Source organism: Notechis scutatus, chromosome 2 (assembly GCF_049901735.1).
Source record: "Notechis scutatus isolate UNSWTSFEM ecotype Mainland chromosome 2, rNotScu1.2, whole genome shotgun sequence".
NCBI lineage: Eukaryota > Metazoa > Chordata > Lepidosauria > Squamata > Elapidae > Notechis > Notechis scutatus.
Genome location: NC_142010.1, coordinates 11,876,596 through 12,019,706, shown reverse-complemented (window position 1 = coordinate 12,019,706; position 143,111 = coordinate 11,876,596). Strand labels below are relative to the sequence as shown.

Below are 143,111 nucleotides of genomic sequence, written 5' to 3'. Positions count from 1 at the left end.
TTGTTCTAACCATTGCCTGTAGTGTTTGGCCTCTTCTCTCTATGAATGCGTTGTGTTGTGGCCTGTATGGTGCAGACTTCTTGTGCTCTATTCCAGCTACCTTTAGTCTGTTCTGGAATTTGTTGTTAACAAATTCCGTACCATTATCTGTCACCAGGGTTATCAGTTGCCGTTTAGTCTTTCTTTCTGCAAATTTAAGCCAGTTGAAAAAATGTTTATATGTTTCAGTTTTGCTCTTCATTAAGTAGCAAAACCCATATCTAGAATAGTGGTCCATAATGCTCAGTATATATCGAGCACCCCCCATACTGGGTTTCTTTGGACCTATGATGTCTCCAAATATCACTTCTAAAGGTTCTTTGATTTTGAAACAATTTAACCTATTTGCAGGCAATACTTTGCTCTTATCTTCACAGCAAACATTACAACGCAAATATTTATCACAAGGTTTTAACCTTATTCCATCAGATAACTCTACTGTACGTTTTAGCATTTTAAAATTTACATGCCCCAAACGCCTATGCAATAAATGGATACATTCATTATGAGGCTTTATATTGTTAAATACAGTCTGTGCCTCCCCTTTCTTACTATCATCTAAGACGTATAACGTTCCATTTAAAGCTGCAGTTACCCTTTTTTTATCCTTCTCAATTATGCAATTATTATTTTTAAATGTAATTACATAACCTAGTTTGACTAATACCCTTACAGAAAGCAAGTTGAACTTTAGTTGCGGTACATACAACATTTTTATATCCTGATTTATATACGGACAATGTGCAGTACCTTCTCCTTTCGCTTTCAGGTTCCAGCCATTAGCAAGTGATATATGTTGAGAGCTTGTAGACATTTTTACAAATTTTGTCTTATCTCTCGTGATGCAGTGGGATGCACCACTGTCCACCACCCATAAATCATTCTTCACATCACAGTTGCTAAACATGGTTAGTTCAAAGGCTTTCTTGGGCTTTTTACATTCTGGCTTTTTCCCTTTTTGCAAAAACTTGCCAAATGTCCTCTTCCTCCACAATTAAAACACTTTTTAATTGTGTATGCCGTCGAAGATAAATTCTCTTCTTCCGGGTGCTTTCCTTTACTAAGCTGGTTTCTATCAAACTTTGAAGATAATTTCTCTTCTTTCTTAGATTTATCTTCTCTCAGCTGGTCACGTTCACACCTTCTTCTGGCTTCTTCTAGTAGCCTGCCTGTAATCTCGGTTAATGAGAGGCTATCCTTAGGCAATACTTCCAACGAAGTCACATAGTCATCATAGCTTTGATCTAATGAAGATAATATAATGTATACTTGTTGCAGCTCATTAAAGATAAGCTCTTTTTCTTGTAATTCTTGAAAAATGCTCTTCATACAGTTTAAATGAGCTAACATATCTCCATTCCTTTGAAGATGTGTTCGAAACAGCTTCCGTGTAAGATTTATATGCGCTCCCACACTGTCCCGAACATATATCTTCCTGAGGTTCTCCCAGCAGTTTGCAGCATTTTCTTCTCCACGAATATGGACAAGCTGCTGGTCACAGAGAGTCAGTCCTATGATGCATAAAGCCTGCTCATTCTTCCGTTTATAGTCTTGTAACTTTTGGTTATCCTCTTCATCATCAGGATCCCATCTACTCACATCTGGTGGGTTTGTTATTATGTCCCACAAGCCTTCTTTACGTAGAAGTAAACTACATTTCATTGACCATGAAACATAGTTTGTTCCATCCAGCCTGGATATCATGGACAGATGTGGTAGATTTACTTGTGCCATTACTCTTCAGATATATGACTATTTTAAACTAATAAAAACAGTTTGTTTTTACAGTAATGTGCAACTCACACCAACTCTCACTGCTATATGCTGGTTAGTTAGACTGTGCAGCTGGGCCCATAACCATTGTTAGTGTTTGGGGATAAACCCCTAGCAGAGTATGCAGCAGCAGTCAAGCCAGGCAGCCAAATGAGAGAGGAAGGGTTTTAGAGTATACACACACTGAACACAAACACTGTTTGTAGTTTAAATAGTTTTTAATCCAGTTAGAGTTTAAGCATTGTCAATCAGTCCGTATGTCATTCACAATATATCCATTCAGTAAGAATCACTAACTCAGTCCAGATAATAGTCCTTACTATATCTTTATCAGCCGATAAAGATATCTTCTCCTCCTCCGATGCCTTTCTCCAGAGGATAACGCTGGATATTCAGTAGAATGATCAAACAGTAGACAGTCGCAGTAAAACAGTAGTAAACAGTTGTATCCAGCAGTAAACAGCAAACGGTAAACAGTAAAACAGTAGTCAGCAAGCAATAGTCAGTAGGCAGTAGGCAATAGGCAGTAGGCAATAGGCAGTAAGCAGTAGTCAGTCTCTTGCTTCCTCTTATTGCAGTTTCTAACCGCACCCTTAATTGACTAATTACATGCAGTGTGGTGCTTAAAGTTACAAACACTTAAACTATGATACCTTAGTTTATATATTTATCCACCCAAACCTTGTTGGGTATCAATGTTATACCTAACAAGCTGTTTCATTTGTTGATTGTTCTCACTGTCAGAAAGTTTCTCCTTAATTCCTAGGTTAAATTTCTCCTTGTTCAGTTTCCATCCATTATTCCTTGTCTAGCCTACAGGTGCTTTAGAAAATAGCTTGCCCCTTCCTCTCTGCGGCAGCCCGTCAAATATTGGGACACTGCTATCATGTCTCCCCTGTTCATTCTCTTCACTAGACTAGCCAAGCCCAGTTCCTGTAATGGCTCTTCATATGGATAGTTTTATGGTGAATCAGAGCATATTTCCTACTAAAGCTTTTTCCACACTCCATGCATCGATATGGCTTCTCTCAGTGGTAGGATTCCATTTTTTTTACTACCGGTTCTGTGGGCGTGGCTTGGTGGGTGTGGCAGGGGAAGGGTACTGTAAAATCTCCATTCCCTCCCTACCCCACTAACCTGCTTTCCAGCTCCATTCTCTTGTGCAGGACAACAAAAGAAGACCCAGCTGATCAGCTGGGACTCAGGAGGCAGACAATAGATTGGGGTGGGGCCAGTCAGAGGTGATATTTGCCAGTTCTCCGAACTACTCAATATATCCGCTACCGGTTCTCCAGAACTGGTCAGAACCTACTGAATACCACCTCTGGTCCTCAGTTTATAATTGCAATTGATCCCAAAATTTCTGTTGCTAAGCAACACAGTTCTTAAGTGACTTTATACCCCATTTTACTACTTTTCTTACATCTGTTAAGGGAATCGGATAGGTAACTTAGTAAAACTATTAAGTGAATCTGGCTTCCCCATTGGCTTTGCTTGTCAGAATGCAAAAAGTGATCACACAACCCTGGGACACTGCAATTGTCATAAATATGACTCAGTTGTCAAGCATTTGAAGTTTCCTCAGGTGACCATGGGGATTCTGCAATGGTGATAAGTGTGAAAATGGTCATAAGTCACTTTTTTTCAGTGCTGTGTAACTTTGAACAATCACTAAATGAACTTTTATAAACACTCCTTATAGTTATCAAAAATCTCAGGCAAGGACCATTTGAGTAATAATCCAAATAAATTGGAGTCCTTTTTAGATGTGCATCCATAAAATGCCTTTCTAGTGCAAACCACAACAAGGTGGATCCCTAATCCTGCTTGTGGTTTTTCCAAGTTCAAATAGTTCAAAGGCCTTATTTGCACGTGGAAATATTCCTGATTGTTTTACATAATAGAATAGAATTCTTTATTGGCCAAGTGTGGTTGGACACAGAAGGAATTTGTCTTGGTGCAAATATTCCCAGTATACATAAAAGAAAAGATACATTCATCAAGAATCAAGAATCATAACATACAACACTTAATTATAGTCATAGGCAGGGGTGGGATTCTACCGGTTCGGCCCGGTTCTATAGAACCGGTTGTTACCATTACTGTTAGTTTGGAGAACTGGTAAATCAGGCCTCTGGCTGGCCCTGCCCCTCTCCGCCCGCTTCTCCACTGCCTGCCCGTCAGTCCTTATCATGCATGCACGACATTGCACCCATGCGCAACACTGCTGCCTGCAGCCTGTTCTTGCGTGCCAGCCATTGCTGCCTGCCTTCCGCTGCGGCCCTGCCTTTATTGATCTTCCCTGGGTGAGTGAGGCTCTGCAAGCCCCGGTCGCCTTCCCCCCACCACTTGCCTTTTGCCCCTGTCGCTAGCCGCCTTTCCCCTCCCACTTGCCCTTTGCTGCTGCCACTGGTCGCTTTTCCCACCACTTGACTTCCGTCAAGAAACACGTGAAGAAGCTAGTATAGGATTCTGCTGCTGCACAGCAGAAAGATTCCAAGTCTCCCCCCTCCCATTAGAAATGGCTCCGGGGCAAGCAGAGAAGCAAGCCAGGTTGAATCCTGCTTCTCTCTGCTTGCCCATGAGCTCTAAAGAACACGTGGAGAGGCTTGTGTCAACAAGGCGCTGCTTCGAGTCCAGGACAGCTGATGGCAGCTGGGAGGAGCACAGCCTGGAAGCCCCGATGCACATGTGCGGCCGCATGAATGGTGGGGGGTGAGGGACACAGACTGGTCCTGGAAGCCCTGGTGCTGCCAGAATCACCATTGCCGCCTCGCTGCTGCTGCATCCCACACCCCCTGCAGGTATGGTGGAGTGTGAGCCCCGAGACAGGTGACCATTCACCTCAACTGCTACTCCCAGACTTTTTCGGTGCCAAGAGTGGAGGCGAGAGAGAGAGAGCAGCCCTCTTGGTACGGAGAAAAATCGTGCGTCTCCCCATATTCCTCTCTCTGTGAGGAGCACCTTTAAACTTAGCATGCTTCACAAATGCGGAGGTGATGAGGCTGCTCGAGGACAAAGCAATATGGGGAGATGCACAACTTTTCTCCGAGCCGTCACCCCAGGAGAAGCGCCCACAAATCGGTGCTGCGCTCTTGGTCTCTGAATGGGGTGAGCCAGCCCACTCCGTGGGGGAAACCCGCAGCAACAGGCAGGCAGAGGCAGCTTGGTGTGAGGCTGTGGCCCAAGGTCGGACCTGAAGTTTGTCAGCCTTTGGGGGAAAGCAAAGCTCCGGTTCCCGGTTGTGGCTGCTCCTTGGAAGGCTCGGGCCCCGAGCTATGGCAGCTCCCTGTCTCAGTAACGCAGGGCAGAGCAAGTGCGCAGGGGGTACTTTGTGCGGGAAGGGCCTTTGGGAAGATTTCGCCACGTCGGCCAGAGAAAGAAAGAGAAGATCTGCTAATAAAATGAGTCACTGGTCTGCTACGGACATTGGGGGCCTGGGGTGCATGCATCCGTTGAAAGTCTTTCTAATTTATATTTCTACAGCTGAAATTTTGGTTTCATTTTATCTTATGTCAATAAGCAAATACCTCAAAGAGTCACTTAAGGGAAAACAGGTCACTATTATGAACCTTATCCTTCTACTATGTGGTAGCTGGCAGTGGAAATGACTTGATAGCCTGTAATCAATTTTGACTTCTACATGGCCTGCATTTTCTACTACTTTGTGTAGATCAGGGGTCTCCAAATTTGGCAACTTTAAGACTTGGTTTCAACTCCCATAGCTGGCTGGAGAATTCTGGGAGTTCAAGTCCACAAGTCTTAAAGTTGCCAAGTTTCGGGACTTCTTCTGGACTAGATTATCAAGGAAGAGAGTAATATGCAGCAGATGCCTAGCAAAATTTAGTAATACTACAGATTGGCTGTTTACATTGAAATCAGGTGTAAGACAGTGATGGTAGCTAAATTATTGGGCAGTTTAGTTTGGTATTTATTTCAGTAGGCTGATTTTAGAAAGCTAAACAGGATCAGACCTGGTAAGTACCTGGCTGGGAAGCCAACACAAAATAGGGTGTGGGGAGGAATGGGGTCGGTAAGGAAAGAAGGAAGATGGGATAAGATAACTTTTATTGTCATTTTTTAATTGTAATTACACTGACAAACATTAAAAGCGAAATATATATACATATCCATACAGATACATAACACACATATGTACATGTTACACACACACACACACACACACACACACACACACAAATCATTGCCCATTTTGAAAAGATAGTGGAAAGGAAGAGTATTGGATACATATACACAAATGTGTGTGAAAAAAACTGCAAAGAAATAGGATGATAAAAAAACAGCTTCCAATCTTAGCAGTTATAGATGAGAGAGAGAAAGAGAAATGAGAAACAGAGAGAGGGAGAAAGAGAAAGAGAGAATGAGGGGGAGAAAGAAAGAGATACCAGTTTAAAAGAAAATAGAAAAATGCCACTTTGAGTGTTTATGATTGCAGACCCCTGGGTTAGGCAAACACCATGGTTGTTAAGTGAACCTTGTGGTCATTAAGCAAACACTGGTTGTTAAACAAGTCCATTTTCACCAATGGGCATTTTTAACCGGAAACCCGAAGGAATTGTTGGAAATTGGCAAAAAACATAGCAAACTTCAGTCACAAGACTGTGTGGGATGTTATTTTTAATTCATTAAAAAGGATTTTTAAAAATGTCTCATGGACAACCATACCATATCAATTATATTTAATTTTATTTAAATCCAAAATTATTTTTATTCCATTCGAATTAGAAACAATTTCAATTAAACCCAATTTATTTAAATTGAATTTAGAGATTTCCTTATCATCATATCATAGAAAGACAAAATAGCAATAGCTATAGCACTTAAACTTATATACTGCTTCATAGTGCTTTACAACACTCCATAAATGGTTTACAGAATCAGCATATTGCCTCCAACAATCTGGGTCCTCATTTTACCTCATTGTTCTGGGTCTCAGAACAGCGGAAGGTTCAATCAACCTTGAGCCAGTCAGAATCGAACTCCTGGCAGTCAGCGGAATTAGCTTCCAATACTGCATTGTAACTACTGCACCACCTTGGCTTCAAAAAGTGTCGTTGAACACAGATTTCATTTCTCATTCTGGTTTTTTTTGAGGAATTCATCATTCTGAAATTGTTTTCACATGGTATGTTGATATATATGTGATCTTCTTCTATGGCTTTTGGTTGAATTATGTTGAATTCCCAGACAGGTAGTCCTCAACTTAGAACAGTTCGTCTACTACTGTTTGAAGTTAGAACGGTACTGAAAAAAGTGTCTTACGATCATTTTCCACACTTATGACTGTTGAAACATGGTCACATGATTTACATGAAGATGTTTGACAAGTCACTCACATTTATGACAGTTGCAGTGTTCTGGGGTCACGTGATCACCTTTTGTAACCTTCCACCGGAGTCAGAAGCAAAATCAATGGAAAAGGCAGATTCAATAATAATAATGTTATTGCAGTGATTCACTTAATGTGGCAAAAGTTGTAAAATGGAGCACAACTCACTTAACAACTGTTTTGCTTAGAAATAGGAATTTTGGATTTAACAACAGTAATAAACCTGTATTTCTATTGAACCTCTTCCCATACTTCCTTTATTGATAGGGTTTCTCCTGCATGTTGATTCGTCTAAGGCAAGTATAGAGCTTTACTTCTTGCAAAGCTCTTTCCACACTCAATGCATTCATATGGTTTTCCCTCCTGTATAGATTCTTTCATGGGAAGTGAGATCACAACTCCTTTTAAAGCCCACTAAACACTGCACACATTTATTTAGATGGCTCCCCTCCTGCATGGATCCTTTTATGGGAATTCAGATTACTGCTATATTGAAAAGCTTTTCCACATTCCACACATTTGTATGGCTTCTCTCCTGTGTGGATCCTCTTGTGGCTATGAAGACTACTGCTATGAGTAAAGATCTTTCCACATTCCTCACATTGATATGGTTTCTCTTTCGTGTGAATCCTCTTGTGGTAATAAAGATTACTGCCACAAGTAAAGGTCTTTCCACACTCTATGCATTGATATGGTCTTTCCCCTGTGTGGGTCCTTTTATGGGCGGCAAGAGCACAATTCCACCTAAAGCCCTTTCCACATTCTACACATTTATGTGGCTTCTCTCCTGAGTGGATCTTCTTGTGGTAATGAAGATGTTTGCTGCAACTAAAGCTCTTTCCACACTCCATGCATTTATAAGGTCTTTCTCCTTTGTGACTCCTTTGATGTCTCATAAGAGAATAATGAAAAGTGAACTTCTTTCCACATTCCACACATTTGTATGGCTTCTCTACTGTGTGGATCCTCTTGTGGTTACAAAGATTACTGCTACGGGTGAAGCTCTTTCCACATTCGACACATTTATACGGCTTCTCTCCTGTGTGGGTCCTTTTGTGGGCATTAAAACTACTGCTATAAGTAAATCTCTGTCCACATTCCATACATTTGTATGGCTTCTCTCCTGTGTGGATCCTCTTGTGGGCATTAAGACTACTGCAATTTTGGTTTCATTTTATCTTATGTCAATAAGCAAATACCTCAAAGAGTCACTTAAGGGAAAACAGGTCACTATTATGAACCTTATCCTTCTACTATGTGGTAGCTGGCAGTGGAAATGACTTGATAGCCTGTAATCAATTTTGACTTCTACATGGCCTGCATTTTCTACTACTTTGTGTAGATCAGGGGTCTCCAAATTTGGCAACTTTAAGACTTGTGGGCTTCAACTCCCATAGCTGGCTGGAGAATTCTGGGAGTTGAAGTCCACAAGTCTTAAAGTTGCCAAGTTTCGGGACTTCTTCTGGACTAGATTATCAAGAAAGAGAGTAACATGCAGCAGATGCCTAGCAAAATTTAGTAATACTACAGATTGGCTGTTTACATTGAAATCAGATGTAAGACAGTGATGGTAGCTAAATTATTGGGCAGTTTAGTTTGGTTATTTATTTCAGTAGGCTGATTTTAGAAAGCTAAACAGGATCAGACCTGGTAAGTACCTGGCTGGGAAGCCAACACAAAATAGGGTGTGGGGAGGAATGGGGTCGGTAAGGAAAGAAGGAAGATAGGATAACTTTTATTGTCATTTTTTAATTGTAATTACACTGACAAACATTAAAAGCGAAATATATATACATATCCATACAGATACATAACACACATATGTACATGTTACACACACACTCACACACAAAATCATTGCCCATTTTGAATAGATAGCGGAAAGAAAGAGTATTGGATACATATACACAAATGTGTGCAAAAAAAACTGCAAAGAAATAGGATTATAAAAAAACAGCTTCCAATCTTAGCAGTTATAGATGAGAGAGAGAAAGAGAAATGAGAAACAGAGAGAGGGAGAAAGAAAAAGTGAGGGGGGGGGGAGAAAGAAAGATACCAGTTTAAAAGAAAATAGAAAAATGCCACTTTGAGTGTTTATGGTTGCAGACCCCTGGGTTAGGCAAACACCATGGTTGTTAAGTGAACCTTGTGGTCATTAAGCAAACACTGGTTGTTAAACAAGTCCATTTTCACCAATGGGCATTTTTAACCGGAAACCCGAAGGAATTGTTGGAAATTGGCAAAAAACATAGCAAACCTCAGTCACAAGACTGTGTGGGATGTTATTTTTAATTCATTAAAAAGAATTTTTAAAAATGTCTCATGGACAACCATACCATATCAATTATATTTAATTTTATTTAAATCCAAAATTATTTTTATTCCATTCGAATTAGAAACAATTTCAATTAAACCCAATTTATTTAAATTGAATTTAGAGATTTCCTTATCATCATATCATAGAAAGACAAAATAGCAATAGCTATAGCACTTAAAATTATATACTGCTTCATAGCGCTTTACAACACTCCATAAATGGTTTACAGAATCAGCATATTGCCTCCAACAATCTGGGTCCTCATTTTGCCTCATTGTTCTGGGTCTCAGAACAGCGGAAGGTTCAATCAACCTTGAGCCAGTTAGAATCGAACTCCTGGCAGTCAGCGGAATTAGCTTCCAATACTGCATTGTAACCACTGCACCACCTTGGCTTCAAAAAGTGTCGTTGAACACAGATTTTATTTCTCATTCTGGTTTTTTTTAGAGGAATTCATCATTCTGAAATTGTTTTCACATGATATGTTGATATATATGTGATCTTCTTCTATGGCTTTTGGTTGAATTATGTTGAATTCCCAGACAGGTAGTCCTCAACTTAGAACAGTTCGTCTACTACTGTTTGAAGTTAGAACGGTACTGAAAAAAGTGTCTTACGATCATTTTCCACACTTATGACTGTTGAAACATGGTCACATGATTTACATGAAGATGTTTGACAAGTCACTCACATTTATGACAGTTGCAGTGTTCTGGGGTCACGTGATCACCTTTTGTAACCTTCCAACCGGAGTCAGAAGCAAAATCAATGGAAAAGGCAGATTCAATAATAATAATGTTATTGCAGTGATTCACTTAATGTGGCAAAAGTTGTAAAATGGAGCACAACTCACTTAACAACTGTTTTGCTTAGAAATGGGAATTTTGGATTCAACAACAGTAATAAGCCTGTATTTCTATTGAACCTCTTCCCATACTTCCTTTATTGATATGGTTTCTCCTGCATGTTGATTCGACTACGGCAAGTATAGAGCTTTACTTCTTGCAAAGCTCTTTCCACACTCAATGCATTCATATGATTTTCCCTCCTGTATAGATTCTTTCATGGGAAGTGAGATCACAACTCCTTTTAAAGCTCACTCCACACTGCACACATTTATTTATATGGCTCCTCTCCTGCATGGATCCTTTTATGGGAATTCAGAGTACTGCTGTAAGTAAAGGTCTTTCCACACTCCATGCATTTGAATGGCTTCTCTCCTGTGTGGATCCTGTTGTGGAGATTAAGACTACTGCTATAAGTAAAGCACTTTCCACATTCCATGCATTTATAAGGTCTTTCTCCCCTGTGACTCCTTTGATGCCTTATAAGAGAGTTATTAAAAGAGAAGGTCTTTCCGCACTGGGTGCACCTATATGGTTTCTCTCCTGTGTGGATCCTTTTGTGGGAATTAAGACTCCAGCTAAAAGTAAAATTCTGTCCACATTCCATACATTTGTATGGCTTCTCTCCTGTGTGGATCCTCTTGTGGTCATTAAGATTACTGCTAGAAGTGAAGCTGTTTCCACATTCCACACATTTATATGGCTTCTCTCCTGTGTGGGTCCTTTTGTGGGAATTAAGATTACTGCCAGAGGTGAAGCTCTTTCCACATTCCATGCATTGATATGGCTTCTCTCCTGTGTGGATCCTCTTGTGGGAATTAAGACTACTGCTACCAGTAAAGGTCTTTCCACACTCCATACATTTATAAGGTCTTTCTCCCTTGTGACACCTTTGATGTCTTATAAGAGAATTATTAAAAGTGAAGCTCTTTCCACACACTGCGCACAGATATTTCTCTCCTGTGTGGATCCTTTTATGAGAATTCAGATTACTGCTATAATTAAAAGCTTTTCCACATTCCATACATTTGTATGGTTTCTCTACTGTGTGGATCCTCTTGTGGTTATTAAGATTAATGCTACAGGTGAAGCTTTTTCCACATTCCACACACTTATATGGCTTCTCTCCTATGTGGGTCCTTTTGTGGCGATTAAGAGTACTGCTGTAAGGAAAACTCTGTCCACATTCCATACATTTGAATGGCTTCTCTCCTGTGTGGATCCTGTTGTGGAGTTTAAGACTACTGCTATAAGTAAAGGTCTTTCCACATTCCATGCATTGATATGGCTTTTCTCCTGTATGGGTCCTGTTGTGGAGATTAAGAGTACTGCTGTAAGGAAAACTCTGTCCACATTCCATACATTTGAAAGGCTTCTCTCCTGTGTGGATCCTGTTGTGGAGTTTAAGACTACTGCTATAAGTAAAGGTCTTTCCACATTCCATGCATTGATATGGCTTTTCTCCTATGTGGGTCCTTTTGTGGCGATTAAGATTACTGCTGTATGGAAAACTCTGTCCACATTCCATACATTTGAATGGCTTCTCTCCTGTGTGGATCCTGTTGTGGACTTTAAGACTACTGCTATAAGTAAAGGTCTTTCCACATTCCATGCATTGATATGGCTTCTCTCTTATGTGGGTCCTTTTGTGGCGATTAAGAGTACTGCTGTAAGGAAAACTCTGTCCACATTCCATACATTTGAATGGGTTCTCTCCTGTGTGGGTCCTGTTGTGGGTATTAAGATTACTGCTACAAGTAAAGGTCTTTCCACATTCCATGCATTTATAAGGTCTTTCTCGTTTGTGACTCCTTTGATGTCTTGTAAGAGAGTCATTATTGTAGAAGGTCTTTCCACACTCCTTGCAGGTATATCGTTTCTCTTCTGAATTTGTCTTTTTATGAGAAATACGATGATCGGTTTTTTTAAAGCTTTTTCCAGTTTCCATGCATTGATATGGTCTTTTTCCCTCATCGATGTTTGTATGGTTAGGAAGCCAACTGACCCGAGGAAAGCCTTTTTTAATTCCACTTTGTGATTGTTTTGTTTCATAACTGTTTGATTGCATCTGACCTGCAAATTTCCCCTTTTCCTTTTTCAGATGGATTGCATGGCGTTCCTCGTTGCAATTCTTATTCTCTTGCTCATTAAAGCCTTCAAAAAGAAAATGAAAATGAAATGTAGCAAGAAAAGGGAACAATCAAACCTTTTCTTCTGAAATTCAGCCAAAGAATCATTAATATATTTTGGCTGCTTTGTAGGCAAACATAAAGATTCCAAACTATGATTTTAGCAAGGACCTAATTGCAAATTTATCCCTACTGATCCTCATATAACAGGATTGGATTACATCACAATGAATCTAAGACACAACCCTGATGTAAGCTTTGACCTGGGACTATTTCATGGGGCCACAAAGTCCTGAAGTCCATTGGACACGGTATCAGGCTGGGTCAACTACATACCTACCAGCTTTCCAACTTCATTGGAAATCTCATCTCCACTTGTCTGCAGGGCAGAATCTTTGAAAGCGGAGGGGAATTTCTGGGTGGCAATAGCTCCCTACCCTCAACTAGGCTGATGCCAAACTTGGTGCACAAATGGGCACATCTGAGAGAAGGGACATCTCACTCAGGACCCATCCAGTCTTGGTTGTAGCAGCTCAGGCCCATCGGGGGGGGAGCCAGTGACAACGTTCAGGTATGAATACCGAACCCTGGTAGGCAGAAACTTGTTCAAGAGATGACATCATCCTTATCTGACCCTCAGATTCTCTCTAAAATCTTCTATGGCATGAAATGTTGCATTTTATGAGCAGAAAGCATTAAAAAAAGCCAATTCCTTTATGTGAAAAGGAATTCTATACAGCTTTCCAATTTTTCTTTCAATAAATTTTCTTCTTCTATAAATTTACTTTGGTAAAACAGTTATCACACCATGCTAGAAACTGGGTGACTGTGAGTACTAGTTCTTTCTTAGGCATGAATGCTGACTGGGTGACTTTGGGCCAGTCTCTCTCAGCTCAACCCAAGTCACAGGGTTGTTGTTGTAGGGAAAACAGCAGGAGGAAGGAATACTGGGTTTATCCGCTGCTTTTATTATTATTTACAAAAAATAAAGGCCGGATATAAATAAATAAGTGATTTTTCCCCAGAAATTACATTTAAGACTCTCATCCCATACCTGCTCTGCTATCCTGAGCACAGACAGGGTTCTTACCCAGAGAAAACAGATTCCTGGAATTCTCCAGCATGACTTCTCTATGGAGCGCTTTTTGGTCAGCATCCAGTTGAGACCACTCCTCCTCGGAGAAATACACAGCCACGTCCTCAAAAGACACTACACCCTGAACAAGGAAAAAAGGTTCGAGAGAGATCCAGTGAACAAAATAGGCATCTTCTGCTGAATTCAAAATGAGATCACTTGTAATAGTCCCAAAGATGCTTTTGAAAAGGAAGAAAAGAGTATTTCTTGTAATGGTGTGTGAGAATAACCCTGGGAGACAGAAGGAAGAGCCCCGATGCTGACAACAATCTGGTCAATGAAATCTGATGGCGAAGCAGGAGAAATGGAGAAAGCGTCTCACAAAGGATCCCCTCAGAAGGGAGAGATAGGCTAGGCCGCCTATCAGTTTTGAATGACCGGATGTCAGATTCATATTGCTTACAAACAGCAATTTATTACAATAAACTCTAGAACAAAATGAAATCCATCCAAGATTCATGGAGATTTTCCAATCTTTTTCCTCCTTACCTGAAGTTGCGGTTCAGCCAACCCTTCAGCCCCACCACAAAGAGGAGGTGATTCTAAAATTTCCAAGGACAGTTTTCTACTCTCTGTAAGGGAAAAATGGTGGAAGCAGATTTGTTCTAAAGAGAGAGATTCCAATCAAGAGGAGCAAAAGTATCAGCTAAATGTTGAAGTCACATTATACAGAAAGAGCTTATCTTACCTGGCGTGCTTTCATTCCTTTGATCTTTGTGTAAAGTCTCCCTGAACAGCAGCTCTTGAGAAGATCTGAATGAATCTTTCCTCCCCTTGGGATATTCAGTCACAGCTTCAAAGGATTTCTGGACATGACGTGACATGAGAAACAAAGAAAGAGCACTCAGGAATTATCATACTGCACCTTTAAACCAGCAGACTCCAATCTCTGCTTGCAAAACTGGAAACAGAATACAAGGAATTGCCCCCAAACACATCCCCTAGAACAGTGATGGCTAACCTTTTCGTTGTTGCGTGCCTGCACCCATAATGCATGTGTGACCCCCTTGTGCTCCCCCACTTCCTGCGCATGTGCACGCATCTCCCGCATGCGCCCGGCTCCCCGCTCATACACGCAGATACCTGCAAATCAGCTGGCTAGCGGGAGGCGCATGCGTATGCGCAATGGAACTAAGCTGGGGCGACAGCTCGCATGCCGCCAGAGATGGCTCTGTGTGCCACTTCCGGTATGCGTGCCATAGGTTCGCCATCAGGGCCCTAGAAGAATGGAACAACTGTCCATAGGAGTTAATAATCCCAGAAAATTCTACCAAAAAGCAATTGACAAATTCACAGAACTCCTCTTTAGAGATGCCATGATTAAATTCTCACACCTGCAACTCTTCTTGCAATTTCTCCTCCTCCTGGGTCATCAAGAAGCCTTCAGCCAGGGCCACCGCCTGGGAACTGGTCTCCGCTCCACACTCCCTCACCCATTTCTCCATCTCTGGGGGAAGGACAGCCAGGAACTGCTCCAGGAGCACCAAGTCCAGCATCTGAGCCTTCGTGTGTCTTTCTGGCTGCAGCCATTGACGGCAAAGGTGGTGAAGCTGAGTGCAAACATCTCGGGGACTCTCCCCCCGCTGAAACTGCACTTTTCTGAAGTGACAGAATTGGATCTCTGAAGTGTTGGCTTCCTCTTCTTGGCTCTTCTGCCCAGGACTTGCCCCATTCTTCCCACAGTTCCAAGGCTGCGTAGCTGGAAGGCCTTTTCCAACACCTGCATCTGCTGGGCGTTGTCCCTCCATCTTGTCTCTGGTCTCTAATCCAGATCCAAAATGGAGGGATGGATTTCACAAGAGGTCTAGCCAAATCTCCTAGGGTGATTTAGCCCTCTTCCCACAAAAGATAATCTGGACTCCAGAGGAACCAGGAAAGATTTCCAACTTAGATATCTGAAATGGAAAACACAGCGAGTTCAAAATGGTGACAAATCTGAATACTGAAGCAACCTCTTCCTCCTCCTACAAAAAAAGAAGGAAAGAAAGAAATCCAGCTGTATATACAAGGAGGATTATTATTAATATTATCTTATTAGGAAGTCTGACTACTGCAGTAAATTCAGGATTGCCTTCTAGATCAGCTTCGAACAAGGACTGAAAATATTGGATAAATACATTTAGAAAAGTTTCCGACTTCTAGTGTCTGATTACTTAGTCTAATGATTTCAATGGTTGTTTGCAAAGTAAAAAACCTTTGCACAATCGGAATCACAAATCATAAACAGTGATTGAGATGAGAACCTCATCAACTTTCTGGCCCAAACTCCTGGGGAAACTCCAGAGGGCAGAATTAAGAAACCATCATCCTAGGCATACAGAACTAACATCTCAACAAATAAACCATCTATGCTTTAACTGTTTAAGATGATGTGGAGCATCCTGTGTACTGAAAGAACCACTTGGTGGAGAAAGGCTGGAAACCAGGAAACCCAGTTCCAGTCCTTGCACAACTTCTATCCAACTTCTTGCACACGGAGTTGCAGCCTTGCATGCAAGGCCAGCAGGAGCGACTTCGGCAGGTCGCTTCTCTCAGCCTAGGAAAGAGGAGGGGAGGGAATCCCCTTCTGAAAACGGGTCCACGAAACATGCAGGAAACTGTCCAGGAGTCAAGGCTGCTTGGAAAGTAGAAATCTCTGCTTTCCAAAGCTCCCCCGCCCCGCAGGGTTGGAGGGTAAACGCATCCCTCGTCTTTGCGGTCCTCGTTCCCCCGCCCGCCGAAGCTTGGCTTCCTCCCCGGCCTGGCCCGTGCATGCACAGGGGCGGCAGGGGAACATGGGACCCCGGGATCTCCCTTTCCCATAACTCCGAACCTGACGAACTTTGGCAGGTCGCCACGCTCGCCTCCAATAGCAACGTCTGGATTTCCATCCGTGTAAGATTTCCCTGCAAACTCTTGGGACTTCTGGAGGAAACTCAGCCCGAGGCTCACAGCGAAGGGGAGCCGGATCGGACACGGTAGAAAAGCCAGACGCGATCCCAGCCTTTTCCGGGAAAAAGGAGGCATCCCTTGTGACGGGGAGAAAACAAGGCGCATGCTCAGTTTCCTTCGAAAGCGGGAGGGGGAGGGGCGCTGCCCAGCTCTTCCAACGGCTACCGAGGGAGCCCCCTGGAGGATCCTGCGAGCGATGCCAGAGGATACGATGGGGGGACATCATATTCCATGCGGGACTGGGATGATGGGCATTGGAGTAGATTTAACCTAAAGGATAGTTGAAGAAGAATTGATACTTGTGTTTGATATTTTGGAATATTTGAAACAACATAATGAAAAACAATCAGGAATATTTCCACAGGCAAAGAGGGCCTTTGAACTATGTGAACTTGGAAAAACCACAAGCAGGATTAGGATTAGGGATCCACCTTGTTGTGGTTTGCACTAGAAAGGCATTTTATGGATGCACATCTAAGAAGGACTCCAGTTTATTTGGTTTATTACTCAAATGGTCTTTGCATGAGATTTTTGACAATTATAGGTAGTCTTCAATTTACAAGCGTTCATTTAGTGATTGTTTCAACCTTACACAACACTGAAAAAAAGTGACACTTATCGCTGTTGCAGAATCCCCATGGAAACTTCAAATGCTTGACAACTGAGTCATATTTATGACAGTTGCAGTGTCCCAGGGTTGTGTGATCATTTTTTGCGTTCTGACAAGCAAAGCCAATGGGGAAGCCAGATTCACTTCAGTAAGGACTCTTGGGAAAACACAAAAAAGGCTTTGAATAAGGCAGCACAGATCCAAAAAATACAAGCTGACAAACACTGTTCCCAGCAGCCACAATTTAAAGTGGGGGATAAAGTTTATTGGTTAACTTAATATTTCAAGTTTATTTACCTTCTAGAAAATTAACTCCAAAATTTATAGGGCTTTTTCAGATAAAGTAATAAACCCAGTAACTGTGAAACTTAATCGCCCTAGGTTGTTGGGGAAGGTACATCCAGTGTTTCACAGCAGTTTATTAAAGCTGGTTGTTAATTCTTCCTTGAGGCCAGCAGAACAGGCACCCCTGAAGCCTTTATTCATTGCAGGCCATGAACATTATGAAGTTAAGAAAATTTCGGATTCTAGGATTTTCAGGGGGAAGTTACAATATATAATTTATTGGAAAAGCTATCCAATTTCACAATCGACTTGGGTGAATAGCTGGAAAGTAAATGCTGATAGATTGGTGGGGAAATTCCATGAAAAATATCCACACAAGCCAAAACTGAATTCTGAGGGTGGCAGAGGAGGTTAAAAATGTGCATAGTATGATTGTGTTTACCCTAATTTCAATCTTGGTGTATTTTATGTCCTTGCAGGGGTTTCTTTTTCAATGAGGGAGGGTAGCCTGTCAAGCCCAAAATTGACATAAGTATAGCCATTTTAGTTTGTCTTAGTATATATTCTTTTTCTTATTTTCTCTGTGGTAGTAATGTGGGGAAGGGTTTCAGACTTGACACATTCCTAAGGGGGGGAGGAGTGGGCCCCTGGAGGTGGAGATTTATGACATCAATCAACGTTGAATTGCTTCTATTGGAGAATGTGACTTTTGGGGGTGTTTCTAACTTCTAATATTGTGGGTTAAATCTGGGTTGGGTTAGATCCGGAATTATCATGGACTTTGCAAATGATTTCCTAAATAATAAATCTTTTTGAAGATGGACTTGTTATTTTCTTTTAAAATGGATTTCATCACTTGGAATCCTGTCAGCCGGTAATTTTGAAATAAAATAAAATCACAATCTCAAGCACATTAACCCTGAATGTATTATTGGTATTTTTAGTTTATAGTAATATGATTCGTGCGCTGCTAGGCGCGCGGGCCACTAGCTTTCTCCTTTGTACTCACTCTCTGCCTCCCTCACAAGCAGCCAGCAGCTTCTCCCACCAGCCTCTGTGACAGAGGTGGAATTCAGCAGGTTCTGACCAATTCCGGAGAACCAGCAGCAGAAATTTTGAGTAGTTCGGAGCACCAGCAAATCCCACCTCTGACTGGAGATTTTACAGCATCCTTCCCCTGCCACGCCCACCAAGCCACGTCCACAGAACCGGTAGTAAAAAAAATTGAATCCCACCACTGTTCTGTGAAGTTGAAATTCAATGGAAGTAATTCAAACTGCCTCTCTGCCCAGTTTTACTATGTTACCTACAGGATTCATTTAACAGATGTGGCAAGAAAAGTAGTAAAATGGAGCAAAAGTCACTTAACAACAGTCTTGCCTAGCAACATAAATTCTGGGATCAATTGCAGTTATAAATTGAGGACTACCTGCATTTATATTGAAGCTCTTTTCACACTTCCTTTGTTGATATGGTTTCTCCCATGTGTTGATCCTTCTATAGCAGGTAAGAGCATTACTCCTTGAAAAGCTCTTACCACACTTCATGCCCTCATATGGTTTTTTTCCCCACTTATCGATCGTTTTATTGGAAGTGAGATCACAATTCCTTCAAAAGCCTCTCACAGTGGATACATTTATATGGCCTCTCACCTGTGTGCATCCTTTTGTGAGAATTAAGACTACTGTTACAAGCAAAGGTCTTTCCACACTCTATGCATTGATATGGCTTTCTCCTGCGTCGATCCTTTTATGGGTGGTAAGAGCAGAATTCCACCTAAAACCCTTTCCACATTCCACACATTTATATGGCTTCTCTCCTGAGTGGATCTTCTTGTGAGAATCAAAATGTCTGCTACAACTAAAGCTCTTTCCACACTCCATGAATTCATCAGGTCTTTCTCCCTTGTGATTCCTTTGATGTCTTCTAAGAGATTCATAAGAACAAGTTTTTCCACACTTCATGCATATGGCTACTCCTGTGTATGATAACAGATACCAGATAATCAGAGTTGGAAGCGACCTTGTAGGTCATCTAGTCCTACCCCCAGCCCAAGCAGGACACCCTACACCAGTGGTCCCCAACCTTTTTTATGCCGCGGCCCGGTACCGGCATCAGCTGGGCGCCGCCATCTTGTTTTGATGAAAAAGTGCTTCCGGTGAGCTCACCAGAAGCACTTTTTTATCAAAACAAGATGGCGGCGCCATGCCGGTGAGCTTTTCCGGTAGAAATGGCTTTCTACCCGGAAAAGCTCATCGAGCGCGCGCCGCCATCTTGTTTTGATGAAAAGTGCTTCGGTGAGCTTTTACCCGGAAAAGCTCACCGGAAGCACTTTTTCATCAAAACAAGATGGCGGCGCCCAGCAAACCAGCGCCCGGTAGGATTTGTTCCACGGACCAGTACCGGTCCGCGGACCGGTGGTTGGGGACCCCTGCCCTACACCATTTCTCACAGATGGCGGTCCAATCTCTTCCAGTCTCAACTGATGACGCTCACACAACTTCCGAGGGCAAGCTGTTTCATTTGTTGATTGTTCTGTCAGAAAGTACCTTATTCCTAGGTTAAATTTCTCCTTGTTCAGTTTCCATCCATTATTCCTTGTCTAGCCTACAGGTGCTTTAGAAAATAGCTTGGCCCCTTCCTCTCTGTGGCAGCCCCTCAAATATTGGAAGACTGCTATCATGTCTCCCCTGTTCATTCTCTTCACTAGACTAGCCAAGCCCAGTTCCTGTAATGGCTCTTCATATGGATAGTTTTATGGTGAATCAGAGCATATTTCCTACTAAAGCTTTTTCCACACTCCATGCATCGATATGGCTTCTCTCAGTGGTAGGATTCCATTTTTTTTACTACCGGTTCTGTGGGCGTGGCTTGATGGGTGTAGCATGGCGTGGTGTGGCTTGGTGGGTGTGGCAGGGGAAGGGTACTGTAAAATCTCCATTCCCTCCCTACCCCACTAACCTGCTTTCCAGCTCCATTCTCTTGTGCAGGACAACAAAAGAAGACCCAGCTGATCAGCTGGGACTCGAGAGGCAGATAATAGATTGGGGTGGGGCCAGTCAGAGGTGATATTTGCCAGTTCTCCGAACTACTCAATATATCCGCTACCGGTTCTCCAGAGCTGGTCAGAACCTACTGAATACCACCTCTGGTCCTCAGTTTATTTATTTATTTATTTATTTATTTGATTTGCCAATTGTTTACAAGATAATAAGTATAAGTGTATACATAGTTGTGAATACATGAAATGGGTACATATAAGAAAAATAAAAGAAGAATAAGAGAAACAATAGGACAGGGACGGTAGGCACGTTGGTGCGCTTATGCACGCCCCCTACAGACCTCTTAGGAAAGGGGTGAGGTCAATAGTAGACAGTCTAAGGTTAAAGTTTTTGGGGTTTGGGGAAGAAACTACAGAGTCGGGTAGAGTATTCCAGACATTGACCACAATCTTTCCTGCAATCAAGTTTGGTGCGGTTAACTTTGAGTTTGTATCTATTGTGTGCTCTTGTGTTGTTATGGTTGAAGCTGAAGTATTCATTGACAGGTAGGACATTGCAATGTATGATTTTATATACCATGCTTAAATCAGACCGAAGACGGCGTAATTCAAGGTTTTCTAGTTCTAGAATTTCAAGTCTGGTGGCATAAGGTATTCTACAACGAGTAGAGGAGTGGAGAACTCTTCTTGTGAAATATTTCTGGACTTTCTCAATTGTGCTAATATCAGATACGTAATGTGGGTTCCAGACTGATGAACTGTATTCGAGTATTGGTCTAGCAAATGTTTTGTATGCTCTGGTTAGTAGTGTGATATTACCAGAGAAAAAGCTACGTAGGATTAGGTTAACAACTCTTAATGCCTTTTTGGCTATGTACTTGCAGTGGGCTCTAGCACTTAGATCATTAGAGGTGAGTATTCCAAGGTCCTTTACAGAGCTTGGGTCATCAACAAGATCTTGACTATTCAGCTTGTATTTTATTTTCTGATTTTTTTTGCCAATATGTAAGACAGAGCATTTATTTGTTGAGATTTGAAGTTGCCATTTGTTTGACCATTCTGATACATAGTCAAGATCTTTTTGTAGGGTAGCAGTATTGTCTGTGGTATTGAACAGCTTTACATCATCAGCGAAAAGAACGCAATTGCTCTTAATATGATCACAGAGGTTTATAATTGCAATTGATCCCAAAATTTCTATTGCTAAGCAACACAGTTCTTAAGTGACTTTATACCCCATTTTATTACTTTTCTTACATCTGTTAAGGGAATCCGATAGGTAACTTAGTAAAACTATTAAGTGAATCTGGCTTCCCCATTGGCTTTGCTTGTCAGAATGCAAAAAGTGATCACAGAACCCTGGGACACTGCAACTGTCATAAATATGACTCAGTTGTCAAGCATTTGAAGTTTCCTCAGGTGACCATGGGGATTCTGCAACGGTGATAAGTGTGAAAATGGTCATAAGTCACTTTTTTTCAGTGCTGTGTAACTTTGAACAATCACTAAATGAACTTTTATAAACACTCCTTATAGTTATCAAAAATCTCAGGCAAGGACCATTTGAGTAATAATCCAAATAAATTGGAGTCCTTTTTAGATGTGCATCCATAAAATGCCTTTCTAGTGCAAACCACAAGGTGGATCCCTAATCGTGCTTGTGGTTTTTCCAAGTTGAAATAGTTAAAAGGCCTTATTTGCACGTGGAAATATTCCTGATTGTTTTACATAAGAGAATAGAATAGAATTCTTTATTGGCCAAGTGTGGTTGGACACAGAAGGAATTTGTCTTGGTGCAAATATTCCCAGTATACATAAAAGAAAAGATACATTCACCAAGAATCCTAATGTACAACACTTAATGATAGTCATAGGCAGGGGTGGGATTCTACCGGTTCGGCCCGGTTGTATAGAACCGGTTGTTACCATTACCGTTAGTTCGGAGAACTGGTAAATCAGGCCTCTGGCTGGCTCTTCCCGTCTCCGCCCGCTTCTCCACTGCCTGTTCTTATCATGCATGCACGACATTGCACCCATGCGCGACACAGCTGCCTGCAGCCTGTTCTTGCGTGCCAGCCATTGATGCCTGCCTTCAACTGCGGCCCTACCTTTATTGATCTTCCCTGGGTGAGTGAGGTTCTGCAAGCCCCGGTCACCTTACCGCCCCACTTGCCTTTTGCCACTGCCGCTAGCCGCCTTTCCCCTCCCACTTGCCCTTTGCTGCTGCCACTGGTCGCTTTTCCCCCCACTTGACTTCCGTCAAGGAACACGTGGAGAGGCTAGTATAGGATCCGGCCAGGTCAACGGCTGCTTCTCTCACCTGCTGGTGCACAGCAGAAAGATTCCAAGTCTCCCCCCTCCCATTAGAAATGGCTCCGGGGCAAGCAGAGAAGCAAGCCAGGTTGAATCCTGCTTCTCTCTGCTTGCCCATGAGCTGTAAAGAACACGTGGAGAGGCTTGTGTCAACAAGGCGCCGCTTCATCGAGTCCAGGACAGCTGACGGCAGCTGGGAGGAGCACAGCCTGAAAGCCCCGATGCACATGTGTGGCCGCATGAATGGTGGGGGGTGAGGGACACAGACTGGTCCTGGAAGCCCTGGCGCTGCCAGAATCACCATTGCTGCCTCGCTGCTGCTGCATCCCATCCCCTCTGCAGGTATGGTGGAGTGTGAGCCCCGATACGGGTGACCAATCACCTCAACTGCTACTCCCAGACTGTTTCGGTGCCAAGAGTGGAGGCGAGAGAGAGAGCAGCCCTCTTGGTACGGAGAAAAATCATGCGTCTCCCCATATTCCTCTGTGAGGAGCACCTTTAAACTTAGTGTTAGGAATAACATAGGTTACCTAATGTAGTTTGGGTAAAATAATATATATAGACTATGATAAGTGAGTTTAATTGTGTGTCACTTTAACTGCAAAGCATGTAATTTTGGGTGCGGCTGTAAAAGCGCCGTAAGAGGGAGCAAGAGAACTTGATTGATTGCTGGCTTACTGGATTGCTTGCTGATAATGATGGATTGTTAACTGCATGTTCTTTGCTGTTGCTGAAGGGAGAAAGGAGGTTTGACTTCTTCATATCTCTACTGCGAAGAGATATATTACTGGACTGATATTTGTAAGTTTACTGACCTCTTTTTCGACACTGGACTTTGCAACTGAATAATCCCCGGAGGGACTGAATTAGTGTATGATATATGGACTGTTTGACTATGCTATAAATCTTGCTGGAATAAACTATTTAACTAGCACATTGTATCTGTTTTACTGAGTGTAAGCTACAACAACGTTTATCTCACATATTTGCCTGCCTGCCTGACTGCCGTGCACATTCTGGTAGGGTGTATATCCCTAACACTTAGCATGCTTCACAAATGCGGAGGTGATGAGGCTGCTCGAGGACAAAGCAAATTGGGGAGATGCACAACTTTTCTCCGAGCCCTCACCCCAGGAGAAGCACCCGCAAATCGGTGCTGCGCTCTTGTCTCTGAATGGGGTGAGCCAGCCCTCTCCATGGGGGAAACCTGCAGCAAAATGCAGGCAGAGGCAGCCCGATGTGAGGCAGTGGCCCCGAGGTTGGACCTGAAGTTTGTCGGCCTTTGGGGGAAAGCAGAGCTCTCGTTCCCGGTTCTGGCTGCTCCTTGGAAGGCTCGGGCCCTGAGCTACGGCAGCTCCCTGTCTCAGTAACGCAGGGCAGAGCGAGTGCACAGGGGGTTGTTTGCGCAGGAAGGGCCTTTGGGAAGATTTCGGCACGTCAGCCAGAGAAAGAAAGGGAAAATCTGCTAAAAAAATGAGCCACTGGTCTGCTACGGACATTGGGGGCCTGGGATGCATGCATCCGTTGAAAGTCTTTCTAATTTATGTTTCTACAGCTGCAATTTTGGTTTCATTTTATCTTATGTCAATAAGCAAATACCTCAGAATCACTTAAGGGAAAACAGATCACTATTATGAACCTTATCCTTCTACTATGTGGTAGCTGGCAGTGGAAATGACTTGATAGCCTGTAATCAATTTTGACTTCTACATGGCCTGCATTTTCTACTACTTTGTGTAGATCAGGGGTCTCCAAATTTGGCAACTTTAAGACTTGTGGGCTTCAACTCCCATAGCTGGCTGGAGAATTCTGGGAGTTGAAGTCCACAAGTCTTAAAGTTGCCAAGTTTCGGGACTTCTTCTGGACTAGATTATCAAGGAAGAGAGTAACATGCAGCAGATGCCTAGCAAAATTTAGTAATACTACAGATTGGCTGTTTACATTGAAATCAGGTGTAAGACAGTGATGGTAGCTAAATTATTGGGCAGTTTAGTTTGGTATTTATTTCAGTAGGCTGATTTTAGAAAGCTAAACAGGATCAGACCTGGTAAGTACCTGGCTGGGAAGCCAACACAAAATAGGGTGTGGGGAGGAATGGGGTTGGGAAGGAAAGAAGGAAGATGGGATAAGATAACTTTTATTGTCATTTTTTAACTGTAATTACATTGACAAACATTAAAAGCAAAATATATATACCGTATATACTCGAGAATAAGTCGACCCGAATATAAGCCGAGGCACCTAATTTTACACAAAAAAACTGGGAAAACTTATTGACTCGAGTATAAGCCGAGGGTGGGACATGCAGCAGCTACTGGTAAATTTCAAAAATAAAAATAATTAATTTGGGAAACGATCTCACTATCTCACGTCGCCTCGGGAAGGGAAAGGCAAAGCGCTTTTTGCCTTTCCCTTCCCGGCTGGGGCTGTTGGGAGTTGCTGCCGCCGGTGTGGCCCCAGTCCCGCGTCGCCTCGGGAAGGGAAAGGCCACGGCTTGGAAGGCCGCCGCTGGAGCGAAGCTGCCCGTAGCCGCTGCGCTAGCATCAGATCGGGCGCGCCGTACGGTTCCGACCGAGCCCCGAGCGTTGTCTTTGGCGCCCGCCCAGCGCCGCGGAGCTCCCTGTACCGGGAGAAGGGGAAGACACCCCCCCGGGGCGGGGCAGGGAGAGGAGCTTCTCCCGCCAGCCCCTCTTTCCGCGCCCACCGGTGTCCCCGCAGGACGACCCCCGCCCCGCAGTCGCCACCGCTTGAAAGAGACGGGCCGGGGGTGGGTCCACCCGAGCGGGGCTTGTCGCCTCCGGCACGCAACGAGCGCTGCCCTCGGATTCCCTGTCCGGTTGCCCCCCTTTTGAGGGCGATGGCAGTAAACTGTTCCCGTAGCAGCGGCTGCTCCGCTGACATCCGCGGGCAGACAGGCAAACGCGGGACCTTCTCCTCCAAGGGCGCCCGGCGCTTTCTACCCACCCCGGCCCGTCTCTTTCAAGCGGCGGCGACTGCGGGCGGGGGTCGTCCTGCGGGGACACCGTGGGCGCGGAAAGAGGGGCGGGCGGAGAAGCTCCTCTCCCTGCCCCGCCCGGGAGGGGGTCTTTCCCTTCTCCCGGTACAGGGAGCTCCGCGGTGCTGGGCGGGCGCCAAAGACGACGCTCGGGCTCGGTCGGAACCGTCCGGCGCGCCCGATCCGATGCTAGCACAGCGGCTGCGCGCAGCTCGCTCCAGCGGCGGCCTTCCAAGCCGTGGCCTTTTCCTTCCCGAGGCGGTGGGACTGGGGCGCGCCGGCGGCAGCGACTCCCAACAGCCCCAGCCGGGAAGGGAAAGGCAAAAAGCGCTTTTGCCTTTCCTTCCCGAGGCGGCGGGATCTGGGGCCACGCCGGCGGCAGCGACTCCCAACAGCCCCAGCCGGGAAGGGAAAGGCAAAAGCGCTTTTGCCTTTCCCTTCCCGAGGCGGCGGGACTGGGGCCGCTCCGGCGGCAGCGACTCCACACCATTTTTTTTTCAGAGGGGAATCTAAGCCGAGGGGGATTTTTTCAGCACAAAAAATGGGCTGAAAAACTCGGCTTATACTCAAGTATATACGGTACATATCCATACAGAAACATAACACACATATGTACATGTTACACACACACACACACACACACACACACACACAAATCATTGCCCATTTTGAATAGATAGCGGAAAGGAAGAGTATTGGATACATATACACAAATTTGTGTGAAAAAAATTGCAAAGAAATAGGATTATAAAAAAACAGCTTCCAATCTTAGCAGTTATAGATGAGAGAGAGAAAGAGAAATGAGAAACAGAGAGAGGGAGAAAGAGAAAGCGAGAGGGGGGGGAGAAAGAAAGAGATACCAGTTTAAAAGAAAATAGAAAAATGCCACTTTGAGTGTTTATGATTGCAGACCCCGGGGTTAGGCAAACACCATGGTTGTTAAGTGAACCTTGTGGTCATTAAGCAAACACTGGTTGTTAAACAAGTCCATTTTCACCAATGGGCATTTTTAACCGGAAACCCGAAGGAATTGTTGGAAATTGGCAAAAAACATAGCAAACCTCAGTCACAAGACTGTGTGGGATGTTATTTTTAATTCATTAAAAAGAATTTTTAAAAATGTCTCATGGACAACCATACCATATCAATTATATTTAATTTTATTTAAATCCAAAATTATTTTTATTCCATTCGAATTAGAAACAATTTCAATTAAACCCAATTTATTTAAATTGAATTTAGAGATTTCCTTATCATCATATCATAGAAAGACAAAATAGCAATAGCTATAGCACTTAAACTTATATACCGCTTCATAGCGCTTTACAACACTCCATAAATGGTTTACAGCAGTGGCCCCCAACCTTTTTTGTGCCGCGGCCCGGTACCGGCATCACAAAATGATCTGCGGCCGGGTACCGGCATCATCAGCACACATGACAAGGCAAGGCGAGCCGAGCGACCAGCCAGCCAGCCGTCCCCCGCTTCTCCCCACCACCTTCAACTCCTCCTTTGTACCTTTGTCGATGGGCTTCACTTCAGGACGGCTTCGGGACGGTCGCTCAGCTCGCCTTGCCTTGGGTGCTGAAAGAATCCTCGCGCCTTAGTTTTGTTCGAAGCCCCCCCCCCTTCGATGAAACTAAGGTGCGAGAATTCCTTCAGGACCCAAACGCTGCTTTCCAACCAGAAAAGCTCACCTGGAAGCACTTTCTCGTCAAACAAAATGGCGGCACCCAGCAAACCGGCGGCCCGGTAGGAAATGTTCCACGGACCGGTACCGGTCCGCGGCCCGGTGGTTGGGGACCCCTGGTTTACAGAATCAGCATATTGCCTCCAACAATCTGGGTCCTCATTTTACCTCATTGTTCTGGGTCTCAGAAGAGTGGAAGGTTCAATCAACCTTGAGCCAGTCAGAATCGAACTCCTGGCAGTCAGCGGAATTAGCTTCCAATACTGCATTGTAACCACTGCACCACTTTGGCTTCAAAAAGTGTCGTTGAACACAGATTTCATTTCTCATTCTGTTTTTTTTTTAGAGGAATTCATCATTCTGAAATTGTTTTCACATGATATGTTGATATATATGTGATCTTCTTCTATGGCTTTTGGTTGAATTATGTTGAATTCCCAGACAGGTAGTCCTCAACTTAGAACAGTTCATCTACTACTGTTTGAAGTTAGAATGGTACTGAAAAAAGTGTCTTACGATCATTTTCCACACTTATGACTGTTGAAAGATGGTCACATGATTTACATGAAGATGTTTGACAAGTCAATCACATTGATGACAGTTGCAGTGTTCTGGGGTCACGTGATCACCTTTTGTAACCTTCCAACCGGAGTCAGAAGCAAAATCAATGGAAAAGGTAGATTCAATAATAATAATGTTATTGCAGTGATTCACTTAATGTGGCAAGAAAAGTTGTAAACTGGAGCACAACTCACTTAACAACTGTTTTGCTTAGAAATAGGAATTTTGGGCTCAACAACAGTAAAAAACCTGTATTTCTATTGAACCTCTTCCCATACTTCCTTTATTGATATGGTTTCTCCTGCATGTTGATTCGTCTAAGGCAAGTATAGAGCTTTACTTCTTGCAAAGCTCTTTCCACACTCAATGCATTCATATGATTTTCCCTCCTGTATAGATTCTTTCATGGGAAGTGAGATCACAACTCCTTTTAAAGCTCACTCCACACTGCACACATTTATTTATATGGCTCCTCTCCTGCATGGATCCTTTTATGGGAATTCAGATTACTGCTGCAAGTAAAGGTCTTTCCACACTCCATGCATTTGTATGGCTTCTCTCCTGTGTGGATCCTTTTGTGGTTATTAAGATTACTGCTACGGGTGAAGCTCTTTCCACATTCCACACACTTATACGGCTTCTCTCCTGTGTGGGTCCTTTTGTGGGCATTAAAACTACTGCTATAAGTAAAACTCTGTCCACATTCCATACATTTGTATGGCTTCTTTCCTGTGTGGATCCTCTTGTGGGCATTAAGACTACTGCTATCAGTAAAGCTCTTTCCACACTCCATGCATTTGTATGGCTTCTCTCCTGTGTGGATCCTCTTGTGGGCATTAAGATTACTGCTACATCTAAAGCTCTTTCCACACTCCATGCATTTATAAGGTCTTTCTCCTTTGTGACTCCTTTGATGTATCATAAGAGAATATTGAAAAGTGAACTTCTTTCCACATTCCATACATTTGAATGGCTTCTCTCCTGTGTGGATCCTGATGTGGAGATTAAGACTACTGCTAGAAGTGAAGCTCTTTCCACATTCCACACACTTATATGGTTTATCTCCTGTGTGGGTCCTTTTGTGGCAATTAAGACTACTGCTGTAAGGAAAACTCTGTCCACATTCCATACATTTGAATGGCTTCTCTCCTGTGTGGATCCTCTTGTGGTCATTAAGACTACTGCTACAAGTAAAGCTCTTTCCACACTCCATGCATTTATAAGGTCTTTCTCCTTTGTGACTCCTTTGATGTCTTATAAGAGAGTTATTAAAAGTGAAGGTCTTTCCACACTCCTTGCAGATATATCGTTTCTCTTCTGAATGTGTTTTTTTATGAGAAATACGATGATCGGGTTTTTTAAAGCTCTTTCCAGTTTCCATGCATTGATATGGTCTTTTTCCCGCATCGATGTTTGTATGGTTAGGAAGCCAACTGACCGGAGGGAAGCCTTTTTCAATTCCACTTTGTGATTGTTTTGTTTCATAACTGTTTGATTGCATCTGACCTGCAAATTTCCCCTTTTCCTTTTTCAGATGGATTGCATGGCGTTCCTCGTTGCAATTCTCTTGCTCATTAAAGCCTTCAAAAAGAAAAATGAAAATGAAATATAGCAAGAAAAGGGAACAATCAAACCTTTTCTTCTGAAATTCAGCCAAAGAATCATTAATATATTTTGGCTGCTTTGTAGGCAAACATGAAGATTCCAAACTATGATTTTAGCAAGGACCCAATTGCAAATTTATCCCTACTGATCCTCATATAACAGGACTGGATTACATCACAATGAATCTAAGCCAAAACCCTGATGTAAGCTTTGACCTGGGACTATTTCATGGGGCCACAAAGTCCTGAAGCCCATTGGACACGGTATCAGGCTGGGTCAACTACATACCTACCAGCTTTCCAACTTCATTGGAAATCTCATCCCCACTTGTGTGCAGGGCAGAATCTTTGAAAGCGGAGGGGAATTTCTGGATGGCAATAGCTCCCTACCCTCAATTAGGCTCATGTCAAACTTGGTGCACAAATGGACACATCTGAGAGAAGGGACATCTCACTCAGGACCCATCCAGTCTTGGTTGTAGCAGCTCAGGCCCATCGGGGGGGAGCCAGTGACAACGTTCAGGTATGAATACCGAACCCTGGTAGGCAGAAACTTGTTCAAGAGATGACATCATCCCTATCTGACCCTCAGATTCTCTCTAAAATCTTCTATGGCATGAAATGTTGCATTTTATTACCAGAAAAAGAAAAGCCAATTCCTTTATGTGAAAAGGAATTCTATACAGTTTTCCAATTTTTCTTTCAATAAATTTCCTTCTATAAATTTACTTTGGTAAAACAGTTATTACACCACGCTAGAAACTGGGTGACTGTGAGTACTAGTTCTTTCTTAGGCATGAATGCTGACAGGGTGACTTTGGGCCAGTCTCTCTCAGCTAAACCCATGTCACAGGGTTGTTGTTGTAGGGAAAACAGCAGGAGGAAGGAATACTGGGTTTGTCCGCTGCTTTTATTATTATTTACAAAAAATAAAGGCCGGATATAAATAAATAAGTGATTTTTCCCCAGAAATTACATTTAAGGCTCTCATCCCATACTTGCTCTGCTATCCTGAGCACAGACAGGGTTCTTACCCAGAGAAAACAGATTCCTGGAATTCTCCAGCATGACTTCTCTATGGAGCGCTTTTTGGTCAGCATCCAGTTGAGACCACTCCTCCTTGGAGAAATACACAGCCACGTCCTCAAAAGACACTACACCCTAAACAAGGAGAAAAGGTTCGAGAGAGATCCAGTGAACAAAATAGGCATCTTCTGCTGAATTCAAAATGAGATCACTTGTAATAGTCCCAAAGATGCTTTTGAAAAGGAAGAAAAGAGTATTTCTTGTAATGGTGTGTGAGAATAACCCTGGGAGACAGAAGGAAGAGCCCCGATGCTGACAACAATCTGGTCAATGAAATCTGATGGCGAAGCAGGAGAAATGGAGAAAGCGTCTCACAAAGGATCCCCTCAGAAGGGAGAGAGAGGCTAGGCCGTCTATCAGTTTTGAATGACCGGATGTCAGATTCATATTGCTTAGAAACAGCAATTTATTACAATAAACTCTACAACAAAATGAAATCCATCCAAGATTCATGGAGATTTTCCAATCTTTTTCCTCCTTACCTGAAGTTGCGGTTCAGCCAACCCTTCAGCCCCACCACAAAGAGGAGGTGATTCTAAAATTTCCAAGGACAGTTTTCTACTCTCTGTAAGGGAAAAATGGTAGAAGCAGATTTGTTCTAAGGAGAGAGATTCCAATCAAGAGAAGCAAAAGAATCAGCTAAATGTTGAAGTCACATTATACAGAAAGAGCTTTTCTTACCTGGCGTGCTTTCATTCCTTTGATCTTTGTGTAAAGTCTCCCTGAACAGCAGCTCTTGAGAAGATCTGAATGAATCTTTCCTCCCCTTGGGATATTCAATCAAAGTTTCCAAGGATTTCTGGACATGACGCGATATGAGAAACAAAGAAAGAGCACTCAGGAATTATCATACTGCAGCTTTAAACCAGCAGACTCCAATCTCTGCTTGCAAAACTGGAAACAGAATACAAGGAATTGCCCCAAACACATCGCCTAGAACAGTGATGGCTAACCTTTACGTTGTTGCGTGCCTGCACCCATAATGCATGTGTGACCCCCTTGTGCTCCCCCACTTCCTGCGCATGTGCACGCATCTCCCGCATGCGCCCGGCTCCCCGCACATACATGCAGATACCCGCAAATCAGCTGGCTAGCGGGAGGCGCATGCGTATGCGCAATGGAACTATGCTGGGGCGACAGCTCGCATGCCGCCAGAGATGGCTCCGCGTGCCACTTCTGGTAGGAGTGCCATAGGTTCACCATCAGGGCCCTAGAAGAATGGAACAACTGTCCATAGGAGTTAATAATCCCAGAAAATTCTACCAAAAAGCAATTGACAAATTCACATAACTCCTCTTTAGAGATGCCATGATTAAATTCTCACACCTGCAACTCTTCTTGCAATGTCTCCTCCTCCTGGGTCAGCAAGAAGCCTTCAGCCAGGGCCACCGCCTGGGAACTGGTCTCCGCTCCACACTCCCTCACCCATTTCTCCATCTCTGGGGGAAGGACAGCCAGGAACTGCTCCAGGAGCACCAAGTCCAGCATCTGAGCCTTCGTGTGTCTTTCTGGCTGCAGCCATTGACAGCAAAGGTGGTGAAGCTGAGTGCAAACATCTCGGGGACTCTTCCCCCCCTGGAACTGCACTTTTCTGAAGTGACAGCATTGAACCTCTGAAGTGTTGGCTTCCTCTTCTTGGCTCTTCTGCCCAGGACTTGCCCCATTTTCCCCACAGCTCCAAGGCTGAGTAGCTGGAGGACCTTTTCCAACATCTGCATCTGCTGGGCGTTGTCCCTCCATCTTCTCTCTGGTCTCTAATCCAGATCCAAAATGGACGGATGGATTTCAGAAGAGGTCTAGCCAAATCTCCTAGGGTGATTTAGCCCTCTTCCCACAAAAGATAATCTGGACTCCAGAGGAACCAGGAAAGATTTCCAACTTAGATATCTGAAATGGAAAACACAGCGAGTTCAAAATGGTGACAAATCTGAATACTGAAGCAACCTCTTCTTCCTCCTCCAAAACTAAGAAAAAAATCTAGCAGTATTTGCAAGGAGGGGTATCTTATTAGGAAGACTGTCTACTGCAGTAAATTCAGGTCACCCTTCTTAGATCAGCTTCGAACAAGGACTGAAAATATTGGATAAATACATTTAGAAAAGTGTTGGACTTCTAGTGTCTCATTATTTACTCTAAGTATTTTGATGGCTGCTTGCAAAGTAAAAAACAATCTTTGCACAATTGGAATCACAAATCTCTTAGGTCACAAACAGCGATTGAGATTAGAACATCATCAACCTCCTGGGGAAACTCCAGAGGGCAGGATTAAGAAACCATCATCCTAGGCATACAGAACTAATATCTCAATGAATAAACCATCTATGCTTTAACTGTTTAAGATGATGTGGAGAATAGTCTGGTGTGCTGGAAGAACCACTTGGTGGAGAAAGGCTGGAAACCAGGAAACCCAGTTCCAGTCCTTGCACAACTTCTATCCAACTTCTTGCACACGGAGTTGCAACCTTGCATGCAAGGCCAGCAGGAGCGACTTCGGCAGGTAGCTTCTCTCAGCCTAGGAAAGAGGAGGGGAGGGAATCCCCTTCTGAAAACGGGGCCACGAAACATGCAGGAAACTGTCCAGGAGTCAAGGCTGCTTTCAAAGCTCTGCTTTCCAAAGCTCCCCCGACCCGCAGGGTTGGAGGGTAAACGCATCCCTCGTCTCTGCGGTCCTCGTTCCCCCGCCCGCCGAAGCTTGGCTTCCTCCCCGGCCTGGCCCGGGCATGCACAGGGGCGGCAGGGGAACATGGGACCCCGGGATCTCCCTTTCCCATAACTCCGAACCTGACGAACTTTGGCAGGTCGCCACGCTCGCCTCCAATAGCAACGTCTGGATCTCCATCCGTGTAAGATTTCCCTGCAAACTCTTGGGACTTCTGGAGAAAACTCAGCCCGAGGGTCACAGCGAAGGGGAGCCGGATCGGACACGGTAGAAAAGGCAGATGTGCTCCTAGCCTTTTCTGTGAAAAAGGGGAGGAAAAGAACAGCACTGAGAACCCTTGGGAAAGGGAAAGAAAAAGGCGCATGCTCAGTTTCCTTTGAGAGTGGGAGGGGGCGCTGCCCATCTCTTCCAAAAGGACCGAGGGAGCCCCCTGGAGGATCCTGCGACCGATGCCAGAGGACACGGAGGGCAACATTTTTATTTTTATTTATTTTATTTGTCAATTGCTTACAAGATAATAGGTATAAGTAAAAACATAGTTATGAATACATGGATACATATAAGAAAAATAAAAGAAACAATAGGACAGGGACGGCAGGCACGTTGGTGCGTTTATGTACGCCCCCAACAGACCTCTTAGCAAAGGGGTGAGGTCAATAGTAGAAAGTCTAAGGTTAAAGTTTTTGGGGTTTGGGGAAGAGACTACAGAGTCGGGTAGAGCAGGGATCCCCAACCTTTTCGACGCCGCGGCCCGGTTCCGGCGTCAGCCGGGCGCCGCGGCCCGGTTCCGGCGTCAGCTGGGCGCCGCCATCTTTTTGACGAAAAATCACTTCCGGTGACGTCACGGAAGTGATTTTCGTCAAAAGCGGCGCCAGCGCTCTGGTGAGCTTTTTCGGGTAGAAATGGCTTTCTACCCGAAAAAGCTCACCAAGCGCTGGCGCCGCCATCTTTTTTGACAAAAAATTGCTTTTTTTACCAAAAAAAGATGGCGGCGCCCAGCAACCAGCGGCCCGGTAAGGCTTGTTCCCGCTGCCCGGTACGGTCCGCGGACCGGCGGTTGGGGACCCCTGGGGTAGAGTATTCCAGACATTGACCACTCTGTTGCTGAAGTCGTATTTCCTGCAATCAAGTTTGGTGAAGTTTACCTTGAGTTTGTAACTATTGTGTGCTTTTGTATTGTTATGGTTGAAGCTGAAGTATTCATTGACAGGTAAGTCATTGCAATGTATGATTTTATATACTATACTTAGATTGGACCAAAGGCGGAATAGTTCTAGGTTTTCTAGGTCTAGAATTTCAAGTCTGGTGGCATAAGGTATTCTGCAACAAGTAGAGGAACTGTGTTAATATCAGATACGTAATGTGGGTTCCAGACTGAACAGCTGTATTTGAGTATTGGTCTAGCAAATGTTTTATATTAGTAGTGTAATATTACCAGAGAAAAAGCTACGTAGGATTAGGTTAAGAACTCTTAATGCCTTTTTGGCTATGTAGTTACAGTGGGCTCTAGCATTTAGATCATTAGAGATCTATTCCAAAGTCCTTCACAGAGCTTGGATCATCAACAAGGTCTTGACTATTCAGCCTGTATTTTACTTTCTGGTTTGTTTGTTTTTTTGCCAATATGGAAGACAGAGCATTTATTTGACCATTCTGATATATAGTTGAGGTCTTTTTGAGGGTAGCAGTATTGTCTGTGGTGTTGAATAGCTTTACATCATCATTGAAGAGAACGCAATTGCTCTTAATATGATCACAGAGGTCATTTATGTAGAGTATGAAGAGAGTTGGTCCTAGAACACTGCCTTGGGGGACACCACTATTAACAGGTACAGAATTTGATAGGACTCTCCCAATTTCGACCATTTGTTGTCTGTTTGACAGGAATGCTTCTATCCAGTTATGCAGGTGTCCAGAGATACCATAAGATTTTAGTTTTAGGAATAATTTGTCGTGTACCACTGAATCAAAGGCTTTACAGAAGTCTATGTACATTGCGTCTATTGCTTTGCCCTGATCCAGTTGTGTAGTCCATATGTTTTTGCAGTGTAAGAGTTGCAGATTGCAGGATAGTTTTTTTCTGAAACCAAATTGTTTATTAGAGAGTAGGTTGTTTGCCTCTAAGTGGAGGATAATGGATTGGTTAATGATTGATTCCATGACTTTGCAGGTGAAGCAGCATAAAGAGATTGGTCTGTAATTTTCAACTAGGCTGGGGTCTCCCTTTTTGAAGATGGCGATGACCGTGGCTTGTGGCCATAGTTTTGGCAAGGAGCTGGTCCTGAAAGATTTTTTGAAGATTATGCTTAGACATTCGGCTATGGCAGTGGATAGCTTTTTTAAGAAGTTGGCACATATTCCATCCGATCCAATAGATAGAGATGGTTTTAGATTGCGTAGTGCTTTTTCAACATTGTCTACTGTAAAATTGATATGTATTAGATCAGTGGTTCTTAACCTGAGCGGTATCGCCCCCCCAGGGGGCGATTGCATTTTTCAGGTTGGCAATGGAATGAAAAGGGGCGATGTGGGGCCGAAGGAATGGAAGAGGGGGTGATATGGGGGCGATGGAGTGAGAAGTTTTGGGGACACTTTTGAGACTTTTTTCGTGCAGTGAACATATCTGTTATACAAACACGTCAGATCGCTCTCTATTAGTGGATTGAACTGTGTTTTAAAATGTTCTGTAAAATTTTTCTTTATGTCTTTTTAACCCTTTTTACAGTGTGCATGAATATATATTTTCCTCAAATCTTAATTTAGTTTCAGAGTTTTCGTCTTGAAATTCTTAGTTCCTGCATTGCGGTTTGTTCTTATGCCCTTTTTATATGTCTTTTTGCATCTTAAAATTCACTTGTAATTAAATCATTAAATGTTACTGTTTTTTTGGGCATTTCATTTTCTTGCAATTGAATTTTGTTTTCAGTGGTCATTGCATTTAAGTGTCTTGAATAAATAAGATAATAATGATATACTTGTATCACAAAGTTTGGGAGTAAAGTGATAGGTGGCATCAGAATTTTTCACGCAGTTGAGATATGGGAAAAAGACTGGAAATAAATTATTTGCATCGATATGTCCTGATGACAATTTTAAAGAAAACAAAATATGTGTTTGCATAAATTGAAGAATTATTTCCCTGTGTTGTGATTGAGAAGTTATGTTGGGGGAGGGGGGCGATGATAACTTCCTCAATGGCTCAAGGGGTCGATTCTTTCAAAAACGTTAAGAATCACTGTATGAGATCATTGTAGTTGTCTGTGGTTTGACTAGGAAATACTGGGCATGATCCATTCCTGTTTACAAATACTGAGCCAAAGAATGTGTTAAAGAGGTTGGCTTTAATAGTGTCGTCATTGCAGTCTTCACCATTAGGTCCTTTCAGGGGTGGGATGGACCTTGAGTCTTTTAGTTTGTTGTTTTCAAAATTGTAGAAAGCACGGGTGGAATTGGTGCGTAGAAGCTTTTCCTCTTGTTTAATGTGATAATTGGTGCATTCAGTCTTTATTTGGTGGCATAAATTTTTGTATCAGCTTTTGAAGTTGGCAACGTGACCAGATTTGCTTTTCTGCCAAAGTGATCTCTTTTCGGATCGAAGCTTCCTTATTGTTATGGGTAATCTGTTTTTTCTAGTTTTGGAGTTGTTATTGGTACATATAGTTTGGTGACTCTCTTGACTTCAAGTAAAAATATGTTGTAATGGTCTTCAACAGTATTGCATCCAGTGAATAGAAATTGCCAATCAAGGGATGAGAGATCGTTGTCTATAAGATCATAGTTGCCTTTTTGAAGTTATAATTGGGGATCACATCGTTGTGTTGATTTTTGTGTGGACGTATGTTGAGACAAAAGTCAATCATGCTGTGGTCACTGTTGGAAAAGGGTTCTTTAGTTTGTATTCTGTAAATTGAATTCAAACTATTGCAGAAGATGAGATCGAGGCAGTTGTTAAGTCCAGTGTTGTTGGTGACTAATTGTTCCAGTCCCAGATTTGTAACAGCATTGTAGAAGGTTGAATGTATGGGTTCAATTTTACATTCGTTTAGGGTCCAGTTAATGTGAGGTAGATTGAAGTCACCAAGAAAGATAAAAGCGTGTGGGCAGGATGTTGCCCATGTTAGTAGTGAATTTAGCTTGTTTACATGTTCGATGTCATAATCAGGGGCTCTGTAACATAGTAAGAATCGAAATGTGATATTTAAGGACAATTCACAGACAATGGTCTCAGGAAGAGCAAGCTCTTGGGTAACTTGGATGTTTTTTAGATGTAAGGATTTTTTATAGAAGATAGCAACACCACCTCCTCTACAGATTTCACAATCTGATCTGTAAACATGATAGTCTCTTACTGTGGTAATGGAGTCAGGGAGCGATGCATTGAGTCATGTTTCATGGACAAATATGATGTCGAATTTAGCCATATTTAGTAAGAGGAAAAATTCAGGTATTTTATTCACAAGGCTTCTTGCATTGAGTAGCTTGCATTTAAGGCCAGTTGTAATTGGAATTGAGGTGGTTAGTGGCGTGCATGCCTAGTTTTGAGTTGATGATGGGTTGGATGAGATAGGGTTGATGTGGAGTTGTGGGTTGTGGACTTACTTTTGATACACTGCCTTGGGGGTCAACTGTAGAATCCAGGTCCATTGTCAGAACGATCTTTGAGTTCTTGCAGAGTTCACATTTGTTGGTTTGACAGGAATATCAGTTATGCAGGTTCCAGAGCATAAGATTTTATGGATAAGTCAAAGGCTTTACAGAAGTCTATGTTTTGCGTCTATTGCTTTGCCCTGATCCAGTTGTGTAGTCCATATGTTTTTGCAGTGTAAGAGTTGCAGATTGCAGGATAGTTTTTTTCTGAAACCAAATTGTTTATTAGAGAGTAGGTTGTTTGCCTCTAAGTGGAGGATAATGGATTGGTTAATGATTGATTCCATGACTTTGCAGGTGAAGCAGCATAAAGAGATTGGTCTGTAATTTTCAACTAGGCTGGGGTCTCCTTTTTGAAGATGGCGATGACCGTGGCTTGTGGCCATAGTTTTGGCAAGGAGCTGGTCCTGAAAGATTTTTTGAAGATTATGCTTAGACATTCGGCTATGGCAGTGGATAGCTTTTTTAAGAAGTTGGCACATATTCCATCCGATCCAATAGATAGAGATGGTTTTAGATTGCGTAGTGCTTTTTCAACATTGTCTACTGTAAAATTGATATGTATTAGATCAGTGGTTCTTAACCTGAGCGGTATCGCCTTCAGGGGCGATTGCATTTTTCAGGTTGGCAATGGAATGAAAAGGGGCGATGTGGGGCGAAGGAATGGAAGAGGGGGTGATATGGGGCGATGGAGTGAGAAGTTTTGGGGACACTTTTGAGACTTTTTCGTGCAGTGAACATATCTGTTATACAAACACGTCAGATCGCTCTCTATTAGTGGATTGAACTGTGTTTTAAAATGTTCTGTAAAATTTTTCTTTATGTCTTTTTAACCCTTTTTACAGTGTGCATGAATATATATTTTCCTCAAATCTTAATTTAGTTTCAGAGTTTTCGTCTTGAAATTCTTAGTTCCTGCATTGCGGTTTGTTCTTATGCCCTTTTTATATGTCTTTTGCATCTTAAAATTCACTTGTAATTAAATCATTAAATGTTACTGTTTTTGGGCATTTCATTTTCTTGCAATTGAATTTTGTTTTCAGTGGTCATTGCATTTAAGTGTCTTGAATAAATAAGATAATAATGATATACTTGTATCACAAAGTTTGGGAGTAAAGTGATAGGTGGCATCAGAATTTTTCACGCAGTTGAGATATGGGAAAAAGACTGGAAATAAATTATTTGCATCGATATGTCCTGATGACAATTTTAAAGAAAACAAAATATGTGTTTGCATAAATTGAAGAATTATTCCCTGTGTTGTGATTGAGAAGTTATGTTGGGGAGGGGGCGATGATAACTTCCTCAATGGCTCAAGGGGTCGATTCTTTCAAAAACGTTAAGAATCACTGTATGAGATCATTGTAGTTGTCTGTGGTTTGACTAGGAAATACTGGGCATGATCCATTCCTGTTTACAAATACTGAGCCAAAGAATGTGTTAAAGAGGTTGGCTTTAATAGTGTCGTCATTGCAGTCTTCACCATTAGGTCCTTTCAGGGGTGGGATGGACCTTGAGTCTTTTAGTTTGTTGTTTTCAAAATTGTAGAAAGCACGGGTGGAATTGGTGCGTAGAAGCTTTTCCTCTTGTTTAATGTGATAATTGGTGCATTCAGTCTTTATTTGGTGGCATAAATTTTTGTATCAGCTTTTGAAGTTGGCAACGTGACCAGATTTGCTTTTCTGCCAAAGTGATCTCTTTTCGGATCGAAGCTTCCTTATTGTTATGGGTAATCTGTTTTTTTCTAGTTTTTGGAGTTGTTATTGGTACATATAGTTTGGTGACTCTCTTGACTTCAAGTAAAAATATGTTGTAATGGTCTTCAACAGTATTGCATCCAGTGAATAGAAATTGCCAATCAAGGGATGAGAGATCGTTGTCTATAAGATCATAGTTGCCTTTTTTGAAGTTATAATTGGGGATCACATCGTTGTGTTGATTTTTGTGTGGACGTATGTTGAGACAAAAGTCAATCATGCTGTGGTCACTGTTGGAAAAGGGTTCTTTAGTTTGTATTCTGTAAATTGAATTCAAACTATTGCAGAAGATGAGATCGAGGCAGTTGTTAAGTCCAGTGTTGTTGGTGACTAATTGTTCCAGTCCCAGATTTGTAACAGCATTGTAGAAGGTTGAATGTATGGGTTCAATTTTACATTCGTTTAGGGTCCAGTTAATGTGAGGTAGATTGAAGTCACCAAGAAAGATAAAAGCGTGTGGGCAGGATGTTGCCCATGTTAGTAGTGAATTTAGCTTGTTTACATGTTCGATGTCATAATCAGGGGCTCTGTAACATAGTAAGAATCGAAATGTGATATTTAAGGACAATTCACAGACAATGGTCTCAGGAAGAGCAAGCTCTTGGGTAACTTGGATGTTTTTTTAGATGTAAGGATTTTTTATAGAAGATAGCAACACCACCTCCTCTACAGATTTCACAATCTGATCTGTAAACATGATAGTCTCTTACTGTGGTAATGGAGTCAGGGAGCGATGCATTGAGTCATGTTTCATGGACAAATATGATGTCGAATTTAGCCATATTTAGTAAGAGGAAAAATTCAGGTATTTTATTCACAAGGCTTCTTGCATTGAGTAGCTTGCATTTAAGGCCAGTTGTAATTGGAATTGAGGTGGTTAGTGGCGTGCATGCCTAGTTTTGAGTGATGATGGGTTGGATGAGATAGGGTTGGATGTGGAGTTGTGGGTTGTATGACTTACTTTTGATACAATCAGCGCGGTAGTCAATGTAGAGATCCTTCTCTCCATTGTCTAGACGTCTTTTGAGTTCCTTGCAGAGTTCACGGGAGCGGATTCTTTGCAGTATGGATAAGTCTGGTCTTGAGCGAAGTTTTTTGTGGTTGGGATTGGTTTTTGCAATGGTGTTTATTGTATGAATGAATATGCGTTTGCTGGACTCATTTTTGCAAACAACTCTACAAAATTTTGGGGCCACCGAGCCATCATTGTATTTGGACTCAGGGCTATCTCTGGTTACTTCAGTGATATCTTCAGGAGAGATGTTTGTTGTATTTGAGTTGCTTATGATATTACAAACTTTGGTGATGTCATCTGATTCGTTGGTGTCTTCAAGACCAAATAAGATGGCATTTGGATGTTTCTGATCACGTTCAATGGTGTCTCTGATGAGTAAGGAGATATCATTTGTGGAATTATTTGATGGGATAGTAATTATTTGTGGTTGTGGTTTAGTGGTTATTTTTAGTTGTAGTTATGATTGTAGTTGAGGTAGCAGTTGTGGTAGTGGTTGTTGGGTTGGGATTTGATTTTGAGCTGATAGGTAGTTGCTTATCAGTGCTGTATTTTTTTTCCCAAGAGAAATTAGTCTTTCTTGTATAATTGTTTCAAAACGTGTTGCTAAGCGTTTTTCTATTGAGTGCATGAGTGATTCTATGCTATCAACTCTGTCAGGCAGAGTACTTGGTTTGTTTAGCTTAGGAAAACATGATGGACATAGACAAGGGAAAATATCTGATGCTTTTGGGAGATCAGGTAGGTCTTTGTTTAAGTTTAAGCAGGCAAGGTGGGCTTGATTGTCACATAGGTAGCATTTGATGTTATTTTCGCTTTCATTGATGGCTTTAAGACATCTGAAGCATGTACAGGAGTCTGGGAGGCCATTGGTAGAGATATTATTTTGTTGTTGTTTGGTAGTGGAGGATTTGGAGTTTCTGGAGTTTCTGGCTGGCATGGTCAATGACAATAGTACACTAAACAAATACAAAAGTAAGGTTACTTATTACTAAAAATCAATCAACTTATTACTAAGAATCAATCAATCAACTTATTACTAAGAATCAATCAATCAATCAATAGACTAGATAATCAATGATACAGTATTAAATCTCTATCAGTTCAATGAATTAGTAAATTAGTGGTCATTTAACATTTAATTATTATACTATTATTTGATAAATCAATTATTATAGACAAAGCATTATCTATAATGCTTTGTCCATAATATCATCATATTCCATGCAGGACTCGGATGATGGGCATTGCAGTAGATTTAACCTAAAGGATAGTTGAAGAAGAATGTGATACTTGTGTTTGATATTTTGGAATATTTGAAACAATATAATGAAAAACAATCAGGAATATTTCCACATGCAGAGAAGGCCTTTGAACTACGTGAACTTGGAAAAACCACAAGCAGGATTAGGATTAGGGACCCACCTTGCTGTGGTTTGCACTAGAAAGGCATTTTATGGATGCACATCTAAGAAGGACTCCAGTTTATTTGGATTATTACTCAAATGGTCCTTGCATGTGATTTTTGACAATTACAGGTAGTCTTCAATTTACAAGTGTTCATTTAGTGATTGTTCAAAATTACACAGCACTGAAAAAAAGTGACTTATGACCATTTTTCACACTTACTGCTGTTGTCGAATCCCCATGGTCACAGCAGAAAATTTCAAATGTTTGACAAATGACTCATATTTATGACAGTTGCAATGTCCCAGGGTTGTGTGATCACTTTTTGCGATGTTCTGACAAGCAGGGGTGGAATCCGACAGGGTTAACTACCAGTTCGGTCATTTACGAGGTTCGGTGATTTAAAATGTGCTTCCGGCAGCACCTGTAAATCGTCATCAGCATGCTGCGTGCAGAGGAGCAACCTTTCAAAAAGCATTTTTCCTGCTTTTTTAACTGCAGCTGTGCCTTTTTCCTGAAAAATTCAGGAAATAAAGGACAGGTAAGAGCCCAGGTGGGTGGGTGGGCAAAAAAATAGAACCGGTTCTATGTCTGCTGCTCTTCAGAGCTACCGGTTCTACAGAGGTGGACAGAACCGGTAGAAACCCACCCCTGCTGACAAGCAAAGCCAATGGGGAAGCCAGATTACTTAATAGTTAACAGATAATCAGAGTTGGAAGGGACCTTGTAGGTCATCTAGTCCAACTCCCCACCCAAGTGGGAGACCCTACACCATTTCTGACAAATGGCAGTCCAATCTCTTCTTTAAAGTCTCCAGTGATAAAGCTCCCACAACTTCCGAGGGCAACTTCTTTTCCATTGGTGGATTGTTCTCACTGTCAGAAAGTTTCTCCTTATTTCCAGGTTAAATCTCTCCTTCATTTCCCACCCATTATTCCTTGTCTGGCTTTCAGGTGCTTTAGCAAATAGCTGGACCCCTTCCTCTCTGTGACAGCCCCTCAAATATTGGAAGACTGCTATCATGTCTCCCCTGGTCTTTCTCTTCACTAGACTAGCCAAGCCCAGTTCCTGAAACCGTTCTTCATATGTTTTAGTCTCCAATCCCCTAATCATCCTGGTTGTTCTTCTCTGTACTTTTTCTAGAGTCTCAACATTTTTTTTATAATGTGGTGACCAAAACTGGCCACAGTACTCTAGGTGTGGTCTTACTAAGGCTTTATAGAGGGGTATTAGTACCTCACTTGATCTCGATTGTATCCCTCTGTTAATGCAATTTAGGATTGCATTAGCTTTTTTGGCGGCTGCTGCACACTGCTGGCTCATATTTAGCTGGTTGTCCATTAAGACTCCAAGATCCCTCTCACAGTTACTGCTATTGAGCCTGGTTTCACCCAATCTATATGGGTACTTTTGGTTTTTCTTGCCTAAATGTAGGACTTTACTTTTCTCTACATTGAATTTCATTTTGTTAGATACGGCCCAGTGTTCTAGTCTGTCAAGATCCATCTGGATCTTGAGCCTATCTTCTTGGGTGTTAGCTATTCCTGCCAGCTTAGTATCATCTGCAAATTTGGTAAATTCCCCTTCTATTCCCTCATCTAAGTCGTTAATGAAGATATTGAAGACTACTGGGCCGAAGACAGAACCTTGTGGCACCCCACTGCTTCCTTCCTTCCATAGACTTAGACTTAGACTTAGACCCATTAAGGACTACTCGTTGAGTATGGTTTGTCAGCCAGTTGCGAGTCCATCTAGTGGTGGTGCTATCTATTCCACCTTTTTTCTAGCTTACCAAGAAGTAGGTTGTGGTCTACTTTGTCGAATGCCTTACTGAAATCTAAATATGTTATGTCCACAGTATTTCGCTGGTTTACTAATTTAGTCACTATGTTGAAGAATAAAATAAGATTGGTTTGGCATGATCTGTTTTTAATAAACCTGTGCTAATTTTTACTTTACTTGTTTCTAGATGTTGGCAAATCTGTTTTTTTAAATTATCTTTTCCAGTATCTTCCTGGGTATTGATGTTAGGCTGATTGGTCTATAGTTTCCTGGGTCTGTTGTTTTTTTTTCCTTTTTTGAAGATGGGAACCACATCAGCTCTTTTCCAGTCTTCTGGTAGTTCCCCGGTGCTCCAGGATTTTTGAAATATATTGTACAGTGGTTCTGAGATGACCTCTGCCAGCTCCTTTAAAACTCGGATGTAATCCATAGGCCTTGGTTCATCAAGGTTAGACAGGTGTTCTCTTACTATTTTTTTTTGCTTATTTTAACTTTTCTGGTCTGTCTTTTACAGTTATGTTTTTGGTGGGTTGAACTATAGTTTCTTTTTGCATGAAGACTGATGCAAAAATGAGTTAAGCAGTTCTGCTTTCTCACTCTTGCCTGTTACTTCCTTGCTGTCTTCTCTTTTTAGTGGACCAACTGTTTCCTTGATTTTTTCTTGTTTATTTATATGTTGGAAGAAACTTTTTTTTTATTATCTTTGACTTTTGTTGTAAGTCTTTCTTCGTTCTGAGCCTTTGCTTTCCTGACTTCGTCTTTGCAGATTCTGGCTATGTGCTGATATTCTGCCTTAGTTGTATGTCCCTCTTTCCATTTTTTGTACTTGTCCTTTTTTTCTTTCAATTTGCCAGAGAGATCTTTGTGCAGCCATGATGGTTTCTTCTTGGATTTCTTGTTTTTCTTTCTCAGTGGTATTGTGCTGGTCTGGGCTTCTATGATCATACTTTTCAGAGTTTCCTGAGATTCTTAAGTTGTTTTCCCCTTTAGGATTTTCATCCATGGAATCTTTCCCAAGTTCCCTCTGAGTTTATTAAAATCAGCTCTTTTAAAATCCAAGACTCTGGTGTCATTATGTTCTATTGCTTGTGTTTGTGTTATGTTGAATTCTAGTATGACATGGTCACTCTCACCCAAGGTTCCTGCAGTCCAACTATCTCTATCACTTCTTCTCTGTTTGTAATAATTAAGTCCAGTATGGCTGTCCCTCTGGTGCCATCCTCTACCTTTTGAACAACAAAGTTGTCAGCTAGGTTGGTTAGGAACTTATTTGATTTCTCACTTGGTGCAAAATTAGTTTTCCAATTGTATCAGGATAATTGAAGTCCCCCATTACTATTGTTGTGTGTTTCCTGCATATGTTTATTAGTTGGTTGGAAAAAAGGATATCTATTTTTTTCTGCTTGATTTGGTGGCCAATAATATACACCTATGGCCATGTCATTCTTTTTTCCTTTTATATTGACCCATATGCATTCTAGGAGGTTTTCATCTTTGGTTTCATGCATTTCTGAAGCAATGTAGTCACCCTTTACATACAGTGCAACTCCACCTCCACTTTTATGGGGTCTGGGTTTTTTTCTGAACAGTTTGTATCCTTCTACCAGTATGTTCTGATCATGGGTTTAATCCCACCAAGTTTCTGTTATTGCAACTATATCATATCTGCCTTCATGTATTCGTAGTTCGAGTTCACCTTGTTTGTTCCCCAGACTCTGTGCATTTGTATATAGGCACGTTATCTTTATGTCTGATGCTGTGTTTACTGTCTACATAACCTGTGTTGTGATTGCCTGCCCCTACTTTCTTGCCACCTGTTTGATTAATGCACATGGTATGGCACTCATTATTAAATGCTTGATTTTTCTTGACAGCAAGGTTGATAATCTTACCTGCACAAACATCTATGTTACATACACTGGTATCCTTATTAATTTTTGGTTGCTGGGGGCAGAAATGTTCTGTATCCATTAATTCTCTGTCCCCGCTGTTCAGTTTAAATGTTTATCCAAAAATCTGTGAATTTAATGCCAAGTAACTCTGCCTTTCTTTGATGGATGCAAACCATCTCTTTTGTACAGTTTTTCATTGGACCAGCTGCAGACATCATGACTAAGAAAACCAAAGCCTTCCCTTTTACACCACTCCTTTAGTCACACATTAAACTCCACTACGCATTGGCCCTTCCCTTTTTGTTCCTTGTATACTGGTAGAACCTCTGAAAAGATAAGCCTACAGCCCATGCTACTAAGTTCATACCCCAAGCTCTGGCAGTCTTTCTGCACAGAAAGTACATCCTTCGGGGATAGATCATTTGTACCAAGATGTATAATAGCATCAACATCACAGTCCTTGCTGGCATTCTTGGCTATCTTAAGAATACGCTTCTTGTCTCTGCTGGCAGTAGCACCTGGCAGACACCTGACCTCTTTCAAAACCTCTGTATCCTTTCCTAAATTTACATCCCTTATAATTGAGTCCCCAACCAGAAAGTGGCTTCTCTTTTTGGATACCTTGCTCTTCTTGTGTGACTGATGCATAATACCCGAGTCACACTTTCTCCTTTCCAAAGTAAGTTCTTCTAGGACTATGATTACTGGCTTATTTGAGTTATCATTATCACAACTCCCTTGACCTGTCACTTTAGTGTCCCTATTAAGGTCAGCAAGGGCACTGTATCTGTTATGCTGGGACACAGCAAAAGCTTTGTGTTTATGGACCACAGCTCTCACCCTGCCAGATCCCACGGTTGTCCATACTGCCCTTTTCCTGTAGGATCTTTGTGGTAGTGGGCGCTGGTAGCATGGCAGCTCAATAGATGCCTGGATTGGGCACCTAATTTCTGCTTGGAGAGCACAGATTAGAGATTCTAGATAGGTAATCTGTCCATGTAGGCTAGTATTTGAGTTATCATTATCACAATTCCTGTGTATGATAACATGTAACAGATAATCAGAGTTGGAAGGGACCTTGTAGGTCATCTAGTCCTACCCCCTGCCCAAGCAGGAGACCCTACACCATTTCTGACAAATGGCAGTCCAATCTCTTCTTGAAAGTCTCAAGTGATGAAGCTCCAACAACTTCTGAAGGGCAAACTGTTCCATTGGTGGATTATTCTCACTGTCAGAAAGTTTCTCCTTATTTCCTGGTTAAATCTCTCCTTGTCCAGTTTCCATCCATTATTCCTTGTCTGGCCTACAGGCGCTTTTGAAAATAGATTGACCCCTTTCTCTCTATGGCAGCCCCTCAAATATTGGAAGACTGCTATCATGTCTCCCCTGGTCCTTTTTCTTCACTAGATTAGCCAAGCCCAGTTCCTGTAATGGCTCTTCATATGGATAGTATGGAAAGTTTTATGGTGAATCAGAGCATATTTCCTACTAAAGATTTTTCCATACTCCATGCATCGATATGGCTTCTCTCATGGCAGGATTCAAATTTTTTTTACTACCGGTTCTATGGGCATGGCTTGGTGGGTGTGGCAGGGGAAGGATACTGTGAAATCTCCATTCCCTCCCCACCCCACTAACCTGCTTTCCAGCTCCATTCTCTTGTGCAGGACAACAAAAGAAGACCCAGCTGATCAGCTGGGACTCGGGAGGCAGAGAATAGATGGGGGTGGGGTCCGTTAGAGGTGGTATTTGCCAGTTCTCCGAACTACTCAATATCTCCGCTACCGATTCTCCAGAACTGGTCAGAACCTGCTGAATACTACCTCTGGTCCTCAGTTTCTAACTGCAATTGATCCCAAAATTTCTGTTGCTAAGCAAGACAGTTGTTAAGTGACTTTTGCCCCATTTTACTACTTTTCTTACAACATCTGTTAAAGGAATCCTATAAGTAACTTAATAAAACTATTAAGTGAATCTGGCTTCCCCATTGGCTTTGCTTGTCAGAACATCGCAAAAAGTGATCACACAACCCTGGGACACTGTCATAAATATGAGTCAGTTGTGAAGCAACAACTTGTTGTCACCTCCCCCTCCCACTTGCCTTTTGCTGCCACAGCCAGTTGCCTTCTCCTCACTTGCCTTCCGCTGAAGTACATGTGGAGAGGCTAGTATAGGATCCGGCCAGGTCAGCGGCTGCTTCTCTCACCTGCTGCTGCACTGTGGAAAGCTTCCAAGTCCCCCCCATTAGAAACGGGTCCTGGGCAAGCAGAGAAGCAAGGCAGATTGAATCCTGCTTCTCTCTGCTTGGCCATGAGCCATATCCGATGGGGGGCGGATTTGGAAGCGTTCCACTGTTTTGGGAAACTCTGCTGTCCCAGCCAGTCTATGGGAATTGGATAGTTACTTAGGAATTATGAGCTGTCCCCTTAAGGGAATGCATCATGGTAAATGTAGTTAAAGGTATCCTGGGAAATGTAGTTCATGTCACGTGGCCGCATCTGTTATCCGGATTGGTCACTAAATTGACCCTCGAGGGGTTGGAGGAGGTTTCCCTCCATTCTTGCCTGGACTCATGAACTGATAGCAGCTTTTTCTTTCGCTACGAGATGGCTTAGGAGATAACCATCTTTTACCTGCAAGGCTGATATACAAAGGATTGGTCATTATAGAAGAACTTCGTCACAAATGTGTGTTATGAAGATACCTGATGTACCAATAAATGTACTTTGTTATGGATGTTTTGTGGAATTTATCTATCTGCATCGGCACAGCTATAAATCCACCTCTGTGCATGAGACAGGAAAGAAACTTTTGTTCACCCAAAAACAGAAGCAGGAAAGATCATGTGGAGAGGCTCATGTCAGCAAGGTGCCCCTTGATCAAGTCCAGGACAGCTGACAGCAGCTGCGGGGAGCAGAGCCTGGAAGTCCCGATGCACCACATATGCGGCTGCATGAATGGCAGGGGAAGCACAGACACAGACTGGTCCCAGAAGCCCTGATGCAACCGGAAACACCATTGCCGCCTTGCTGCTGCTGCATCCCCCACCCGCTGCAGGTATGGTGAGCGTGAGCCCCTGGACAGGTGACCACCTGCCTCAACTGCTGCTCCCACTGACTTTTTTTCAGTGCCAAGAGTGGAGGCAAGAGAGAGAGAGAGAGCGAGAGAGCGAGAGAGAGAGGGAGAGAGAGAGAGAGCGAGAGCGAGAGAGAGAGAGCAGTCCTCTTGTAGAAAAGTTGTGCATCTCCCCGTATTCCTTTCTCCGCGAGGAGCACCGTTAAACTTAGTGTGCTTCACAAATGAGGAGGAGGGGACGAGGCTTCTTAAGGAGAAACAGAGAAAGGAATATGGGGATATGCGCAACTTTTCTCCTGGCTGACCTTCTCCATCTGGCCCGGCACCCGCTCCCTGCTCTGTGGATCCGCTGCCGGCTTTAGGACCAGTGCCGAGCCGAGCCCTCGCCCCAGGAGAAGCCCCCGCAAAGCGGCGCTGCGCTCTTGGCCTCCAAATGGGGCGAGCCAGCCCACTCCATGGGGGAAACCCACAACAACATGCGGGCAGAGGCAGCCCGGTGTGAGGCTGGACTCAAAGTTTGTCGGCCTTTGGGGGAAAGCAGAGCTCCCGTTCCCGGCTGTGGCTGCACCTTGGAAGGCTCGGGCCCCAAACGACGGCAGCTCCCTGTCTCAGTAATGCGGGGCAGAGTGAGCATGCAGGGGGTTGTTTGCCAGGGAAGGTCCTTTGGGGAGATTTTGGCATGGGAAAATCTGCTAATAAAATGAGCCACTGGTCTGCTACGGACATTCGGGGCGATGGATGCATGCATCCATTGAAAGTCTTTCTAATTTATGTTTCTACAGCTGCAATTTTGGTTTCATTTTATCTTCATGTCAATAAGCAAATACCTCAAAGAGTCACTTAAGGGAAAACAGGTCACTATTATGAACCTTATCCTTCTACTATGTGGTAACTGGCAGTGGAAATGACTTGATAGCCTGTAACCAATCAAGATGAGGAAAAAAACATTCAAATAAAGCAGAAAGCCAGCACCAAATTCAAACAAAAAACAGCTGCTAAGCCTGATACATAAGATTAAAAAGAACCCAATACACAAGCCTGAGGGTGGCAGAATAAGATTCTGCCAAAACGTCGCAATAATAAAAGCACAAATATTAAGACATGGGAAAATACCCAAAGAAACCTAGATACCATACATACATACATATATACATACATACACACGTACATACATACACACACATACGCATACATAACACACATATATACATGCTACACATACACACATAAAATCATTGCCCATTTTGAATACACAGTGGAAAGGAAGAAACAGTATTGGATACATATATACAAATGTGTGTGAAAAAAACTGCAAAGAAATAAGAAACAGCTTCCAGTCTTAGCAGTTATAGATGAGAGAGAGAAAGAGAAATGAGAAACAGAGAGAGGGAGAAAGAGAGATGAGGAAGAAAGAGAAAGAGATGAGAAAAAGAGAGGGAGAAAGAAAGAAAGACAGAGATACCTGTTTAAAAGAAAATAGAAAAATGGCTCTTTGAGTGCCATTAGTCTGCCAAGGTTGCAGACCCCTGGGTTAGGCAAACACCATGGTTGTTAAGAGAACCTTGTGGTCATTAAGCAAAAACTGGTTGTTAAACAAGTCCATTTTCCCCAATGGGCATTTTTAACCAGAAACCCGAAGGAATTGCTGGAAATTGGCAAAAAACATAGAAAACCTCAATCACAAGACTGTGTGGGATGTTGTAACTGGTCATAAGTGTGTGTGTATATATATGGCTGTCAAAACACCAAAAACAGGTCAAAACACCAAAAACTCAGGAGGTCAGTTGTAAATTAGAACACTTGCTAAGCAACTGGCCATTAAGTGAGGACCACTTATATTTGGTTTGCCAGTCACATGGCCACCTAGCTACACCCACCCCAGTCACATGGCCACTTAGCCACACCCACAAATTATGCCACGCCCACAAAACTGGTTGCTAAGAAGTTTGAATCCCACCCCTGGTGGGGTACAATAAGCAATCAAATCAGACGAGGAAACAGTCAATATACATCGTAAGGATACATTATTTACATTGTTGTTTCAAATATTCCAAAATATCAAACACAAGTATCACATTCTTCTTCAACTATCCTTTAGGTTAAATCTAGTCCAATGCCCATCACCCGAGTCCCTGCGTGTCCTCTGGCATCGCTCGAAGGATCCTCCAGGGGGCTCCCTCGGTCCCCTTGGAAGAGCTGGGCAGCGCCCCCTCCCCCTCCTGCTTTCGAAGGAAACTGAGCATGCGCCCTGTTTTCTCCCCGTCACAAGTGTTCCCTGTGCCCGTCTTCCCACCCCTTCCCCCATCCCGGGAAAAGGCTGGGAGCGCATCTGGCTTTTCTACCGTGTCCGATGCGGCTCCCCTTCGCTGTGAGCCTCGGGATGAGTTTTCTCCAGAAGTCCCAAGAGTTTGCAGGGAAATCTTACACGGATGGAGATCCGGACGTTGCTATTGGAGGCGAGCGTGGCGACCTGCCAAAGTTCGTCAGGTTCGGAGTTATGGGAAAGGGAGATCCCGGGGTCCCATGTTCCCCTGCCGTCCCTGTGCATGCACGGGCCAGGCCGGGGAGGAAGCAAAGCTTCGGGGGGCGGGGGAATGAGGACCGCAGAGACGAGGGATGCGTTTACCCTCCATTTCATTGGGAGAAACCCTGCGAGGCGGGAGAGCTTTGCAAAGCAGAGATTTCTACTTTCAAAGCAGCCTTAACTCCTGGACAGTTTCCTGCATGTTTCGTGGCCCCGTTTTCAGAAGGGGATTCCCTCCCCTCCTCTTTCCTAAGCTGAGAGAAGCGAAATTATTAGAGTAAATAATCAGACACTAGAAGTCCAAAACTTTTCTAAATGTATTTATCCAATATTTTCAGTCCTTGTTCGTAGCTTATCTGGAAGGGCGATCCTGAATTTACTGCAGTAGTCAGTCTTTCGAATAAGATACCCCCTCCTTACAGATATTGCTAGATTTCTTTCTTTGTTTTGGAGGAGGAGGAAGAGGTTGCTCAATATTCAGATTTGTCACCCTATTGAACTCGCTGCGTTGTCCATTTCAGATACGTAAATTGGAAATGTTTCCTGGTTCCTCTGGAGTCCAAATATCTTGAGTGGTAAAAGGGCTGAATGGCCTTCGGACATTTGGCTAGACCTCTTGTGATTAATAAGACTTTGGAAATTCATCAATCCATTTTGGAACTAGATTAGAGACCAGAGAGAAAATGGATGGACAAAGCTCAGCACATGCGGGAGTTGGAAAAGGCCCTCCAACTACTCAGCCTTGGAGATACCGGAAGAATGGGGCAAGTCTTGGGCAGAAGAGCCAAGAGGAACAAGCCAACAGTTCAGAGGTTCAGTGCTGTCACTTCAGAAAAGTGCAGTTCCAGGGGGGGAAGAGTCCCCGAGATGTTTGCACTCAGCTTCACCACCTTTGCTGTCAATGGCTGCAGCCAGAAAGACACACGAAGGCTCAGATGCTGGACTTGGTGCTCCTGGAGCAGTTCCTGGCTGTCCTTCCCCCAGAGATGGAGAAATGGGTGAGGGAGTGTGGAGCGGAGACCAGTTCCCAGGCGGTGGCCCTGGCTGAAGGCTTCCTCCTGGCCCAGGAGTCGGAAAAGATGCAGGTGTGAGAATGTAAACATTTCATCTCTAAAGAGAAACTCTCTGAATTTGTCAATTCCTTTTTCGTAGAGTTCTCTGGGATTATTAACACCTAAGGCCAGTTGTTCCATTTTTCTTCCAGAGTATGTATTTGGGGCAATTCTTCCATTCTGTTTTGTGTTTCAGAAATAAATATTAAACAAATAAATATATATCTGCTTATTTAAATGTGCAGTATGATAATTCCTTAGTACTCTTTCTTTGTTTCTCGTATAACATCCTGTCCAGAAATCCTTGGAAACATTGATTGAATATCCCAAGGGGAGGAAAGATTCATTCAGATCTTCTCAAGAGCTGCTGTTCAGGGAGACTTTACACAAAGATCAAAGGAATGAAAGCACGCCAGGTAAGAAAAGCTCTTTCTGTATAATGTGACTTCAACATTTAGCTGATTCTTTTGCTTCTCTTGATTGGAATCTCTCTCCTTAGAACAAATCTGCTTCTACCATTTTTCCCTTACAGAGAGTAGAAAACTGTCCTTGGAAATTTTAGAATCACCTCCTCTTTGTGGTGGGGCTGAAGGGTTGGCTGAACCGCAACTTCAGGTAAGGAGGAAAAAGATTGGAAAATCTCCATGAATCTTGGATGGATTTCATTTTGTTCTAGAGTTTATTGTAATAAATTGCTGTTTGTAAGCAATATGAATCTGACATCCGGTCATTCAAAACTGATAGACGGCCTAGCCTCTCTCTCCCTTCTGAGGGGATCCTTTGTGAGACGCTTTCTCCATTTCTCCTGCTTCGCCATCAGATTTCATTGACCAGATTGTTGTCAGCATCGGGGCTCTTCCTTCTGTCTCCCAGGGTTATTCTCACACACCATTACAAAAAAATACTCTTTTCTTCCTTTTCAAAAGCATTTGGGACAACTGTGACCTGGTGACTGAGAATCTCCATAGATATAGCAGTTATAGCGAACCTTTTCGGCACCAAGTGACCAAACCGGAACATGCATGTGTGTGGAGCATCAGAAACCCAAAGACCAGCTAGAGAAGGCACATTTGCCTACAGAGGGGGCTCTGTGTGCCACCTCTGGCACACGAGCCATAGGTTTGCCATCACTGACATATACTATTACAAGTGATCTCACAGTGAATTCTGCAAAAGATGCCTATTTTGTTCACTAGATCTCTCTCAATTGGAAGAAAACTGGCAAATTATTCTTGGGATTATCTGTTAAAAGGAAAACTTGTTTCCTTGTTCAGGGTGGTGTGTCTTTTGAGGACGTGGCTGTGTATTTCTCCAAGGAGGAGTGGTCTCAACTGGATGCTGGCCAAAAAGCTCTCCATGGAAAAGTCATGCTGGAGATTTCCAGGAATCTGTTTTCTCTGGGTAAGAATCCCTATCTCTGCTCAGAAACATACAAACATCATGGGGTGGGGGGCTTAGTTGTGATTACTGATAAAACATCACTTATTTATTTATATCCAGCCTTTATATTTTGGTAAATAATAATAAAGGCAGTGGACAACTGAGTATTCCTCCTGCTGTTTTTCCTACAACAACCCCGTGACATGGGTTGAGCTGAGAGAGACTGGCCCAAAGTCACCCAGCCAGCATTCATGCCTAAGAAAGAACTAGTACTCACAGTCACTTAGTTTCTAGGGTGGTGTGTTAACTGTTTCACCAAACTAAATTTATAGAAGAAGGAAATTTATTGAAAGAAAAATTGGAAAACTGCATAGAATTTCTTTTTTACATAAAGGAATTGTTTTTTTAATGCTTTCTGCTCATAAAATGCAACATTTCATGCCATAGAAGATTTTAGCAAGAATCTGAGGGACACATAGGGATGATGTCATCTCTTGAGCAAGGTTCTGCTTACTAGGGTTCGGTGTTCATACCTCCACCTGGTCACTGGCTCCCCAATGGACCTAGATGGGTCTTGAGTGCCATGTCCCTTCTCTGAAATGTGCCCACTTCTGTTCCAAGTTTGGCATCAGCCTAATTGAGGGTGGGAAGCTATTTCCATCCAGAAATTCCCCTTGGCTTTCAAAGATTCTGCTCTGCAGACAAGTGAGGATGAGACTTCCAATGAAGTTGGGGAGCTGGTAGGTATATTGTTGACCCAGCATGATACTGTGTCCAATGGGCTTCAGGGGTTTGTGGCACCATGAAATAGTCCCAGGTCAAAGCTTAGATTCATTGTGATATGATCTAATCCTGTTATATGAGTGTCAGTAGAGATACACTTGAAAATGGGTCTTTGCTAAAACCTTAGTTTGCTAAAACCTTCATATTTGCCAGCAAAGAATCCAAAATATATTAATTATTCTTTGGCTAAATTTCATAAGAAAAGGTGTGATTGTTCCCCTATTCTTGCTATATTTCATTTTCATTTTTCTTTTTGAAGGCTTTAATGGGCAAGAGAATAAGAAAGGGGAAAAAGGGAAATTTGCAGATCAGATTCAACCAAAGAGTGATAAAACAAAGCAATCACAAAGAATTAAAAAAGGCTTTCCTCGGGTCAATTGGCTTCCTAATCGTACAAACATCGATGCGGGAGAAAGACCGTATAAATGCATGGAATCTGGAAAGTTGTTTAATAAATCCGATCATCGTATTTCTCATAAAAAGATATATTCAGAAGAGAAGGCATATACTTGGAGGGAGTGTGAAAAGACCTTCTGTAAAAATCATATTCTTAGAAGTCACGAAAGGAATCACAAGGGAGAACAACTTTATAAATGCTTGGAGTGTGGAAAGAACTTTACTCGTAAGAGTCATCTTAAGTCCCATAAGAGGATCCACACAGGTGAGAAGTCATATCAATGCTTGGAGTGTGGAAAGAACTTTTCTAATAATTACTCACTTATAAGGCATCAAAGGAGTCACAAAGGAGAGAAACCATATCAATGCATGGCGTGTGGAAAGGGCTTTAGTAGTAAATGTGCTCTGATTCACCATAAAAGCATCTATACAGAGAAGAAGCCATATCAATGTGTGAAGTGCAGAAAAACCTTCTGTTATTATGACTCCTTTATAAGACATCAAAGAATACACAAAGGAGAAAGACCTTATAAATGCATGGAGTGTGGACAGACCTTTACTTATAGCATTAATCTTAATTCCCACAAGAGGATCCACAAAGGAGAGAAACCATATCAATGCATGGAGTGTAGAAAGACCTTTACTTGTACCAGTGATCTTACTTCCCACAAAAGGATCCACACAGGAGAGAAGCCATATAAATGTGTGGAATGTGGAAAGGGCTTTAAGTGGAATTCTGCTCTTACCTCACACAAAAGGATCCATACAGGAGAGAAGCCATATCAATGCATGGTGTGTGGAAGGAGCTTTACATGTGGCAGTAGTCTTTATTCCCACAGGAGGATCCACACAGGAAAGAAACCATATCAATGTAAGGAGTGTGGAAAGAGCTTTACTCGTACCAATCATCTTAATCGTCACAAGAGGATCCACACAAGAGAAAAGCCATATCAATGCATGGAGTGCAGAAAGACCTTTACTTGTCCTGGTCATCTTAATTCCCACAAAAAGACCCACACAGGAGAGAAGCCATATCAATGCATGGAGTGTGGAAAGACCTTCACTTGTAGCAGTAGTCTTAATTCCCACAAGAGGATCCACACAGGAGAGAAACCATATCAATGTGTGGAATGTGGAAAGAGCTTTAAAAGTAAATATGCTCTGATTCACCATAAAAGCATCCATACAGACGAGAAGCCATATCAATGTGTGGAGTGCAAAAAAACTTTCCTTTACAATCATTCTCTTATAATACATCAAAGGAATCACAAAGGAGAAAAACCTTATAAATGCATAGAGTGTGGAAAGACCTTCACTTGTAGCACTAGTCTTAATTCCCACAAAAAGATCCACACAGGAGAGAAGCCATATCAATGTGTGGAATGTGGAAAGGGCTTTAAGTGGAATTCTACTCTTACCTCCCACAAAAGGATTCACACAGGAGAGAAACCATATCAATGTATGGTGTGTGGAAGGACTTTTGCTTATAGGAGTAGTCTTAATTCCCACAAAAAGATCCACGCAGAAGAGAAGCCGTATCAATGTGTGGAATGTGGAAAGGGCTTTAAGTGGAATTCTGCTCTTACCTCCCACAAAAGGATTCACACAGGAGAAAAGCCATATCAATGCGTGGAGTGTGGAAAGACCTTTGCTTTTACCAGTCATCTTGATTACCACAAGAAGACCCACCATGAAGAGAAGCCATATCAATGCATGTGATATGCATTATGTGGAATGTGGAAAGACCTTCACTTGTAGCAGTAGTCTTAATTCCCACAATTTGAACCACACAGGGGAGAAGCCATATGAATGCATTGAATGTGGAAAGGCTTTTAGGGAGAGTAGTAATCTTACCTCCCATAAGAGGATCCATACAGGAGAGAAACCATATCAATGTAAGAACTGTAGAAAGACCTTTACGTGTACCAGTTGTCTTGATTCCCATAAGAGGATCCACACAGGTGAGAAGCCATATCAGTGCATGGAATGTGAAAATACTTTTCATTGTAGCAGTAATCTGAATTCCATAAAAGGATCCATGCAGGAAAGAAGCCGTGTGTGTGTGTGTGTGTGTGTGTGTGTGTGTGTATGTGTGCGCAATGTGGAGAGGGCTTTAAAGAGAGTTGTGATCTTCCCATGAAAAAATCCATACTGGGTAGATGTGGGAAAACCATATGAATGCATGGAGTGTGGAAAGAGCTTTGCATAAAGTAAAGCTCTTTGCTTGTCATAGAAAGATCCACATGCAGGAGAAACCATATCAATAAAGGAAGTGTGGGAAGAGGTTCAGTAGATATACAGGTTTATTACTGCTGTTGAGCCCAAAATTCCTATTGCTAAGCGAAACAGTTGTTAAGTGAGTTGTGCTCCATTTTACAACTTTTCTTGCCATATTTGTTCAGGAATCGTTGCAGTGGTTAAGTTACTAACATTAAGGGAATCTGGCTTTTCCATTGATTTTGCTTCTGATTCCGATCAGAAGTTTACAAAAGGTGATCACGTGACCCCAGAACATTGCAACTGTCATAAATATAGTGACTTGTCAAACATCTTCATGTAAATCATGTGACCATGTTTCAACAGTCATAAGTGTGGAAAATGGTCATAAGACACTTTTTTCAGTACCATTCTAACTTCAAACAGTAGTAGATGAACTGTTGTAAGTTGAGACTGTCTGGGAATTCAACATAATTCAACCAAAAGCCATAGAAGAAGATCACATATATATCAACGTATCATGTGAAAATAATTTCAGAATGATGAATTCCTCTCATAAAAAAAACCAGAATGAGAAGTTAAATCTGTGTTCAAAGATACTTTTTGAAGCAATAGAGCCAAGGTGGTGCAGTGGTTACAATGCAGTATTGCAAGCTAATTCCGCTGACTGCCAGGAGTTCGATTCTGACTGGCTCAAGATTGATTGAACCTTCCACTCTTCTGAGACCCATAAAATGAGGACCCAGAATGTTGTAGGCAATATGCCGATTCTGTAAACTGATTAATGGAGTGTTGTAAAGCAGTAGTCGCCAACCAGTGGGCTGTGAGAAAATTTTGCTGGGCCACAGAGAAATCTCACCCCCAGAGCACCCCCCCCAAAGCAATTAACTGCACAGGCTGCACAGACACACAAGGCTACGCCACCCACATGGCCCGTGGGAACCCTTCCCGCACACTCACTTCTTACCCGGCAAACTTCTCTGCTAAATTTCTATTTTTCCTTTTTCTGACCATCATCTGTTCTGCTGTGCCGGGAGATTTACATTAGCTAGGAATCAGGAAAAGGTTGGATTTCTTGCTTTCTAACTAGTCTTTAGATCTTCAGCTCTGCTTTTAAGTACAGATGAACCTCCATTAGGACTGAAGGTTTGCTTGCAAGCAAATTCAGTGCAGACTCATGGCAAGCAAATTTGAGAGACTGAGCTGGCCAATGGCAGATAGATCACTGAATGATTCTGTGAGCAACTCAATCTGCCTGCTTTGCCTGCTTTTGGGTAAATGTTGCTCTTTTAAAAAAATAAAAATTCAATATTTATATAAATATTTATATTTACATACAAGCCATGCTCAGACAGTCATGACTACCAAGCCACACCCACAAATAGGCCACACCCACCAAACCAGTTAGTGGTCCCTGGGATCTAAAATTATGAGTTTGGTGGTCCCTGAGGTCCAAAAGGTTGGCAACCCGTGTTGTAAAGCACTATGAAGCGGTATATAAGTTTAAGTGCTATGGCTATTGCTATTTTGTCTTTCTATGACATGATAATAAGGAAATCTCTAAATTCAATTTAAATAAATTGGGTTTAATTGAAATTAATTGGATTTTAATTAGAATGGAATAAAATTAATTTTGGATATGAGTAAAATATCATTGGTATGGTATGGTTGTCTATGAGATATTTTTAAAAATTCTTTTTAATGAATTAAAAATAAAACAGACAGGAAAACTTTTGGGAGGATTTGGGGGGGGGGAATACTTCAGGTTTTCAGAGACTCAGGCTGCTTTGAAGCTATTTATTCAAATACTGCTCAATTACGTTTCTGTATCAAACTGTTGAAAGGGCACCAATTTTAGTTTTGTAGCAACTGTGTCACTTTTTTGTGACATTGGTTTTGTAGCCAATGTTTTCCATTATAGAAGACTGTGAAAAATGGGCTCAAAAGAACCAGGCTTTGGGCAAGAGAGAGGTGTTTATTCTTTTTCAATCGCTTCTTAGCTCTATTTCTCTGTTTTTTTTCTTTCATTAATATAAATTTCTTTATTGTTCTTGCAGTGTCACATTGAAATCCACACTAATCTCTTCAAACCATGGGAGTCTTCAGCTCTTTTATCTAGAAGAAAATTGGTATTTTGTTTAGTCTGGATGAGTCTTTTAACTTCCTACTCATATTTTCTTGAGCTGTCTTCTCAACTGAAAAACCAAAATGAAGCCATTTTTCTTTTTTGCCTCATGGAATTTGAAGGCAAATCTCAAGATTTGCCTTCCTCCATTTTGTAATTCCATCTTTCCTCCAGTCACCTATGAGACACCATTCTCCCATTCATCCCTCCATCATGGCGCCTTGTTTTGAGGTAAAATTTCTAAAACTTCCATGAGTTTGAGCTTTCTCTCCATTTTGGAACTTGTTTCCTTTTGATGCCCCCTTTTCAAGCAAGATTGTTTCTTCTGGATTCTTCCCATTTTTGCTGCCACCAGATGCTATTTTGAACTGCTGTTAGCTGCCCCGAGGCATGAATTTGAAAAGGCAGCTGAAATAATGGAAATAAAACATCACTATAAATCTTAATTGTCCTAAGTGTGGCGCGTCAAACTCCATTTCATTGAGGGCTGGATCAGCATTATAGTTGTCATGGCCCTGTTGGAATCGAGGGGGAGACTGAGCAGCTGACAGGGAGTGGGAGTGTGGCTCTGTTGGCTGTGGAAGAAACTGGGGAAGGGCAAAGTCCAGCTGGGCAGAGCAGCGGAGAGGTAAAGCAAGGCAGAGGGAATTCGGAGGAAGACCCAGTCCCACACCCCTCTTTATCCTAGGGCACGCAGAGAGGAACGGAGAAGGGAGCAATGTGAGTTGCGTGGCTTACGGGGAAGGCAAGGACCCTTATTCCCTTCATTAGCTGCAGCTGGGAACACAGTGTTTAAAAAGGGAAGTTGCGCACAGCCAACTGTTGAGAGCAAATTGTGTATTATCTTGTTAGAGGAGTTTCAGTTTTATTTTCACAGCAGCAAGCAACTTTACTACAGAACAGTTAAGCTAAGCTACACCCAGGCTCCTTGCTGTCTCCATCTGCTTGCACTGGCATGAAGCCGAAAGCACCAGCCTGAGGATGGCGAGTGGGACCTCGCCGAAACATCGCCAAGATACTCTTAATCTTACACAGGAAAAGACCCGAACACACCTAGACCTACATATATATATATCAAAGTATCATGTGAAAAGAGTTTCCGGATGAATTCCACTCCCCAAAAAAGCAGAATAAGAAGTGAAATCCATGTTCAAATACATTTTTTTAATCATTAGAGCCATGGTGGTGCAGTGTTTAGAATGCAGTATTACAAGCTAATTCTGCTGATTGCCAGCAGTTCGATTCCAACTGGCTCAAGGTTGACTCAACCTTCCATTCTTCTGAGGCCGATAAAATGGGGACCCAGATTGTATGGAGCAATATGCTGATTCTGAAAACTGTTTATGGAGTGCGGTAAAGCACTATGAATAAGTATATATGTTTAACTGCTACAGCTATTGCTATTTTGCCTTTCTAAGACATGAGAATAATTAGGAAATCTCTTTATTCAATTTAAGTAAATTGGATTTAATTGGATATTAATCAGAATGGAATAATAATTTTGTATATAAAGAAAATTAAATATCACTGGTATGGTTATTTGTGAGAATTTTAAATTCTTTCTAATATATTAAAAATTAAACCCACAGGAAAACTTTTGGAAGGATTTGTGAGTGGGGTGAATACTTCAGATTTTCAGAGACTCAGGCTAGTTAATTCAAATAGTGCTCATTTATGGTTCTGCATCAAATTGGTGAAAGGGCACCAATCTTGGTTTTGTAGCCATTATGTCAATTTTCTCCATTATAGAAGGCTGAGAAAAATGGGCTGAAAAGAACCACGTTTTTGACGAGAGAGGTGTTAATCCCATTCTTTTTAAATTGCTTGTTAAGTCTTTCCTCCTCTCTTTAATGTAGAGAAATCTCTTTGTTCTTGCACTGTCACCTTCTAATCCACAACTAATCTCTTCAAACCTTGGCAATCTTTAACTCTTTTGGCTAGAAGAAAATTGGTACTTTGTTTTGAACAGTTGACTGACATTGTCTTTCAACTTTCTACTCATATTTCCTCAGCTGTCTTCCCTACTGAAAAACCAAAACAAAGCCATTTTTCTTTTTTACCTCATGGAATTTGAACTTTATATTTACTTCACAAGATTTGCCTTCCTCCATTTTGTAATTCCACCTTTCCTCCAGTCACCTATGAGACACCATTCCCCCATTCATCTCCATCATGGCGCCTTGTTTTGAGGTAAAATTTCTAAAACTTTTGTGAGTTTGAGCTTCCTCCCCATTTTGGAACTTGTTTCCTTTAGATGCCCTTTTTCCAAGCAAGATTAATTTGAAAAGGCAGCTGAAATAATGGAAATAAAACATCCATACAAATCTTAATTTTTTAAAGCCATCACTTCCCACACTGTGACTCTGCCAGCCCTCTTCACTTCCCTCACTTCAGGGCTAACTTTGTCAACAACCACATCTGGGCTTCAAAGAGGCTCCTGTTCCTTTTGAGCCTCCAGCGAGGTTTTCTCAATATTCACAAGTCCACAGATCGTTCTTAGCCCATTAAAAAACAGGAAAGTCTAGAATTTGCTACCTGCTGCAGTCAGGCAATGTCAGAGAGAGCCTTTCTTTCTACTCCAATGCCCATCATCCCAGGCCAGCATGAAACATGATGAGCTGTCCTATGCCCTGACAGGGTCCACCTGGCGTTGCACGCAGGATCCACCAGGGGGCTCCCCAGGTAGCCGTTGGAAAGGCAGGTCGACCCTCACCCGCTTCAGGAGAGAACTGGGCATGCGCTCTTTCACCAGGTCCGAGAGCCTCGCGGGGCATTTTGCAGGGAAGGGTGAAAGCACGTCCGCCCTTTCTACAGTGCCCGATTCTGCTCCCTCTCGACCCGCCCCTCCCTCGCTGCGAGCCTTAGGCCGAGCCTTTCCAGCAGTCCAAGAGGCTGCAAGGAAGCCTTGCACGGAGGGAGATTAAGACCTGACTCCGGAGTTCAGTAAGTGGGTGTCGGGGGGGATTGTTCTTCCACGGGCTGGACCGTGCGTGGATTGACGCAAAACTTCAAATTCGGAATCCTGGAAAGTGGGGAGCCCCTTGTCCCATGTTCCCCTGCCGCCCCTGTGCATGCACGGGGCAGGCAGGGAAGAAATCAAAAACTACGGTCCCGCTGCGTTACCTCCAGGGGGAAAATCAGGACCGCCAGAAAAGTCGGAGCCATTCAGGATCAGGCGAAACGTGAGAAACATCTTTCCAGGAGATGCCTGCATCAAAGCATCATGTTAATCCATACCTGGTTTGTTGATTCGGGTATTTTGAATAGCTCTTTGCATTGAATGGTGGTTTGTTGATTGTGATTTCTCAGATACCCACAAGCGGTTTGCACCAAGAGTCTATGGAGATTCTCAGTCATCCAGGTCATGGGTGTCCCAAAGGTGCTTTTTCAAGAGGCAACTGTCAGGTCCCATATATTTCTATTGGGACGGTAGCATTCTGGTAGTAGAGGGAGGCTTGGGGAGACCTCTATATGGAGTTTCTCTTTCTGTTTCCAGCGTTGTGTGTTGTGAATTTGTATATCTGTTTCCTGCATTGCTACTTCTGTGGGAGGGATTTGGTTTGCACTGCTTTAAATTGCTGCTTCTAAGTGGGAAATTTAGTTCCTGCTTAGACCTCTTCTTATCATAACCTTTTCAATAAAAGCTCCTTTTGGAACGACTTCGGTTTCAAGAGTTCTGCATTCTTGGGAAGATTGGAGAGGCAAGACTTTATAGGCAACTGGACTTTCTGGGTTTTCTTTGAAGACATTTTCACTTCTCATCCGAGAAGGTTCTTCAGCTCTGACTGGATAGTGGGGAATGGAAGGATTTATACTCAGCTGATCATTTGCATTCTTTTAGCTAGATCTAAGAAGGCCACCTGGAGCTGTAATTTCAGAGTCACCTGAATGGTATAAATAGGTATGGAACCTTCCTGGAAGTTATGACTGTGTTTTAAACTGGAGATAGATTATGTCTTATCACTCTCCCTCTATTGAGAAAGGGCCGTTCAATTTTGACATCGATGGCCTCTTTGACCCCTCTTTCAAACCAGCAGTCCTCTCTGCCCAAAATGTATACTTTCAGGTCTTCAAAAGAGTGGCCTTTATCTTTTAAACAGATGGGCTGCTGAATCTTGTGCAGATGAGTTTGTTCTCCTACATTGTTCCATGTGTTTATGAAATGGCTGTTTTGTTTTCCCAATGTAAAGATCAGCACATGGCTCACTGCATTGTACTGCGTATACCAAGAGGTTAATGGGGTTCTGCTATCTAACATTACAACAGAAGTTCAAATATTGATTGGTTGACCTGTAAAATAGATTTAGATAGCCATTCATCTCAATGGCTGTTTGTGACCCGAGACATTTCTGATCTGAATTGTACAAAGGTTGTTTTTAATGTATCAAGTAGCCATCAAAATTATTTGAATAAATATGTAGGAATCAGAAGACAAAAACAAGTTTTAAATTTATATATCCAAAGTTTTTAGTCCTTGATCAAAGTTGATGCAGAAAGTTACTACAGATATTTTTCCACACACAGAACATTAGTCTTCCAACTAATAAGATTCCGTTCCTCTTTCCAGGTGTTGGGTTCATAAAAATTTCTTATTTGGGTTTATGTGGATGCTCAGTTAAGTATAGCATAAGTATGCATAAGCGCACCAACGTGCCTACCGTCTCTGTCCTATTGTTTCTTTTATTTTTCTTATATGTATCCATGTATTCATAACTATGTTTTTACTTAAACCTATTATCTTGTAAGCAATTGACAAACCAAATAAAATAAAATAAATAAATAAAATAAGTTGGTCAGCCTGTATTTCTGGAAGTTTTCTTTGTTTTCCATTTCAGATATATAAGTTGGAAATCTTTCCTGGTTCCCTTGGATTCCAAAGTATCTTGTGTAGGAAGAGAGCTGAACGGCCTTTAGGATACTTGGCCAGACGTCTTCTGATTAGTAAAACATGGGAGATCCATCCATCCATTTTGGAGCTGGATTGGAAACTAGAGAGAAGATAGAGGGACAATGCTGTCATTTCAGAAAAGTGCAGTTCCAGGAGGGGAAGAATCCCCGAGATGTTTGCAGTCAGCTTCACCGCCTTTGCCGTCAATGGCTGCAGCCGGAAAGACACACGAAGGCTCAGATTCTGGACTTGGTGCTCCTGGAGCAGTTCCTGGCTGTCCTTCCCCCGGAGATGGAGAAATGGGTGCGGGAGTGTGGAGCGGAGACCACTTCCCAGGCGGTGGCCCTGGCCGAAGGCTTTCTCCTGGCCCAGGAGTCGGAAAAGATGCAGGTCTGAGAATGTTATCATTTCAGCTGTAAAAAGATTCTTTCTGAATTTGTCAGTTCCTTTTTGGCAGAGTTTTCTGGGATTATTAATAGCTAAGGCCAGTTTTTCCACTTTTCTTTGAAAGGATATATTTGGCGTAATTCTTTCATTCTCTTTCGACTTTGGCAAATGGACATTGGGGTCTGCTAGTTTAAAGGTCCAGTATGATAATTCCTTAGTGCTCTTTCTTTGTTTCTTGACTCACATCATGTCCAGAAATCCTTGGAAGCAATAACTGAGTATCCCGAAGGGAGGCAAGATTCATTCCAATCTTCTCAAGAGCTGTTGTTGAGGGAGACCTTACACAAAGATCAAAACCAGGATACCACACCAGGTAAGAAAAGGTCTTTTTTAAAAAAATAATTTTAAAATAATCTTTATTGAACATTTCACAATTAAAAACACATTTCCACTTATTACAGTGTATTCGTAATGGTGTTCATTCACATTGACTTGTTTCTAAATGTGTAGATTATTACTAAGTATTGTTACAGTTATTCCTACATTCAATTTAATATGTTCATATATACATTCACATAGTTATTTACATAATTATTTACATAGTTATATCTTACCATAACTCCTTTCATTTTTCTACTTTCCGTCTACCTTCTAGTCAGTTGTAAAATAGGTTCCAGATTTCATAGTACTGTTTCCTCTCTCTCTTTCAGTTCTATCAATAACCTATCCATCTCTGTGCACTCTAAAACCTTTTTTATTATCATGGATTATCGGAAGGATCATTATCATATTTCCAGTTCTGAGCTAAGGCAATTCTTGCTGCAGTTATTATATGGAGTATGATATATTGTTTTGTTTTGTTTTGCTAATTTTATATCTTAATATACCCAATAAAAATTTCAATTCAATTTTTTGTTTTGTAATTTCTTCCAGCCAATTCTTGATTTTGAGCCAATATTTCTTAGCTTTAGGGCAGGTCCATCACATATGGAAAAAGGTTCCCAGTTCATGATCACACTTCCAACAATTTGCCGATCTATTGGGGAACATTTTAGCCAATCTTGCCGGAGGTAAATGCCAGTAATAGAACATTTTATACAAGTTTTCTTTATAGGCTGCTGATAATGTTAATTGGCAATTTATCTCCCATAATTTCCACAATCTTCCAAGTTAATGCTATATCCGAAATTTTTTTGCCCAAATTATCATGGTCTCCTTTACTCTTTCTTCTTCCATTCGAAATCTTAAGACATAGTTATACATTTTAGTAATCATTTTTTCTTCTGTCCCCTGTAATATTTTATCTAATTCCTATTGATCTTTGTATATGCCATATTGCTCTATATCTTTCTTACACTTTTTTCGGACCTTACACAAAGATCAAAGCCAGGACACCACTCCAGGTAAGAAAATGTGATCTGAGATTTCAATATTTAGCCTATTCTTCTGTTCCTCTTGATTGGAATGTCTCTAACAAATCTGCTTCCACAATTTTTTTCTTTCTCACAGAGAGTAGAAAGCTGTCCCTGGAATTTTTTGAACCACTGTATCTTTGTGGTGGAGCTGAAGGATTGGCTGAACCACTACTTCAGGTAAGGAGGAGAAACATCAGAAAAGGTCCATGAATCTTGGATGGGTTTTATTTTGTTGTAATGTTCAATGTAATAAATTGCTTTTTCTAAGCAATATGAATATGATATTAGATTCAAAATTCATATTTAGCTTAGCCTATTTTTCCCTTCTTAAGGGTCTTTTCCCACTTTCTCCATCATTCCTGCTTCACAGATTTATTTGACCAGACTATTGTCAGCATTCAATAGTCATTTATTTCACTCTTCCTCCCCGGGTCATTCTCACATATCATTACAAAAAATGCTTTTTTTGTTCCCTTTTCAAAAGCATCTTTGGGACAACCCTGACCTTTTGATTGAAAATCTCCATAGACATATATAGTTACAAGCTCTTCTAACACCTTCATGAAGGTGTGGAGTTGGGTTACATTTGCACCTCAGTGGATAAAGTAAGCCCTTGGCAAAAAATGTCAGGTGGGTTTTGCCACTATTTGGCATTGCCCAACCTAGGAAGAATTGGAGCCACTGATAACTAGTGAATTTAACACCCAACTTCCAATTGACCAAGAAAACTATTTTAGTTGCCTACATTGAAAGGCATTCCAGACTTCCAACACGATCAAATGTGCTTCAGTTGTACGGTTAGTCAAAAGCAGTGAGATCTCATTCTGAACTCTGCAGAAGATTCCCATTTGGTTCACTGGATCTCTCTCCTTGAATTGGGATTATCTGTTAAAAGGAAAACTTGTTTCCTTGTTCAGGGTGGTGTGTCTTTTGAGGAAGTGGCCGTGCATTTCTCCAAGGAGGAGTGGTCTCAACTGGATACTGACCAAAAAGCGCTCCATGGAGAAGTCATGCTGGAGAATTCCAGGAATCTGGCTTCTCTGGGTAAGAATCCTTATATGTGTTCAGAAACAGAAAAGTCATGGGATGGGGTACTTAGATGTTATTAAAAATAGATTAATTGAAATAAGTGATTAAAAGATCACTTATTTATATCCCGCCTTTATTTTTTGTAAAGAACAGTGGACAAATTCAATATTCCTTCCTCCTGCTGTTTTCCCTACATCAGCAATCCTGGGTTGAGCTGAGAGAGACTGGCCCAAAGTCACCCAGCCAGCATTCATCCCTAAGGCTGAACTAGAACTCACTGACCTAGTTTCTAGCCTGGTGCCTTAACACTTTGACCAAACTGACTTCATGGAAGAAGGAAATTTATTGAAAGAAAACTTAGAATACTGCATAGCCTCTCTCTTTGCATACAGGAAATGTGTTTTCTTAATGCTTTCTGGTCATAAATTACAAAATAATCATCTCCATGCTTCAGAAGATATTAGCAAGAATCTGAGAAACAGGCTGCAGGGATGGTGTGCCTCTCTTGAGCAAGATTCTACCTACTCCTGAATCTGATCTCTAGATCTCCGATGGCCCTGAGCTAGTATAACCAAGACGGGATAGGTCCAGAGTGGGATGTCCCTTCTCTGAGATGTGCCCACTTGTGTACCAAGTTTGGCATCAGCCTAATTGAGGGTGGGGAGCTATTGCCATCCAGAAATTTCCCTTGGCTTTCAACGATTCTGCCCTGCAGACAAGTGGGGATGAGACTTCCAATGAAGTTGGGGAGCTGGTAGGTATATTGTTGACCCAGCATGATACTGTGTCCAATGGACTTCAGGGGTTTGTGGCCCCATGAAATAGTTCCAGACCAAAGATTAGGTTGTGTCTTAGATTCATTGTGATGTGATCCAGTCTGGTTATATGAGGATCAGTAGGGATACTCTTGAAAATGGGTCCTTGCTAAAGTCGTAGTTTGGAATCATCATGTTTGCCAGTAAAGCAGCCAAAATATATTGATGATTCTTTGGCTAAATTTCAGAAGACAAGTTTTGATTGTTCTCCTATTTTTTGCTACAGTTTTTATTTTTATTTTTAAGGCTATAATGGGCAGAAGAATACGAATTGTAAGGAGGAATGCCAAGCGATCCATTCGAAAGAGGGGAAAGGGAAGCAATATCAATGCATAGAGTGTGGAAAGATCTTTACTCATAGCAGTAGTCTCCATTCCCATAAGAGGATCCACACAGGAGAGAAGCCATATCAATGCATGGAGTGTGGAAAGACGTTTAGTAGGAAAAACGTTCTGATTCAGCATAAAACTATCCACACAGAGGAGAAGTTATATCAATGCATGGTATGTCGAAAGACCTTCTCTTATCATAACTCTTTTATAATCCATCAAAGGAATCACAAAGGAGAAAGGCCTTATAAATGCATGGAGTGTGGAAAAACCTTTACTTGCAGTAGTAGTCTCAATTCCCATAAGAGGATCCACACAGGAGTGAAACCATATCAATGCATGGAGTGTGGAAAAACCTTTCCTTGTAACAGTCGTCTTAATTCCCATAAGAGGATCCACACAGGAGAGAAGCCACATCAATGCAAGGAATGTGAAAAGACCTTTTCTTATTATAGCTCTCTTATAATCCATCAAAGGAATCACAAAGGAGAAAGACCTTACAAATGCATGGAGTGTGGAAAGGCTTTTAGTAGTAGTAGTCATCTTGCCTCCCATAAGAGGATCCACACAGGAGAGAAACCCTATGAATGCATGGAGTGTGGAAACACCTTCCGTTACTCTAAATCTTTTATAAGGCATCAAATGAATCACAAAGGAGAAAGACCTTATAAATGCATGGAGTGTGGAAAGAGCTTTACTTGTACCAGTCATCTTAACACTCATAAGATGATCCACATAATAGAGAAGCCATATCAATGTGTGGAGTGTGGAAAGACCTTCTGTTATAATCGTTCTCTTATAATCCATCAAAGGATTCACAAAGGAGAAAGACCATATCAATGCATGGAGTGTAGAAAAACCTTTACTTGTACCAGTAGTCTTAATTCCCACAAGAGGATCCACACAAAAGAGAAACCATATCAATGTGAGGAGTGTGGAAAGGTCTTTACTTGTACCAGTAGTCTTAATTCCCACAAGAAAACACACACACCAGAGAAGTCATATCAATGCATGGAGTGCGGAAAGAGCTTTAGTACGAAGTATGCTTTGATTCACCATAAAACTATCCATACAGAGGAGAAGCCATATCAATGCATGGAGTGTGGAAAGACTTTCTGTTATTATGACTCTCTTATAAGACATCAAAAGAATCACAAAAAAGAAAGACCTTATAAATGCATGGAGTGTGGAAAGAGCTTTAGTTGCAGCAGACATCTTGATTCCCACAAGAAGATCCACTCAGGAGAGAAGCCATATAAATGTGTAGAATGTGGAAAGGGCTTTAGGTGGAATTGTGCTCTTGCCGCCCATAAAAGGATCCACACAGGGGAAAGACCATATCAATGCATAGAGTGTGGAAAGACCTTTACTTGTGGCAGTAATCTTAATTCCCACAAGAGGATTCACACGAAAGAGAAACCATATCAGTGTGAGGAATGTGGAAAGATCTTTACTCATAGCAGTAGTCTTCATTGCCACAAGAGGATCCACACAGGAGAGAAGCCATATCAATGCATGGAGTGTGGAAAGAGCTTTAGTAGGAAATACGCTCTTACCACACATAAAAGGATCCACACAGGGGAAAAACCATATCAATAAAGGGAAGTGTGAGAAGTGGTTTCACAGAAATCCGTGTTGTCCTCCGTGTATGACTGCGATTGAGCCCAAAATTTCTGTTGCTAAGTAAGACAGTTATTGAGTTTTCCCCACTTTATGACCTTTTTTTGCCCCATGTGAATCGCTTTTGGTAAGTTAGTAAGTCTGTAGTGAAATGAATCTGGCTTCCCTATTGACTTTGCTTGTCAGAAAGTCACAAAAGGGGATCACATGTCCCGGGAACACCTCAACTGTCATAAATATGGGTCTGTTGCCAAGCATCTGAAATTTGATCAGATGACTATGGGGATGCTGCAACAGTCATAAATATGAAAAATGATCATGTCAATTTTTTCAGTGCTTCTGTGACTGAATAATCACTAAATGAACTGTTGTAAATTGGGGACTACCTACAATTGTCTAAAATCCCATGCAAGGACCATTTGAGTAATAATCCAAATAACTTGTAGACCTTAGATATGCATGCCTGAATCGCCTTTCTAGTGCAAACCAGAAGAAGGTGCATCCCTAATCCTGCTTGTGGTTTTTGCAAGGTTCAATTAATCAGAGACCTTATTTGCATGTAGAAATATTCCTGATTGTTTTTCACTATATTGTTTCAAATATTCCAAAATATCAAATACAATTATCACATTATTTCTCAACTATCCTTTAGTTTAAAAAAAAAATCTAATACCTCTTGCTGATGCCTCAGTATTTCAGTTCTGGTAGTCAGCCAAGGTTCTGGATTTAGCTCTTTTTCTGTCTGTTCTACCTTTTCATCCCTTCTTGTCTTTTGAAGGCTAGAATGAGAAGTCTGATTTCTGCATCCAGAATGTTGGCTGTTCCTTGCAATGTTTGCGAGTGCCAAATTCCTTCCTTTCAGCAGCTAACATTTCTTTTCATACACAGTACTTAATGAGTCCCATGAGTCAGAAGCGATCCCGCCACTGCCACCAATGTGTCATAGGTTCTTTTTAAACCATACCCAGTCTGATTGACTTGAGCTCAAAAGATCCATTAAAAGTATGGATTTTAGACAATTGAAACTTTCTGTCTCCTATAAGAGTTGTGGAGATGTTTTATTTTGAAAAATATCCAAGATACAAAAGTGAAACATACAAACCACATATAAATTCTTACTATGTTTGATCTCTTATGCTAGTTATTTAGTAAATTGACACTATATGATGTCCTCTATAATATAATATCACTTTATTATATACTATTGTCCACCTATGTTATTTTATACATTTCTGCAGCAACTATATTGTTAAATATTGCTACTATACTTGTGGAATGGAATGGAATGGTGTGTGTGAATGATAGTGTGATTGCGCACACAAGAAATTTGTCTCTGGTGCATAAGCTCATTGTACAACGACATAGTACTATACAGCAACATTTTTACTCTTACAGACTCTGGTCTGTCTTTAAATCCTCTGTGGCAGAGGTGGTATTCAGCAAGTTCTGACCAGTTCTGGAGAACCGGTAGCAGAAATTTTGAGTAGTTCGGAGAACCAGTGGTAACCTTCCCCTAAGAGTGGGGAGGGAACGGAGATTTTTGTAGTACCCTTCCCCTGCCATGCCCACCAAGCCACACCCACCAAGCCATACCATGCCTACCAAGTCACGCCCACAGAATTGGTAGCAAAAAAATTTAAATCCCACCACTGCTCTGTGGGGTTTCCTCTGTTATATTTCTTTTTTATGAATGGACAGCTGATAAACTGATGGCACCTTACCAACATTGGGTTTGGCTTATATGATGTCATGCTTTATGACCACATCACTTAATGATGGAAGTTCTGATCCAAATTCCATTCCTTATCCAAGGACTACATGGTAAGGTGGTCCACAACATAAGACCACAATTGAGCCAGGAATTTACGTTGCTAAGTCAGAAATTTGTTAAGTGTGGTTGGCCCCATTTTAACAACTCTTCTTTGTCACATTTCTTAAGTCAATCAGTGGAATTATTCAATTAGTATCATTGTTAAGTAAATCTGGCTTCCCCATTGACTTTGCTTGTCAGAATGGCACAAAAGCTGATCATGTAACCCTTGGACACTGCAACCGTCATAAATGTGAGTCACCTGTCAAACCTCCAAATGTGTAAATCATGTGACCATTCTTCAATGGTCATAAGTATGAAAAATGGTCAAGTGGCTTTTTCAATACTGTTGTAATTTCGAACGGTCAGTAGACGAACTATTCCAAGTTGACAACTATCTGTCTTGGAAATATAACATAATTCAAGCAAGAGCAATAGAACAAAGTCACATACATATCAAGTTTCAGGATGATGAATTCCTCTCACAAAAGAGACCAGAATGAGAAGTGAAATCCATGTTCAAAAACACTTTTTGAAGCATTAGAGCCATGGTGGTGCAGTGGTTAGCATGCAGTATTGCAAGCTAATTCTGCTGATTGCCAGGAGTTTGATTCCGATCGGCTCAAGGTTGATTGAATCTTCCCTTCTTCTGAGGCCTGTAAAATGAGGACCCAGATTGTTGGGGGCAATATGCTGATTCTATAAACCATTTATGGAGTGTTGTAAAGCACCAGGAAGCGATATATGAGTTTAGGTGGTATAGCTATTGCTATTTTGCCTTTTTATGACATGATAATTAGGAAATCTCTAAATTTAATTTAAATAAATTGGATTTAATTGAAGTTAATTGGATTTTAATTAGAATTGAATAACAATTGTGGGTATAAATAAAATTAAACATCCCTGCTATGGTTATTGAGACCATTTTAAATTCTTTCTAGTGTATTAAAAATTAAAACTTTTGGAAGGATTTGGAGTGGGGGAACACTTCAGGTTTTCAGAGACTCAGGCCAGTTTGAAGCTTGTTTATTCAAAGAGTGCCCATTTATGGTTCTGGAACAAACTGGTAAAAGGGCACCAATTTTGGTTTTGTAGCCATTGTCAATTTTCTCCATTATAGAAGACAGAGAAAAATGGATTGAAAAAAACCAGGTTTTTGACAAGAGAGAGGTGTTAATTCCATTCTTTTTAAATTGCTTCTTAACTGTTTCCTCATCTCTTTCATTAATGTAGAGAAATCTCTTTGTTCTTGCACTGTCACCTTCAAATCCACAACTAATCTCTTCAAACCTTGAGAATCTTTCACTCTTTTGGCTAGAAGAAAATTGGTACTTTGTTTTGAAGTACTTTGTACTTCACAACATTTGCCTTCCACTATTTTTGTAATACCACCTTTTCTCCAGTCACCTATGAGACACCATTTTCCCATTCATCTCTCCATGGTGCCTTATTTTGAGGTTAAATTTTTAAAACTTCCATGAGTTTCAGCTTCCTCTCTATTTTGGAACTTGTTTCCTTTAGGTGCCCCTTTTTCAAGCAAGATTAATTTGAAAAGGCAGCTGAAATAATGGAAATAAAACATCCATACAAATCTTAATTTTCTTAAGCCCTCACTTCCCACCCTGTGACCCTGCCAGCCCTCTTCACTTCCCTCACTTCAGGGCTGACTTTGCCAACAACCACATGACACAAATCTGGGCTTCAGAGAGAGGCCTCTCTTCCTTTGAGCCTCCATAGAGGTTTTCTCAATAGTCACAAGTTCACAGATGGTTCTTAGACCATTAAAGGAAAGTCTAGAAATTGCTACGTGTTGCAGTCAGGCAATATTGGAGGGAGCGTTTCCTTCTACTCCAGTGCCCATCATCCCAGGCCAGCATGGAACATGATGAACTGTCCTATGCCCTGACAGGGTCCATCTGGCGTTGCACGTAGGATCCACCAGGGGGCTCCCCAGGTAGCCGTTGGAAAGGCAGGTCGCCCCTTACACGTTTCAGGAGAGAACTGAGCATGCGCTCTTTCACCAGAGTCTCGCGGGGCATTTTGCGGGGAAGGGTGAAAGTACGTCCGCCCTTTCTATAGTGCCCGATTCTGCTCCCTCTCGACCCGCCCCTCCCTCGCTGCGAGCCTTAGGCCGAGCCTTTCCAGCAGTCCAAGAGGCTGCAAGGAAGCCTTGCACGGAGGGAGATCAAGACCTGACTCCGGAGTTCAGTAAGTGGGAGGGGGGATTGTTCTTCCAAGGGCTGGACCGAGACGCAAAAGTTCATCAAGTTCGGAGTCCTGGAAAGCGGGGAGCCCCCTGTCCCATGTTCCCCTTCCTCCCCTGTACTTATAGGGCCAGGCAGGGAAGAAATCAAAAGCTACGGTCCCGCTGCGTTGCCTCCAGGAGGAAATTCGGGACAGTGAAAAAGGTCGGAGCCATTTAGAATTAAGCGAAACGTGAGAAACCTCTTTCCAGGAGATGCCTGCATCAAAACATTTTATTTATTTATTTATTTTATTTGTCAAGCGATTATAAGATAACAGGTATAAGTATAAACACAGTTATGAATACACGAAATGGATACATATAAGAAAAATAAAAAGAAACAATATGTCAGGGACGTTAGGCACGTTGGTGCGCTTATGCAGACCTCTTAGGAAAGGGGTGGGGTCAATAGTTGAGAGTCTAAGGTTAAAGTTTTTGGGGTTTGCGGAAGAAACCACTATGCTATACTTAGATGGACTGAAGGCGGAGTAGTTCTAGTTTTCTAGGTCTAGAATTTCAAGTCTGGTGGCATAAGGTATTCTGCAACGAGTAGAGGAGTGGAGAACTCTTCTTGTGAAATATTTCTGGACTTTCTCAACTGTGTTAATATCAGATACGTAATGCGGGTTCCAGACTGATGAGCTGTGTACAAGTATTGGTCTAGCAAATGTTTTGTATGCTCTAGTTAGTAGTGTGATATTACCAGAGAAAAAGCTATGTAAGATTAGGTTAACAACTCTTAACGCCTTTTTGGCTATGTAGTTACAGTGGGCTCTAGCACTTAGATCATTAGAGATGAGTACTCCAAGGTCCTTTACAGAGTTTGGATCATCAACAAGGTCTTGACTATTCAGCTTGTATTTTATTTTCTGATATTTTTGCCAATATGTAAGACAGAGCATTTATTTGTTGAGATTTGAAGTTGCCATTTGTTTGACCATTCTGATACATAGTTGAAGTCTTTTTGAAGGGTAGCAGTATTGTCTGTGGTGTTGAATAGCTTTACATCATCAGCGAAGAGAACGCAGTTGCTCTTAATATGATCACAGAGGTCATTTATGTAGAGTATGAAGAGAGTTGGTCCTAGAACACTGCCTTGGGGGACACCACTGTTGACAGGTACAGGATTAGATAGGACGCTCTCAATATTGACCATTTGTTGTCTGTTTGACAGGAATGCTTCTATCCAGTTATGCAGGTGTCCAGAGATACCATAAGATTTTAGTTTTAGGAGTAGTTTGTCATATACCACTGAATCAAAGGCTTTACATAAATTTATATAAATTGTGTCTGTTGCTTTGCCCTGATCGAGTTGTGTAGTCCATATATTTTTGCAGTGTAAGAGTTGCAGATTGCAGGATAGTTTTTTTCTGAAACCAAATTGTTCATTAGAGGGTAGATTGTTTGTCTCTAAGTGGAGGATAATGGATTGGTTAATAATTGATTCCATGACTTTACAGGTGAGGCAGCATAAAGAGATTGGTCTGTAATTGTCAACTAGGCTGGGATCTCCCTTTTTGAAGATGGGAATGACCGTGGCAAGTGACCATAATTTTGGCAAGGAGCTGGTCCTGAAAGATTTTTCAAAGATTATGCTTAGAGGTTCGGCTATGGCAGTGGATAGCTTTTTTAAGAAGTAGGCACATATTCCTTCCGCTCCAATAGATAGAGATGGTTTTAGATTGCGTAGTGCTTTTTCAACATTGTTCTGTAAAATCGATATGTATTAGATCATTGTAGTTGTCTGGTTTGACTAGGAAATGTTGGGCATGATCCATTGCTGTTTACAAATACTGAGCCAAAGAATGTTTTAAAGAGGTTGGCTTTAATGGAGTCATCGTTGCAGTCTTTACCATTAGGCCCTTTCAGGGGTGGGATGGACCTTGAGTTTTTTAGTTTGTTGTTTACAAAATTGTAGAAAGCGCGGGTGGAATTGGTGCATAGAAGGTTTTCCTCTTGTTTAATGTGATAATTTGTGCATTCAGTCTTTATCTGGTGGGATAAATTTTTGTATCGGCTTTTGAAGTTGGCAACGTGACCAGATTTGTTTTTCCACCAAAGTGATTTCTTTTTGGATTGAAGCTTACTTATTGTTATGGGTAATTTGTTTTATCTGGTTTGGGGAGTTGTTATTGGTACATATAGTTTGATGATTCTTTTGACTTCTAGTAAAAATATGTTGTAATGGTCTTCAACAGTATTGCATCCAGTGAATAGAAGTTGCCAATCAAGAGATGAGAGATTGTTATCTATAACAGTGGTCCCCAACCACCGGGCCCCAGACCGGTACCGGTCCGTGGATCATTTTCTACCGGGCCGCCAGTTTGCTTGGGCGCCGCCATCTTGTTTCGACGGCGCTTGAGAAAGTGCTTCCAGGTGAGCTTGTCGGTCATCGGTTGTTCAGGAAAGCGGCATTTGGGTGCTGAAGGAATCCTCGTGCCTTAGTTTCGTCGAAGGGGGGGCGGCGGCTTCGAATGAAGAGCCGTCCCGATGGCGGTGGAGTCTCGCGTTACTCAGGAGGAGATTAAGAAAGAGCCCGAAAAGCACAAAAAAGGTACAAAGGAGGAGTTGAAGGTGGCGGGGAGAAGCGGGGGGGTGGCTGGCTGGCCGGTCGCTCGGCTCGCCTTGCCTTGGTCATGCGTGCTGATGCCGGTACCAGTCCGTGGATCATTTTGTGATGCCAGTACTGGGCTGTGGTACAAAAAAGGTTGGGGGCCACTGGTCTATAAGATCATAGTTGCCTTTTTTGAAGTTATAAATGGGGATCCCGTCGTTATGATTATTTTTGTGTGGACGTATGTTGAGACAAAAGTCAATCATGTGGTTTGTTGATTCAGGTATTATTCTGTTTTCATTGAATGGTGGTTTGTTGATTGTAATTTCTCAGGTACCTATAGGGGTTTGGGCCAAGAGTCTATGGAGATTCTCCGTCATACAGGTCATGGGTGTCCCAAAGGTGCTTTTTAAAGAGGCAATTCGACTTTCTTGTTTTTCTGTGAAGACATTTTACTTCTTATACAAGAAGCTTCTTCACCTCTGACTGCATGGGGGGGGGGCGCGGAAATGGATGGATTTACCCTCCTTGCAGACAGCTGGTCATTTGCATTCTGTTAGGTCAAGGGTCTTCAAACTTGGCAAGTTTAAGACTTGTGAACCTCAACTCCCATAATTCCTGAGCTAACATGACTGGAGGAGGAATTCTGGGAGTTTTGAAGTCCACAAGTCTTAAAGGTGTCAAGTTTGAAGACCCCTGTGTTAGCTAGTTCTAAAGGCCACCTGGAGCTGTGTCTGCAGAGTCACCTGAGTGGTGCAAACGAGTGTGGAGTCTTCCTGAAACTGTTGAGAAGTCTTGTGTGTTAGACTGGAGATAGATGATGTCTTATTGAGAAAGGGCCGTTCAATTTTGACATCTATGGCCTCTTTGGATCCTCTTTCAAACCAGCAGTGCTCTCTGTCCGAAATGTGCACTTTCCTGTCTTCAAAAGAGTGGCCTTTGTTTTTTAGATGCCGATGGTGTAAGGTCCCATATATTTGTATTGGGACACTGGCATTCTGATGGAAGAGAGGAGGATTGGAGGGATCTCCATATGAACTTACTGTCTCTATTTCCTGCTTGGAGTGATGTCTATATGCAGTTTGTTTCCTGCATTGCTGTGCTGTGGGAGGGGTTTTGTTTGCACTACTCTATATTGCTATTTTCTAAGGAGTAGCTTTAATTCCTGCCTAGATCTCTAGCTATCACAAGCCTTTCAATAAAAAACTCCTTTTGGAACAAATTCAGTTTCAAGAGTCCTGCTTTCTTGCGAAGAGTTGGAGAGGCAAGACCTTACAGGTGGACTGCTGAAACTTCTCCTGATGAATTTGTTCTCCTATGTTGTGCCATGTGTTTATGAAGTGGTTGTTTCGTTTCCCCAATGTACAGATCTGCAAATGGCGTACTGCATATACCAGGAAGTTAATGGGAACCTGCTATCTAGCGTTATACTGGAAGTTCAAATATTGAATGATTTACCTATAAAATCGATTTAGAAAGCCACTTATCTGACTGGCTGTTTGTGACCTGAGACATTTATGATCTGAATTGTACAAAGATTGTTTTTAACATTGCAAGCAGCCATCAAAATTATTTAAATAAGTAGGAATTAGAAAACAAAGAATGTTTTAAATTTATGCATCTAAAGTTTTTAGTCCTTGATCGAAGTTAGTATAGAAAGTTGCTACAGAATTTTTTCTACACGCAGATATATTAGTTTACCAACTAGTAAGATTTCCTCCCTGTTTCCAGATATTGTTGGGTTCATAAGAATTTCTTATTTGGGTTTTTGTGGATGCTCAGTTAAGTTGCTCAGCTTGTATTTCTGGAAGTTTCCTTTGTTTTCCATTTCAGATATATAAGTTGGAAATCTTGCCTGGTTCACTGGATTCCAAAGTACCTTGTGAGGAAAGAAAGCTGAATGGCCTTTAGGAGATTTGGCCAGACGTCTTCTGATTAGTAAAACTTGGGAGATCCATTCATCCATTTTGGAGCTGGATTAGAAACCAGAGAAAAGATGGAGGCACAACGCCTAGCAGATGCGGGTGTTGGAAAAGACCCTCCAGTTACTCAGCCTTGGAGCTGTGGAAAGAATGGAACAAGTCCTGGGGAGAAGAGCCAAGAAGAGGAAGCCAGCAGTTCAGAGGTCCAATGTTGTCACTTCAGCAAAGTGCAGTTCCAGGAAGATAAGAGTCCCCGGGATGTTTGCAGTAGGCTTCACCAGCTTTGCCGTCAATGGCTGCAGCCGGAAAGACACACAAGGACTCAGATACTGGACTTGGTGCTCCTGAAGCAGTTCCTTTCTCTCCTTCCCCCAGAGATGGAGAAATGGGTGTGGGAGTGTGGAGCGGAGACCACTTCCCAGGCGGTAGCCCTGGCCGAAGGCTTCCTCCTGGCCCAGGAGTCGGAAAAGATGCAGGTATGAGAATGTAATGACTTCAGCTCCAAAGAGAATCTCTCTGAATTTGTCAATTCCCTTTTGGCAGTTTTCTGGGATTATTATTACCTAAGGCCAGTTGTTCCATTTTTTCTTCCAGAGGATGTGTTTGGGGAAATTCTTCCATTCTCTTTCTAATTTTGCAAATGGACATTTGGGTCTGCTAGTTTAAAGGTGCAGTATGAAAATTCCTTAGTGTCTTTCTTTGTTTCTCGTCTCACACCATGTCCAGAAATCCTTGGAAGCTATGACAGAGTATCCCAAGGGGAGGCAAGATTCATTCAAACCTTCTCAAGAGCTGCTGTTGAGGGAGAACTTACACAACGATCAAAGTCAGGACACCACACCAGGTAAGAAAAGCTCTTTCTGTGCGATATGAGATTTCAACATTTAGCTGATTCTTTTGCTCCTCTTGATTGGAACGTCTGTAACAAATCTCCTTCCACCATTTTTTCTCTTTCTCACAGAGAGCAGAAAGCTGTCCCTGGAATTTTTTGAACCACTGTATCTTTGTGGTGGAGCTGAAGGATTGGCTGAACCGCTATTTCAGGTAAGGAGAAGAAACATCGGAAAAGATCCATGAATCTTGAATGGGTTTCATTTGGTTCTAGAGTTCAATGTAATAAATTGCTGCTTCTAAGTAATATGAATATGATATTAGATTCAAAATTCATATTTAGCTTATTCACATCTATCTTTCCCTTCTTAAGGGCCTTTTCCCACTTTCTCCACCATTCCTGCTTCACAGATTTATTTGACCGAACTGTTGTCAGCATTGGGGCTCTTCCTCCCCGGGTCTCCCAGGGTCATTCTCATACACCATTACAAAATAATACTTTTTTTTTTTTGGCCTTTTGAAAAGCATCTTTGGGACAACCATGACCTGGTGATTGGGAATCTCCATAGACATATCCTGTTACAAACTCTTCTGACACCTTCAGCTAGGTGGGGAGTTGGGTTACATTTGCCCCTTAGTGGATAAAGTAACCCATTGGCAAAAATGTCAGGTGGGTATTGCCAGTATTTGGCATTGCCCAACCTAGGAAGAACTGGAGCCACTGATAACTAGTGAATTTAAGACCAGTTGACCAAGAAAACTTATTTTAGTTGCCTACGCTGAAAGGCATTCCCAATACTTCCAACATGATCCAATGTGCTTCAGTTGTGTGGTTAGTCAAAAGCAGATCTCATTCTGAATTCTGCACAAGATGCCCATCTTGTTTTTTTTAATAAATTGTTATTCTTTATAAACCAATACAAAAATCTCATTTCCATTAACAGTCATTGTGTCATTGTATATACTTGTTTCTCATTTTGTGACTATACATTTTTATCTTTATTCTTCACCTACTTGTACCACCTCTCCCATATCGCATAATATTCTTGATTATCTTTGCCTTTTAATTCCATAGTGAATTTATTGAGTTCAGCACAATTCATTATTTTTTGAATTAGGACTTCGTCTGGTGGTGTTTTATCGCTCTTCCAATTTTGTGCAAAAGTAATTCTTGCTGCAGTTAAGATGTGTACAATAAGATATCTTTTATCTTTACTCAAATTCCCTTTAATCATACCTAATAAAAATGTTTCTGGTTCCAATTTCAAACTATAATTTGTAATCTCAAAAAGCCATCTCTGTACTTTCTTCCAATATTTTTTAACCTCTACACATTGCCACCACATATGGAAAATTGTTCCTTTCCTTTTTTTTGCACTTCCAGCATTCCGGTTTCATATTTGGATACATTTTTGCCAGTCGTGCCGGCGCTAAGTGCCATCTTCAAAACATTTTATATTGATTTTCTTTAAATGCTGTCGACAAGGTCAGCTTCCAATTCTCCATCCAAGTCTTTTCCCACTCATCCAAATTTATGTTATGACCCACATTTTTTGCCCAAGCGATCATTGATCCTTTGACAATTTCCTCCTCTAATTCCACCTCCAGTAAATAATTATACATATGTGTTATGAATTTTACATCCTTGCTTGTCAAGATTTAGTCCAATTTTTGTAAATTTTTGTCTATTCCTAATTCCTTTACATCTTTCTTAAATTTGGTTTGAATTTGCAAATATACCCACCAATCTAATGTTATCCCTTGTTCTTTTAGTTTGTCCAATGTTTTTAATTCCCCCTGTTCATCTACTAATTCCTTGTATCTAATTTTTTTAATGTCCCTTGTATTCAGATATAATATAGCTTCCATAGATGAGATCCAATTTGGTCCTTTCAAATAATGCTTTTTTTTTATTTTCTCCCATGATTGTAATAGTGAGTCCTTTATCAGACGTCTATGAAAATAGGAGTGAATCTTGTTCTTTTTATCCCATAAGAAGGCATGCCACCAATTTGGAGATCATGACCTTCTATTGCTAAAATTCTTTTATTTTTTAAGTTTATCCACTCCTTAACCCATAGTAAGATTGCTGCTTGCCACCTCTGGTTCTACTATCCTGTAACGTCTTCAATTTTATTCGTGCTTTTTTCCCCATCCATATAAATTTCATTACCATCTCATGTAATTCCTGAAAAATTTTCTTATCCAATTTTATAGGTATTGTTTGAAAATAGTATAATAATTTCAGTAGTATATTCATTTTTATAGCTGCTATTCGGCCTAATAGTGATAATTGTAATTTTCCCAATTGGTCAAGTCTTTCTTTATCCGTAAAAGTAATTTCATATAATTATCCTCTTTTATGGAAGAACATCTTCCTGTTAACCAAATTCCTAGATATTTAAGTTTTTTGACACTTTGTAGTCCCAATTTCCTTTCCAATTCTTTTTTCTGACTTTCTATCATGTTTTTGGTTATTACTTTTGTTTTGTCTTTATTAATTTTTAATCCTGCTACCGCCCCATATTCTTCTAATTCTTGAATTAGATAGGCCCCTAACTCCATTGGTTCTTCAACAAAAAACACCAAGTCGTCCACAAATGCCTGTACTTTATATTCTTCTTTTTTACTCTTCAGTCCAATTATCTTTCTTTGTCTGATCTGATTTAAAAGCACTTCCATGGTCAAGATAAAAAGCAGAGGCGACATTGGACATCCCTGCCTAACACCTTTCATAAACTTAAAATTTTCAGCACTCCCCATTTATAATTACCTTAGCTTTTTGGTTTGAATAAATTGTACCTATCATTTCCTTAAATTTATTTACAAATTCCATAGTTTTGACCTTTTGGATCAAGAACAGCTGAGATTATCGAATGCCTTCTCAGCATCTAGGAAAATCAATGCTTCCTGCTTTTCCTGCCCATTTTGTTCACTGGATCTCTCTCTAACATTATCTGTTAAAAGGAAAACTTGTTTCATTGTTCAGGGTGGTGTGTCTTTTGAGGAAGTGGCCGTGTATTTCTCCAAGGAGGAGTGGTCTCAACTGGATGCTGACCAAAAAGCGCTCCACAGAGAAGTCATGCTGGAGAATTCCAGGAATCTGGCTTCTCTGGGTAAGAATCACTATCTATGTTCAGAAACATAGAAATATCATGGGGTACGAGAGCGGGGCTTAGGTGTTATTTAAAAATAGGTTTAGAGAAATAAGTGATAAAAAACCATTTATTTATATCTTGCCTTTATTTTTTGTAAATAATAAAGGCAGTGGATAAACTCAATATTCCTTCCGCCTGTTTTCCCTACAACAGCAATCCTGTGAGATGGGTTGAGCTGAGAGAGATTTGCCTAAAGTAACACAGCCAGCATTCATCCCTAATGCTGAATTAGAAGTCACTGACCTAGTTTCTAGGCTGATGCAAGAGTCTGAGGGATAGGCTGCAGAAATGGTGTGGCTCGCTTGAGCAAGCTCCTGCCTTCTCCTGAATCTCATCTCTAGGCCCCTGGTGGCCCTGGGCCAGTATAACCAAGACTGGATGGGTCCATGAGAAGAATGTCCCCTGAGATGTGCCCATTTGTGTTCAACATCAGCCAAATTGAGGGTAGGGAGCTATTGCCATCCAGAATTTTCCCTTGGCTTTCAAAGATTCTGCTCTGCAGATAAGTGGGGATGAGACTTCCAACGATGTTGGGGAGTGGTAGATATGTTGTTGACCCAGCATTATACAGTGTCCAATGGACTTCAAGAGTTTGTGGCCCCATGGAATAGTCCTACATCAGAGATAAGATCCGGATGGCCTTAGATTCATTATCATGTGATCCAGTCCTCTTATATGAGAATCAGTAGGGATACATTTGCAATTGGGTCCTTGCTAAAATCTTAGTTTGGAATCTTCATGTTTGCCAACAAAGAAGCCAAAATATATTGATAATTCTTTGGTTGAATTTCAGAAGAAAAGTTTTGATTGTTCTATTCTTTCTACAGTTTTCATTTTTCTTTTTTAAGGCTATAATGAGCAGAAGAATAAGAATTGTAAGGAGGAAGGCCAAGCGATCCATTTGAAAGAGGGGAAAGAGAAGCGATATCAATGCATGGAGTGTGGAAAGACATATATTCATAGCAGTAGTCTCAATTTCCATAAGAGGATCCACACAGAAGAGAAGCCATATCAGTGCATGGAATGTGGAAAGAACTTTAGGAGGAAAAACATTCTGATTCAGCATAAAACTAGCCATACAGACAAGAAGTTATATCAATGCATGGAATGTGGAAAGAGCTTCTCTTATTATAGCTCTCTTATAAGACATCAAAGCAATCACAAAGGAGAAAGACCTTATAAATGCATGGAGTGTGGAAAGACCTTTACTCGCAGTAGTAATCTCAATTCCCATAAGAGGATCCACACAGGAGAGAAACCATATCAATGTATAGAATGTGGAAAGACCTTTCCTTGTAGCAGTAGACTCCATTCCCATAAGAGGATCCACACAGGAGAGAAACCATATCAATGCAAGCAGTGTGGAAAGAGCTTTACTCTTAGTAGTAGTCTCAATTCCCATAAGAAGATCCACACAGGAGAGAAACCATATCAGTGCATGCAGTGTGGAAAGTCCTTTCCCTGTAGCAGTCGTCTTAATTCTCATAAGAGGATCCACACAGGAGAGAAGCCATATCAGTGCATGGAGTGTGGAAAGAGCTTTACTTTCAGTAGTAGTCTCAATTCCCATAAGAAGATCCACACAGGAGAGAAACCGTATCAGTGCATGCAGTGTGGAAAGTCCTTTCCCTGTAGCAGTGATCTTAATTCCCATATGAGAATCCACACAGGAGAGAAACCATATCAATGCATGGAGTGTGGAAAAAGCTTCACTTTCAGTAGTAGTCTCAGTTCCCATAAGAGGATCCATACAGGGGAGAAACCATATCAATGCATGCAATGTGGAAAGACCTTTCCCTGTAGCAGTCGTCTTAATTCCCATAAGAGGATTCACACAGGAGAGAAGCCATATCAATGCATGGAGTGTGGAAAGAGCTTTACTTTCAGAGGTAGTCTCAATTCCCATCAGAAGATCCACACAGGAGAGAAACTATATCAATGTATGCAATGTGGAAAGACCTTTCCCTATAGCAGTCATCTTAATTCCCATAAAAGGATCCACACAGGAGAAAAACCACATCAATGCATGGAGTGTGGAAAAAGTTTTACTTTCAGTAGTAGTCTCAGTTCCCATAAGAGGATCCACACAGGAGAGAAACCATATCAATGCATGCAGTGTGGAAAGACCTTTCCCTGTAGCAGTCGTCTTACTTCCCATAAGAGGATCCACACAGGAGAGAAACCATATCAATGCATGGAGTGTGGAAAGAGCTTCACTTGCAGTGGTAATCTTCGTTCCCATAAGAGGGTCCATATAGCAGATAAACCATATCAGTGCATGCAGTGTGGAAAGACCTTTCCTTCTAGCACTCGTCTGAATTCCCATAAGAGGAGCCACACAGGGGAGAAGCCATCTCAATGCAAGGAATGTGGAAAGACCTTTTCGCATCATAGCTCCCTTATAATCCATCAAAGGAATCACAAAGGAGAAAGTCCTTATAAATGCATGGAGTGTGGAAAGGGTTTTTATAGGAGTTGTTATCTTGCCTCCCATAAGAGGATCCACACAGGAGAGAAACCCTATCAATGCATGGAATGTGGAAAGACCTTTCGTTATTCTAAGTCTTTTAGAATGCATCAAATGAATCACAAAGGAGAAAGACCTTATAAATGCATGGAGTGTGGAAAGAGCTTTACTTGTACTAGTCATCTTAATGCACACAAGAGAATCCATACAGAAGAGAAACCATATCAATGTAAGGAGTGTGGAAAGATTTTTACTTGTACAAGTTCTCTTGATTCCCACAAGAACACCCACACAGCAGAGAAGCCATATCAATGCATGGAGTGTGGAAAGAGCTTTAGTTGTAGCAGTAATCTTAATTCCCACAAGAGGATCCACACAGGAGAGAAGCCATATAAATGTGTGGAATGTGGAAAGGACTTTAGGTGGAATTTTGCTCTTACCAGGCATAAAAAGATCCACACAGGGGAGAAACGATATCAATCAAGGAAAGTATGAGAAGTGCTTCAATAGAAATCCAGGTAGTCCTTGGTGTATGCCTGCAATTGAGCTTGAAAATTTATGTTGCTGAGACAAGTGACTTATACCGTTTTGCGACTTTCCTTCATACAGTGAATCGCTGTTGTTAAGTTAGTAACGCTGTTGTGAAATGAATCTGGCTTCCCTACTGGCTTTGCTTGTCAGAAAGTCATAAAAGGTGATCACATGGCTTAGGAAAACAACACCTTGAATCTCCAAATACCTATGCAAAGGTCCTCTTTGTAGACTTCAGTTCAGCATTCAATACCATCATTCCAGACACTCTTCTAACTAAACTAAACCAGCTAGCGGTACCTGAACACATTTGTAAGTGGATCATAAGCTTCCTATCAGGCAGGAAGCAGCAGGTGAAACTAGGCAGAATCACATCAGATACCTGTACAATTAGGACAGCCCCCACCCCCCAAGGCTTTGTGCTCTCTCCACTTCTCCCTATATACCAAAGACTGCATCTCAAATGATCCATCTGTTAAACTCCTAAAGTTTGCAGGTGATACAACAGTGATTGGCCTCATTCGAGAGAAAGATGAATCCGCATACAGACAAGAGGTTGAACAACTAGCCTTGTGGTGCAACCAGAACAATCTGGAACTGAAAACACTCAGAACTGTAGAAATTGGTGGTAGACTTTAGGAGAAACCCTTCCATACTACTACCACTTACAATACTAGACAACACAGTATGAACAATAGAGACTTTTAAATTTCTAGGTTCTATCATCTCACAAGACCTAAAATGGACACCTAACATCCGAAACATCATCAAAAAATTACAACTAGGAATGTCCTTTCTGCGCCAACTCAGAAAGTTCAAACTGCTCAAGGAGCTGCTGATACAGTTGTACAGAGGAATTATTGAGTCTGTCTGCACCTCTATAGCTGGTTTGGTTCTGCAACCCAACAAGACAGACACAGACTTAGAGAAAGTAATTAGGACTGCAGAAAAAACAATTACTACCAACCTGCCTTCCATCGAGCACCTGTAGTTAGAGGGCTGTGGAAATATTTACAGACCCCTCACATCCTGGACATAAACTGTTTCAATTCTTACCCTCAAAATGATGCTATAGAGCACTGCACACCAGAACAACTACACACAAGAACAGTTTTTTCCCAAACGCCATCACTCTGCTAAACAAATAATTCCCTCAACACTGTCGAACTATTTACTAAGTTTGCACTACTATTACTATTAATCTTCCCATCCTTCCTTTCACCCATCTCCTCCTACTTATGACTGTATGACTGTAATCTTGTTGTTTGCATCCTAACAATTTTATTGTTTCGTAATGTGATTTGATTGCTTGTTGTATCCTATGACTATTATTAAGTGTTGAACCCCAACCAGGGACTTGCTTTACGAGTTGAACAAAAGATGAAGGTGATGGAATCCATTGGGTTCCTCATCTTGGGACTGCAGTTCCCATTCTCCCAATACTTTTTTATGCCAGACTTATATATTTAGCCATCTGCTTTATTAGATTTACCTCCCGGAATTAAAAAGTGGGAGAAGTCCCAAGAGAAGGGAAATCAGAAAATTATTTCTTCATTTTGGTTCCTCCCAAGAAATCAAGGACAAGTTCAGCCACAGCTTGTATACCGATTGCAAGTTAGAAAAGCCGAGTGATGCTTCCCAGCATTGTACAACTGGGAATCTTATTCCTTTCATGGCCAAAGGTTTCTGCAGGATAAACAGGTAATTCCAGGTTCCTGCAGAAGCCCTTTACAGGAAGTGAGGGTTTGGCAATCTCACCAAGACAGAATGCAGAACAAACCCTAGACAGCCTTTCTGAAACTGGCTGGGCTTTGCTTATCTCTCCAAGGTCATTTCTTCTAGTTTTGGTATGCAGCAGCCAGAGGCGATGTACTTGAATCAAAGACTTTATCAAAATATTTCCTGGCTGGTGGTTGCCCTCTGGTTGCCTAGTTACTAGGGAAGTTGGGCTCTACAATTTGTTTCAATCTGCTGCTTCATGAGCTTTTACCTCAGATCTTGCCTGAAACTTGTTGCATTTGGTTCTCCTAATAAAAGTACCTCTTCTTTGAAAAGTGAGAAACCTCTTTCCAGGAGATGCCTGCATCAAAACATCATGTTAAGGTGTAAATGGTTTGTTGATTCAGGTATTATTCTCTTTGTATATTAAATTAGTATCGTGGTTGTTAAGTGAATCTGGCTTCCCCATTGACTTTGTCAGAATGGCGCAAAAGCTGATCATGTGAACCTTGGACACTACAACCGTCATAAATGTGAGTCACTTGTCAAACCTCCAAATGTAGATTATGATCATACTTCAATGGTCATAAGAGTGGAAAATGGTCATAAGTCATCTTTTACAATGCCATTGTAATTTCGAACGGTCATTTGTTCCAAGTTGACAACTATCTATCTTTGGAATATAACAATTCAAGCAAGAGGAATAGAACAAAATCACATATATATCAATGTATCATGTGAAAAGTTTCAGGATGAGGAATTCATCTCACAAAAGAGACCAGAATGAGAAGTGAAATCCATGTTCAAATACATTTTTTGAAGCATTAGAGACATGGTGGTGCAGTGGTTAGATTGCAAGCTAGTTCTGCTGACTGCCAGGAATTCGATTTTGACCGGCTCAAGGTTGATTGAACCTTCCCTTCTTCTGAGGCCTATAAAATGAGGACCCAGATTGTTGGGGGCAATATCCCGATTCTATAGCCCGTTTATGGAGTTTTGTAAAGCACTATGAAGCGATATATAAGTTTAAGTGCTATAGCAATTGCTATTTTGTCTTTATGACATGATAATAAGGAAATCTCTAAATTCAATTTTAATAAATTGGACTTAAAGTTAATTGGATTTTAATTAGAATTGAATAACAATTGTGGGTATAAATAAAATTAAATATCCCTGCTATGGTTATTTATGAGATAATTTTAAATTCTAGTGTTATCAAAAATTAAAAACAGGAAAACTTTTGTAAGGATTTGAAGTGGGGGAACACTTCAGGTTTTCAGAGACTCAGGCCAGTTTGAAGCTATTTATTCAAATAATGCTCATTTATGGTTCTGGACCAAACTGGTAAAAGGGCATCAATCTTAGTTTTGTAGCCACTATGTCAATTTTCTCCATTATAGAAGACTGAGAAGAGTCAGCTGAAAAGAACCAGGTTTTTGGCAAGAGAGAGAAGTTAATTCCATTCTTTTTAAATTGCTTAACTATTTCCCCCATTTCTTTCTTTCATTAATGTAGATAAATCTCTGTTGTTCTTGCACTGTCACATTCTAATCCACACTAATCTCTTCAAACCTTGGGAATCTTTAACTCTTTTGACTAGAAGAAAATTGGTACTTTGTTTTGTACAGTTAACTGACATTGTCTTTCAACTTCCTACTCATATTTCCTGCACTATCTTTCCTAGTGAAAAACCGAAACAAAGCCATTCTTCTTTTTTACCTCATGGAATTTGAACTGTATATGTACTTCACAGATTTGCCTTCCTTCATTTTCTAATTCCACTTTTCCTCCAGTCACCTATGAGACACCATTCTCCCATTCATCTCCATCATGGTGCCGTGTTTTGAGGTAAAATTTCTAAAACTTCCGTAAGTTTTATCTATCTGTCCATTTTGAAACTTGTTTCTTTGGGAGATCCTTTCTTTAGGATTCCTCTCATTTTTGCTGGCGCAACTTGCTGTTTTGAACCAACTTGCTGCTCTGAATCGCTGTTAACTGCCCAGAGGCATGAATTTGAAAAGGCAGCTGAAATAATGGAAATAAAACATCAATACAAATCTTAATTTTCTTAAGCCTTCACTTCCCCCCCATCCTGTGACTGCCAGCCCTCTTACTTCAGGGCTGACTTTGCCAACAACCACATGATACAAATCTGGGCTTCGAAGAGAGGCTCCTGTTCCTTTTGAGCCTCTGCAGAGATTTTCTCAATATTCACAAGATCAAAGAGCATTCTGAGACGTTTAAAAAAAAAGAAAGTGTAGAAATTGCTGCAGACAGGCAGAGGGAGTCTTTCCTTTTACTCCCATGCCCATCATCCCAAGACCTCATGGAACATGACGATCTGCCCTTCGCCCTCTCAGGGTCCATTTGGCGTTGCACGCAGGATCCACCAGGGGGCTCCCCAGGTAGCCGTTGGAAAGGCAGGTCGCCCCTTACACGTTTCAGGAGAGAACTGAGCATGCGCTCTTTCACCAGAGTCTCGCGGGGCATTTTGCGGGGAAGGGTGAAAGTACGTCCGCCCTTTCTACAGTGCCCGATTCTGCTGCCTCTCGACCCGCCCCTCCCTCGCTGCGAGCCTTAGGCCGAGCCTTTCCAGCAGTCCAAGAGGCTGCAAGGAAGCCTTGCACGGAGGGAGATCAAGACCTGACTCCGGAGTTCAGTAAGTGGGAGGGGGGATTGTTCTTCCAAGGGCTGGACCGAGACGCAAAACTTCATCAAGTACGGAGTCCTGGAAAGTGAGGAGCCCCTTGTCCCCATGTTCCCCTGCCGCCCCTGAGCATGGACGGGGCAAGCAGGGAAGAAATCGAAAGCTACGGTCCCGCTGTGTTGCCTCCAGGAGGAAATTTGGGACAGTGAAAAAGGTTTTATTTATTTATTTATTTTTATTTATTTATTTGATTTGTCAATTGTTTACAAGATAATAAGGTTGGAGCCATTTAGAATTAAGTGAAACGTGAGAAACCTCTTTCCAGGAGATGCCTGCATCAAAGCATCAAGTTAAGCCGTAAATGCTTTGTTGATTCGGGTATTATTCTGTTTTCATTGAATGGTGGTTTGTTGGGTTGTCCCAAACGTGCTTTTTCAAGAGGCAACTGGACTTTCTTGTTTTTCTTAGAAGACTTTTGCTTCTCATCCAAGACGCTTGGGGGGGAATGGATGGATGTACCCTCCTTGCAGACAGCTGGTCATTTGCATTCTGTTAGCTAGTCCTAAAGGCCACCTGGAGTTGTGTCTTCAGAGTCACCTGAGTGGTGCAGAAGGGTGTGGAGTCTTCCTGGAACTGTTGAGAAGTCTTGTGTGTTAGACTGGAGATAGATGATGATAGATTATCCCTCCCCCTCTATTGAGAAAGGGCTGTTCAATTTTGACATCTATGGCCTCTTTGAACCCTCTTTCAAACCAGCAGTGCTCTCTGCCCAAAATGTGCACTTTCATGTTTTGCCTTTTAAATGCAGATGGTGTCAGGTCCCATATATTTGTATTGGGGCGCTGGTATTCTGGTGGAAGGGAAGAGGATTGGAGGGAATCTCTATATGAAGTTTCTTTTTCCATTTCCTGCTTGGAGAGATGTCTATATGAATTTTGTTTCCTGCATTGCTGTGCTGTGGCAGGGGTTTTGTTTGCACTGCTTTAAATTGCTGTTTTTTAAGTGAGAAGATTTAATTCCTGCCTAGATCTCATGCTATCACAAACCTTTCAAAAAAATCACCTCCTTTTGGAAAAACTTGAGTTTCAAAGAATCCTGCTTTCTTGCGAAGAGTTGGAGAGGCAAGACCTTACAGATGGACTGCTGAATCTTCTCCTGATTTATTTGTTTTCCTATGTTGTGCCATGTGTTTATGAAGTGGTTGTTTTGTTCCCCCAATGTACAGATCTGCAAATGGCGTACTGCATATACCAGGAAGTTAATCGGGAGCTGCTATCTAGAGTTATACTGGAAGTTCAAATATTGAATGATTTACCTATAAAATGGATTTAGAAAGCCACTCATCTGACTGGCTGTTTGTGACCTGAGACATTTATGATCTGAATTGTACAAAGGTTGTTTTTAACGTTGCAAGCAGCCATCAACATTATTTAAATAAGTAGGAATTAGAAAACAAGGAATGTTTTAAATTTATGCATCCAAATTTTAGTCCTTGATCAAAGTTAATGCAGAAGGTTGCTACAGAATTTTTTCTACACGCAGATATATTAGTTTACCAACTAGTAAGATTTCGTCCCTCTTTCCAGATATTGTTGGGTTCATAAGAATTTCTTATTTGGGTTTTTGTGGATGCTCAGTTAAGTTGCTCAGCCTGTATTTCTGGAAGTTTCCTTTGTTTTCCATTTCAGATATATAAGTTGGAAATCTTGCCTGGTTTACTGGATTCCAAAGTACCTTGTGAGGAAAGAAAGCTGAATGGCCTTTAGGAGATTTGGCCAGACGTCTGTCTTCTGATTAGTAAAACTTGGGAGATCCATCCATCCATTTTGGAGTTGGATTAGAGACCAGAGAAAAAATGGAGGCACAACGCCTAGCAGATGCGGGTGTTGGAAAAGACCCTCCAGTTACTCAGCCTTGGAACTGTGGAAAGAATGCAACAAGTCCTGGGGAGAAGAGCCAAGAAGAGGAAGCCAGCATTTCAGAGGTCCAATGTTGTCACTTCAGCAAAGTCCAGTTCCAGGAAGATAAGAGTCCCCGGGATGTTTGCAGTAGGCTTCACCAGCTTTGCCGTCAATGGCTGCAGCCGGAAAGACACACAAGGACTCAGATACTGGACTTGGTGCTCCTGAAGCAGTTCCTTTCTCTCCTTCCCCCAGAGATGGAGAAATGGGTGTGGGAGTGTGGAGCAGAGACCACTTCTCAGGCGGTGGCCCTGGCCGAAGGCTTCCTCCTGGCCCAGGAGTCGGAAAAGATGCAGGTATGAGAATGTAATGACTTCAGCTCCAAAGAGAATCTCTCTGAATTTGTCAATTCCCTTTTGGCAGAGTTTTCTGGGATTATTATTACCTGAGGCCAGTTTTTATTTTTATTTATTTATTTGATTTGCCAATTGTTTACAAGATAATAAGTATAAGTGTATACATAGTTGTGAATACATGAAATGGGTACATATAAGAAAAATAAAAGAAGAATAAGAGAAACAATAGGACAGGGACGGTAGGCACGTTGGTGCGCTTATGCACGCCCCCTACAGACCTCTTAGGAAAGGGGTGAGGTCAATAGTAGACAGTCTAAGGTTAACGTTTTTGGGGTTTGGGGAAGAAACTACAGAGTCGGGTAGAGTATTCCAGACATTGACCACTCTATTGCTGAAGTCATATTTCCTGCAATCAAGTTTGGTGCGGTTAACATTGAGTTTGTATCTATTGTGTGCTCTTGTGTTGTTATGGTTGAAGCTGAAGTATTCATTGACAGGTAGGACATTGCAATGTATGATTTTATATACCATGCTTAAATCAGACCGAAGACGGCGTAATTCAAGGTTTTCTAGTTCTAGAATTTCAAGTCTGGTGGCATAAGGTATTCTACAGCGAGTGGAGGAGTGGAGAACTCTTCTTGTGAAATATTTCTGGACTTTCTCAATTGTGCTAATATCAGATATGTAATGTGGGTTCCAGACTGATGAACTGTATTCGAGTATTGGTCTAGCAAATGTTTTGTATGCTCTGGTTAGTAGTGTGATATTACCAGAGAAAAAGCTACGTAGGATTAGGTTAACAACTCTTAATGCCTTTTTGGCTGTGTAGTTGCAGTGGGCTTTAGCACTTAGATCATTAGAGGTGAGTATTCCAAGGTCCTTTACAGAGCTTGGGTCATCAACAAGATCTTGACTATTCAGCTTGTATTTTATTTTCTGATTTTTTTTGCCAATATGTAAAACAGAGCATTTATTTGTTGAGATTTGAAGTTGCCATTTGTTTGACCATTCTGATACATAGTCGAGATCTTTTTGTAGGGTAGCAGTATTGTCTGTGGTGTTGGACAGCTTTACATCATCAGCGAAAAGAACGCAATTGCTCTTAATATGATCGCAGAGGTCATTTATGTAGAGTATGAAGAGAGTTGGTCCTAGAACACTGCCTTGGGGGACACCACTATTGACAGGTACAGAGTTTGATAGGACGCTCCCAATTTTGACCATTTGTTGTCTGTTTGCCAGGAATGCTTCTATCCAGTTATTCAGTTGTCCAGAGATACCATAGGATTTTATTTTTAGGAGTAGTTTGTCGTGTACCACTGAATCAAAGGTTTTACAGAAGTCTATGTAGATTGCGTCTATTGCTTTGCCCTGGTCGAGTTGTGTCGTCCATATGTTTTTGCAGTGTAAGAGTTGCAGATTACAGGATAGGTTTTTTCTGAAACCAAATTGTTTATTGGAGAGTAGGTTGTTTGTCTCTAAGTGGAGGATGATGGATTGGTTAATAATTGATTCCATGACTTTACAGTTGTTCCATTTTTTCTTCCAGAGGATGTGTTTGGGGAAATTCTTCCATTCTCTTCCTAATTTCGCAAATGGACATTTGGGTCTGCTAGTTTAAAGGTGCAGTATGAAAATTCCTTAGTGTCTTTCTTTGTTTCTCATCTCACATCATGTCCAGAAATCCTTGGAAGCTATGACAGAGTATCCCAAGGGGAGGCAAGATTCATTCAAACCTTCTCAAGAGCTGCTGTTGAGGGAGCACTTACGCAAAGATGGAAGTCAGGACACCACACCAGGTAAGAAAAGCTCTTTCTGTGCGATATGAGATTTCAACATTTAGCTGATTCTTTTGCTCCTCTTGATTGGAACGTCTGTAACAAATCTCCTTCCACCATTTTTTCTCTTTCTCACAGAGAGTAGAAAACTGTCCCTGGAATTTTTTGAATCACCTCGTCTTTGTGGTGGAGCTGGAGGATTGGCTGAACCGCTATTTCAGGTAAGGAGAAGAAACATCGGAAAAGATCCATGAATCTTGAAAGGGTTTCATTTGGTTCTAGAGTTCAATGTAATAAATTGCTGTTTCTAAATAACATGAATATGATATTAGATTCAAAATTCATATTTAGTTTAGCCTATTTTTCCCTTCTTAAGGGTCTTTTCCCACTTTCTCCATCATTTCTGCTTCACAGATTTATTTGACCAGACTATTGTCAGCATTCAATAGTCATTCATGTCACTCTTCCTCCCCGGGTCATTCTCACATATCATTACAAAAAATGCTTTTTTTGTTCCCTTTTCAAAAGCATCTTTGGGACAACCCTGACCTTTTGATTTAGAATCTCCATAGACATATCCTGTTACAAACTCTGCTGACACCTTCAGCTAGGTGTGGAGTTGGGTTACATTTGCCCCTCAGTGGATAAAGTAACCCATTGGCAAAAATGCCAGGTGGGTATTGCCAGTAATTGGCATTGCACATCCTAGGAAGAACTGGAACCACTGATAACTAATGAATTTGAGACCCAACTAACAATTGACCAAGAAAAGTATTTTAGTTGGCTACACGGAAAGGCATTCCACATACTTCCAACATGATCGAATGGGCTTCAGTTGTGCCATCAGTCAAAAGCAGTGAGATCTCATTCTGAATACTGCACAAGATGCCCATTTTGTTCACTGGATCTCTCTCCTTGAATTGACATGATCTGTTAAAAGGAAAACTTGTTTCATTGTTCAGGGTGGTGTGTCTTTTGAGGACGTGGCTGTGTATTTCTCCAAGGAGGAGTGGTCTCAACTGGATGCTGACCAAAAAGAGCTCTATAGAGCAGTCATGCTGGAGAATTCCAGGAATCTGGCTTCTCTGGGTAAGAATCCCTATGTCTGCTCAGAAACATAGAAATGACATGGGGTCTGAGAGAGTGGCTTAGATTTTACTTAAAAATAGGTTTAGGGAAATAAGTGGTTAAAAACATTTATTTATATCTTCCTTTTATTTTTTGTAAATAATAAAGGCAGTGGAAAAACTCAATATTCCTTCCTCCTGCTGTTTTCCCTACAACAGCAATCCTGTGAGATAGATGGGTTGAGCAGAGGGAGACTGACCCAAAGTCACCCAGCCAGCATTCATCCCTAATGCTGAACTAGAACTCACTGACCTAGTTTCTAGCCTTGTGCCTTAACACTTTGACCAAAGTGACTTTATGGAAGAAGGAAATTTATTGAAAGAAAATTTTGAAAACTGCATAGCCTCTCTTTTTATATGGATATGTTTGTTTTAATGCTTTCTGCTTATAAAATATTACATATTCATTTCCATGCCGCAGAAGAATCTGAGGGATAGGCTGCAGAGATGGTGTGGCTCTCGTGAGCAAGGTCCTGCTTACTCCTGAATCTCATCTCTAGGCTCCTGTTGGCCCTGAGCTGCTATAACCAAGATTGGATGGGTCCAGAGTAGAATGTCCCTTTTCCCAGAGGTGCTCTTTTGTGTTCAACATCAGCCTAATTGAGGGTGGGGAGCTATTGCCACGCAGAATTTCCCCTTGGCATTCAAAGATTCTGCTCTGCAGACAAGTGGGGATGAGACTTCCAATGATGTTGAGGAGCTGGTAGGAATGTTGTTGACCCAGCATGATACCGTGTCCAATGGACTTCAGGAGTTTGTGGCCCCATGGAATAGTTACAGATCAAAGATTAGGTTCTGTCTTAGATTCATTGTGATGTGATCCAATCTGGTTATATGAATAACAGTAGGGGTACATTTGGAAGAGTTTCCTTGCTAAAGTCGTAGTTTGGAATCATCATGTTTGCCAGTAAATCAGCCAAAATATATTGATGATTCTTTGGCTAAATTTCAGAAGACAAGTTTTGATTGTTCTCTTATGTTTTCATTGTTTTCATTTTTCTTTTTTAAGGCTATAATGGGCAGAAGAATAAGAATTGTAAGGAGAAATGCCAAGCGATCCATTTGAAAGAGGGGAAAGAGAAGCGATATCAATGCATGGAGTGTGGAAAGATGTACACCCAAAGCAGTAGTCTCAATTCCCATAAGAGGATCCACACAGGAGAGAAGCCATATCAGTGCACGGAATGTGGAAAGACCTTTACTCGCACTAGTAGTCTCAATTCGCATAAGAGGATCCACACAGGAGAGAAACCATATCAGTGCATGGAATGTGGAAAGACCTTTCCCTGTAGCAGTCGTCTTAATTCCCATAAGAAGATCCACACAGGAGAGAAACCATATCAATGTATGGAGTGTGGAAAGACCTTTCCCTGTAGCAGAGATCTTAATTCTCATATGAGAATTCATACAGGAGAAAAACCATATCAATGCATGGAGTGTGGAAAGAGCTTTACTTTCAATAGTGGTCTTAGTTACCATAAGAGTATCCACAAAGGAGAGAAACCATATCAGTGCATGCAGTGTGGAAAGACCTTTCCCTGTAGCAGCCGTCTTAATTGCCATATGAGGATCCACACAGGAGAGAAGCCATATCAATGCATGCAGTGTGGAAAGACCTTTCCCTGTAGCAGTGATCTGAATTCCCATATGAGAATCCACACAAGAGAGAGACCATATCAGTGCATGGAGTGTGGAAAGGCTTTTAGGCAGAGTAGTAATCTTACTTCCCATAAGAGGATCCACACAGGAGAGAAACCATATCAATGCATGGAGTGTGGAAAGAGGTTTACTTTCAGTAGTGGTCTCAATTACCATAAGAGGATCCACACAGGAGAGAAACCATATCAATGCATGCAGTGTGGAAAGGGTTTTACTTGCAGTAGTAGTCTCAGTTCCCATCAGAGGATCCACACAGGAGAGAAACCATATCAATGCATGCAGTGTGGAAAGACCTTTACCTGCAACAGTGAACTTAATTCCCATCAGAGGATCCACACAGGAGAGAAACCATATCAATGCATGGAGTGTGGAAAGAGCTTTCCTTTCAGTAGTCGTCTCAGTTTTCATCAGAGGATCCACACAGGAGAGAAACCATATCAATGCATGCAGTGTGGAAAGACTTTTCGCTGTAGAAGTCGTCTTACTTCCCATAAGAGGATCCACACAGGAGAGAAACCATATCAGTGCTTGGAGTGTGGAAAGAGCTTCACATGTAGTGGTAATCTCCGTTCCCATAAGAGGATCCACACAGGAGAGAAACCATATCAGTGCATGCAGTGTGGAAAGACCTTTCCTTCTAGCACTCGTCTGAATTCCCATAAGAGGAGCCACACAGGAGAGAAGCCATATCAATGCAAGGAATGTGGAAAGAACTTCTCGCATCATAGCTCCCTTATAATCCATCAAAGGAATCACAAAGGAGAAAGACCTTACAAATGCATGGAGTGTGGAAAGGGGTTTTATAGGAGTTGTTATCTTGCCTCCCATAAGAGGATCCACACAGGAGAGAAACCCTATCAATGCATGGAGTGTGGAAAGACCTTCCGTTATTCTAAGTCTTTTAGAATGCATCAAATGAATCACAAAGGCGAAAGACCTTATAAATGCATGGAGTGTGGAAAGAGCTTTACTTGTACCAGTCATCTTAATGCCCATAAGATGATCCACAGAGAAGAGAAGCCATATCATTGTGTGGAGTGCGGAAAGATCTTCTCGCATCATAGCTCCCTTAAAATCCATCAAAGGAATCACAAAGGAGAAAGACCTTATAAATGCATGGAGTGTGGAAAGGGTTTTAATAGGAGTTGTTATCTTGCCTCCCATAAGAGGATCCACACAGGAGAGAAACCCTATCAATGCATGGAGTGTGGAAAGACCTTCCGTTATTCTAAGTCTTATACAATGCATCAAATGAATCACAAAGGCGAAAGACCTTATAAATGTATGGAGTGTGGAAAGACCTTTAGTGGCAGCAAACATCTTGATTCCCATAAGAGGATTCACACTGGAGAGAAGCCATATAAATGTGTGGAATGTGGAAAGGACTTTAGGTGGAATTCTGCTCTTAGTAAGCATAAAAGGATCCACACAGGGAAGAAACCATATCAATGAAGAGAAGTGCTTCAATAGAAATCCAGGTAGTCCTTGGCGTATGCCTGCAATTGAGCTTGAAAATTTCTGTTGCTGAGACAGTTAAGTGAGTTTTACCTCGTTTTACGACTCTTCTTGACAAAGTGAATCTCTGTTGGTAAGTTAATAACGCTGTTGTGAAATGAATCTGGCTTCCCTGTTTGCTTTGCTTGTCAGAAAGTCACAAAAAGTGATCACATGGCTTAGGAAAACTGCAACTGTCATAAATATGAGTCAATTACCAAGCAAATCTGAAAACTGATCAAAATGAAATTTGATCAGATGACCATGGGGATGCCACAATGGTCATACATTTGAAAAAGGGTTGTGTCAATTTTTTTCAGTAGTGGTATAACTTTGAACAATGACTAAATGAATTGTTGTAAATTGAGGACTACCTATAATGGTCTAAAATCCCATGCAAGGACCATTTGAGTAATAATCCAAATAAATGGTATACTCTTTTCCACCTCCCTCAGGCTGACAATTCACAGCTTCTGCTAGCTAAAAGTCAACTGATCCAAATAGGTAATTATTCCAGTTTCCTTTATCAGCAGGGTGTATTGGGAGTTGATGGACTTAGAACTTCTAGACCAGGGGTGTCCAACCTTTCACCTTCCCTGGGCCACATTTGAAGATGAAAATTTGGTTTGGGCCGCACATATAATAAATTATTATAAAATAATTATATTATAAAATTATATAATAAATAATAAATTATTTTTATTATTTATTATTAATTATTTATTAAAATTTATTTATTTTTTATTAATTTTCCGGCCAAATTTTGCGGGGCGGCGGCGGGGGCAGAAGCGGCGGCGGCGGAAGCAGCAAAGGCGGCGCCCGCCTTTTCTGTTGCTGCTTGGCGTGGCGCTCGCCTCGCCCCGCCTCGCGCCTGCCTCTCCTCCTCCTCCTTGCTGGCTCTTGCCAGAAGGTTGGGGTGGGCACTGGGCCGCATTACAAGGCGACCTGGGCTGCATGTGGCCCGTGGGCCGCGGGTTGGACAAGCCTGTTCTAGACGGATGCATCAGAACCGTCCTCTCTTAAAAGAATTCTGTGTTTTTGTCTGGGTACTAGCTTCCAGAAAGATTTTTAAACTAACAATGATGGAATGGCAAAGGGAGCTTTTCAGCGCTGGGGCTTTTCCCAAGGTAAGACATCAGGAAAACAAGGTTATGGTTTACCCCTTTAGCTCCCAGTAAGGTAAAAGATGAAGAAAGTCATGCACCAGCTGAGACTCGAACCCGTTGGAAGATTCGATACCCTACATGATGCCCTTCTACCACTGGTATAGTTGTTGAGATTCTTTCTCAACAAAAGCAATATTTATGTTTAGTAATACTCGTCATAATAATCCAACAACTGACCCCAACCCATTGGGTTCAAAATCTCTGGTGATCACAGAAAAAAAAATTGCAAGATCTATTTCACAGACAAAAGCCTGGAAAAGCACCAGGCCCAGACAAGATAACTCCTTGCTTAAAAGTCTGTGCTGACCAATTGGCCCCCATCTTTACCCAAATCTTCAATACATCATAAGATATGTGCTATGTTCCTTTTTGCTTCAAACGCTCTACTATCATCCCAGTGCCAAAGAAGCCCTCCATCAGGGATCTAAATGACTACAGACCAGTTGCTCTGTAATTATGAAAACTTTTGAAAGGCTAGTGCTGTCCCACCTGAAAACCATCACGGATCCGCTGTTAGATCCCATGCAGTTTGCATACTGAGGAAACAGATTGACAGATGATGCTGTTAATATGGCTCTGCACTATATCCTGCAGCACCTTGAATCTCCAAATACCTACGCAAGGGTCCTCTTGGTAGACTTCACTTCAGCATTCAATACCATCAATCCAGACATTCTTCTAACTAAACTAAATCAGCTAGTGGTACCTGAACACACTTGTAAGTGGATCATAAGCTTCCTAGCAGACAGGAAGCAGCAGGTGAAACTAGGCAGAATCACATCAGATACCTGTACAATTAGGTAGCCCCCCACCCCAAGGCTGTGTGCTCTCTCCACTTCTCCCTATATACCAAAGACTGCATCTCAAATGATCTATCTGTTAAACTCCTGACGTTTGCAGATGATACAACAATTCGTCTCATTCGAGAGGATGAATCCGCATACAGACAGGAGGTGGTAGACTTTATGAGAAACCCTCTCATACCACCACCTCTTACAATACTACACAACACAATATCAACAATAGATACCTTTAAATTTCTAGGCTTTATCATATCACAAAACCTAAAATGGACACCTAACATCAAAAACATCATCAAAAAAGCACAACAAAAATGTTCTTTCTGCTCCAACTCAGAAAGCTCAAATTGCCCAAGGAATTGTTGATACAGTTCTACAGAGGAATTATTGAGTCTGTCTAATTAGCATTGCAGAAAAAACAAATTACTACCAACCTGCCTTCCATTGAGGACCTGTATACTGCATGAGTCAAAAAGAGGCCTGTGAAAATATTTACAGACTCTTCACATCCTGGACATAAACTGTTTCAACTCCTACCCTCAAAACGACGCTATAGAGCACTGCACACCAGAACAACTACACACAACAGTTTTTTCCTGAACGCCATCGCTCTGCTAAACAATTCTGTCAACACTGTCAAACTATTAAGTCTGCATTACTATTACTATTAATCCTCTCATCCATCCTTTCACCCATCTCCTCCCACTTATGACTGTATGACTGTAACCTTGTTGCTTGCATCCTAACGATTTTTATTGACCATTTCCTAGTATGATTTGATTGCTTATTGTACCCTATGACTATTATTATTGTACATTATGATTCTTGACGAATGTATCTTTTATGTGCACTGAGAGCACATATGCACCACGACAAATTCTTTGTGTGTCCAATCACACTTGGCCAATAAAGAATTCTATCTATCCAATGTTTCATTTTGTATATCTGATGGGCGAAAAGAACAAACTAGGTCTTATGACTTAAGATATGTAGAATCCTCAAGCCAAGTTTTGACTGATGTGGCACAAGGGGGTTAGCATGTTTGGCTGTTAACCAGAAGGATGAACCCCAACCAGGGAAGACTTGCTTTACGAGTTGAATAGTAGGTTCCTCATCTTGGGACTGCAGTTCCCATCCTCCCAATACTTTTTTATGCCAGACTTATATACTGTATTTAGCCATCTGCTTCATTAGATTTAAATCCCGGAATTAAAAAGTGGGAGAAGGCCCAAATCCCAAGAGAAGGGAAATCAGAAAGTGATTTCTTCATTTTGGTTCCTCCCAAGAAATCAAGGACAAGTTCAGCCACAACTTGTATACCGATTGCAAGTTAGAAAAACTGAGTGATGCTTCCCAGCATTGTACAACTGGGCATCTTATTCCTTTAAAGGACAAAGGTTTCTGCAGGATAAACAGGTAATTCCAGGTTCCTGCAGAAGCCCTTTACAGGAAGTGAGGGTTTGGCAATCTCACTAAGATAGAATGCAGAACAAACCCTAGACAGCCTTTCTGAAACTGGCTGGGCTTTGCTTATCTCTCCAAGGTCATTTCTTTTTTTTTTTTTATAAATAAATTTTATTAAATTTACAATTAAAAACATATCGACATTACATACACAAAAGAGAAAAAAACAAAAAAAGAACACTCGGTCTTACAAACTGGAAAGAAAAGAGAAGAAGAGATGTAAAAGAAAGAAAGAAACAAAGGAAGAGAAAGAGAAAAAAGAAAAAAAAGATGCGTTTAAAAACAGACAATATCCTTTTTGACAGTCTACAAGATCCAATTCTCCTACCTTAATTTGAATACACACATCGATATCTATGCTTAAATTACCCATTGTCCATTAAGCAATTTATCTCTGGACTAACCAATTATACCAAGAGTTCCAATTATCGTAAAATGTCGAAGACTCTTTGTTTTTAAGTGCTATAGTTAATTTATCCATTTCTGCACAATCACATATTTTCTGGATGACCATTTGTTCTGTAGGTGCATGGGGTGATTTCCAACACTGGGCAAACGCTAATCTGGCTGCAGTTAGGATATGAATTGTTACATGTTTCATCTTTTTGGGTAAATGTTTATCAGAGATCCCTAGTAGGAAGAACTCTGGTTTGTATTCGATTTGTTCTTTGGTTATCTCCTCCAACCATTTTCTGATTTTTTGCCAATATTTCTGGGTTTCTTTGCAAGACCACCACATATGAAAGTAGGTTCCTTCTATGCTTTTACATTTCCAGCATTTTGGACTCATGTTTGGGTTCATTTTCGCCAACCTCGAAGGGGGCAAGTGCCATCTATAAAACATTTTGTATGTATTTTCTTTATATGCTGCCGATTTTGTAATCTTAATATTTCTGTTCCAAATCTTTTCCCATTCTGATAATGTAATACTTCTTCCGACATTCCTGCTCCAGGCTATCATGTTCCTTTGACTATCTCTTGTTCTAATTCTACTTCCAGTAAGTATTTATAGAATTTGGATATGTTCTTTTGTTTGATCCTAGTAAAATTTTATCTAAATACTGCAGTTTGTTATAAATTCCAAAGTCTTTTATATCTTGTTTGTATCTGCTATGGATTTGTATATATAACCACTGATCGATTTTAAATCCCTGTTCCTGTAGTTCTTGTCGAGTTTTTAATTTTCCTTGCGGATCTAATAAATCTTTATATTTAATCATTTTTGTTATGTCCAAATTATTGGGGTGTACCATTGCCTCCATTGTTGATAGCCAGATCGGAATTTTTAGATAGTGTTTTTTGCATATTTTTTTCCAATTAATTAATAATGAGTCCCTAATGAGGTGTCTATGAAAGTAAGACTGCTTGGGTTTCCCCACTTCCCATAAGAAGGCATGCCACCCTCTCTGGAGGTCATGCCCTTCTAATGCTAAAATTCTTTTGTTAAGTAAGTTCACCCAATCTTTTATCCATAATAAGATAGCTGCCGAATAATATAATTCCCAATTTGGAAGGGCTAGACCCCCTCTACTTTTCGCATCTTGTAAGGCCTTTACATTGATCCTGGGTTTTTTCCCCTGCCAAATAAATTTAAGTGTGATCTTATTTAATTCTTCAAAAAAAAATTTTGGCAACTTAATTGGGATTGTCTGGAATAAATAAAGAAATTTTGGTAATATATTCATTTTAATCGAGGCAATCCTGCCCAATAAGGAAAGCTGCAACTTATTCCAGGATTCTAAATCTTTCTTTGTTTGTTGAAGTAGTTTATCATAATTGTTCTCTTTGAGTGATTTACCTTGTGGTGTTAACCATATTCCTAAATATTTGACCCTTTTTGTTACCTGTATCCCCATCATTGTTTCTAATTCTTCCTACTGGTTTTCTGTTAAATTTTTGGTCATTAATTTCGTCTTTTTTCTATTAATTTTTAATCCTGCCACTGTGCCAAATTGTTCTAATTCTTTTATTAGATTATAACCTTTTTCCATGGGTTCCTCCAAAAAGAAAACCATATCGTCAGCAAACGCTTGTAGTTTATATTCTTCTGATTTGACCCTCACTCCTCTAATTTCAGAATTTTGTCTAACCCGTGTTAAGAGTGATTCTAGGGCAAAAATGAAAAGAAGAGGTGAGAGAGGGCAGCCCTGTCTGACACCTTTTTCTATATTTATTGGATCTGTTTGTTCGCCATTGATTAGTATATTAGCCTGTTGTGTGTTGTAAATAGTTGTTATAATGTTTTCAAATTTGGTGCCAAGACTCATATTGTAAATTTTTGAATTAAAAAGTGCCAATTTAAGTTATCAAATGCTTTCTCAGCATCTAAAAACATGAGTGCGGATTGTTTCTCCGGGTGGGCTTCATAATATTCTAGGACATCGATAACGGTTCTTAAATTGTTCTTTATTTGTCGGGACGGAAGAAATCCATTTTGATCTTCGTGTATATGTGGATTTAAAGCTTGTTTTACTCTATTAGCTATGATAGAAGTAAACAATTTATAATCGGCATTTAAAAGTGAAATCGGTCTATAGTTGTTGATGTATCTATGATCTGCATCCTCCTTCGGGATTAGCGAAATCAGCGCCCCCCTCCACGAGTCCGGCATCTTGGCTGCCAGAAGTACCTCATTAAACACTTCCAGCATCAGTGGTCCTACTAGTTCCAATATTGCTTTATATAGTTCTGCCGGGATCCCATCTGGTCCTGGAGATTTGTTATTACTTTGATTCTCCATTGCTGACTTCAATTCAGACCATGTAATATCATTATTCAATAACTCTATCCATTCCTCTCCAATTACCTTGTCATTCGTCTCCTCTAAATAAGTTCTTATTTTATCTTCATTAACTTCCTCCTTTTTATATAATCTTTGAAAATAGTTGTAAATGATATCTTTTTTCTTCTCTATCTCATGTTGTAAGACATCTTTCTCATCCATTAGTTGGTGTATCAATCTCTTTTCTTTCACTTTTTTAAGTTTATGGGATAGCCATCTTCCTGGTTTATTTGCATGCTCAAAATAATTTTGTTTGGACCTTTTCAAGTTAATTTCTATTTTATCTTGTTCAAGTAAGTTCAATTTATGTTTAATTGTTATTAACTGATTTTGTGTTCTCTGGTTTTTAGGGGATTTTTGAAGTTGTATTTCTAATTCTTTAATTTGTTGTTGGAATTTATTTTGTTGGGCATGTATTCTTTTATTTCTCATGGCATTATAGGAGATTGTTGTTCCTCTTATAATTGCCTTCATTGTATCCCAAATATTTTGTTTCGTGGTTGCTTCATTATTATTTTCTTTTAGAAAATAATTTAATTCCTCTTTCAGCTTCTTAATGTACTCTTCTTCGTTTATTAACTGAGTATTTAGTGTCCATCTTTTCTTTGTTTTTCTCCTATCTCTCCAAATTAGTTGTATTGGGTTGTGGTCGGCCCATTCATTTGGTAGGATTTTAATTTCTTTTATTTCATTGGCCAATTCCCCATCCATCCAGGCCATATCTATTCTGGTCCAGATTTTGTGTGGATTTGAATAATATGTGAACTGTTTCTCTTCTGGGTTTAGTTTCCTCCATAAGTCTATTAAGTTTAATTCTTTCATCATGTCCTTACAGGGCATAGAAAATTCTCTTTTCCCTTTCTTGTTCTTATTCACATTACTATGGTCTTTTTGATGATCAGCAATGGAGTTGAAGTCACCTATCATGCAGATATTCCTTTTTTCGAAACCTATTATTCTCTGATGAAGATCTTTAAAAAATTTCCCTTGTTCTTCATTTGGTGCGTAGATTGCTACCAATAAAAATGTAATATGATTAATCCAAATTTGTATAACCAGAGTTCTTCCTTCCGGATCCGACCAGGTTAGTTCTGCTTTTACATCATCTTTCACAAATATTGCAATTCCTTTCTTTTTATGTTTGTCTGCTGGTGCTGTAAAAAGTTTTCCAAGTTTCGGGCAAATTAAATATCTTTCATCCTTTTTCCTAATGTGTGTTTCTTGTAGGCATATTATGTCGGCGTTTTGTCTAATTAATTTAGTTAATATCCTTTTCCTTTTAGATGTTGAATTTAAACCATTTATATTAATGGAGAGGAGTTTCTTTCCTATCTCCATTTATCTAGGTCTGTTTAGTTTTTTGTCTAGTGGTGATTCGGTTTTCTTCTTGCTGTTGTTGTGAGATTGGTTCTTCTCTCCCTGGTTGTGGTTTGTCGTTCCCTAAATTTTGAGGAAGTCCTTCTTTTTGGTTTCTATGGTGATTACGATCATCCTGTGGTTTCCTTTTAGTTTCCTCCTTGGTGTATTGGTTATCCGTGCCTATTAGCTGATCATGAAAGTCTTGGGCCTGTTCTATAGAATCTATTTTGATTTTTCTCTCTTTCCAAGTTATTAACATCCCTTCCGGGATTAACCATTTAAAAGGAATTCCTTTTTTATTTAAATAATTGGCCAAGAATTTATAATCCTGTCTTATGACCCTCACTTTCCTTGGGATTTGTTTTAGGATCATAATCTCTTTACCTCTATATGTTATTGTTTCTTCTCTGGACCTTTTAAGAATTAGGTCTCTCACACACCTCCTTGGAAACGAATATGAATTTCTCTTGGGCAGTTATGGCGTCTAGCATAACTTGTGCTGACCCTATACACCTCGTCAAATTCTTTGATTAGATCGTCTTTTTCTTTCCCTAACCATTCAGCCAATAGTTCTGCCATTAATTGTTCTAATTCTTCATTTTTCGCTTCTACCACATTTTGAAACCTTAAATATGCCGCTGCTTTATCCATTTCGAGGTGGACGAGGGAGTCTTCGGTTTCTCTAGTTACATTTCTAAATTCCTCCTCTATCCTTTCAAAGCTTGTCTCCATCCGTTCTGTCCTACTCTCTATTTCTCTTATCTTAAATTCGTTTTTCTCCATAGCCTGTTGCAAGGACCCTATCTTATCCTCCACCTTAAGTAAATCTGCTTTCATTTCCACTTTAAGCTTTCCCATCTCATCTTTTAATTCGCTAATATCCGCTCTGGTTTCTTTGTGATTCTTAATCATTATTTCTTGCATCTTGGATATTGCTTCTTGCAAGGATAGTAGGGTAGCTTGTATATTAACGTTAGAGACATTGGACTGTTTTTCCCCTATTAGAGATTCTTCAATGGTTTTTTGGATTGTTGGTGAAGCAGAAGTTAAAGTAGTTGTTAGGGTCGGGGTGGTCTTCCTTCCCGATTTCAAAGCCATAGTTGTCGTGGAGGTCATCTCTCTTAATATTTGTTTTTGTTGTTGCACTATATTGGATATATTGTCCCAGATCACCATTCAGTGTTTAACTCCTAAAATAAAAATTCTATTCTAATACTTCAATCAAATATATAGATAGGCAGTCTGTACACCTATATTATAAAATGTTATCTAATTATATAATAATCTTTATAATTAATTTATGTACTGAATATCAATATTAATCACCAATAATACATCAAATCCAACCCAGTTACTTCTTTAAGAATTAATCTTAAGTATTCTAAATAATCTAACTCAACACTATTTTTCACTCTTTGTTGTTACTATTTAGGACAATCAAATCAATTGTCACTGAAATCTATAAGGACAATATACCTTTTTTTTCCTCCTTTTGAGTAGGTAAATTTTCCAAGGTCATTTCTTCTAGCTTTGGTATGCAGCAGCCAGAGGAGATGTACTTGAATCAAAGACTTTATCAAAACATTTCCTGGCTGGTGGTTGCCCTCTGGTTGCCTAGTTACCAGGGAGGGTTGGGCTCTACAATTATTTTCAATTTGCTGCTTCATGAGCTTTTACCTCAGATCTTGCCTGAAACTTGTTACATTTGGTTCTCCTAATAAAAGTACCTTTTCTCTGAATCTATGCAGCCAAGGGTTTTTCTTCCCTAGGAATTGGATGGAGGCAGCCCTGACAATATCCAAATTCGGTCACAGTTTGGTGGTCCGCAAGAAAATTTTGGTGGGCCGCAGAGAAATGTCACACCCAGAGCATCCCCCCCAAAGCAAATAATCCAGGCTGTGCAGAAACACAAGGCTGCACCACCCACATAGACCGCAGGAACCCTCCCTACCTACTCACTCCTTACCTGGCAAACTTGCCTGCTAAATTGCTATTTTCCCTTTTTTTTTTTTTCGACCATCAGCTATTCTGTTGTGCCGGGAGATTTAGATTAGCTATAAAGCAGGAAATGGTTGCAGTTCTTGCTTTCTAGCTAGTCTTTAGATCTTCAGCTCTGCTTTTAAGTACATCCGAACTTCCCTTAGGACTGAAGGTTCTATTATTCAGTGCAGACACATGGCAAGCAAATTTTATGTGACATACTGAGCTAGCCGATGGCAGATAGATAGATCACTGAATGATTCTGTGAGCAACTCAATCTGCCTGCCTGTCTAGTTTGGTTCTGCAACTCAACAGGACAGACACAGACTTCAGAGAGTAATTAGGTCTGCAGAAAAAACAATTACTACCAACCTGCCTTCAATTGAGGACCTGTATACTGCACAAGTCAAAAAGAGGGCTGTGAAAATATTTACAGACCCCTCTCATCCCGGACACAAACTGTTTCAATTCCTTCCCTCAAAACGACAAGAGCATTGCACACCAGAACAACTAGAGACAAGAACAGTTTTTTCCCAAAAGAAGGCATCCTGCTAAACAAATAATTCTCTCAGCCCTGTTCAACTATTACAAAGTCTGCATTACTATTACTGTTAATCTTGTCATCACTCCTTACCACCCATCCCTTCCCACTTGTGACCGTATGACTGTAACTTTGTTGCTTGTATCCTTATGATTTATATTGACTGTTTCCCAGTATGATTAATTGCTTATTGTACCCTATGACTATCATTAAGTGTCGACTCCTGACAAATGTATCTTTTCTTTTATGTATACTGAGAGTATTTACACCAAGACCCAATTCCTTGTGTGTCCAATCACACTTGGCCAATAAAGTATTCTATTCTATTCTATTCTATTCTATTCTATTCTATTCTATTCTATTCTATTCTACACAAATCGGCTTCAAAGAGAGGCTCCTGTTTCTTTTGAGTCTCCAGAGAGATTTTCTCAATATTCACAAATTTACAGATCGTTCTTAGACCATTAAAATAAACAGGAAAGTCTAGAAATTGCTGCCTGCTGCAGACAGGCAATGTCAGAGGGAGCCTTTCCTTTTACTCCAATGCCCATCATCCCAGGCCAGCATGGAACATGATCTACCCTTCGCCCTCTCAGGGTCCATTTGGCGTTGCACGCAGGATCCACCAGGGGGCTCCAACCTTGTGACCCTGCCAGCCCTCTTCACTTCCCTCACTTCAGGGCTGACTTTGCCAACAACCACATGACACAAATCTGGGTTTCAGAGAGAGGCCTCTCTTCCTTTGAGCCTCCAGCGAGGTTTTCTCAATAGTCACAAGTTCACAGATGGTTCTTAGACTATTAAAGGAAAGTCTAGAAATTGCTATCTGCTGCAGTCAGGCAATATTGGAAGGAGCGTTTCCTTCTACTCCAGTGCCCATCATCCCAGGCCAGCATGGAACATATGCCCTGACAGGGTCCACCTGGCGTTGCACGCAGGATCCACCAGGGGGCTCCCCACGTAGCCGTTGGAAAGGCAGGTCGACCCTTACACGTTTCAGGAGAGAACTGGGCATGCGCTCTTTCACCAGGTCCGAGAGTCTCGCGGGGCATTTTGCGGGGAAGGGTGAAAGCACGTCCGCCCTTTCTACAGTGCCCGATTCTGCTGCCTCTCGACCCGCCCCTCCCTCGCTGCGAGCCTTAGGCCGAGCCTTTCCAGCAGTCCAAGAGGCTGCAAGGAAGCCTTGCACGGAGGGAGATCAAGACCTGACTCCGGAGTTCAGTAAGTGGGAGGGGGGATTGTTCTTCCAAGGGCTGGACCGAGACGCAAAACTTCATCAAGTACGGAGTTCCGGAAAGTGGGGAGCCCCTTGTCCCCATGTTCCCCTGCCGCCCCTGAGCATGGACGGGGCAAGCAGGGAAGAAATCAAAAGCTACGGTCCCGCTGCGTTGCCTCCAGGAGGAAATTCGGGACAGTGAAAAGGGTCGGAGCCATTTAGAATTAAGCAAAACGTGAGAAACCTCTTTCCAGGAGATGCCTGCATCAAAACATCAAATTAAGCCGTAAATGCTTTGTTGATTCGGGTATTATTCTGTTTTCATTGAATGGTGGTTTGTTGATTGTGATTTCTCAGGTACCTATAGTGGTTTGCGCCAGGAGTCTATGGAGATTCTCCGCCATCCAAGTCATGGTTGTCCCAAACGTGCTTTTTCAAGAGGCAACTGGACTTTCTTGTTTTTCTTAGAAGACTTTTGCTTCTCATCCAAGACGCTTGGGGGGGAATGGATGGATTTACCCTCCTTGCAGACAGCTGGTCATTTGCATTCTGTTAGCTAGTCCTAAAGGCCACCTGGAGTTGTGTCTTCAGAGTCACCTGAGTGGTGCAGAAGGGTGTGGAGTCTTCCTGGAACTGTTGAGAAGTCTTGTGTGTTAGACTGGAGATAGATGATGATAGATTATCCCTCCCCCTCTATTGAGAAAGGGCTGTTCAATTTTGACATCTATGGCCTCTTTGAACCCTCTTTCAAACCAGCAGTGCTCTCTGCCCAAAATGTGCACTTTCATGTTTTGTCTTTTAAATGCCGATGGTGTCAGGTCCCATATATTTGTATTGGGGCGCTGGTATTCTGGTGGAAGGGAAGAGGATTGGAGGGAATCTCTATATGAAGTTTCTTTTTCCATTTCCTGCTTGGAGAGATGTCTATATGAATTTCGTTTCCTGCATTGCTGTGCTGGGGCAGGGGTTTTGTTTGCACTGCTTTAAATTGCTGTTTTTTAAGTGAGAAGATTTAATTCCTGCCTAGATCTCATGCTATCGCAAACCTTTCAAAAAAATCACCTCCTTTTGGAAAAACTTGAGTTTCAAAGAATCCTGCTTTCTTGCGAAGAGTTGGAGAGGCAAGACCTTACAGATGGACTGCTGAATCTTCTCCTGATTTATTTGTTTTCCTATGTTGTGCCATGTGTTTATGAAGTGGTTGTTTTGTTCCCCCAATGTACAGATCTGCAAATGGCGTACTGCATATACCAGGAAGTTAATCGGGAGCTGCTATCTAGAGTTACACTGGAAGTTCAAATATTGAATGATTTACCTATAAAATCAATTTAGAAAGCCACTCATCTGACTGGCTGTTTGTGACCTGAGACATTTATGATCTGAATTGTACAAAGGTTGTTTTTAACAACAACATTATTTAAATAAGTAGGAATTACAAAACAAGGAATGTTTTAAATTTAGCATCCAAAGTTTTTAATCCTTGATCAAAGTTAATGCAGAAGGTTGCTACAGAATTTTTTCTACACGCAGATATATTAGCCTACCAACTAGTAAGATTTCCTCCCTCTTTCCAGATATTGTTGGGTTCATAAGAATTTCTTATTTGGGTTTTTGTGGATGCTCAGTTGTTAAGTTGGTCAGCCTGTATTTCTGGAAGTTTCCTTTGTTTTCCATTTCAGATATATAAGTTGGAAATCTTGCCTGGTTCACTGGATTCCAAAGTACCTTGTGAGGAAAGAAAGCTGAATGGCCTTTAGGAGATTTGGCCAGATGTCTGTCTTCTGATTAGTAAAACTTGGGAGATCCATCCATCCATTTTGGAGCTGGATTAGAGACCAGAGAAAAGATGGAGGCACAACGCCCAGCAGATGCGGGTGTTGGAAAAAACACTCCAGTTACTCAGCCTTGGAGCTGTGGGAAGAATGGAACAAGTCCTGGGGAGAAGAGCCAAGAAGAGGAAGCCAGCAGTTCAGAGGTCCAATGCTGTCACTTCAGCAAAGTGCAGTTCCAGAAGGGGAACAATCCCCGAGATATTTGCAGTCAGCTTCACCACCTTTGCCATCAATGGCTGCAGCCGAAAAGACACACGAAGGCTCAGATACTGGACTTGGTGCTCCTGAAGCAGTTCCTTTCTCTCCTTCCCCCAGAGATGGAGAAATGGGTGGGGGAGTGTGGAGCAGAGACCACTTCCCAGGCGGTGGCCCTGGCTGAAGGCTTCCTCCTGGCCCAGGAATCAGAAAAGATGCAGGTGTGAGAATCTTATCATTTCAGCTCCAAAGAGAAACTCTCTGAATTTGTCAATTCCCCTTTAGCAGAGTTTTCTGGGACTATTAATACGTAAGGCCAATTTTCCATTTTTCTTCTAGAGGATGTATTTAGGGAAATTCTTTCATTCTCTATCGAGCTTTGCAAATGGATATTTGGGTCTGCTAGTTTAAAGGAGCATTATGAAAATTCCGTGGTGTCTTTCTTTGTTTTTCGTCTCACATCATATCCAGAAATCCTTGGAAGCTATGACAGAGTATCCCAAGGGGAGGAAAGATTCATTCAAATCTTCTGAAGAGCTGCTGTTGAGGGAGACCTTATGCAACGATGGAAGCCAGGACACCATGCCGGGTAACAAAAGCTCTTTATGTATCATGTGAGATTACAATATTTAGCTGATTCTTTTTCCCTCTTCATTGGAATTTCTCTTAACAAATCTGATTCCACTATTTTTCTCTTTCTCACAGAGAGTAGAAAGCTCTCCTTGGAATTTTTTGAATCACTTCGTCTTTGTGGTGGAGCTGAGAGATTGGCTGAACCGCTTCTTCAGGTAAGGAGGAAAAACATGAGAAAAACTCCATGAATCTTGAATGGATTTTATTTTATTATAGAGTTCAATGTAATATATTGCTGTTTCTAAGAATAGGACTTCTTTGACCAGACTGTTGTCAGCATCAGGGTTCTTCCCCCAGTGGGTCATTCTCACGGACATTACAAAAAATACTTTTTTTTCCCTTTTGAAAATCATCTTTCGGACAAATATCACCAGGATAGACATATCTTGTTACAAGCTTTTCTGACACCTTCAGGAAGCTGTGGAATTGGGTTACATTTGCCCCTCAGTGGTAAAGTAAGCTATTAGCAAAAATGTCAGGTGGGTTTTGCCAGTATTTGGCGTTGCACACCGTAGGAAGAATAGGAGCTGTTGAGGTAATTCCCCGTTAGGAGAATGAGCACATACAGGGAGACATATAGAGAGTAGTGTTGGAATAATACACACAGAGCACACAGATACACTGTACAGTAAATGTAGGTTTTTGCTTCCAGAAAGGCTTAAGCAAAGTTCAAAGATAGGCAGTCCAAAAGTCATTCACAAGTAAATCAGTCAGTTTTCAATCCAGGGATAATCTAAATATCAAAGTCCAGTGTCAAAAACAGTTTAGTATCAGACTTACATCAAATCCAGGAATATCAGTCAATTAGGGAGAATGGAGGAACGGCAATACTTTCCAACAGAAGGAAACAGATACACTCACACTCTCTTCTGAGACTCAGAAGAAATAACCCAGGTTTCTGGCTCCATCTTATGGAAGTTTGAGAAACCACACCTAATTACAGTTTTGCATTTTCTTAAAGATACAGTTTTAAAATGTTTATCCTGGTTTATATATTTCTAACCCAAATAGCTGTTAGGTGACTCATATTCCTAACAGGAGCCACTGATAACTAGTGAATTAACACCCAACTACCAATTGAACAAGAAAACTATTTTAGCTGGTTACACTGAAAGGCATTCCAAACACTTCCAACATGATCCAATGTGCTTCAGTTCTGCCATCAGTCAAAAGCAGTAAGATCTCATTCTGAATTCTGCATAAGATGCCCATTTTGTTCACTGGATCTCTCTCCTTGAATTGACATGATATGTTAAAAGGAAAACTTGTTTCCTTGTTCAGGGTGGTGTGTCTTTTGAGGATGTGGCCGTGTATTTCTCCAAGGAGGAGTGGTCTCAACTGGATCCTGTCCAAAAAGCGCTCCATGGAGAAGTCATGCTGGAGAATTCCAGGAATCTGGCTTCTCTGGGTAAGAATCCCTATCTCTGCTCAGAAACAGAAATGTAATGGGGTCCGAGAGGGGAGGCTTAGATGTTATTTTAAAATAGGTTTAGGGAAATAAGTGATAAAAAAACCATTTATTTATATCTTGCCTCTATTTTTTGTAAGTAATAAAGGCAGTGGACAAACTCAATATTCCTTCCTCCTGCTGTTTTCCCTACAACAGCAATCCTGTGAGATGGGTTGAGCTGAGAGAGATTTGCCTAAAGTAACACAGCCAGCATTCATCCCTAATGCTGAATTAGAAGTCACTGACCTAGTTTCTAGGCTGGTGCAAGAGTCTGAGGGATAGGCTGCAGAAATGGTGTGGCTCTCGTGAGCAAGGTCCTGCCTTCTCCTGAATCTCATCTCTAGGCCCCTGGTGGCCCTGGGCCAGTATAACCAAGACTGGATGGGTCCAGAGTAGAATGTCCCTTCCCTGAGATGTGCCCATTTGTGTTCAACATCAGCCAAATTGATGGTGGGGAGGTATTGTCATCCAGAATTTTCCCTTGGCTTTCAAAGATTCTGCTCTTAGGACAAGTGGGGATGAGACTTCCAATGATGTTGGGGAGCTGGTAGGTATGTTGTTGACCCAGCATGATACCGTGTCCAATGGACTTCAGGAGTTTGTGGCCCCATGGAATAGTCCCAGGTCAAAGATTAGATCAGGGTTGTGTCTTAGATTCATTGTGATGTGATCCAATCTTCTTGTATGAGGATCAGTAGGGATACATTTGGAATTGGGTCCTTGCTAAAATCTTAGTTTGGAATCTTCATGTTTGCCAACAAAGAAGCCAAAATATATTGATGATTCTTTGGCTAAATTTCAGAAGAAAAGTTTTGATTGTTCTATTCTTGCTACAGTTTTCATTTTTCTTTTCTAAGGCTATAATGGGCAGAAGAATAAGAATTATAAGGAGGAATGCCAAGCGATCCATTTCCTTTGTAAAGGGAAGCGATATCAATGCATGGAGTGTGGAAAGAGCTTCTCTTATTATATCTCTCTTATAAGACACCAAAGCAATCACAAAGGCGAAAGACCTTATAAATGCATGGAGTGTGGAAAGAGCTTTACTTGCAGCCGTAGTCTCAATTCCCATAAGAGGATCCACACAGGAGAGAAACCATATCAATGCATGGAGTGTGGAAAGACCTTTACTCACAGTAGTAGTCTCAATTCCCATAAGAGTATCCACACAGGGCAGAAACCATATCAGTGCATGCAGTGTGGAAAGACCTTTCCCTTGAGCAGTCGTCTTCATTCCCATAAAAGGATCCACACAGGAGAGAAGCCGTATCAATGCATGGAGTGTGGAAAGAGCTTTACATTCAGTAGTGGTCTCAGTTCCCATCAGAGGATCCACACAGGAGAGAAGCCATATCAATGCATGCAGTGTGGAAAGACCTTTCCCTGTAGCAGTGATCTGAATTCCCATATGAGAATCCACACAGGAGAAAAACCATATCAATGCATGGAGTGTGGGAAGAGCTTTACTTTCAGTAGTGGTCTCAGTTCCCATAAGAGGATCCACACAGGAGAGAAACCATATCAGTGCATGCAGTGTGGAAAGACCTTTCCCTGTAGCAGTCGTCTTAATTCCCATAAGAGAATCCACACAGGAGAGAAGCCATATCAATGCATGGAGTGTGGAAAGAGCTTTACTATGAGTAGTAGTCTCAGTTCCCATCAAAGGACCCACAAAGGAGAGAAACCATATCAATGCATGCAGTGTGGAAAGACCTTTCATTGTAGCAGTCGACTTAATTCCCATCAGAGGATCCACACAGGAGAAAAACCATATCAATGCATGGAGTGTGGAAAGAGCTTTACTTTCAGTAGTAGACTCAGTTTCCATCAGAGGATCCACACAGGAGAGAAACCATATCAATGCATGCAGTGTGGAAAGACCTTTCGCTGTAGTAGTCGTCTTACTTCCCATAAGAGGGTCCACACAGGGGAGAAACCATATCAATGCATCGAGTGTGGAAAGAGCTTCACTTGCAGTAGTAATCTCCGTTCCCATCAGAGGATCCACACAGGAGATAAACCATATCAGTGCATGCAGTGTGGAAAGACATTTCCCTCTAGCACTCGTCTCAATTCCCATATGAATATCCACACGGGAGAGAAGCCATATCAATGCAAGGAATGTGGAAAGTCCTTCTCACATCATAGCTCTCTTACAATTCATCAAAGGAATCACAAAGGAGAAAGACGTTATAAATGCATGGAGTGTGGAAAGGGTTTTTATAGGAGTTGTTATCTTGCCTCTCATAAGAGGATCCACACAGGAGAGAAACCCTATCAATGCATGGAGTGTGGAAAGACCTTCCGTTATTCTAAGTCTTTTAGAATGCATCAAATGAATCACAAAGGAGAAAGACCTTATAAATGCATGGAGTGTGGAAAGAGCTTTAGTTGCAGCAGACATCTTGATTCCCACAAGATGATACACAGAGAAGAGAAACCATATAAATGTGTGGAATGTGGAAAGGACTTTAGGTGGAATTCTGCTCTTACCAGGCATAAGAGGGTCCACACAGGGGAGAAACCATATCAATGCATTGAGTGTGAAAAGAGCTTCACTTGCAGTAGTAATCTCCGTTCCCATCAGAGGATCCACACAGGAGATAAACCATATCAGTGCATGCAGCGTGGAAAGACTTTTCCTTCTAGCACTCGTGTCAGTTCCCATATGAATATCCATACAGGAGAGAAGTCATATCAATGCAAGGAATGTGGAAAGACCTTCTCGCATCATAGCTCCCTTATAGCCCATCAAAGGAATCACAAAGGAGAAAGACCCTTTAAATGCATGGAGTGTGGAAAGAGCTTTAGTTGCAGCAGACATCTTGATTCCCACAAGATGATCCACAGAGAAGAGAAGCCATATAAATGTGTGGAATGTGGAAAGGAGTTTAGGTGGAATTCTGCTCTTACCAGGCATGAAAGGATACACACAGGAGAGAAACCATATCAATAAAGGGAAGTGTGAGAAGTGCTTCAATTGAAATCCAGGTAGTCCTTAGCATATGCGTGCAATTGAGCTTGAAAATTTCTGTTGCTGAGACAGTTAAGTGAGTTTTGCCCCATTTTACAACTTTTCTTGACACAGTGAATCGCTGTTGGTAAGTTAGTAACGCTGTTTTGAAATGAATCTGGCTTCCCTATTGGCTTTGCTTGTCAGAAAGTCACAAAAAGTGATCACATGGATTGGGAAAACTGCAACTGTCATAAATATTAGTCAATTACCAAGCATCTGAAATTTGATCAGATGACCATGGGGATGCCACAATGGTCATACGTTTGAAAAAGGGTTGTTTCATTTTTTTTCAGCAGTGATATAACTTTGAACAATCTCTAAACAGACTGTTGAAAATTGAGGGCTACCTATAATGGTCTAAAATCCCATGCAAGGACAAATTGAGTAATAATCCAAATAAATGGTATACCTTTTTGCTAACCCTTTTCCACCTCCCTCAGGCTGACAATTCACAGCTTCTGCTAGCTAAAAGTCAACTGATCCAGGTAGGTCATCAAATCCAGTTTCCTTTATCAGCAGGGTGTATTGGGAGTTGATGGACTTAGAACTTCGAGACTGATGCATCAGAAGCATTCTCTCTTAAAAGGATTCTGTGTTTTTCTCTGGATACTAGCTTCCAGAAAGATTTTTAAATTAATAATGATGGAATGGCAAAAGGAGTGGAGGTCATCAGCACTGGGGCTTTTCCCTAGGTAACACATCAAGAAACCAAGATTATGGTTTACCCCTTTAGCTCCCAGAAAGGTAAAAGATGAAGAAAGTCATGCCCCAGCTGAGACCGAATCCGTGCTGGACGATTCGATACCCTACATGATGCCCTTCTACCACTGGTATAGTTGTTGAGATTCTTTCTCAACAAAAGCAATATTTAAGTTTAGTAATACTCATCGTAATAGTCCAACCACTGACCCCACCCCATCGGGTTCACAACCTCTGGTGATCACAGAAAAAAATTGCAAGATCTATTTCACAGACAAAAGCCAGGAAAAGCACCAGGCCCAGACAAGATAACTCCTTGCTTAAAAATCTGTGCTGACCAATTGGCCCCCATCTTCAACCAAATTGGATGGAGGCAGCACTGACAATATCCAGATTCAGTCATAGTTTGGTTCCTTACCTTGTGAACTCTCCATCTTCCTCTTTCCATTATGTATTCAAGATGGACAGTGATTAATATTTATATGTATTTATATGTTAGGGTGTGGGTTTATACATATGTATGTATATAGCATGTCTATATGTGTGTTAGTATGTATACACTTTTGTGAGCAGGCAACCGAATTTCATTTTTAATGTGTGACAGTGTGCCCACAGAAAAAAATGGCAATAAAGGTTAACTAACGTGACGTGTTCAACCAGATTCCTTCTACTTTTTATGTTTGCCTGTGACCTAGTGGTTTCTATTGGGTATCTTTTGTAAAAGATACACAGGATTGAACCAGCCAACTCTTTGATAAAATGACTAAATGAGTGTACCAACAAAATGCTGGGACATAGAATATTTGGAGTTTATAATAAGATAGTTGACAAAGTTGTCCACAGCTTACTTTTTTGGTAAGATAGAAAAATGTGGGATAGATAACACCACCACCAAATGGATTTGTAACCAGCTGACCAAAGCCCTCAATGGAACAAACAGTATATCCTGTGGAGAGAAGCATGCAGTGAGGTACCTCAAGCTTCTTTCTTCAGCCCAGTCACCTTCATCAACAAATTTTTAATGAGGGGATAGCAGGAGAACTCAAATTTGCAGAAGACATCAAGCCAACACTTTAGATTAGAAGATAGGCTCAAGATTCAGAAGGATCTTCACAGACTTGAACATTGGTTTCTATTTAAGAAAATACAATCCAGTGATGAAAAAAATAAAGCTTTACATTTAGGAAGAAAAAAACAAAAAACAATGCACAGGTGTAGAATAAATCGTACCTGGCTCAACAACAGTAACTGCAAAATCACCTGCAAATTTGATGAAGCCCGCCCTTGAAGTCCATTGACTTTTATCTGGTGGAAATTCATGTTGATCATTAGTTCAGATTCTTGTATACAGGTAATATGAAATAAATGTGTGGTATTTTTGAACTCTATCCTGCCTCCTGACATCTTGCACCTGACAGTTCGTGCTGGCTTAAAGCCTTTTATTCAAATACTGCTCATTGATGGTTCTGGATCAAACTGGTGAAAAGGCACCATTTTTAGTTGGCTGAAAAGAACCCCGGTTTCGAGCAAGTGAGAGTTGTTAATTCTATTCTATTTAAATTGCTTAATTTTCCCCATTTCTTTCTTTCATTAATGTAGATAAATCTCTTTGTTGTTCTTACACTGTCACCTTCTAATGCACACTAATCTCTTCAAAACTGGGAATCTATTTGACTAGAAGAAAATTGGTACTTTGTTTTGTACAGTTAACTGACATTGTCTTTCAACTTCCTACTCATATTTCCTGCACTATCTTCCCTAGTGAACAACCGAAACAAAGCCATTTTTCTTTTTTACCTCATGGAATTTGAACTTTATATGTACCTTCCTTCATTATATTTGCCTTCCTGTATTTTCTAATTCCACTTTTCCTCCAGTCACCTTTGAGACACCATTCTCCCATTCATCTCCATCATGGCGCCTTGTTTTGAGGTAAAATTTCTAAAACTTCCATGAGTTTTATCTATCTCTCCATTTTGAAACTTGTTTCCTTGGGAGATCCTTTCTTTAGGATTCCTCTCATTTTTGCTGCCGCAACTTGCTGTTTTGAACCAACTTGCTGCTTTGAATCGCTGTTAACTGCCCAGAGGCATGAATTTGAAAAGGCAGCTGAAATAATGGAAATAAAACATCAATACAAATCTTAATTTTCTTAAGCCTTCACTTCCCATCAGGGCTGACTTTGCCAACAACCACATGACACAAATCTGGGCTTCAAAGAGAGGCTCCTGTTCCTTTTGAACCTCCACAGAGATTTTTCTCAATATTCGCAAGATCACAGATCCTTAGATCATTTAAAAAAAAAAACAGGAAAGTCTAGAAATTGCTGCCTGCTGCAGTCAGACAATGTCAGAGGGAACCTTTCCTTCTACTCCAATGCCCATCATCCCAAGCCAGCACGGAACATGACTATCAGGGTCCATTTGGTGTTGCACGCAGGATCCACCAGGGGGCTCCCTCAGCAACCGTTGGGAAAACCGGGCAGACCTCACCCGAATTCCCCCTCCCCTTTCAGGAGGGAACAGTATGTGCTTGGCTCTTTTGTGAGCTCATGTGTCGGCCGCGGCATTTTTCCAGAAAAGGTTTGAAAGTTGCATCCGCCCTTTCTATAGTGCCCGATTCTGCTCCCTCTCGACCCGCCCCTCCCTCGCTGCGAGCCTTAGGCCGCGCCTTTCCAGCAGTCCAAGAGGCTGCAAGGAAGCCTTGCACGGAGGGAGATCAAGACCTGACTCCGGAGTTCAGTAAGTGGGAGGGGGGATTGTTCTTCCAAGGGCTGGACCGTGCATGGGGAGACGGGGAGCCCCTTGTCCCATGTTCCCCTGCCACCCCTGTGCATGCACGGGACAGGCAGGGAAGAAATCAAAAGCTACGGTCCCGCTGCGTTGCCTCCGGGAGGAAAATCAAGATGGCCCATTTACTCTCCATTTCCTTGAGAAAAACTTCTGGGCGTGTGGGGGGAGGAGAGGTCGGGTTTGCAAAACAGATTGGTGCCTCCAAGTCAGTCTTCACTCCTGGACAATTTACCGCAAATTTCTTGGCCCCGTTTTCAAAAGGGCTTCTTCCTCTTTTCTAAACCGAGAGAAGCGACTGCTCTCACCTGCTGGCTTTTTGTGCAAAGGTGCGCAAGGATTCGAACTTGCGTTCCCGCTTTGTCACCAGCTTGCTTTGCCATCAGGCAAATGGGGAAAGTGTTGCATGAACGGAGGTGGAATGCAGGCTAGGATGCATCATTCACACTATATACAAGTAGTTCCTCAACTTGCGATCACAGTTGAGCCCAAAATTTCTGTTGCTAAGTGAAACGTTAAGTGAATTTTGCTCCATTCAATGACCTTTCTTGTGTAGTAATACCATAGTTAAATGAATCTGGCTTCCCCATTGACTTTGCTTGTCAAAAGATTGCACAAAGTTATCACATGACCTCGGGACACTGAAACAGTCGTAAATATGAGTCAGTTGCCAAGCATCTGGATTACAATCGTGACCGTTAGGATAGCAATAGCACTTAGACTTATATACCGCTTTATAGTGCTTTACAGCCCTCTCTAAGCGGTTTTACAGAGTCAGCATATTGCTCCCAACAATCTGGGTCCTCATTTTACTCACCTCAGAAGTACGGAAGGCTGACTCAACCTTGAGCCTGGTGGGATTTGAACAGCTGATAGTCAGCAGAAGTGGCCTGCAGTACAGCACTCTAACCACTACACCACTGAGGATGCCACCAAGGATGCTGCAACAGTCACAAGTGTGAAAAACAACTCACTTTTTTCATGCCGTTGTAACTGAACGGTCACTAAATGAACTGTTGTAAACTGAGGACTACCTGTACTATATTAGCCACTCTTTTTTTCAAACTTGGCCAGGGTAAATGCCAGGAGTTTTAAGTCCATATACATCTTACGTTGGCCAAGTTTGAAAAAAGACTGGATTAGTTTAAAAGCAGGGAATCTCTATGATGTGCTTCAATCAAAGCATCGTGTTTAAAACCTACATGGTTGATTCACTTGGATATTAGTTCTATATGCATTGTATGGTGGTTTCTTAATTCTGGCTTCTGGAGTTGACCCAAGGGTTTGGACCAGAAGGTTGATGGGTTTCTGCTGGCTGGAAGTTCAAATATTGATTGATTTACTATTAAATTGATTTAGATAGCCACTCATTTCAATTGCTATTTGGGACTTGAGACATTTATGATCTGGATTGTACAGAGGTTGTTTTTAACATTGAAAACAGCCATCAAAATTATTTGAATAGATCATTAGGATATAGACACATATTTTAGTTATCCATACTTTTGGATACTATACTATATACTACTTTTGAATACTACTAATACTACATCCAAAATGTAGTTATCCAATACTTTTAGTCCTTGACAGAAGTTGATCCAGAAGCTTACTACAGAATTTTCTCCACACACAGATAAATCAGTCTACCTACTAAGATTTTCCCCCTCTTCCCAGATATTGGTAGGTTCCTAAGAATTTCTTACTTGGGTTTTTATAGCTGCTCAGTTGTTAAATTGGTCAAGCTGTATTTGCAGAAGTTTCTTTTGTTTTCTATTTCAGATATGTAAGTTAGAAGTCTTTCCTGATTCCTCCGGAGATTAAAGGATCTTTTGAGAGAAGAGGACTGAATGGCCTTGGCAGCTTTTTCCAGACCTTTTGTGATTAGTAAGACTTGGGGAGGTCCATCAGTCCATTTTGGAGCGGGATTAAAGACCAGAGAAAAGATGGAGAGACAGTGGCCAGCACATGCAGAAGTTGGAAAAGGCCCTCCAGTTACTCAGCCTTGGAGCTGTGGGAAGAATGGAACAAGTCCTGGGCAGAAGAGCCAAGAAGAGGACGCTGACAGACCACAAGTCAAACACTTTCACTTCAGAAAAATGCAGTTCCAGGAGGGGAGGGGTCCCCGAGATGTTTGCAGTCAGCTTCACCACCTTTCCTGTCAATGGCTGCAGCCGGAAAGACACGAAGGCTCAGATTCTGGACTTAGTATGCCTGAAGCAGTTCCTTTCTCTCCTTCCCCCAGAGATGGAGAAATGGGAGTGTGGAGTGGAGACCACTTCCCAGGCGGTGGCCCTTGCTGAAGGGTTCTTGCTTAGTCAGGAGTCAGAAAAGATGCAAAAGGAGTTGCAGGTGTAAGAATGTAATTGTGGCAGCTTTAAAATGGAATTCTCCAAATTGTCTCTCTGGTACTTTTAGGCGATTATGAACTCCTAAGCCAGTTGTTCCATTCTTCTTCCAGAGGATATATTTGGGGCAATTCTTACATTCTCAGTTTCCAGCTTCAGCAATAGACATTGGGGGTCTGCCAGGTTGAGAGTGCAGTACGATAATTCGTTTTTATCTCTTTGTTCTTCCCTTCTTCCTCGTGTTACGTTATGTCCAGAAATCCTTGGAAGCGGTGACTGAGTATGCCAAGGAAAGGAAATATTCATCCAAACCTTCTCAAGAGCTGCTGTTTAGGGAGAGCTTCCAGAAAAATGAAAGTCAGGACAGCACATCAGGTAACAAAAGCTCTTTCTGTGTGGTGTGATTTCAACATTTAGCTTCTTCCTTGCTCCTCTTGATTAGAATCTCTTTCTTTTACAAATCTGCTTTCACCATTTTTCTCTCTCTCACAGAGAGTAGAAAGCTGTCCTTGGTGATTTTTAGAATCACCTCGTCTTTGTGGTGAAGCTGAAAGAGTAGCTGAACCCATGCCTCAGGTAAGGAGGAGAAACATCAGAAAAAAATTCATGAAGCCTGGGTGGGTTTCATTTTGTGCTGGAGTTCAGTGTACAGCAGGGGTCCCCAACTCTTGCTCCGTGGATCAACATCGGTCCGTGGCATGCCAGAAATCGGGCCAATCAAACAAGCAAAGCTCCATCCACAGCACATGAAACCATACCCCCCTCCAGTCTATGGAAAAAACTCTTCCCCAGGACCGGTCCCTGGTGCCCAAAACGTTGGTGGCCGCTGGTGTATAGTATTGCTGTTTCTAAGCAGCACAAATGTTGGATCAGGTCATTAAAATTTAACCTACCTGTTCCTTCTGATAAGCTTTCTCCACTCTCCTGCTTTGGACTTAGATTTCACTGACCAAATATTGTCTCGACTGGAGGTCTTCCTTCTGTCTCCCAGGGCCATTCTCATCTACCATTACAACTTCACCCAACACTTCCATGAAGGTGTGGAATGGGGGCAGAGTTGTTCCCTCACTGGATAAAGTAAGCCATTGGCAAAAAGTGTCAGGAGGGTTTCACTAGTATTTTGCTCTGCCCAACCTAGGAAAAATTAGACCACTGACAAAATAGTAGGTTTAAGACCTAACCACCAATTTTAACCCAGAAGACTTTTTATTCCATTCCCTTTACTGAAAGGTAGATTCTACAGCCAGATCCAGCAGCAAACTTTAGTTGTGCCATTAGTCAAAAGCTGTGAGATCTTATTTTGAATTCTGCACAAGATGTCCATTTCATCCATTGCATCTCTCGCCTTGAATTGGTGGAAGAAAACTGTCAAATTGTTCTTGGGATTATCTGTTAATAGGGAAACTTGTTTCCTTGCTTAGGATGTTGTGTCTTTTGAGGAAGTGTCTGTGTATTTCTCCAAGGAGGAGTGGTCACAGCTGGATGCTGACCAAAAAGCGCTCCACAGAGAAGTCATGTTGGAGAATTCCAGGAATCTGGCTTTTCTGGGTAAGAAACCCTGTTTGTGCTCAGAAACATAGAGAAGCCATGGGGTTAGATGCAACCAGGTGTGTTTTTAATATATAAAATAGCACTTTTTAAATTTATATACTGCCCTGTATTACTTTTTTAGTGCAGGTAACCAAGTTACAACAAGCCATTTAATGAGCATTCTAAATTACGACAGACCAATACCCCCCCAGCCCCCCCGAAAGCTACATATCACCCCGTTTCAAGGTTAAAATAAAATGGCGGCTGTATTTGGGCTGCTACCGCATGTCCCAGAGACAAACTGCTTTTCTTTTTTTTTGCTGCCTTAACAAGCTCCACACAATGTTGAAGCTTTCAGCTGCATACATAAACTTCTGCAACACTCTACCAACTTTTCTAAGGCAGCAAATGAAGCAATTTATCTGGCGGCTGCCATTTTGTCCCACCCACAAGTTGAGTGGCCACCTCTCTCTCCCCATCTCAATTTGCAAGAATCCTTCAGTGCTTGAGCTTGCTCCTCACAGGCCCATCACAAACTGCACATTTATTTTCTGAAGCTCTCTGGACCTCATGTTGTAGAAAAAGGACAGAGCATGTGTCCTGGTGCTACATGGTGGCAAATCCAAATGCAGCCGCCATTTTGTCCCACTCATTTGTGGGTGGAACAAAATGGCAGCCACCAGAGAAATTGCTTCATTTTGCTGGCTTAAGAGAAGTCGGCCCAGTGTTGCAGAAGCTTCTGGATGCAGCAGAAAGCTTCAGCACTGTGCTCAGCTTGTTAAGGCAGCAAGACAAAGCAGTTTGTCTCTGGGCCATGCAGCAACTATACAAATACAGCTGCCATTTTGTTCCCACCCACAAATAGGCACAGACAAAATGGCCGCTGCCACACAAACTGCTTCAGATTGCTGTATTAGAGAGATCTTCACAATGCTGCAGATGCTTCTGAATGCAACAGAAAGCTTCAGCATTGTGCAGAGCTTGTTAAGGCAGCAAAACAAAGCAGTTTGTCTCCGAGCCATGTGGCAGCACCCCAAATACAGCCGCCATTTTGTTCCCACCCAAAAATAGGCACAGACAAAATGGCCGCTGCCACACAAACTGGTTCACATTGCTGCCTTAAGGGAAGTTGGCCCAGTGTTGCAGAAGCTTCTGGATGCAGCAGAAAGCTTCAGCACTGTGCGCAGCTTGTTAAGGCAGCAAAACAAAGCAGTTTGTCTCCGGGCCATGCAGAAGTAGCCAAAATACAGCCGCCATTTTGTTCCCAGCCACAAACGGGTGGGGACAACATGTTGGCCACTAGACAAAATGCTTCATTTTGCTACCTTAGAGAGGTCACCACCCACAAACTATTGTACAGAGTTTCTTAAGGCAGCAAAACAAAGCAGCTTGTCCCTGGGCTGATTGGTGGGCACCCAGAATGTTGTCGCCGTTTTGTTGATGGGACAAAACGGCTGCCATTTTTTTGAACCATGTCATGTGTCTGCACAAAGAAGGAAATCATTCCAGTGCTCTGGAAGGCCTCAGAGTTTGGCCTGCTGGTGGGAGTAGAAGAAGCCCTTTTGGGACCCAAGGCACAACAAGTGGAGCATGGGGTGACTTGGAGGTGGGGGAGGGCTTAGAACGGCAAGGGCAAGTGAGCCTGGGCCTGTACTAGACCTCCAACATCCTCCCCCACCCAGGGGGCACTCCACTTGCTCCACTTAACAACTAGAACATTGGTTTTATGTTTCATCAGAGAGAACAGGAATAGGAGGGTCATTAGGTTTCACGTGCAACATCAATGAGAGATACAACCATTATGGTTGTATCTCGAGGACCGCCTGTAAATAAAGCAGCGAACCTAATCCTCCTTCCATCTCCTATTTTTCTCTATAACAACCACCTTGTGATATGGTTGAGCTGAGACAAACTGGCCCAAAGTCACCCAACTGGCATTCATGCTTAAGGCAACACTAGTCCTTGAGGGTTTCTAGTTTGGGGCCTTAATCACTAGCCCAAACTGGCTCTATGCAACAAAGGAATTTATTGAAAGGAAAATTGGAACCCTGCACAGGTATCCCCGTTCACAGAAGTAAAATTATTTTCTTTCAAAGTTCCTTCTGCTCATCCAACGCAAAATATTTATTTCCATGAAAGAAACAATTGGCAAAAAAAAAAAAAGCTCATGACCATATTGGTTGGAAACATGCGAAAGAGGCCTTCATCTTGAAGTGGGTAGACAGCAGCTAAGATGATGATGATGATGATAAATTTTCATGCCGTAGAAGTTTATAGGAGGAAATTGTGGGTTGGGCTGCAGGCAGGGATGAGATGGCCACCCTTTAGCAAATTTCTGCCTTCCTTGTATTCACTCCTGAGCCTAGTCATTGGGTGCTGAGTGGCTGCTAATCAAGACCAGATGCTATTGAACACCAATTTGGTGTATAAAATAGTATTGTTCTTTGACATGATCTGACGGTGGATAAAACAACTGACTGGCATCTATAAGCAAGACCTGGTTGTGCCCTGAGAGAGATGTTCCTTTCTCAGAAATGGGCCCACTTGGGCACTGAGTTTGGCATCATCCCAAATTGGAGGTGGGGAGCTATTCCCATCCAGAAAGTCCTGTTGGTTTTCAAAGACTGCTCTGCAAACAAGTAGAAATGAGACTTTCATTGAAATTGGGGAGCTGGTGGGTAAGTTGCTGCCCCTGCATGATATAGTGTTCAAAGCATTTCAGGAGTTCATGACACCATGTGACTGATGCTGGTCATCAACACACTGGTAGTCAAAGATTAGATCAGTATTTTATCTTAGGTTCATCGTGACACAATCCATTCCTGACATATGAACTTGGCAGGAGCCCACTTGGAAATGCATATTTGGTAAAACCTTTGTTCAGATCTTCATATTAGTCAACAAAGCAGCCAAAATACTATTGATCAGATAAATCCCAGCAGAAAAAGTTTGATCTTTAATCATTTCCATGGTTTTCTGACAATTTTCATTTTGCTTTTTCAAGGCTATAATGGGCAAGAGAGTAAGAATTGCAAGGAGGAATGCCAAGCGATCCATTCGAAAGGCAGAAAAGGGAAATTTTCAGATCAGATGCAACCAAAGAGTGATGAAACAAAGCAATCACAATGTGGAATTAAAAAAGGCTTTCCTCGGGTCAGTCAACTTTCTAACCATACAATCACTGATATGGAAGAAAGATCATATCAAAGCATGGAGTGTGGAAAGAACTTTAATACATCAGATCATTTGATTTTCCATAACCAAACACATTCAGAAGAGAAACCAAATACCTGCAGGGAGTGTGGAAAGATCATCTGTGATAATCACTCCCTTAGAAGACATCAAAGGAATCACAAAGGACAAAGACCTTATAAATGCATGGAGTATGGAAAGATTTTTCCTCATAGCAGTAGTCTTAATACCCACAAGAGGAACCACACAGGAGGGAAGCCATATCAATGCATGGAATGTGGAAAGACCTTTACTCGTAGGACTACTCTTAATTCCCACAAGAGGATCTACACAGGAGAGAAGCCATATCAGTGCGTGGAGTGTGGGAAGAGCTTTAGTTCTAGTAGTAGTCTTACTTACCACAAGAGGATCCACACAGGAGAGAACCCATATCAATATATGGAGTGTGGAAAGAGCTTTAGTTGTAGTAGTAGTCTTACTTTCCACAAGTGGATCCACACAGGAAGGAAGCCATATAAATGTGTGGAATGTGGAAAGGGTTTTAGGAAGAATTGTGATCTTACTTGCCATAAAAGAGTGCACTTGGGGGGAAAGCCATATCAGTGTAGCGAGTGTGGGAAGACATTTACTCAGGATAGAAATCTTACTTCTCATAAAAGGATCCATAAAGGAGAGAAGCCATATACATGCATGGAATGTGGGAAGAGCTTTACCAGAAGTAATTCTCTGATTGACCATAAAGCTGTCCCCACTCAGGGGAGAAATTATATCAATGCTGGGAGTGTGGGAAGAGTTTTAGATACAGAGGTGATCTTACTAGACATAAAAAGATTCTCAACTCGGGGGAGAATCCCTGTCAATCCAGGGAGCGTGGAAGGAGCTGTGACAATGGGTCCCTTGTAGAACGGAAAAGTATCCACACAAGGAGAAAAAAAAATCTAACTATGTGGAATGGGATTTAGGAGGAGTTGTATTCTTATTTTCTACAGAGGAAAGCAGCCCTATCAATGCACGGAGTGCAGGAAGAGCTTCAACACAAATAGTCTAAAAATCTCATGCAAGGGTCCGTGTGAATAATAATTCAAATAAATACCAAACCTACTTTGATATGCCCGCACAAATTACCTTTCTAATCCAGATCAGAACGGGATGAATCCTAAATCATAATTGTGGTTTTTGCTAAGTAGGAGGTTGTGAAGAAAAAGTAACAGTGGGGATTAAGGGAATTTAACTGCCCTGCCAGCAATGTGTCCTGCCCATTAGTTAATAATTGCAGATTCCCCAATTGTTTGTTGGAATTCCCATCTGAACAATATACCCCTAATGTGTCTCAGAATTAGTTGATCAGCATTTCTCCCTTTAGACAAGATGTGTATAATCATCCCTTTCTAGAGTTCAAGATGTTCTTCCTTAATCTTGTTACAATCTAGGTTTTCCACCCTTGCTTCTCATGAAACCAAACTACAGCAAAAGCCAGGGAAGAAATTTTATTGATCCTGAATTGGAAGAAGCAAGTCAGAGGCGGTCTCCTATCTTTTGGTTGTTGTTTTTTCTTCCTTCCTTCCCTTGTTTTGCTTTATGTAAGAGTGAAGAAAGGATTTAAAGTATGTTGAGATCACAGTCAAGCGTCAGCTGAGGAAAGGGATTTTTGGAAACTGGAAATTAAGTTAGGACAATCACTCCAGGAATGGTGGTAAATATCCACATTTGAAAGGGAATAGGAATAATTACTTCATGGGGATGAAAGTTACTAAATTTGAACTGGGAACGTATCACAGAATCCTCACCACAAACCTGTATAAATATATGGATATGGAAGAAACTTCAGAGGAAGAACTCTGAAAAGAACTATGATTTAGAAGTCCAACAGATGGACATGCAAAGGCTTTTCTCCAGTGAAATTCCCAAATTCTGATTTTTCTCCAGAGTGCTAAGGACCCAGACAAAGATTAAAATAGATTTTCTTTTTTACATTTACCTAAAACCTTAGATTAAATTAATTAAATAATATTGATATGATTATTTTTGAGTCCTATAGTTAATGAACTTTGGGTCGATTGCAAATTATGAACATGAGGCATTTGGAGGGGCCTACGTGAGAGTTTTGGAATCTCGTGCTAGCTTGAAAAGGCTACTTAACAGACGAGCAAGTGGAGAAGCTGAGAGGAAACTAATTTGCCCAAAGACCTAAATTTACAGCAGGAGACAAGAACCCCAAGTCTCAGATCCTATCTTGATACCCTCAATGACATCATCCTTCCTCAATCTGAACACTCGTATCTGGTGCCAGGGTTCTCTTTGACTGATAGCTTCTATTCCAAGGGTGTCAAACTCGATTTCATTGAGGGCTGCATCAGAGTTGTGTTTGATTGGAGGGGGACAGAGTGGATGTCTGTCACATGTGTCGGGGCACCTGTGATGGCCCAAGTGCACTGCCAATGAAAATGGGCTCCCAAGCTCTGTCACACCCCTGTTGGAATCTGATTCCAAGGGGGAGGTCGAACAGCTGACATGGAGTGGGAGTGTGGCTGTGAAGGAAACGGGAAGGGCACAGTCCGGCTGGGCAATCAGGAAGACCCAGGCCCACCCCTTCTTCATCCTACGGCATGCAGGGAGGAACGGATAAAGGAGCAACATGGGTTACGGGGGAGAAAAAGGCCCTGATTCCCTTCATTAGCTGCAGCTGGGAAAACAGGATATAAAGGGTGTTGTGTGCACAGCACCTTGCTGGAAGCAAAGCATGCATTATCTTTGTCAAGTCTTATCTGAGTTCTGGTGTCCTCCCAATTCTGTGTGTTTCTTTATCTTTTGAAGTCTGCAATTCCTTATCCTGCCCTGTCTCGTTAATTGCTGCAGCGTGGTTTGTGTTGGTTTTTATAATTTATATGTACTTTGCGTTCAGACTGGATTTCTTCCCTTTCAAAACTGTTCTTGGGAGAGTTTTTTCTCCAGTCGATGATAACTGGACATTGGGGGCCAAGTTGGAGGTATTAAATGGACTTTACCTACTTTTGTGACTTTGTTGCTTTTGTGCCACGCCTCGGGTCATCACACTGTTTTTGGCTGCAATGGCCTCCTGCAACCCTCTGCCACCTATAATGGATCTCGAGCTCCATTTTCTCTGGCAGAAGCACTGTGGGCCACTCCTACGCTGTTCCCAGGGCCCCGCGGGCCAGATCTAAGCACCCCACGGGCTGGTTCTGGGCCCCGGGCCCTGAGTTTGACACCCTCGTTATATTCCATTTGAAGTCATGGCCCTTTTTCTCCCACTGGGATGAAAACATTGTCTGGCAGATCCCAGAAAGGGGAAAGAAGGCCCGCAACAGCTGGAACTTGAACCCAGGTTCCAAGATTGGGAACCATATATGATGACCTTGTATCCATGGCACAGTTATTTTGAGATCCTGTCTTAAATTCTATGTCTTCATTCTTTCCCCTGCCTCTGAGATTTGGATGGGCACCAAACACTTAAGGAATAATGTGCTTTTAACCCATCTGATGCTGCAGACACCAGGATGGCATGGAGGCAGGGGTGAGATTCAACCGGTGTAATAACCGGTTCGGTGAGTGCACACTTTGCGTGCATGTGCAGCGTTTGAAAATCATCTTTTCCTGCAAGCCCTGTGTGCAGGGCGCACACAGCAATCAGCTGTGCCGTGCAAAGCAGCTGAAGTTGAAAACACAAGAAATAAAGGACAGCCTAGAGCCTGGGCGGGTGGGTGGGCCAAACAGAAGACCAGAAGATCGTTCGAGCGAATCGGTTCCCTCTCAGCTGATCTTCGGAACTACCAGTTCGGCAGAACCGGGCAGAACCAGTAGAATTCCACCTCTGGATGGAGGGCAAAATATATGGGTTTGGTCGTTGAAATCTATACCGATAATAGATAATCAGAATTGGAAGGGACCTTGTAGGTCATCTAGTTCAATCCCCTGCCCAAGCAGGAGACCTTACACCATTTTTGACAGATGGAAATGCAATCTCTTCTTGAAAGTCTGAAGTGATGCTGCCACAACTTCCGAGGGCAACTTCTGTTCCATTGGTTGATTGTTCTGTCAGAAAGTTTCTCCTTATTTCCAGGTTAAATCTCTCCTTGTTCGGTTTCCATCCATTGTTATTTGTCTGGCCTACAGGTGCTTTAGAAAATAGCTGGATCTTTTCCTCTCTGTGGCAGCCCCTCAAATATTGGAAGACTGCTATCCTGTCTCCCCTGGTCCTTCTCTTCACTAGACCAGCCAAGCCCAGTTCCTGTAACCGTTCTTCATATGTTTTAGTCTCCAGTCCCCTAATCATCCTGGTTGCTCTTCTGTGTACTTTTTCTAGTCTCAACTTCTTTTTTTTATAGTGTGGTGACCAAAACTGGATGCAGTACTCTAGGTGTGTGGTCTTACCACATCTATGGTTGCTGTGCTGTAGTGGTTATCAAACTTAGCTAATGCGCAAAAGTTTCCTGGTTTGAAACCAGGCAGAAACGCACCTTTTCTCTGCATCGCAGCCATTCCAAGCTCCAAGCAAGTACAGGAAATGGCCGCCTTCCAATCCAATGTGGAAAAGGAGGTCCCAGAATTTCCTCATTCTGAGAGCTTCCATTTTGGGAGGATGCTGTGGGGATTGGCTTTCTTCATCCCCTGCTTGATGGGAGTGGGGAGGTCCTCTTCTTCCTTGTTGGAGGCTCTGGGCATCAGCTTTGGACCAAAATGCCCCCTTACCTCTGGGGTGTTGGGGAAAGTGTATAAGCCTATTGTCCTCTAGGCCAGGGGTCCCCAACCACCGGTCCCCGGACCGGTAGCGGTCCGTGGTTCATTTTTTACCGGGCCTCAAAGCTTGGGTGCCGCCATCTTGTTTCGATGGCGCTTCCGGGTTTTTGGTTGGAAAGCGGCGTTTGGGTGCTCACGCCTTAGTTTCATCGAAGGGGGGGGGCGGCTTCGAATGAAGAGCTGTCCCGATGGCGGTGGAGTCTCGCATTACTCAGGTACCGGTCCATGGAAGAATAAATAATCGTGAAACCGGTCCCTGGTTCAAAAAAGGTTGGGGGCCACTGCTCTAGGCCACCAGAGAGATACCACGTGCAGCAAGTCAGCCTGGAAGGTAGAAAGTCTAACAACCTGGGCATCGATGGGTGCTGTGAGAAAGTTTTGAGGAAGTGTCTCCATTCCTCCCGGCCCTTCTACCTGAAAAGCCTGGGTGGTGGGGCAGGGGTCTCTCTGCAGGCCACCCACAGTTGGGGGCTTCCAAGCAGGGAGAAAGTGAAAGTCTCAAAGGAAGGGACGCGCCTGCTTCCTTGCAAACCTTCCCGCTTGCAGAACCTGAGCCTGGAGCTGATGCCCCTTCTAAGAAGAAGCTGGAGAGATGAAAGCCACCTCATCCTTCCCTGGTGGTCTAGTGGTCAGGATTCAGCGCTTTCACCGCTGCGGCCCAGGTTCGATTCCCGGCCAGGGAAAGCTTTTACTTCCAAGCCTTCAAGCATCCTGCAGGTGGAGTTTTCAGGGAGGCTTGTTTTCATTGGCCAGAAAATTGCCCTGCCCCTCCTTTCTCTTTCCTCCCTATCCCAACTCCACCCTCTGATCCTAGTAGGATTGATGGCCTCCATGCAACCAGCCTGCCTTGGACCTTCAAAAAAGGCAGTTGATTACTGCAGGTATTTCCTTCCTTGTTTTTCTCTGAAGACGTTTTCGCTTCTCATCCAAGAAGCTTCTTCAGCTCTGATTGGACAATGGGGAATGGATGGATTTATATTCCTTGCAGACAGCTGGTCCTTTGCATTCTTTTTAGAGAGTCATTGATGCCACTTGGAGCTTTGTCTGTGTCTTCAGGGTCACAGAGGTGGAGGCAGGCAACATCCCCTATCTCCAATCTACAACACAATCCTTTCAACAATTCCAAGGAGGCTCCCCACCTATTTGCACTAATTGGGTGACCTTGGGGACATTAACAAACCTCCAAGTGGCATCAATGACTCTTTAAAAGAATGCAAACGACCAGCTGTCTGCAAGGGATATAAAAATCCTTTCCATTCCCCACCATCCAGTCAGAGCTGAAGAAGCTTCTTGGGTGAGAAGTGAGAACGTCTTCAGAGAAAAACAAGGAAGTCCAAAATGGCCTCCTGAAAAAGCAGCTTTAGGATAACCTTGACCTGGATGATTGAGATTCTCCGTAGACGACTGCAGAAATTGCAAGAGACTTGGAGGGTAGAAAGCTGCCTGTCAGGGCTCCGGCAGTTACCCCCATTTAAATCATGAGTTTTGAGCCAAACTTCCAAAACTTAAAAGAAGATTTATTAAGAGTAAACATGCCGGCACTGCCTAGGTGTAGCCGACGCTGAGACACCTAAGTCATTGTCACCCTCGACCCTGGTTTCCCCCCCACCCCCTGGGTGTATCATAATTCATATTCTCCAATGGGACACATCCATAGCCAAGAGTCATCAATCATACTCTCCAGTTAGAATTTTGTGCGGCAGAAATTTCAGTCACCTAGAAACTATCTTTGAAAACATTTATGGAATGCAAGCTGCCCACGGCTTCCCCCCTTCCTTTCTGTTGTCAACTCTAAAAAGATCATAGAAATATTTTATGAGTTGAAACTGAAACTGCCTATGATCCACTGGGGGGGGGAACGGGTGGGTGACAGCCTTCAAGTAGGTTGAGGTGGAACAGTATGGCACGTCTCTGGAGCGCAAGGAGCAGTGGTGCTATGCTAGCAGTTCGGCCCGGTTCATTCGAACTGGTTGCTCGAAGGATCATCTGGGAGCAAACCGGTTTGCTCGGACAATAAGCTGCTGGGCCTGCCTGCCCACCTCGTTCTATTCTGATCTTTATTTCCTCCTTTGGAAGTTCAGCTGCTTTGCGCGTCAGCTGTTGAACACCCAAGGGGAGTGCAGGATTGCAGGAGAAGGTCAGCAGGAAACCCTTTCCACACGTGCAAAGCACGCCCGCCAAGTCACACCCACTGAACTGGTGGTAAAACAATTTGACTCCCACTACTGGCTTCCGGTTTTGCCAGGCTTCGGAAGCGGCGGGGTTTCGCGATCTCTGCGATCCCCGCCGCGCTAGCCGTTCTTGGTTCCTCCGACCCAGGCGGGTTTGGAGGATAAGGTTGCCCTGTAGAGGCAACCGAAGACAGGGAGGATCCGGACAGGGGGTTGGGGTGTTCGCAGACCCCTTCCCCTCCCGGCACAACCTCCTTTTCTCAAGTCAGTCCAGCGGCGGTCAGCAATGGCCGCCACAAAGAAGCCAGCAACCGGACAAGATTGTGCTGGAGGAAGAAGGAGAAATTTTTGAAGCGAAAGTTTTTTTTGGCTGAACTGGGACTAGAAGATACATTTAATACCCTGAAATCTAAGATTTGGGTTTTTTGTTTTTTTTTGAAAGATACTTTGTTTCCAGAAGAGATTTGCAAGCGGCGAGTGAAAGTGTTTAAAGTGAAAGTTTACTCTCCTTCCACATGGAACTAACAAATGAATGCTGAAAATACTACTATTCTATAAAAGGTAAAAATTTAAAGCTTCTTGTTATAAATGGGAAGGGAGAGGACAAAAGGAAAATTTATACTAAGATTTTGTTGAAGGAGATGCCTGGAAGATCTTAGAGATTGGAAGTTACTGTAATAAGAATTTAAAATACAGACTGGCTTTTTTTTCTCCCTTTGCAACTGATTTTAACCCAGGAAGAAGGGAAGAACTTTGTGCTCTATTTGGATTGTTTGGTGATTTTGGGACTTTGGGAATTGTTTTAAGCTTGGAAATATCTTTGGCTGTTTTAAGAAGAAAAAGAAGAGGATTTACAATGACTTTATCTGCTGATGAACTGAGAGAGGAATATGGCAAAATAAAGAAAGATGATGTGGGAGAAATTTTTTGCTTTTTAGAAATGGCGCTTGCTACTTATCAGCAAATACAACAACTGATGGAAGAAGAAGAAGAAGAAGAAGAAGAAGAAGAAGAAGAAGAAGAAGAAGAAGAAGAAGAAGAAGAAGAAGAAGAAGAAGAAGAAGAAGAAGAAGAAGAAGAAGAAGAAGAAGAAGAAGAAGAAGAAGAAGAAGAAGAAGAAGAAGAAGAAGCCATCTTTAACAAACCCACAGAGTTGCTTAAGAAAGAAAGGAGAAAGAGAGGAAAAAAGAAGGATATAAGACTTAAAAAAATATCCAAGAAAGAGAAAAATAAGATGCAAAATCAATATAAGGCTAGAAAGCAAAAGGAAAGAGAAATACAACAGAGAGGGGAAGTTAAGGGGGGTAAAAAGACCAGATGGGATAAAGTAGGGAGGAAGAAGGGGGGAAAAGGCCACGAGGGCATGAAACAAGATGTGAAAAAGAAATGGTTTTTTAGGGATAAAGGGTAATATAATTTTGTTCTAAAAGGATTCTGCAAGGTACATAAGATAGTATTGTAGTATTTGTATTAGAAATAGAAAATTATAATTTTATAAGACTTGAGTAAAGACTAAAATATTAAAGGTTTAATAATGGTAGAATTTAAGATTTAATAAAATATTAAAAGGAAGGTTTAAAATACTTAGTTTAAATATAGATTTTAATTGACTATTGTGTGGATGTTAGTATGAATATATTATTGTAATATTAGTTTCTGAAATAGATAAATTGGAATGTTATGAGGTTTAATGTTTAATTATATATATAATTATGTTATGGATTTACTATTTTCTTTTTGTAAGTAGTATGTACTAAGCAGAATCAGATAGGGAACTTGGAGTTACCTTAAATGTTAATTTAGAGGTGCGATGGAAAGGCATCATACTTTGATTTGTGATTTCAGGAGAAATTCTTTTATTTTATTATGGGGAATGATATGAATAGATAATTGGAAAACAATGGACAAAGGATAGAAATATAATGATTTAAATTAAGATAACAAACAAAATAGAATTAAGAAGAATGGAAAGCGGGGAGAAGTTATAAAGAAGATACAGAATGGTAATTAAGATAGGTAATGGCATATAAGATGAATATGAATTTAATTGAAGTCCATACAAAGAGAGGTAATCCGGGGCCAAGCTACTTTTTTGAAAAAGAAGTTTTACTTTATGTGTTTTGTGTGTCTATGTCTATGTGAGATTTAATAAAACCTTGGAGGAAAGCGGGAGGAGAATAATTGTAAACAAGACAGAGGGAAATATGAATAGGATGATTAAATTTAAAGAGAAGAAATGAGAGTGTTAAAAGATATTTAAGTAGAAATGGGATATATTAAAATTACATTGTATAAAATATTGTATTATCTGCCTTGTAAAAATTTATAAGGGAAAGAGGTTTAATGTTTACAAGGTTTATGTTTTGTTTGTCTTTAAAAACTAATAAAATTTGTTTAAAAAAAAAAACAATTTGACTCCCACTACTGAGAAGGGGTCACGGGGTCTGGCCGTTGAGCAGCTGCAGGTGGTCTTCCCTTTGTGATAATGATGTTACCCATTCAGTCAAATCAGACTCTTGGCAATTCTATGGGCTGGCTCTCCACATATTCTAATCTTGTGCTTCTTTGAGTGTTTCTACGCTGTGGCTGGTGTCAGCTTTGATGGTGTCCAGCCACCGTGCTCTTCGATGGCCTGGTGTCAGGGCTCCAGCATCCACCCCCATTCAAATCACGAGTCTCTAGCCACATCTCTCAGAGTTTTTTAAAAAAAGATTAGGAGTGAACATTTCGGCGTGACCCGGGTGTAGCCAACTCTAAGACATATCATTCATTGTCATACCCCTGGTGGAGACTGACTCTGAGGAAGAGGAGGAACAGCTAACAGGGAGTGGAAGTGTGGCTCCAGAAGTGGTGGAGGAGGCTGGGGAAGGGCACAGGATGGCTGAGCAGTCAGAGAAGGACCCAGGCCCATCCCCTATCCATCCTAGGGCACGCAGGGAGGAGAGGATCAGGGAAAAATGTGGTCTACTCGGGAGGAGAGGGCCATGATCCCCTTCATGGGTTGCAGGTGTGAGATCTGCATCAGAGTTTGGACCTGCGTGCTAACAGATGCTGGAGACAAATTAGTGTTTTATTTCTCAAGAAGGTTTATCTTGGTTGGCGTTCTTCCAATGGACTGTCCCTGGTTATCTTCCTGAAGTTGGCAATTATCTATCCTGGTCTGTCAAGGAACTTTATTCAGTGCAGTTTGTTTCTGGTTTTTGCTTCGTTATCAGCTCTTTGAATGTGAACTGTGTTTCTTGCCTTTGAAATGTTATTTTGAAAATAGTTTACTCCTCCTTTGTGAACAATTAAACAGTGAAGCCAAGTTGAAGGCATTAAAGGACTTTTATTTATGTTTTGGTTTTTGTTATATTTCTGAGATACTCTGGGTCATCACACATTTCACCCTTGACCCTGGTTTTCCCCCCACCCTCTGGGTGTATCATAATTCATATTCTCCAATGGGACACATCCAGGAGTGGGATTCTACCAGTTTGCACCTATTCACTAGAACCGGTTGTTAACATTCTAAGCAGTTCAGAGAACCGGTTGTTAGAAGAAATTACTGGCCTAATCCTGTAAGAAAGGCAGGAAGGAAACATTCTGGTGTTGCTTACAGAAACTGCCTCTCCGTTAACCCTTATTACATTCTTGGCAGGACTAGACTTCCTGTCTCAAGAACATCTCTGGAGTTTTTTCCCCTTCCTTTGCTGGTACTTTGCTTGTGTGGAGTGACCATTCAAAGTTACAATGGCACTGAAAAAAGTGACTTAGGACCATTTTTCATACTTACGACTGTTGCAACATCCCCACAGTCATGAGAGGCCAGGCGAGGAGATGCGTGCCTCGATGTGAGTGATATTGAGTTGGCCGCGCCCAGTCAACAGCATGACCACCAAGCCATGTCCACCCAGTCACATGACCACCAAACCACGCCCACCAACTAAGCCACACCTACAGAACCGGTTGTTAAAAAATTTGAATCCCACCCCTGGACACATCCATAGCCAAGAGTCATCAATCATGCTCTTCAGTAATAATCTTGCGCGCCAGAAGCTTCGGCCGCCAGCAATTATCTATGAAAGCATGTACTACTTCCCCCACTCCCTTTCTGCTGGCAACTCTAAAAGACCAGAGAAATATTTTTGAGTTGACACCTGGTTTTCTTTTTCCAGTAAGTCTTCCAAGTGTAACTGCTTTGTCCAGTGAATTCTCCTGCAGGACATGGCCAAAGTGAATGAGTCACAGTTTCATGATTTTGGCTTTTAATAACATGCCTGATGTTACGCACTCCAGCCTTCCCATTGTATGATGGCTGAGTGGGAAAAGTGCTGGACTGCGAATGCCCGATGCCTATGCTAGCAAACCTATGGCACACATGCCGGAAGTGGCACACAGAGCCATCTCTCCAGGCATGTCAGCCATCACCCATAGCTCTTGCAGGTTCCGGCACACACATGCATGCCGGTCATCTGGTCTTTGCGTGCGTGGGAACACCAGAAATCGGAAGAGCAGCTCCCTGGCATGCATGCGCATAGTGGGAAGCTTAGCTTCTGGTTTCCGGCACATGCATGTGTGCTGGGCATCTGGTCTTCATGCGCGCATGCACGCCAGAAACCGGAAGCTGCTCTTCCGGTTTCCGGTGCTCCACTGCGCGCATGCGTGTGCTCCCATTTCGGCACTCAGCGCCGAAAAGATTCGCCAACACTGCCCTATGCTCTCCGTACCTGGATTTGAATTGCACCCTCATTGGCAAGAATGGGGATCTCAGGAAATTATTTCGACATTTTTCATTCCTGCTGAAAATGCAAGATGAGGTCCACGGCAGCCACCAAGAGCGTGGCTCTTTTTCTCTCATTGGAAACAGAATCCGAGATCAAAACTCTTTGTCTGGTGATGTTGCCTGTACATCCTAGAAGAGCAAAAGGTGGAAGGAGACATGCACTAGCCGGGACTTGAACCCGGGTCACAAGGTTGGAAACCCTGCCTGATGCCCCTACACCACTGGCACAGCTGTTGAGAGAGAAGCAATATTTATATCCAGGGTTTCTCTATTCCCATCTGATGGCGACAGAGGGAAACACACTGTGTCTTGTGACCAAGGTATTTAATTGCTGTCTAGCCAGCCCCAGCTATGGATGCTCAGGTGTGGGGAGCGGAGATGGAGAACTGTGCCAAGTCTCTGTGGCGCAATGGGTTAGCGCGTCTGGCTGTTAACCAGAAGGATGGTGGTTCGAGCCCACCCAGGGACGGCCTGCTTGATGAGTTAACCGATAATAGGTGAAGGTTACAGAATGTTTATCTATTGGGTTGTTTATCTTGGAACTGCAGATCCCATCCTCTTTTTTTTTTTTTTCTGCCAGGTTTAAATATTTAGCCAACTGCTTCATTAGCTCTGTGCTCTGGAGGGCACATGTCTCTAAGGTGTAACAATCCTTTAACCCAGTGATCCCCAACCTTTTTGACGCCGCGGCCCGGTACCGGCATCAGCTGGGAGCCACGGCCCGGTACCGGCATCAGCTGGCGCCGCCATCTTTTTTGATGAAAAAGTGCTTCCGGTGACCTCACCGGAAGCACGTTTCATCAAAAAGATGGCGGCGCAGCGCTCGGTGAGCTTTTCCGGTAGAAATGGCTTTCTATCCGGAAAGCTCACTGAGCGTTAAGCGCCGCTAACTTTTTGATGGCGTGCTTCCGGTGAGCTTTCTACCCGGAAAAGCTCACCGGAAGCACTTTTTCATCAAAAAGATGGCGGCGCCAGCAAGCCGGCCCGGTAGGAGTTGTTCTGCGGACTGGTACCGGTCCACGGACCAGTGGTTGGGGACCCCTGCTTTAACCCAGGGTCCCCAAACTTGGCAACTTTAAGACTTGTGGATTTCAACTCCCAGAAATCATAGCTGGCTGAGGAATTCTGGGAGTTGAAGTCCACAAGTCTTAAAGTTGACAAGTTTGGAGACCTCTGCTTTAACCTATCTTATTCTGGAAATAACAGTCTGGAATGGCCAGCCAAAGATATGGGCATGCCAATTGAGAGGTACCCATACCTCTGGTTTATGTGGTGTAGCGGTTATCACGTTTGCCTCACACGCAAAAGGTCCCTGGTTCGAAACCAGACAGAAACACTTTTTTTTCTCAGTGCCACAGCCATTCCAAGCTCCAAATAAGTGGGAAATGCCTTCCCCCGTATCCAAAGATCAAGAAGCACCCCACTTTTTCTTCTCCCTTATCCAAAAGAGAATGAGTAAGCAGAGGATGCTTGTAAACCATTGACCAAAGAAGATTAGTCATCCTGAGCCAAAGGCTAGAGAGTAGAGGTCTTAACATGTTGGAGTTTGCAGCAGAAATTCACGTCCACAAAACAGACAGATGACTGATTCAGCAGGATCATTAACTTCTTTATAAACATATTAATATGAGTAAAGTTTACAATACCATTTGTAGATTTTTTTCAACGTAACATAACAGAAAGTAGCAAGCAGCAGCTCAGAGCAGATATCTAGTTTCAGTCAGTAAGCAAGGCTAGTTTCACTTTCAATTCTCAGCAAAGCACACAGAGCCAAACCATACCCAGGCTGTCAGCTCCCATTGGTTGGTCTGTTGCCCTGCTTGATGACTTTGTTAACCATGTCTCTGCCAGTTAATGAATATACCCTGACGTAACAGTTTTATGGCTTCACATTCTGCAGCAATAAAGAAAAGTTGCAGTTTTCAATTCCTAGACTGTCCTGGTCAACATCTAAACTTGGGTGACAAGGAGAGTTTAAATTCATCAACTTCTGGAACTGGGCTTAGAAATTTGCTGTTTTGACAAGCTTGATGTGCTATCCTCCTTGGCTCAGTGGATCATGGGTTACCTTCCACACTGCGGATGTGGAACATCCAAGGTAGATTTCAGGATGGTGATAGGGAACCACCATTACGGTAGGGATTCAGCCAAAGTAGAGGTGGTCTTCAGCAGGTTCTGACCAGTCCTGGAGAACTGGTAGCGGACATTTTGAGTGGTTCAGAGAACCGGTAAATACCACCTCTGACTGGCCCCATCCTCCTATCAATTCTCTGCCTCCCGAGTCCCAGCTGATTGGCTGGGTCTTCTTTGGTTGCCCTGCACAGGAGAACGGAGCTGGAAAGCAGATTAGTGGGGTAGGGTGGGAATGGGGATTTTACAGTATCCTTCCCCTGCCACACCCACCAAGCCACACTATACCACCAAGCCACACCCACATAACCGGTAGTAGAAAATTTTGAGTCCCACCACTGAGCCAAAGCAGTGGTGGGATTCAATTTTTTTTTACTACCAGTTCTGTGGGCATGGCTTGGTGGGTGTGGCAGGGGAAGGATGCTGTAAAATCTCCAGCCAGAGGTAGTATTTGCTGGTTCTCCGAACTACTCAAAATTTCCACTACCAGTTCTTCAGAAGTAGCCAGAACCTGCTGAATACCACCTCTGAGCCAAAGGTTTTACAACACAGCCTTGATCGTAGCTAGGAGTACTTTAAAATCACTACAGTCAATGAGTGGTTAAGTGCAGGGACAATGGAGGAGGATTATGTGAATATTTGTGTGTGTCTGTTTGCTCACTGATTCAAGAAACCATTTTTTTTTTAACTAAAGAGTCCCTTCTGTGGACTTGCAAAGACAACATGCAAAAAATAAAAGAAAATTAAGAACTGTGCTCGGCAGGATTTGAACCTGGGATACAAGATCGGCACTCTTGCTCGATTCCACTTCCCCACTGGCACAACCATACAGACCTGGTTCAAGAATGCTTTCCTTTCAATGGACAAGAGGACCTGGGAAAGAACCAATTGGGAGCCAGCCCTGAGTTTGCTGACATCTGGGAAACTTTTCTGACACTTGAAATTTGGAGAGAAGTAGAAAAGGACTCCCATTTCCTCTTTCTTCCTTGTTGCTCAGATCCAGACCATCAAGATCCAGATTACTATTCTCCTCCAGTTCTCTTGCATCTCTAGGGACTAGAAGTTTGCATCTTGCAAGTATCCCAGGAGATGAACTCTGCAAGAGTCCCCCCCGTCAGAGTATATTCATGAACCAGAGCAGAGCTTAGTAACAAGATCAACCAATGAGAGCTGAGTTGAGGGCTGAAACTTAAAGAGAGAATCTGGGCGTGGTTTATCCGAAAACTAGAGCTCTGCTCTGAACCTGTAACATGTCTGTTTGAGTTTGGTCCATGTTGGAGAAATCTACAACTGGTATTGTAAAATTTACTTTATGTGTTTATAAAGAAGTTAAATGAAACCTCAGCCATCTGTGTTTACGTTTCTGATGCTGAATTTATGCTGCAATACTCTGAACACCCCCTCTGCCCATGTTCCTTTGAAACAAATGCCTCTGAGCCAGCCCCTGCCCTACAGGTTGTCTGGTCATGGAAAAAGCCCAGCACATGGGGTCACTGCTTTGCCTGAGTTCCAGGAGTGCAGCAGCCTAGTTCTTCCTTCCTCACATGCGAAATGTCAACAGGGGCAGGGAATCCACTCTTTTAAGCCAATGAATTCTGTCCACAGTTTTGCAATGTTAATTCAGCACCAGAAAAATAGACACAGGTGGCTGATGCTTCATTGAACATCTTTATAAACATAATAAGTAAATTTTACAAACTAGTTGTAGATTTCTCCAACCTGGAGCAAACTCAGACAGAAACATATTGCAAGTAACTTCAGTAGCTCAGAAAGAGACACCATTTTCACTTTAGTTCAGCAAGCAAGCAAGAGGAGAGAAGCAGTTTCATTTCAATAGACAGACTCAGAGCTCAACATAGCTGCAGAGTTGCAGAGCCTAATATAAGGCCATGCCTAGGCTACTTCTAGTTTCAGTTTCCAGCCTAGGCTATTTAGTTTCAGTTTCCAGCCTAGGCTACTTCTAGTTTCAGTTTCCAGCCTAGGATACTTCTAGTTTCAGTTTCCAGCCTAGGATACTTCTAGTTTCAGTTTCCAGCCTAGGATACTTCTAGTTTCAGTTTCCAGCCTAGGCTACTTCTAGTTTCAGTTTCCAGCCTAGGCTATTTAGTTTCAGTTTCCAGCCTAGGCTACTTCTAGTTTCAGTTTCCAGCCTAGGATACTTCTAGTTTCAGTTTCCAGCCTAGGATACTTCTAGTTTCAGTTTCCAGCCTAGGCTACTTCTAGTTTCAGTTTCCAGCCTAGGCTACT

General features: G+C 41.8%; 6 protein-coding genes, 1 long non-coding RNA gene and 3 other non-coding genes across 17 annotated transcripts; 7 read left to right on the top strand and 3 right to left on the bottom strand.

Annotated features, from left to right (window-relative positions):
- Positions 1-5,863: 5,863 nt before the first annotated feature.
- On the bottom strand, positions 5,864-8,319 carry LOC148131759 (uncharacterized; the record flags this gene model as incomplete). The annotated part of the gene is given in 2 exon segments (XM_087958832.1): positions 5,864-7,601; positions 7,603-8,319. Coding segments are annotated over 2 exon segments (810 nt in total), but the record flags the coding sequence as incomplete, so codon positions are not given.
- A 1,114-nt stretch (positions 8,320-9,433) lies between these two features.
- Positions 9,434-16,628, bottom strand: LOC148131758 (uncharacterized). Its single transcript, XM_087952905.1, has 6 exons — positions 16,401-16,628; positions 14,923-15,483; positions 14,277-14,394; positions 14,078-14,160; positions 13,508-13,670; positions 9,434-12,478 (listed from the first exon to the last, which is right to left on the bottom strand). Exons 2-6 carry the CDS (start codon positions 15,334-15,336, stop codon positions 10,596-10,598), a joined length of 2,661 nt encoding a protein of 886 aa, XP_087809031.1. The 5' UTR covers positions 15,337-15,483; positions 16,401-16,628; the 3' UTR covers positions 9,434-10,595.
- Positions 16,629-27,514: 10,886 nt separating this feature from the next.
- On the bottom strand, positions 27,515-33,612 carry LOC148131757 (uncharacterized). Its single transcript, XM_087953051.1, has 6 exons — positions 33,446-33,612; positions 31,991-32,551; positions 31,346-31,463; positions 31,147-31,229; positions 30,613-30,739; positions 27,515-29,555 (listed from the first exon to the last, which is right to left on the bottom strand). Exons 2-6 carry the CDS (start codon positions 32,402-32,404, stop codon positions 28,432-28,434), a joined length of 1,866 nt encoding a protein of 621 aa, XP_087809177.1. The 5' UTR covers positions 32,405-32,551; positions 33,446-33,612; the 3' UTR covers positions 27,515-28,431.
- A 17,544-nt stretch (positions 33,613-51,156) lies between these two features.
- Positions 51,157-107,514, top strand: LOC113429383 (uncharacterized). Of its 8 annotated transcripts, XR_015747023.1 has the most exons (8): positions 73,694-73,873; positions 78,298-78,862; positions 79,113-79,230; positions 79,348-79,430; positions 82,207-82,333; positions 83,224-86,710; positions 101,081-101,563; positions 107,140-107,514. XR_015747023.1 is itself a non-coding variant. In XM_087952899.1 (7 exons), the coding sequence occupies exons 2-7, from the start codon at positions 52,103-52,105 to the stop codon at positions 98,010-98,012; spliced, it is 4,776 nt and encodes a 1,591-aa protein (XP_087809025.1). In that variant the 5' UTR covers positions 51,157-51,389; positions 51,941-52,102; the 3' UTR covers positions 98,013-98,619. The 8 variants fall into 8 exon arrangements, 7 of the variants coding, with proteins under 7 accessions (XP_087809025.1, XP_087809023.1, XP_087809022.1 ...); XM_087952899.1 differs by lacking the exons at positions 73,694-73,873; positions 78,298-78,862; positions 101,081-101,563; positions 107,140-107,514 and adding exons at positions 51,157-51,389; positions 51,941-52,504; positions 95,985-98,619 and having other exon boundaries at positions 83,224-85,241; XM_087952896.1 differs by lacking the exons at positions 79,348-79,430; positions 82,207-82,333; positions 83,224-86,710; positions 101,081-101,563; positions 107,140-107,514 and adding exons at positions 93,913-93,995; positions 94,737-94,863; positions 95,911-97,665; positions 97,750-98,619.
- Positions 56,750-59,818, top strand: LOC113428569 (uncharacterized). Its single transcript, XR_015747090.1, has 2 exons — positions 56,750-56,991; positions 59,305-59,818. It is a non-coding gene; the product is annotated as an uncharacterized LOC113428569 (long non-coding RNA).
- A 1,614-nt stretch (positions 107,515-109,128) lies between the features above and the next one.
- Positions 109,129-118,575, top strand: LOC113430630 (uncharacterized). The gene is given in 7 exon segments (XM_087953366.1): positions 109,129-109,367; positions 111,042-111,610; positions 111,861-111,978; positions 112,095-112,177; positions 113,304-113,430; positions 114,330-116,434; positions 116,436-118,575. Coding segments are annotated over 6 exon segments (2,856 nt in total). The 5' UTR covers positions 109,129-109,367; positions 111,042-111,208; the 3' UTR covers positions 116,457-118,575.
- Positions 118,576-119,363: 788 nt separating this feature from the next.
- Positions 119,364-130,073, top strand: LOC113426230 (uncharacterized). Its single transcript, XM_087953244.1, is given in 6 exon segments — positions 119,364-119,928; positions 121,756-122,696; positions 122,814-122,897; positions 123,743-123,869; positions 126,856-127,790; positions 127,793-130,073. Coding segments are annotated over 4 exon segments (1,284 nt in total). The 5' UTR covers positions 119,364-119,928; positions 121,756-122,696; positions 122,814-122,888; the 3' UTR covers positions 128,006-130,073.
- Positions 130,074-132,409: 2,336 nt separating this feature from the next.
- Positions 132,410-132,481, top strand: TRNAE-UUC (transfer RNA glutamic acid (anticodon UUC)). The gene has a single exon. It is a non-coding gene; the product is annotated as a tRNA-Glu (tRNA).
- Positions 132,482-139,129: 6,648 nt separating this feature from the next.
- Positions 139,130-139,203, top strand: TRNAN-GUU (transfer RNA asparagine (anticodon GUU)). The gene has a single exon. It is a non-coding gene; the product is annotated as a tRNA-Asn (tRNA).
- A 794-nt stretch (positions 139,204-139,997) lies between these two features.
- Positions 139,998-140,070, top strand: TRNAV-CAC (transfer RNA valine (anticodon CAC)). The gene has a single exon. It is a non-coding gene; the product is annotated as a tRNA-Val (tRNA).
- The last annotated feature ends 3,041 nt before the right edge of the window (positions 140,071-143,111 follow it).

Excerpts from the sequence above, each read along its gene's own strand:
- LOC148131758 (XM_087952905.1), bottom strand. The coding sequence starts at position 15,336 with ATGGAGGGACAACGCCCAGCAGATGCAGGTGTTGGAAAAGGCCTTCCA. Across the intron at positions 13,671-14,077 it reads TGGCTGAACCGCAACTTCAG|GGTGTAGTGTCTTTTGAGGA; the intron begins GTAAGGAGGAAA and ends TTCCTTGTTCAG. Across the intron at positions 12,479-13,507 it reads TGCTCAGGATAGCAGAGCAG|GCTTTAATGAGCAAGAGAAT; the intron begins GTATGGGATGAG and ends TTCTTTTTGAAG.
- LOC148131757 (XM_087953051.1), bottom strand. The coding sequence starts at position 32,404 with ATGGAGGGACAACGCCCAGCAGATGCAGATGTTGGAAAAGGTCCTCCA. Across the intron at positions 31,464-31,990 it reads CATTGCAAGAAGAGTTGCAG|AAATCCTTGGAAACTTTGAT; the intron begins GTGTGAGAATTT and ends CGTCATGTCCAG. Across the intron at positions 29,556-30,612 it reads CAGGAATCTGTTTTCTCTGG|GCTTTAATGAGCAAGAGAAT; the intron begins GTAAGAACCCTG and ends TTCTTTTTGAAG.
- LOC113429383 (XM_087952899.1), top strand. The coding sequence starts at position 52,103 with ATGGATGGACAAAGCTCAGCACATGCGGGAGTTGGAAAAGGCCCTCCA. Across the intron at positions 52,505-79,112 it reads AGGAGTCGGAAAAGATGCAG|AAATCCTTGGAAGCTATGAC; the intron begins GTGTGAGAATGT and ends CACCATGTCCAG. Across the intron at positions 82,334-83,223 it reads CAGGAATCTGGCTTCTCTGG|GCTATAATGAGCAGAAGAAT; the intron begins GTAAGAATCACT and ends TTCTTTTTTAAG.